The 144179-nt window shown below is 41.2% G+C and overlaps 1 protein-coding gene, 1 long non-coding RNA gene and 1 other non-coding gene across 30 annotated transcripts; 2 read left to right on the top strand and 1 right to left on the bottom strand.

Moving 5' to 3' along the window:
- Positions 1-46808: 46808 nt before the first annotated feature.
- LOC141408500 (uncharacterized) lies at positions 46809-47678 on the bottom strand. Its single transcript, XR_012423575.1, has 2 exons — positions 47617-47678; positions 46809-47140 (listed from the first exon to the last, which is right to left on the bottom strand). It is a non-coding gene; the product is annotated as an uncharacterized lncRNA (long non-coding RNA).
- A 217-nt stretch (positions 47679-47895) lies between these two features.
- On the top strand, positions 47896-143704 carry RAB30 (RAB30, member RAS oncogene family). Of its 28 annotated transcripts, none has more exons than XM_065528789.2 (9): positions 47896-48072; positions 118750-118832; positions 120090-120345; positions 122310-122451; positions 123532-123632; positions 126996-127079; positions 134053-134236; positions 136247-136303; positions 139388-140564. In XM_065528789.2, the coding sequence occupies exons 5-9, from the start codon at positions 123540-123542 to the stop codon at positions 139636-139638; spliced, it is 669 nt and encodes a 222-aa protein (XP_065384861.1). In that variant the 5' UTR covers positions 47896-48072; positions 118750-118832; positions 120090-120345; positions 122310-122451; positions 123532-123539; the 3' UTR covers positions 139639-140564. The 28 variants fall into 28 exon arrangements, with proteins under 28 accessions (XP_065384861.1, XP_073871011.1, XP_065384862.1 ...); XM_065528792.2 differs by lacking the exon at positions 47896-48072 and adding an exon at positions 86981-87077; XM_074014910.1 differs by lacking the exon at positions 136247-136303 and having other exon boundaries at positions 139388-143704.
- LOC123568926 (small nucleolar RNA SNORA70) lies at positions 79676-79810 on the top strand. Its single transcript, XR_006692477.1, has one exon. It is a non-coding gene; the product is annotated as a small nucleolar RNA SNORA70 (small nucleolar RNA).
- Positions 143705-144179: the final 475 nt, after the last annotated feature.

Genomic DNA, 144179 nt, shown 5'->3' with positions numbered 1-144179 from the left:
GAACTTGAAGCCTGGGCTGTGGAGCCTGGTATTGATTTGTTAAATAGAAAATCAAGGTTTATGCCAGCTTTCCCCAAAGGGGAATCCCAGATGGGAAAAGGAGACTATATAAGGATACATTTTCTAGGAGGTGCACAAATGCAAGAAGCCAGAAGAGCTAAGACACTGTTGCTGCAATCTAGGCCTCAGGTGATGACATATTAAATGGACAAGACAGGCTGGAGAAATGGAATGAAAGAGGAAGAGGCAGATATGAGAAGTATTTCTGTAAGAAAAACAGCAGAAAATAAGTAACTGCAATAAAAACAAAACCAGGACTTGGTAACTGAATACACTAAGAAGCACACAAAGGAGAGAGTTTTAAAGGTCTCTGATGTTTGGAGAAGGAGGTAAGATTTCTATGTTTCAGTGGCAGCAGCCGGGTGATCTGGAAGGATAAACTGTGTCAGGCGCAATGCAAAGGAGGAAATCTACGCTTAGTGTTTGGATGCTCTTAATTTGGGCTTGGTAGAATATACACAAATATCTATCCCTCAGCTGAGAGAAGAGAGGGCAGCTCACTAGTTGAATGAAGGAAACTTCAAATTAAGGAGAAAAACTGAGGTACTTGATCCTCCCTTCCCCAACACATTACTCTGAGCAAGGCCTGTGCTTGAAGAAGATAAAGCAGCTTTCTGTCTTGTTAGGGTGTTTGGAACTGACTAATTAATGAGCACAGGGCCTAGGCTGGGTGTGATGGCTCACACCTGTAATCCTAGCACTTTGGGAAGTCAAAGACGGTGGATCATGTGAGCCCAGAACTTCAAGAGCAGCCTGGGCAACAAAGTGAGACCTCATCTCTATAAATAAATAAATAAATAAATAAATAAATAAATAAATAAATAAATAACACAGAGCCTAAAAGGTGTAGTTACGAAAAATGACAACTTCTATGTTAGTGTCAATACTTGTGAGATCCCGTAAATAAGGTTGCCAGATAAAATGCACTGTTACATTTGAATTTCAGATGAGCAATGAAAATTTTTTTGGTATAAATATAACCCAAATGTTGAATGGGACATATTTATACTTATACAATTTTTATTCATTGTTTATCTAAAATTCATTTTTATCTTGGTGTCCTATATTTTTATTTGCTAAATCGAGCAACCCTTCCTATAAAGGGAGATTCCAGAAGTCTCCAAGAGTATGGCAGCTTGTACCAATGGTTGGTGGAAGTTGAGAAGTAGAAAACACAGCAGGAAATTTCAACTTCCCAAAGAAGAGAAGACGCCAGTGAAGCAGGAGGAAGAGATGATAAATACGACACAGATAAATTAATCAATTTGTGTTTCTTCAGCATCTGCTATGCATTCTGCTGGGTACATTGGGGGCTTGATCAAGGAGATTACAGTGAGTTGTAGATTAATTCCTATAGGAAGTCACTGTACAAATATGTATTGTGACCATACTATGTGCTGGGTTCAGGCCTTGGTACTAAATTGTCAAATAAAGAAGATAGACCCCGTCTCTACTAAAAAATACAAAAAACTAGCCAGGTGAGGTGGCGGGTGCCTATAGTCCCAGCTACTTGGGAGGCTGAGGCAGGAGAATGACGTGAACCCGGGAGGCAGAGGTTGCAGTGAGCTGAGATCGCACCAGCCTGCACTCCAGCCTGGGCGACAGAGCAAGACTGCGTCTCAAAAAAAAAAAAAAAAGAAAGAAAGAAAGAAAAAGAAGATAGAGCTGGAGCTTACAAAAAAAGGGGGGACACTAGACTAACTCAAGAAAAACATTCAAAGAACAATTTGAGGTGAAACCTATTTGGAAACTAAAAATGTGACTTCTGCAGGGCATGCTGTTTTACCCCTGTAATCCCTACAACTTGGGAGGCTGAGGTAGGATGTTCACTTGATTCCAGGAATTTGAGGATATAGTGAGCTATGATTGCAACACTGTATTACAGTCTGGGTGATGAAGTGAGACCTTGTCTCAAAAAAAAAAAAAAGTCTGCCTTTTAAGAGCAACCAGGTGAACTTCAAAGTGTCTCCTCTACATTGGTGACTTTGCTTAGCTTCAAGAAGCAGCCATAATTCAAAGGAAGTGGCAATCAACTGAGGGTCACACATTAATTAAAGAATGGAGGGTTTTAGCCAAGCCTTGAGTCACTCAAGCTTTTTTGCATGACAGCACACTGCTGCTGTAAGAAATAGCTCAGGAAACATGCTAACTATTTGCATGGGTATGAGGATGAAAAGTCTGCTGTCACTACTGAGCAAAAGCATTCTTCCTCTAGCTCCTCTTTTTCCTTCAAATTCTTGGATCCCTTAGGAAATATTTCTTATGTGAAAATGTTGAGGGTACAGGTGAGCTTTTCTGATCAGGGTGAGATGGTGAAAAGTTCCTTGCTTGACTGGCCTGGGACAGCTGACTTTGAACTTTTTTTGTGTCAGAGTTCTCCTTTATGTCCCCTTCTACCCTGAAATGTCAGTGGCCTGGCATCTGAGATAAGTGTGGCTGGTAGGTCATGAGACCTCTGCAGCCCATCTGATGGGAAACCTGGCACCTTACCTTACAGGACTATATGTACTTTCTTAGGGCAAGACTATTACAGGGCCAGACTAAAGGACTCGCTATGGTTAAGAGTGTCACAATTTATAAAGGGCTATAACCCACATTATTTCTCTTAGTACTCAGAAAAATCCTGGGACTCATTTTCAGATGGGGAATCCAAATCTCAAGAGATGATATGTGATTAGTTCAAGTACACATTGCCTGAAAGTGTTAGGGTCAGAACTGGGGGCCTAGATTCTTCTAATCCTAAATCTCATGCTGTCCCCACATCACAGGTGCTTGTCTTCTAGGCAATTCCTTGTAAACATAGCAATAAAACACTGCTTCTGGCGACTGTCTGGGAACTCTGGTGGATGAGAAATTATTGTCAAGGGATTGGCCTCTCTTTCTGTTCTTTCTCTGATAATAGAAACTATTGACTGAGTGTGGTAGCTCATGCCATAATCCCACCACTTTGGGAGGCTGAGGCAGGAGGATTGCTTGAGGCCAGGAGTTTCAGACCAGCCTGAGACCTGTTTCTTTAAAAATAAAAATAAAAAAGCAGAAAAAAAGATTATTTACTAAGCACATTCTGTGTACTATGCATCATTGTGGTAATTAACAGTAACCGTCTATTTAATCTTACAATCGTGTGTGTTTGTGTGTCTGTGTGTGTGTGTAGTTGTATATTTGTATGACTTGCTCAGTCTCACCTACTAGTAATTGATTGGGCCAGAATTCTAGCATTCTAGCCTAGGATTGTCTGACCCTAAAGCCACTATTATAGACTTTCATTTTCTTCCTTCTAATGTTTCTCTCACAAACATGCTTTCATGTTTAAATTTTAAAATTTCTTTCCTATATGTTTTCTTCTGTCACAAATATAAAACAGTTCAAAACTATGATCCCTAAGAGGCCTCTCAAATTTATTTTACAAAATAAAGTCCAAACCTAAGGGTTCTATTGGGGATCATAGTTTTGTACTCTTCTATGTCTGTGGCCAAGAAAATCATTTGCAAATGTGTTTTTAGGGTCATGTTTATATTTCTGTTGTAGGTCAAGATATGTTTGTTTAAACTAAGGTCTCCAAAGCTTAACCATTGATTTATTCAGACTTTAAACTGTTTCTTTCTAAAGCAATATGAGACCTGCTCATCCCCAAGACTGTTACAGTCTTTCTAGTCCCTAACTTTAATAGTCTACCACAGTTTCTCAATTAGATGTGGGTCCACATTTTTTTGAACTTTGGATATAATTTTCAGGGTTGAAATCTCAAGGAAGGCTCAGGTTTTTGTTTACATCCTCTCATCTTCCAATGAAGACCTTCTGTGGATTTTCCTGAAACTTTAAGGTGAGGAATGAAGTAGCAATGAAGATAGCGGGACTGCAGCAGAAATGAGTGCGGGTGCAGCTCCTGACTGGGAACATCCAGACCAGAGCTCCTGTGTGCTCACCCCTCCATTTATTTGATTAACAAGTACTTACTGAACAACTGCAGTGCCTACATACTAGCTGTACAGGAACTCTGACCATTTCCTCCTAACATATAAGGATAGACAGACAAGTCAACAGGCTGTTTTCAGTTTCTTCTTCCTACACAAAATGCCTGCAAAGAATAGAGAGTCAGTACTCCTGATCTCCAGGCTGGAGACTGTTGATTTTTTTATTTTTAAGCTCACCTATGGGTTGTTACTATTTGCTTGGTGATGTACTAAATATTTTTATGTTTTTTGTGTGTTCATTTGTTTGTTTGTTTGTTTGTTTTGAGACGGAGTCTTGCTCTGTCACCCAGGCTAGGGTGCAGTGGCACAATCTTGGCTCACTGCAACCTCCGCCCTCATGTTCAAATGATTCTCCTGCCTCAGCCTCCCAAATAGCTGGGACTACAGGCGCATGCCACCACGCCTGGCTAATTTTTGTATTTTTAGTAGAGACAGGGTTTCACCATGTTGGTCAGGCTGGTCTGAAACTCCTGACCTCAAGTGATCCACCTGTCTTGGCCTCCCAAAGTGCTGGGATTACAGGCGTGAGTCACCGCCTCCTGCTGTACTAAATATTTTTATATTCATCATCCAAGATTCTGTTTCTTTCCCTGTAAAATAGAAGTAGCTCCCTCATGGGTTTATATTAATGAGATGATGATAACAATAGCTACAATTAGTTGACAGGAACCTTGCGTCAGACACCATAGTAGGCATGGCAATTATTTCATCTAATCCTTATAAAAATCATGAGGTGGGTACCCTTGTTAGCCATATTTTGCAGATGAGCACACTGAGGGTCAGACAAATTAAGAAAATTGCCCAAGCCCATAAGGAAAATAAGTGACAAGTTTGGACTCTAATCTAGGTTGGTCAGAGGTTGAAGTCACATACTGAACTACTGAGCCATGGTGACTACATAAGAAAAGTACAAAGAGTTTCGAATGCACTGTTTGGCAATGGCTGCTGTCTGTTGTTTATCTGAAACCCATTTTGTAACACTATAGATAAATGGGTTTTAAAATCAAAATTAAACTTTTTCTCTGTTAAACAACATGGATAGGTCCGTTCTTGACCAAACAAACAGAAAATCAAGGCCATTTTTAGGGACTTAGAAACCGAAAGTGAATACATTTCCACTTCATGCTTCCTCTTTGCTTTCAATAATTCTTTTTTTTTTTTGAGACAGAGTCTCGCTGCCACCCAGGCTGGAGTGCAGTGGCACGATTTCAGCTCACTGCAACCTCCGCCTCCGGGTTCAAGTGATTCTCCTGCCTCAGCCTTCCGAGTAGCTGGGATTACAGTTGCGCGCCACCACGCCCAGCTAGTTTTTGTATTTTGAGTAGAGACGAGCTTTTGCCATGTTGGCCAGGCTGGTGTTTCATTAATTCTTGTTTATTTATTTATTTTTTTTCTGGTTAAAAATAGGTCTTGGTGACCTTTGGAAGTGGCCTTGAAGGGGAAAAATTCACTGAAGGGCTACGTATAGCCTGAACTGAAGGTAAGAAGGGCAGAGAGTGGGAAGATAATGAATATTTATTTATTTATGTATTTATTTTGAAATTCTGGCCTTTATCCAGATGAAGAATTAATATTTATTAAGGTCCTCTATATGCTTGTCATCTTAAGTATGTTATTCACTCATTTTGCTCAACAAGATTTATTGTTGGTGGAGGCTAGGTGTGGTGGTTCATGTCTGTAATTTCAGCACTTTGGGAGACTGAGGTGAGAGGATCACTTGAGACCAGTCCTCGAGACCAGCCAGGGCAACACAGTAAGACCCTATCTGTACAAAAAAAATTTTTTTTTTTTGAGACAAGAGTCTCACTCTGTTGCCGAGGCTGGAGTGCAGTGGCACGATCTCTGCTCACTGCAACCTCTGCCTCCAGTTCAAGCTATACTCCTGTCTCAGCCTCCCAACTGGCTGGGACTACAGGCACACACCACCACACCTAGCTATTTTTTGTACTTTTAGTAGGGGGGTTTCACTATGTTGGTCAGGCTGGTCTCGAACTCCCAACCTCAGGTGATCTGCCCACCTTTGCCTCCCAAAGTGCTGGGATTACAGACATGAGCCACCATGCCCGGCCAATAATTTTTTTAAAAAGTAGTCGAGCATGGTGACCCATGCCTGTAGTTACAGGAGGATGAGGTGGGGGGATGGCTTGAACCCAGGAGTTTGAGGCTGCAATAAGCCATGATTGTGCCACTACATCCCAGCCTGGGCAACAGAGCAAGACCCTATCTCTAAAAAAAAAAAGAAAAAAAGGTTTCTTGTCCCTGGAGCTGTGCTGATGATGACCTATCACATTTCCACAAGAATATTGCAAAATGGTGACCCAAAGCCTTGAAGAAGTGAAGTAACTTGCCCAAGGTCACATGACTGGTTGTTGACAGAAGCTAGTTTTAAACTCAGGTTAATCTGCTTTCTATCTGTGCTATTTCCATTACACCATTCTGCTTTGTCCCAGTGATCCTAGCGAAGGAATTCTCTGAGATTCTAAGTTAATAATCCCAAAGGTTGAGTCTAAATTGATAGACTCACCTCCCTACTGTTCTTCCATTGGCTGACTCATGCTTTCAGAGAAGCTGGGAAATTAGGGGAGACCAATAAAAGAGTGTCTTTCTTACAGATTCAAGAAACTAAATATTGCTTTAAGCACTGTTCTAGAAAATTCCCAGTAACTTTAGAGTGCCCCTTAAGAGCTTTTAATGCTCTGGTAGTCTCTCAATACCAGTTTTCCAGAGGCTGGACACTTTGCCGTTGAGTGTAGTATTTGCAGCACATCGCAGGGGCAGGTCACTAGAGCTAGTGGGGACACGTACATCACTGACATGTGATGGGAATCCTCCAGGGGCAAACAGGCTGGGGCCAACTTCTGCTCTGAGCAGTCTAAATGGAGCTAGAAACAAGAGCTCTCTAATAAAACCTTTCACAGGATAAAGTGCAGAGTCTGTTTCACACTTAGCCTTGTCAGTTCTGTGGAGAGGCAAGTGTTTGTAGAAAGTTTTGAATTCTTCTCTCATGCCCTGGAAAACCAAACACCATCAAAGAAAACAACCTGCTCCTGAATTCTGCAGCTGTAGTTTTTACACTCACGATCCTGTTTTTTCTTTCTTAAATTGCTTGGTGTGATGAGGACACAAATCAAAATAGTCTACCTTTTAGAAAAGATGGCAGATTGTGGCATTTATATCTCATAAATATCTGATTGCTTAAAGAAAATCATCTAACTGTTCAAGTCAATAAACTTTTACTGAACACTTGTCACATGCTAGTCATTGTGATAGTGGCTGATGATGAAGTGATGGGTGGCTCTTCTGCTCAAGAAGCTCTCAGTCTAATGGGGAAAGAGCATAGACATGAGTGATACTTGGAATACAATGGGATATCTTTTACAGCTGAGATACTTTCCAGCCAGGCTGCAGGGAGCTGGTGCCAGATAGGCCTGGATTCATAATCCCTATTGCTTCTAACAATACATGGACCTCAACCAGACACTCAATCTCATCCATCATCAATTTGCCTCTCTGTTAGAGATAAACAATGCCATCCCACAGGACTGCTTTGAGATGCAATAGACATCGGATTGATATATGAGATTTAACAGACTCATTGTCAAGGTGATCTACCATAACTTGCTTAACCATTGCTCTGTGCCTGATGAAAAAACTTTGCCAGAGTGGTCTCTCTACCACTCTGAATCCCTTGTCCCTCACTCACATCCTCAATGGCAACCACTCCCTTTAACCCCTGTATATCACTCCAGAGATATTTTAATACTTAATATATATGTACATATTTTTTAAAATTTTATAAAAATTATAACATACTACATACACTGCTCTGCACTTCACTTTTCAACTTTATTTCAGAGCTCTTTCCATATCACTTTTTTTTCAAGACAGTTTCCTTCTGATGCCCAGGCTGGAGTACAGTGGCGCGATCTCAGCTCACTGCAATCTCTGTCACTTGGACTCAACTGAGTCTTGTGTCTCAAGACTCCTGAGTAGCTGGGATCACAGGCGTGCATCACCACGTCCAGCTAATTTTTGTATTTTTAGTAGAGACAGGGTTTCACCATATTGCCCAGGCTGTTCTTGGAACTCCTGGCCTCAAGTGATCCACTTGCCTCGGCCTCCCAAAGTGCTGGGATTACAGATGTGAACCAGTGCACGCAGCCTGCATTATTCTTTTTAATGGCTCTGTAGGATTACATTTTATGGATACACTGCAGTTTACATAACCATCACCCTGTTGATAGTCATTTTGGCTATTTCCCATCTTTTGTGATGCTTATGTTATGATACTGCAATGAATATTCTTTGTATATATCTTTGCATGTGTATTTCTGTAGGATAAATTAAAATGCTGAGTCAAAATTTTGGTCATGCTTGATAAATATTAAGAAATTATTCTCTAGGCCAAATGTGGTGGCTCATGCCTATAATCCCAGCACTTTGGGAGGCTGAAGCGAGGGCAGATGGCTTGAGGCCAGGAGTTTGAGGCCAGTCTGGCCAACATGGCAAAACCTTGTCTCAACTAAAAATACAAAAATTAGCCAGGTGTGGTGGTATGCACATGTGATCCCAGCTACTCGGGAGGTTGAAGCACGAGAATTGCTTGAAACTGGGAGGCAGAGGTTGCAGTGAGGTGAGATCAGGCCACTGCACTAAACCTGGGTGACAGAATGAGACCCTGTCTCAAAAAAAAAAAAAAAAAAAAAAGACAAAAAAATCTGTTATCTAAAACGATGGTACCAATTTGTCTTCCTATAAACTTTGAGAATGTTTCTCCACATCCTGGCCAAAATATTTATGGTTAAACTTGTTGATCTTTGCCAAACTGATGAAAGCCAATATCTTAGTTTTAATTTGCAGATCCCTCATTTTAAGTGAACATCTTTTTCATGCGTTTTAAAGTCAGTTATAGGCTGGGCACGGTGGCTCATGCCTGTAATGCCAGCACTTTGGGAGAGCAAGGTGGGTGGATCACTTAAGGCTGGGAACTCGAAACCGGCCTGGCCAACATGGTGAAACCCATCTCTACTAAAAATATAAAAATTAGCTAGGTGTCGTGGCACACGTCTGTAATCCCAGCTCCTTGGGAAGCTGAGGCACGAGAATCTCTTACCTGGGAGGCAGAGGCTGCAGCAAGCCAATATTGTGCCACTGTACTCCAGCCTGGGTGACAGTGCGAGACTCTGTCTCAAATAAAATAAAAAGTCAGTTATAGATCTTTTGTTCAGAAAGTTTGCTATAACCTAATCCAATCACAGAAAACATCAGAAGCTGATAGAAGGGGGTGGTAAACGTGGAACATGCTGTTTGACTATGGAGATGTAAAATGAAGGAGACAAGATCCCTGCAATATAAAGATTGGTCATTAAAATTATTTAGGCAAGAAATGTTGACTGATAATCAGAACTGTGTTTTGAGAAGGTCTGGACAGTTCGGAAGACGAATTGGAAGTGGCAAGACTAGGGGGAGTGAGAAAAATTAGTTAAAATGTCATTGCAATCCTGAACTGAGGATTCAGGAAAGAATGAAAATTATGAAACCAATCTGAAAGGCATTGCAGAAGCCAAATCAAAAGAACTTGATGACACAATAAATGTCGGGTAAAGAGAGAGAGAAATTACTCATGCAGATGAATGGCTTAAAAAGAAAGGGAATACATGGTAGGGAATTTGCTCTGTGACATTACTAAACACCTACTAAGTAAGGGTTCATGTTAGTTATATATACATTTATGTATATGAAAATCAAATGAGTGAAAATAAACACATTGCATTTATCCGATTTCACAGCATCTTTATTAGGGAAATATTATTATCTATTTAAGTATGAAAAAATTAGAGAAGTAACATGTGCACAGTAAAAAACTATTAGATTTCTCCAAAACATTCATATCAGAATTCAAAGTCAGACATCTCTGATAGGATAACCAATGATTTTTATTTATTTTATTTTATTTTATTTTATTTTAGAGGCAGGGTCTCACTATGTTGCCCAGGCTGGTCTTGAATTCCTAGGCTCAAGTGATTCTCTCACCTCAGCCTCCTAAAGTGCTGAGATTATAGGTATAAGCCACCACACCTGGCCACCAATGCTCTTTATACTAGTTCAAATTACCTAGATTTAAAGAAGACATTCGGGGAGAAAAATTATATTACATCATGCGGGGAAGCAAAATGCCCACAACACTTGCACCAGGAATTATTCCCTGAGCTATCAGATCATCAGTTTAATTTAAATATGACAATTCTCAGAGGAATCCATTATAACTCACAGCAGTCTCCAATTCTGAATTGACCAGGGCTACCCTCTTTATAGAAAAATCACTCTTCTCCCCTTGTCATTTTTCTGCAACTCATTTGGGAAAACATGTCAAAGTGTATTAAGACTCTTGATACTGTAAATTTAGTCCTATTCAAGTGTTTCATTAAAATGCCTCATCAAGAAGATAATATTTTCATTAAATATATTGACTGTTAAATAGGATGAGGATTTTGAACACATGATTAACATAACTATTAATACTTTGGAAGAGTAGTGGACTGTTGTCCATTTTAAAAAAGGTTGATTATTTGGAAATGGATGTTACAGTTGTGTCTGTAAAAGCAGACTTTGTATTATTGCCTATCTTGGATAAATCATATATTTCTATCTCACTTGTAACATTTATCAACATTTATCAACTTCCTTCCATATGTGTTATTACTTTTATTCTCAGACTTTTCAGTGGACAAATACTTTTGTAATGGTAACCAGCTAGTGTTTGCTGAGCCTAGCAAGGTAATTGATTACATAGTTGTTTAGTATATTGTTTCCAAAGCTAGTCACACCTTGATATAATAAATTCCTAAAAAGACAGTTTGTTTTTAGTTTGGGCCTGGTGGCTCATGCCTGTAATCCTATTTGGGAAGCTGAGATGGGAAGATCGCTTGAGCTCAGGAGTTCCGTGCTGCAGAAGGCCACAATCCCACCACTGCACTTCAGCGGGAACAGAGCGAGACCTTGTCTCTAATAAAAAAATAAATAAATAAATAAACAATAACCAAAACGAAAGTATGAATTGATACTATCATTGCTCAGCCGCTTTCTGGCAGACTGGAGTTGAAGGCTGTGAGTCAGTCATTAAGGCAGATGAAGAAATTAATGAAGACTATCCAGTAGAAATTCATGAATATATGTCAATGCTTGAGAATTACATCGTTGCTGTGGATGATATGCTAAAGACTATGATGTCTGTTTCTTGAAATGAGTTGTTGCAGAAGTTGGACCCACTTAAGCAAGTGAAAGTGGATTTAGTTTCTACATACACATTAAATTTAAAGTTTTGGGTTTATTTGCCAACTCAAGGAATTAATACTGAGAAACAGCTAGTAAAGCAGGAAGGAATTGGAAATAATCAGAATATATATGAACACAGTCAAGGAAATAACAGAAAAAGGCTGGCAGGCTGGACAGACGTACGTCTTCAAGATTTGTAAAAAATGTCCTCTGGGAACTGAAACCTAAAAATGCATCGTAAAACTGTAGGGACAAAACTCTCCGGTTACTTAATAAGTTAGCAAAAGCTGGGTACAGTGGCTCCTACCTGTAATCCTAGCATTTTGGGAGGCTGTGATCCCAGCACTTTGGGATTGCTTTAGCCCAGGAGTTTCAGACCAGCCTGGTTAACATGATGAGACTCTGTCTCTACAAAAATTAGTTGGGCATGGTGGTGCATGCCTGTAATTCCAGCTACTTGGGAGGCCGAGGCACAACGGTTGCTTGAACCTGGAGGTTGCAGTGAGTGGAGACTGTGCCACTACATTCCAGCCTGGGTAACAGAGTGAGACCCTGTCTCAAAAAAAAAAAAAAAAAGTTGTCAATAGAGGCCTAGCACAGTGGCTCACACCTGTAATCCCAGTCTTTGGGAGGCTGAGGCAGGAGAATCGCTTGAGCCCAGGAGTTCAAAACTAGCCTGGACAACATAAGGAGATCCTGTCTCTACAAAAAATGGAAAAAATTAGCCAGGCATAATGGCACGTGCCTGTAGTCCCAGCTGCTGGAGAGGCTGAGGCAGGAGGATCAGTTGAGCCTGGGAAATCAAGGCTGCAGTGAGCTTTGATGGTGCCATTGCACTGTAGCCTGGGAAACAGAGTGAGACCCTGTCTCAAAAGACAAAACAAAAAACAAGAAACAAACAAAAAGTTGTCAATAAACGAAAAAGTAAACATTTAATTTTTGGTTTTGATGTATACATATTCAAAAAGTATGTCTTTTTTTATCAAATAAATAATTGTGTGGTAGTGCAAGGTTTAAATGTCTTCTATGTTGAATTCATATGGAAATTTGCAGTTTAAATTTTTGTTTGTTTTTGAGACATAGTCTGGTTCTGTCACCCAGGCTAGAGAGCAGTGGCATGAGTATGCCTCACTGCAACCTTGACCTCCTTGGTTTAATTAATTCTCCTATCTCAGCCTCCCAGATAGCTTGGGCTACAGGCACATGCCACCAGGCCCAGCTAATTTTTGTATTTATGTATTTAATTCTTTTCTAGAGATGGGGGTTTCACCATGTGTTGCCCAGGCTGGTCTCCAACTCCTGGGCTCAAGCGATCCGCCTGCCTTGGCCTCCCAAAGTGCTAGGATTACAGACATGAGTCACTGGTCCCAGTTACTTGAAAGGCTGAAATGGGAGGATCTCTTGAGCCCAGGAGGTTAAGGCTGCATTCTTCCATGTTTGTGCCACTGCACTTCAGTCTGGGCAACAGAGTGAGATCCTGTCTCAAGAAAACAAACAAACAAACAAAAACCACACACAAAAAAACAAAAGGAAAAATAAAAACAAACCAAAACAAACAAACAAAAAACCCCAAATTAACTCACAGAAAAGTTAATAAGTAACATTCAAGCAAACAATGACCAGTTTGGAAACATAATGAAGAAAATAACTTCATCAACAATACCAACAAAAAAGATGAATGTCTAGAAATAAATTGATAAGAAGTGTACAAGATCTATATTAAAGTATTAAGTGACACAAATAATTTAAACCATTAGAAAGGTAGCCAAGCCTGAGCCACGTTGCCCAGCCAGGAAAGAGACTTTCCAAAAGAGTTGTCCCCTTCTCTGAGCTTCCCCAGAGAAGGGAGTGAATCTTCATTATCCATGTTTCCTAGGGTCCCTCACAGTACCTGACAAAGAGCAGGGTTTGTGGGGTGAATTGAATAAATGGAGTGGCTGCCATGGGAGGTAGTGAGTTCTCTACCACTGGAAGTAGCCAGGAAATTGTAGTGAAACTGAGAATGCATCGGGCTAGAGACTCTTGATTATATTTATGATGTCTTCTAATAAACTATGATACTTACATTCTAAGATTTCCAAGAAGTTTCCAAATCTTTAGAATAACATGATTAACCTGTTCTCTGCCACATATTTGACCTCCAAAATATATCTCCAGTCTCTCTACTTCTCTCTACCTCTACTGCCAATCTCTCAGCCCAGGACATCATCTTTTGTTACTGGACACCTAAATGATTTTCTAGATTCCACCTTAACAGCCAGTGTAATCTTTTGATGTTGTAATCAGATTAGATTTAAGCAAAGGAGGGCAAAAATCTCTTAACAGAAATCAGTGAAATAAAAAACAGGCAGGAAGAAGTAAATTACATGTTGTTTAAAAATTATATAAATTGCTTACCTGAGATAAACAAGAGAATCAACTGAAAAACTATTACAAACAAGGAGAAAATTTAGTTCAGTGGTTGGATTACAGAATTAACTCACAGAATGACTGGTCACAGTGACTCATGCCTGTAATCCCAGCACTTTGGGAGGCCAAGGCAGGAGGATTGCTTGAGCCCAGGAACTTGAGACTAGCTTGGGCAATACAGTGAGACCTCATCTTTACACAAATAAAACAAAAAAATTTGCTAGGCATGGTGGTGTACGCCTGTGGTCCCAGCTACTTGGGAGGCTGAAAAGAGAGGATCTCTTGAGCCCAGGAGGTTAAAGGCTGCATTTAGCCATTTTTGTGCCACTATACTTCAGTCTGGGCAACAGAGTGAGATCCTGTTTCAAAAAAAAAAAAAAAGCAAAAGCAAAAACAAAAACAAACCAAAACAAACAAAAAACGCAAAATTAACTCACAGAAAAGTTAATAAGCAACATTCAAGCAAACAATGACCAGTTTGGAAACATAATGAAGAAAATAACTTTATCAACAGTACCAACAAAAAAGATAAACGTCTAGAAATAAATTGATATATGCACAAGATCTATATTGAAGTATTAAGTGACACAAACAATTTGAACCATTAAAAAAGTAGCCCTTGGCCAGGTACAGTGGCTCATGCCAATAATCCCAGCACTTTGGGAGGCCGAGACAGGCAGATCACCTGAGGTCCAGAGTTCGAGATCAGCTTGCCCAACATGGCAAAACTGTCTCTACTAAAAATATAAAAATTAGCCAGACATGGTGGTGCATGCCTGTAGTCCCAGCTACTCAGGAGGCTGAGGCAGGAGAATCACTTGAACCCAGGAGGCGGAGGTTTCAGTGAGCTGAGATTGTACCACTGCACTCCAGCCTGGGTAACAGAGTGAGACTCTGCTAAACAAAAACAAAAAAAAAAAAGAAAAGAAAAAAGAAACAGAGAAAAAGATAGGAAGGCTCACTTTTTTTTTTTTTTTTCTGAGACAGGGTTTCACTTTGTCACCCAGGCTGGAGTGCAATGGCACAATCTCAGTTCACTGCAGCCTTGACCTTCTGGGCTCAAGGGATCCCCCTGCCTTGGCCTCCCAAAGTGCTAGGATTACAGGTGTGAGTCACTGGACCTGTCTGGAAAGCTCAACTTTAGAAATACAATCTATAACTTAAAGCTCTCCTAATGAAAATCTAAATAGAATTTTACTTTGGAATTAGATAAGCTGATTGTCAAATTTATATGAAAAATTAAATAAGAATAGAAATATATATTCCAGAAATAAATAAGAAGATCTACCAAATATTAAAACATTTTAAAGTTACAATAACAAAACAGAAGAAAGTTCAGTGATCCAAAAAAAAAAAAAAAAAAAAACCCTCAAAAATGAAATCAAGGCCGGGCGCGGTGGCTCACGCCTGTAATCCCAGCACTTTGGGAGGCCGAGGCGGGTGGATCACAAGGTCAGGAGATCGAGACCATGGTGAAATCCCGTCTCTACTAAAAATACAAAAAATTAGTGGGGCGTGGTGGCAGGCGCCTGTAGTCCCAGCTACTCAGGAGGCTGAGGCAGGAGAATGGCGTGAACCCGGGAGGCAGAGCTTGCAGTGAGCGGAGATCACGCCACTGCACTCCAGCCTGGGGTACAGAGCAAGACTCCGTCTCAAAAAAAAAAAAGAAAAAGAAAAAAAAAGAAATCAAATACATATAGGAATTTAATCTATTATAATGGTCTCATTTCAAATTATTGAGGAAAGATGGCTTATTTAATAACTGTTACACAAAAATCAGGATATCCATCTGGGAAAAATGTTAGCTTAGAGCTGCACTTCATACTCAGTGCTCAAAATAAACTCCAGATAAATAAATTATTTAATCATTATTTTTAAAGTACTTATAGAAAAGAGGAGACATTTTGGAATGTCCGAGTAAGGAAGAGGAAGAAATAAGCTGTCATTATTTACAAATGATATAGTTACATACATAGAAAATCCAAAAGAATCTACAGATAAATTATTAGAATTACAAAGTGAATTTAAGAAGGTTGCTGGATAAAGGACTAATAGGCAAATCAGTTATATTTCTACATACCAACAATAAACAGTTAGAACATTTTAAAAAAAGATACAATTTCCACAGCATCTGAAGTTTCAAATAGGAATAAATTCACACAAAGAAAAAGTACACAACCTGTACATAGAAAACTATAAACCCTACTGAGAGAAATTAAGGAAGAACTCAAGCTGTCTCTGCAGTGTGTTCCCAGAAGTGCTGCTGCTTGTCATGAGGATATGGCTTCAAGGCTATGCTACAGAGCTGGAGTGCTGGCTTTGCAGACTCTGAGGGCCGATGGTTCCAGTGGGGTGGCCTTGATGTGCTCCATGGCATGTGAAGGTGGTGTTCCTACTGATGATGATGTGTCTGGACTAGAGATGTAGGTTATAATGGCTGCATGAAAGGGAATGGACCCATACAATACACTACTCCAAAAGGAAGCTTCTGGCACCAAAGAAGACGCTAATTTAGTCTCCTCCATCACCAACAAGTGAATAGTGGGCTGCATCTGTGAAGAGTACAACAGTGCTGTCCTCTAGTTTTTGCCTGCACAAAGGTGAGATCCCGCAATGCCCTAACTGTGAAATTCATTACCATCTGGTGCCCCACCAGTTGATCCACTGAGCTTCTGCACTTAGTTGCTCAAAATGTGCTGTCAAGTTTCTTCTTTCCAATAAAGACTAGACATTGAATTGGCTCCTTCTCCCCCAACCCACCTGAAAAAAAAAGAACAACTAAATAAAGGAGAGGCTATACTATATTCATGGATTGGAAGACCCAATGACACTAAAGATACTGATTCATCCCAAATTATCTATAGATGCAATGCAATTCCAATCCAAATCCCAAGAGAACTTGGTTTACGAGACTCCATAAGGTGATTCTAAAATTTATAGAAACATGGAAAGGACCTAGAATGGCAAAGAAACTTTTGAAAAGGAACAAGGTAGGAGTAATTGTCCTATTGAATATCAAGACTTACAAAGCTATAGCAATTAAGTCAGTATGGTAATGTGCAAGGTTAGAAAATAGAGCCATAGAATAGAATACTAAGCCCAGAAATGAACTTCCATAAGGACATCTAATTTATGACAAAAATAACACTTCAGAACAGTAGGAAAAACACAGTTTTTCAATAAATGATGCTGGGTCATTAGATATCCAAATGTTAAAAAAGAAAAGACAATATAAAAACCCCAGGTGTAGTATATTCCTAAATATGGAGGATAGAACAATACACCTTATAGGAGATCACATAGGAGAGTATCCACCTTGAGACAGATGATAAGTTCCTAAACATAACCCAAAAAAGCACAATACAGGAAAAGACTGATAACCTGACTACATGAAAATGAAGAGCTTTATTCATCAAGAGATAGCATTAGGAAAATGAAAAAGCAAACCAGAGTGAGAGAAGATATATGCAACACATATAATCTACTAGGACTCATATCCCTAGTATACAAGAAAAACAGTTACAAATCAATAAGAAAAAGTCTAAAAAGTCTAATTTTATAAGTGGGCAAACGTCTTGAACAGGCACTTTATAAAAGAAGATATCCAAATGGCCAATGAATGTCAGTATTCAGGGAAATGTTAATTAAAGCCACAATGAAATATGACTGTGCACCCACTCAAGAGGACAGACAATCCCAACTGCTGGAGAAGACATGGAGCAATAGTTCTCATACATTGCTAATGGGAATGTAAATTGGTATAACCAATCAGGAAAACTCTCTGTATTAGCTATGGAAGTTGAATATATACATTTCTACAACCCAGCAATTCTACTCCTAGGAATGTACTGCATAAGAATGCATGAATATGTGCATCAGGAGACATAAACAAGCATATTTATAGCAGCACTCAGCATTATTCATAGGAGCAAAAACCTGGAAACAACTAACATCATTATAAACAGTAGAATGAATAAATAAAAGCTGGCATATTTTCACAACAGAACACTACAGTGGAACAATAAATACACAACAACATATTGAGCTAAAGAAGTCAAATGTAAAATAATATTACTACATGAATGATTCGATTTTTAAAATTCAAAAACAAGCAAAAATTAAACTGTCATGTTTAGGAACTTACGTAGTAAAATTAGAAAGAAAAGCAAGAAGTTATTATCATGAAATTCAGGATGGCGGTTATGTGCTGATGGGAGTCAGGGGGCACAAGGGGACTATGAGGATGCCACCAGTTTTTTGTTTGTTTGTTTGTTTGTTTGTTTTACAAATCCTTGTGTTGAGGGCTGACTTTGAATAGATCGCAATGAGGGAGCTACTCAGCTATGTATGAAACCCCAACCCAAAAGCACATTTCTTGATATTGGTGGTGGTTACATGTGCTTGTTTTTGATCATTTATTGAGTTATATATTTTTGTCTTGTGGATTTTTCTGTATATGCATTACACTTAGCAATTTGAAAAAAGATTTTAAAAATCCTCTCTCTAGAGAGAAAGCAAATATGGCAAAATGTCAACAATTGCTGCAATAAGATGAAGGGTATATGAGTATTCTACTATTCTTCAACTTTTCTGTATGTTTGAACATTTTTTTTAAAGTTGGAGAAAAACCTCTTTTGATCTAAATTCTCCTGCGGCCGGTGACCCATTTCAAATCCCTTACCCTTACAGCACATTCCTTGAAAGTGTTGTCTATACTCTGAATCTCCAGTTTCTTTTCTCCAACTCTCTCCTGAACATATTCCTACCCAGGTTTCGTCTCCACTATAGCAGTGAAACTGCTCTTCTCAAGGTCATTGATAACTTCCCCATGGCTAAATCAAATGAACATGTGTTGGGCCAGGCACTGTGGCTCATGCTTGTAATCCCAGCAGTTTGGGAGGTCAAATGTAAAATTGAGGTGGGTGGATCACTTGAGGTCAGGAGTTGGAGACCAGCCTGGCCAACATGTCAAAACCCCGTCTCTACTAAAAAATACAAAAATTAGCTGGGCGTGGTGGCACACACCTGTAATCCCAGCTACCTGGGAAGCTGAGGCAAGAGAATTGCTTGAACCTGGTAGGTGGAGGTTGCAGTGAGCTGAGATCATGCCACTGCACTCCAGCCTGGGTGACAGAGTGAGACTCTGTCTCAACAAACAAACAAATAAAAAACAAATGATCATGTTTCAGTCCTCATGTTTATTTGCCACCTGCAGCATTTTACACAGTTGCTCTTTCTTCTCCCTGAAATATTTTCCAGCTTTCTGGACATGTGCCTAATTTTTCTTTTACTTTTTCCAATGGTCCTTGTCGTTCTCCTTTCCTGATCTTCTCCCTGACCTTTAAATACTGAAGTGGCCCAGGATTTTGCTCCTGGGCAGCACATGGACACTTCAAACCTTTACTTAAATGTAAGTTTTTCAGTGAAGCCTTATCTGGCCACTCATATCTAAAATTATAGTCCTACACTACTTAACTCCTTTCCTTGGTTTGTTATAGTCTCCTTAACACTATCTAAAATTGCTATCTATTTTACTTATTTACTTTGTTTATTATTTATCTTCCCCACTATAACTTTCAAGAGGGAAAGATTTTTATATTTTGTTACTGCTCCATGTCCAGCATCTAGAACAGTGCCTGGCATACATTAGGCACTTAATTAGTGTTTGTTGTATGCGTGATGACTTGTACTTAAAGTAAAATCTACAGTCCTAGTTTACAAAACCCTGCTTAACTTGTCTTCTGCCAACCTCTTTACTCTTCTTTCATTTCTCTAAACATATCAAGCTCTTCTCCAACTCAGAGGCCTTGCATTTAACCTTTCCCCTGCTGAGAAACCTCTTTCCTGGCTCTTCACATAACTGGCTTCTCATTCTTCAGGACTCAGTTGAAATATTCTCTCCTCAGAAGGGTCCACTCTGACCACCCATCTCTCTTTGTCTCCCTCTCTTCCCAATTACACTATGCAGATACAGTTTCTTTATAGTACTTATCACAATTTTCTTGTTAACTTATTCGATGACATGTTTTTTTGTCTGCCTACCGTGGTGGAATGTAAGTCTGCTGGTCTTTCTCAGCGATGTATCCCCAAGATCTATCACAGGCCTGGAACATAGTTGTTGCTCAATAAACGGCTATTGAATGAATAAAGGCATATGTAAAAAAATGAGCAAAACAACTTTCTCAGTGCTTAGGGCAGGGTTTGAATATACATAAAGAACCAATGCCATCACTCACTATCCAGAAGAAGACAAAGGGGATTTGTTCGGATGCATCAAGAGCCCAAGAATGAAATATTCAGCATTCCTTTAGAGCCAACTGCCTTGCAAGATTCTTTTTCTCTCTAAATAGTCTGACCAGTTACTGAAGTATAAAGAGCAAATGTGGCAATAGTCCACCTGCACCAAATGGATGCGTTTGATGTACTAATCAGAAATGGCCTGAAACGCTTGGTTATGGACAATTAAGGACAGCTGGCCTTTGAGATCCTGTAATGTGTGCTTGAAGCAATAATGGCTGTGTGGGAAGAGAAGTGGGAAGGTGGCTTCCTAGTTAGGGAGAAAGTACACTGTGTATTCTACCCACTTCTCCATTTATTTGATAATGATGATGATGATGATGATCACGATGTGTACAAGAGCAAGTTTTACAGCAAATTAAGGTCAAGCTTAAAAGGAAAAAGAAGACACGAAAGATAAAAATGCAATGTGGAGGCTGGGCGTGGTGGCTCATGCCTGTAATTCCAGCACTTTGGGAAGCCAAGCTGGGCAGATCACCTGAGGTCAGGAGTTTGAGACCACCCTGACCAACATGGAGAAACCCCACCTCTACTAAAAATACAGAATTAGCCGGGCGTGGTGGCACATGCCTGTCATCCCAGCTACTCAGGAGGCTGAAGCAAGAGAATTGCTTGAACCCGGGAAGTGGAGGTTACAGTGAGCCAAGATCACACCATTGCACTCCAGCCTGGGCAGGAGTGAAACTCCATCTAAAAAAAAAAAAAAAAAAAAAAAAAATTCAATGTGGAGTGCAGAAGTTGTAGAGGCAGAGCACCGTATTGCTTTTGTGAGAAGAAGGCTCCATTAGGGGCCAGGTATTTCACTTATATGAACCCACTGAATCTTTATAATAACCCATCATAGAACGTATGTGTGTCATTCCTATTTAACAGATGAGAGAATGGAGGTTTAGAGATGTGAAGGATTTGTTCAAGTTCACACAGAAAGTTAGTAGCACCCTTTTTGAAATCCTGATCTCTCTGATGCCAAAGATTGTGCTTTTTCACCATACCTGATACTCTGCCCCCTCCTCCTCCCAATGAACAGTCCAGAACCCCCATACTATGAAGCCTAAGATGATTGCCACAGTTTCCTCTGCAATGCCATCTTGTGACATATTTCTTTCCATACTAGCATAGTGCCTGGAACATAGCTGGCTCTTCAATAAAAGAGTATATTGAATAAAATAATGAAAGAATGAACAAATGAACAAAGAGAAGATATTTTAAACAATATGATTTTCTTTGTGAATCATGTACTGAAAGTCAAAACACTTAGTTCCCGGGGGTCTTTCTCCCCACTGCAGTTCACCAGGAATGGGATGTGTCTTCAAGAATAGCACAAAGACCTGGCAAAAGAAGGCTATAGTCAGTCTGGTGTTGTGTCTCCTCTGCCCTGCTTTGTGGAGCACTCTGGTTGTAAAGCTCACAGGGTTATCTTCTGATGGTGTAGTAGTTGTCAATAGCAATAGCTAGCACTTATTGAACACATGCTATGGGCTAAGCACAGTGGTGAACGCTTTTTTAAAATGTTTCTTTCTTTTTTTTTTGAGACGGAGTCTTGCTCTGTTGCCCAGGCTGTAGTGCAGTGGTGCGATCTTGGCTCACTGCAATCTTCGCCTCCTGGGTTCAAGCAATTCTCTTGCCTCAGCCTCCCAAGTAGCTGGGACTACAGGCGCACACCACCACACCCAGCTAACTTTTTGTATTTTAGTAGAGACAAAGTTTCACTGTTTTGCCCAGGGTGGTCTCAAACTCCTGAGCTCAGGCAATCCACCTGCCTCTGCCTCCCAAAGTGCTGGGATTACAGTCATGAGCCACTGTGCCTGGCTAATTCTCTTTTTCTTTATATTATTTAATCCTCCAAAGCCTGAGAGAGAGGCACATCTATTGTCTCAGTTTCACAGGTAAGAGAAGGGAGGTTTTGGCTTGCCTAAAAGTAGCAACTGCCAATTTGTAAGACAAATACTGTAAAGTCTCTTCTCTCTTTTTTCTCTTCTTTCCTTTCCTTCTTAAGACGTAAAAATATAATCCCTACAGAAACTCATTGTTTGAAAATAGAGGCACCAGCAAAAGGTTTGTGCAGTCATCCAAAATTCAGGAATCCATAAGACATTGTATTTTCCCTGGTGAATGTGGTAGGACAGGGCTGCTCTCAAAAAGAAACATTGCTTTTATAGATGAGAATGCATTGAATTTTATATCAAAGAGCCTAGTCTGAGTCCTAGCTCCATGAGTGACTGTGGGTACTGGCTGGCATTAACCTGGAAGAGTCTTAGTTTTCTCGCATATGAAATGGAGATAATACAAATTCTTTCCCCATAAGGTTGTACTAAGGGTCAAAAGAAATAATATGATTTGGATAGAGTGAACCAGTCTACAAATGCGGCCTATTCTTCTTCTGTCTGGAGAACACTCTAAGATCAGGGTCCACCATGCAGCCCCAGTAGAGTGTTCCTTGCCATCCCCGCTACTAAAAGTAACCTCGTGTCCAGGACTGGATAAAACAGTGCTGAGACTATCAGGAGCTGTTTCTGAACAGTTTTAAGTTCTTCCTTTTTTTTTTTTTTGAGACGGAGTCTCGCCCTGTCGCCCAGGCTGGAGTGCAGTGGCACAATCTCGGCTCACTGCAAGCTCCGCCCCCTGGGTTCACACCATTCTCCTGCCCCAGCCTCTGGAGTAGCTGGGACTACAGGCACCCACCACCACACCCGGCTAATTTTTGTATTTTTAGTAGAGATGGGGTTTCACCGCATTAACCAGGATGGTCTCGATCTCCTGACTTTGTGATCCACCTGCCTCAGCCTCCGAAAGTGCTGGGATTACAGGTGTGAGCCACCGAGTTCTTCCTTCTTATACTGACATTTGTTTGTAGCTGACTGATCCTCCACATGGAAGAACTGGAGGCAGGAAGTTTTCTGAAGCACAGGACTTGAGTTCCAGGTAGGGTACTATACCCAGAGCAATAAAAAGCAGGGTGAAGGAGACAGTGAGTCTGAAGATGGTATATTTCCATTGACTTACTTTTTCTTTAATGTCTCTGAACAAAGTTTTAGTCTTCCATCTAGAGATATATACGTCATTTGTTAGAGTCCTAGGTACTTGATATTTTTAATGCTATGATAAATTTTCTATCTTTAAAACTTTAAAAAACTATTTGTAACTGGTATATAAAAATGCAATTGATTTTTGCATATTATCCTTGTATTCAATAAACTTTCTAAGTTTCTAATAAGTCTAATAACTTACAGTTGTTTTTAGATTTCGTTTCTTCCCTTTCAATCCTTAATACCTTTTATTTATATGTATTTTGCTTTACTGAGCTGGCTAGGACCTCCAGGACAATGGTAAATAAAGAAGTCTCTTATTCTTGGTCTCAAAAGGATTTTCTTTTTCTTTTTTTCTTTTTTTTTTTTTTGAGACGGAGTCTCACTGTGTCACCCAGGCTGGAGTGCAGAGGCGCAATCTCAGCTCACTGCAACCTCTGCCTCTTGAGTTCAAGCGATTCTCGTGCCTCAGCCTCCTGGGTAGCCGGGGTTAGAGGCATGCACCACTATGCCTGCCTGAGTTTGGTGTCAAAAGGAAATTTTTCATTCTTAAGTATAATGATATAGTTTTAATAGATACTCTATCAATTAATAAAGGTCTGCTTTTTTTTGCCATATTCTTATAGATACCCATTATCAGTTTAAGAAATCTACACTCAATTTGCCAAGAGTTTTGTTTTTAATGAACAAATGTCAAACAATTTTTTTTCTGCATCTATTGAAATGACCCTATATGTTTATGCCTTCAATCAGTTAAAGTGTAAATTACATTTTTTTTTTTTTTTGAGGCGTAGTCTCGTTCTCTCGCCCAGGCTGGAATGCAGTGGCACGATCTTGGCTCCCTGCAACCTCCTCCTCCCTGGGTTCAAGCGATTCTCTTGCCTCAGCCACCCGGTTAGCTGGAACTACAGGCGCCCACCACCACGACCGGCTAATTTTTTGTATTTTTAGTAGAGATGGGGTTTCGCCATGTTGGCCAGGCTGGTCTCCAACTCCTGACCCCAGGTGATCTGCCCGCCTCGATCTCTCAAAGTGCTGGGATTACAGGTGTGAGCCACAGTGCCTGGCTGTAAATTACATTTTTAATTTTTAAAAATATTAAATGAAACTTGTATTTCTGATATACTTGGTTATGATACATACTTTGAATTTGGTTTGCTAGTATTTTATTTATGACCTTTGTACCCAGGTTCAAAAGTGACAGCAGTCTATATATCTCATTTACCTTGCAAAGTGGGTTTTACCATCTCCATTGTATTTGTGACTCCAAAGAGGTTGAATCAACTTGCCAAGGTCATGTATACCTAATTGGTGCTATGCCGGGACTGGAAGTCAGGTCTGTCTAAACATGAAGTCTGCTTGTTTCCTCTTAATGAAAAAATGGCAAACAATTTTTTTTTTCTGTGTCTGTTGAAATGACCCTATGTGTTTATGCCTTCCATCAGTTAAGGTGTAAATTACATTTTTCTGTTGTTGTTGAGATGGAGTCTCACTCTGTCACCCAGGCTGGAGTGCAGTGGCACCATCTTGGCTCCCTGCAACCTCCATATAGCTTCCATGAACATTTATATTTATCAAGGCTTCAAAACTCACTGCCCAGGTCCTGAACGTTTCCAAAGCATAGGATTGTGGCTGCAGGTGGTAGCTAACACCTCTAATCCCAGCACTTTTGGAGACCAAGGCAGGTGGATTCCTTAAGGCCAGGAGTTCAAGTTCAAGACCAGCCTGGGCAACATAGTGAAATCCTGTCTCTAAAGAAAAAAAAAAAAAAAGTCATAGGATTGAGGGAAGTAGCATGATAAGCATGATAGCAACAGATAGTCTGGAAAGGCTGTGTTGATGTTCTGATTCATCAAAGTCAACAATAAATAATTCATCTGCATTTGAGCAAAAAATATGAACCAAGAGCCTAATCAGCTATCCAGGCAATTCCACAGAAATCAATTTTGCAAGTAAGTACGAAAAAGAGAAAAACATAGCAATATATTCTAGTTGAAAAATACGCCATGAGATCATTTAGTTTACCAAAGGTAATCCAAATAACAGGAATACAATGATTCAAGCTCAAAATATGACTCCAGCTAAGTACTGTAATGTCCTGAAAATTTGTTAGAGTAAAGGAAACTATGGGTTACGTCCAGGCCGACTTGAGGAAAAAATCTTAAACACACTTCAGCTCTTCAATCTGAATAAACACAAAACATTATTAAGGTAGAGGAAGGATTCCCAAAATTCCCAGTATAAAAAAATGCATTTATATTTGTTATTCTTTAAAAAAAAAAAAAAAAACCTCAGAGGAATGTGTTGAACTGATTTAGTAGGCTGTAGAGCATGAGATACTAAAGGGGTTGTGTTTCCATTCATTGAGGAGTCCCCAGTGTCTGCAAAAAGCTTTGGAAAGCAGAGTGTAAATCTGTGATTCTTGACATTTTTCCACACTTTACCCAAAGGACTTTTACAGACACTTGCTCTTATCTCATGAAGATAATCTTCATCTTCCTTAAGTTAATGATGCTTATCGCCCGTTTTATTTTACATTATCTAGCAGACACTGTAAACAATTTCTCTCTCCCTTTTCTGGGTTCTTGTCAAACCTTGCTGTATTAGTCAGTGTACGCTAACTCTTGCAACAAACAATTCTCACATCTTAATGATTTACCACAATAAAAGTTTATTTCTGGCTCACATCACAGTTCAATGCACGTTGGAAGTAGTGGGAGGAGGGAAGAGCTCTGTGCACCGAATGGTTCTGCTGAATCCTCTGGCAGATGAAGGAAGAATGAGAGCATGAAGAATGGCAAGGAAAGTTTTATGGGTCAGGGCCAGAGGTGGTATTGATCATTTCTTTCCATATTTCCATGGCTAGAACACAGTAATGTGGCTGCACTTAACTGCAAAGGAGGCCAGGAAATATAGTCCTGTGTGCTCAGGAGGAAAAGGAAAATGCTTTGGTAAACTACTTAGCCTCTACTCACTAGTATATTGAGGATTAAATAAACGCTTGTAAAGAGTTGAGCTCAGCATCTCTATGCACATAGTGAGGGGTCAATATGACCATGATACACTCTTCTTCTCAGTAAGGTAGGCATAGCGTTAATCATTCTCACTTCCAAGATGAGAAACAGGCTCCAATTGGTTGTTACTTTCCCAAAATTGCATGGCTAGTAAATAGCAGAGCTGGGATTAAATCTAAGTCAATTTTCTTAAAAACTAGAATGTATTTTGTGTGTGTGTGATTTTTTAAAAATAAAATTTTTAAATCTTTTTTTTTTATTTTTCTTACTTTTGTGGAGATGCATATCTGGGTAGAATGTTTCTTGAAGGCAATGTGGACAAATGTAGATTCTGCCTTTGTATGGATAGGCCATACTCTCAAAGACTCAGATACACTTAGCTCTTCTGATTTCCTGGAAAATCATGTTGTACCTTTCTCATTTGTCACTCATAAGTGAATCCAGGCCAACCATTGCTAAAAATGGCATTATTTCCACTTTATGGCCACAAGTCTTGTTGCTGAGACTATTGATCTCCAAAGTGCAATATGCTCACTCTAGAGGTATACAAGACAATTCACTGAAGTGTGATAAGAATTTTCATAGCTTTTACTTACGTTTATCATGAGAAAATTAAGCCCTATTAATCCATATGGATTGAGGTTGGCATCCCCACACTGTCTCTATATTTGATGCTCATGTCAGATGAGGTACAAATGGAGTTTCTTTCTTTGAGCATTAGTGACCTATTGTGGTTCAAAAGGGAATTTATGGATTTTTAAAATCTAACAAAATGAAATCTTACGAAGTGAATAATTGGTTTAAAAAATTGCTGGGAAAAAGAAAACCCTGTGAATTAAAGATGAAACATAGGATCCCCCACTCTCAAATGGCAGAACTGACACTTTTACTTAGTATGATCCCTTCATCAGTCACATTATGAAGTTAAATACAATAATTATCTAACAAAATCTGACCAGCTGACCCAAAACATCCAAAATTATTAAAAAGTCTATTTGAAATATAGTATTAATTTGTATCCACTTAATAACAAGATACAGAAACCTAAGTATATATTTTCCCTGAGATAAAAGTTTATTCATTTTCATTTTATTCCTTCAAAATTTTTGTCTACATTTCATAATGTATATTTTATTTATTATTTATTTATTTATTTAGTTTTTGAGATGGAGTCTCACTTTGTCACCCAGGCTGGAGTGCAGTGGCACAATTTAGGCTCACTGCAACTTCTGTCTCCCTGGGTTCAGCGATTCTCCTGCCTCAGCCTTCCAAGTGGCTGGGATTACAGGCACATGTCACCATGCCCGGCTAATTTTTGTATTTTTAGTAGAAACGGGGTTTCACCATATTGGCCAGGCTGGTCTTGAACTCCTGACCTTGTGGTCCACCTGCTTCAGCTTCCCAAAGTGCTGGGATTACAAGCGTGAGCCACCATGCCCGGCCTAATGTATATTTTATATTAGCCCAGTAGTGGATGTGTATAACTTATAAAGTAATATACATATATTGGGGGTATATACTCAAATCTGATATTTGAGATTACTGATTTAGACAAATCATTTCCACCTTTCTCAAGAGTTCTAGCCTGTGAACACAACAGTGATTAGTACCTAATGATCATGCAGTTAAGAATTGGTTGCTACTATTACTATTAGGTTTGGTTCTAAAGCCCAAGAAGGCACAGATGATTTGGATGCAGACATATCATTTATATAGAACCCCCAGCATTTTGCCTGAAGCAAACAACATAATCTCTCTCTCTGGAGACAGTTTCTTTGTCTGCAGCTATAAAATGTGCTGCAATTGTAATGCTGGATCTAAAAGGCTGTCATATTGACTTGAGGAATTCCAGAAAGGCCTCCCCATAACCCTTTTCTTCTAGTGTGACTTAGGGAAACCCAGAAAGAACTCCCTTAACTCCTCCACCAGCAAAGGCTTCCTTCCTCATTCCCACCTGCAGCCGCATTATTATTTATTCCTGTGAATGGGACTACCTTCGCTTCACCCCTAGAGTTCACCTATTCTGTTCCATTCTCCCAAGCACCTAGTGTAAACCTCAACAACAGCACTTTGAACGTAGGTACAGTCCTTCCTCCATAACTGCAGGGAACTGGTTCCAGCACTTCACTCCCCTACTTTTAGGTACCAAAATCTGCAGTTAATCAAGTCCTATATATAAAATGGCGTAACAGCCTGGGCACCATAGTGAGACCCCATCTCTACAAAAAAATTAAAAATAAAAAATCAGCTGGATGTGATGGCACATGCCTGTAGTCTCAGCTACTTGGGAGGCTGAAGCAGGAGGATCATTCAAGTTTAGGAAAGAGTTTGAGGTTACAATCAGCTATGATAGCACCACTGTACTCCAGCCTGGGCAAAAGAGCAAGAGACTGCCTCAAAAAAAAAAAAAAAAGTATAATATTTGCATATAACATATGAACATCCTCTTGTATACTTTATTATTATTTTTGAGACGGGGTCTTACTCTTGTCACCCAGGCTGGAGTGCAGTGATGTGATTACAGCTCACTGCAGCCTCAATCTCTGAGGCTCAAGTGATTCTCCCACCTCACTCTCCTGAGTAGCTGGGACCACAGGCACGCACCAACACATCTGGCTAATTTTTGTATTTTTTGTGGAGACAGGGTTTCGCCTTGTTGCTCAGGCTGGTCTCAAACTCCTGGGCTCAAGGGATCCACCCACCTTGGCCTCCCAAAAAGCTGGGATTACAGGCATAAGCCACTGTGTCCAGACTCTCTTGTATACTTTAAATCATGTCTACATTACTTATAATACCTAACACAATGTAAAAGCTAAGTAGTTGTTACGCTATATTTTAAAATTTGTATTTTTTAATCATTTTGTTTTTTCCCAAATATTTTAAATCCATTTTTGGTTGAATCCATGGATGCAGAACCTGAGGCTAGAGGGGCCAGCTGTACTTGTTTATGTGTCTGCCTGCCTGCTGTATACCATGCTTCCGTGGGGATAAATGCTACCTTATTCATAGGCTTCAGAATTAGACAGTGCTGACTATATGATCTTAGGCATGTTGTTAATCTTCTCTTGGCCCATGATCTCATCTATAACATAGGAAAATACTTCATAGAGCTGTTGTGAACATAAAATGAGACAATGTTTTTTAAAGAGTTTGGCTCATTTAAGGTGTTCAACAAAAATTATTGCTATTTTCTCCATCTGTCTACCCAACACAATAATAAATGCCTTTTGAATGTCTGTTAAAACATGATGAATCAATTTATTTTGTTTAAGTGCTGAGATCCTCTTATAAAATAGAAGTTTTCAATGAATAGTGACTATTGGATAGGAAAGTATTTGAAGGAAAAATTTAAAAAATGAGTAATGACTAATGTTTCAAGAGTGTTTACCACATCTCAGGTACTGTGGTATACATTTTTGTTTAATCCTCATGACAACCATATGAAGTAGGTACTCTACAACTAAAATCCCCATTTATGAACAAGAAAACTGAGGTCTAGTAATTTATCTACAGCTGAGTGGTGAAGTCAAGATTAGATTCCAGTTCTATCTGACTCTAGGACCCATATACTTAACTTTTGTTGTACTGCAGAATACTCGAGGTTTAAATACTCAATTTTCAGCCCTGCTTAGGGCTGGCTCTGTGTTTTACTGCCAAACTTAAAACAAGCTGTATATATTTGGATTAGAGCAAACATTGCCTAGGGCTTTCACAAACACCTCATGAAGACCATCCTGTTCCTTCCCCCATAAGACTGTGCCTTCCAATGTGCTTAGTAGCACCAGGAATCAGATCCTTTGAAGTATACAGCCCATGAAATCAACCTGCCTGGACTTTGGCCCATCTGCCAGCTCTGACTGAGTCAGTTGGCAGGAAAAAGGGCCAGAGGCTCAGATGTAATCAATTCCTAAACAGGCCCAACCACGCCACCTCCACCTTCTTCAACTTCTCTTATCCTTCCCATCTGATTTCACCACAAGAAACCTGTTTGTGAGGGACGGCACCACATCTCTCAGAAGTGGCCCAGTGATTCCCCATTAATGCCTCCCTCACTGACTCCCTGCCATGGACAGCCATACTGAGATCATAAACAACAGAAAAGATTAATGTTCATTAATTCCGGAGGCACTGGCAGTCTACTGGAATAGAGTGCAGACTTTGGAGTCAAATCAATCAGGGTTCAAAGTCCCAGCTTTCCAATATTGATAGGCAAATTCTATAATCTCTAAATTTCAGTTTTCTTATTGACAAATTAGGGAACAAGAATATTAACAGTATTTTAAGGAGTTGTTATAAAGATTAAATGAGAAATATGAATGATGGGCATGTAATGCCCTTGGAACAGTGCCTTTGCTTATAGTAGCATTCAAATGTTAGCTACAAATGGTGTGGCTTGCGGCAAGTGAACAATGGAGATTCTATCACTCTCCATCCAGAAAGTTTATGTAAAAATTTAAGAGCCCCTGGTGTATAGTAAGTACTCAAAACATCAATCCATTTGATCAATGAACTCCCTGTTTCCCACTTTAATAATAATAGTAAACAACTGGAGTTTCTAACATCACAAACCTAGGTGAGTCAGTTTTGCAGTCATGTATAAAAGGGAAAACAAATAGCTGTTCTGGCTAGACTATATTAGGCCCTAAGGATTCTATAGCAAGGTAGGCCGGGTGCAGGGGCTCACGCCTGTAATCCCAACACTTTGGGAGGCAGAGGCGAGCGGATCACAAGGTCAGAAGATCAAGGCCATCCTGGCTAACATGGTGAAACCCCATCTCTATTATTAAAAATACAAAAAAAAAAAAAAAAATTAGAGTGGTGGCAGGCGCCTGTACTCCCAGATACTCGGGAGGCTGAGGCAGGAGAATGGTGTGAACCCGGGAGGCAGAACTTGCAGTGAGCAGAGATTGTGCCACTGTACTCCAGCCTGGGCGACAGAGTGAGACTCTGTCTCATAAAAAAAAAAAAAAAAGATTCTATAGCAAGGTAAGGACCAGGTGGGTACTTAGAAAACTTTATAGTTTACACAGCACTTAGTTTTCCTTTCACCAATTTGACCTTCACAACTTTATGGGGTAGTTCTCATACCATATTTGGAATTCTTTTAGAATACTTGTTTTACATGTCATTTTCCTCCACTAAAAGGCAAGACAATTTTTTTCCTCATCTTCTTCTATCTAGATAAAATTTCACATACAAGGACAATGGCCTAGCAGAGTTCAAAGTGAGGTTTTTTTCCTTCTTCTTGAGACGGAGACTCACTCTATTGCCCAGGCTGGAGTGCAGTGGTGTGATCTCGACTCAGTGCAACCTCGGATCACTGCAACCTCTGCCTCCCAGGTTCAAGTGATTCTCGTGCTTCAGCCTCCCGAGCAGCTAGAATTACAGGTGTGCCACCAAGCCAGGCTAATTTTTGTATTTTTAGTAGAGACGGGGTTTCGTCGTGTTGGCCAGGCTGGTCTCCAACTCCTGACCTCAGGTGATCCACTTGCCTCGGCCTCCCAAAGTGCTGGGATTACAGGTCTGATCAACCATGCTTGGCCTCAAAATGAGTTTCTGAATGGGGAGAAGTACAAAAAGAAATAGGAATCATTCTGCCTAGAAAGCCAGACATATGCTACCCATGAGATAATTTCTTTATCTGTAAAATTGCATAATTTGTACTTCAAAAAACTAAAAAAGATAAAGTATATAATGCTGATCTTTTGGTTGTAGTACATATTAATGAACCTGAAAGCAAATTGGATGCAATTTCCACTCATAAAAAGGAAGATGGAACATGACCATTTGTTAATGGTCAGGAGGCATGGTGTGATTTTCTCAAGTCTATAAAGGACCAATAAAGCATGGCAGAACCATATAGCACTATAAATTTTTTTTTTTTTTTTTTTTGAGACGGAGTCTCGCTCTGTCACCCAGGCTGGAGTGCAGTGGCCGCATCTCAGCTCACTGCAAGCTCCGCCTCCCGGGTCTACGCCATTCTCCTGCCTCAGCCTCCCGAGTAGCTGGGACTACAGGCGCCCGCCACCTCACCCGGCTAGTTTTTTGTATTTTTTAGTAGAGACGGGGTTTCACCGTATTAGCCAGGCTGGTCTCGATCTCCTGACCTTGTGATCCACCCGTCTCGGCCTCCCAAAGTGCTGGGATTACAGGCTTGAGCCACCGCACCTGGCCTAGCACTATAAATTAATGGAACTATGCTTTTAGTTTACCTGGATACCCAGAGATGTTTCCAGGTCTGAGTTCCTGGGTCATGTGAATGGATTACAGAGGGGCTGCAAACAGTTTAAAACCATGGGTTTTACACAAATATAGATGTGGGAATGGTTAGAGTGAGGGGAGGGACTTGGCTGTTTCCTTTTGTGTGTGGCAGGGCAGGGAGGTAACATTCTGGATGTAGTCATAGCTTTTATAAAATTTTTATAGGTCCATGGATCCAAAACATTAAGAAACACTACTATACGCATGAGAAAAATCCCTATTCAATAAACATTCACCAAATACTACATAGAGAAATTATGTTCTTTGTCCTCATAATGGAGGATAACATGCAAAACAAATATTCTGAATAATTCCAGTGATTTATGGCATGAAGTCATTTTTTTCTTCTTGTTATCAGTACAAGTGGACTCCCTATGTGATGTCTTTCTACCTGCTTATCTCAATGATCTAAAGAAGATCCATGTTATAAAGTGTCTAACATGTACTAGATCCTCAAATGTTAGTTCCTTGCCTTTCACTTATCAATTTAAAGCCACATTTATCTTCTCCCCTGCTTCCTCTCTCTAGTGTTTAATTTTTATTGAAATGAGATCCTGCTGGAGGAATATGTTATCCAGAGTCAGAGCAGGAGGCATGGTGTGATTTTACCATATCTATGCATCTATAAAGTACAGCAGCAGTACAAAAGCCCTTAAATAATGTAGGTTAAATATCAAACGTTTTGGCATATAGAAGGTACTGAATGAATAGTGGCTAATAAAAATAAACAACAAAAAAATCAAATCAGAAGAACAGCAGCTGCAGACTCGAAGTGTGAATAGAAAAAACACTGATAAGTTTTCATAGGTTTCATACTCATAAAATATGAAAACTACAAGGAAGTTTAGAGTACATAAGTCATTCTATACATGAGAAGACTGAGGGTCACGCAGCTCTATCCACTTGAAGCCAATTTAGATCAGCCTTAACTTTGCTATGCAACTTCTGACATCAAACTACATGAAATCTGAAGAGATCATAATGCTTGCTAGAATTCGGTTACTGATATCCCAAATGTGTCTCTCTAGTTAAAACTAGAGGACAAAACCTTAAGGGAAAAAAACTAACACATACACACAAGGGTTTTGCTTCTAGCTGGAGAACTCTGAAGTGGACCTTGGTATATACTCAGTCCAATCTTACTATTTTACAGATTATGAAACTGAGGCCCAGAAAGGGGGACTTTTTTTTTTTTTTTTTTTCAGATGGAGTTTTTGCACTTGTCACCCAGGCTGGAGTGCAATGGTGCCATCTCTGTTCACTCTGCCTCCTGTTTCAAGTGATTCTTCTGCCTCAGCCTCCTGAGTAGCTGGGATTACAGGCACCCATCACCATGCCTGGCTAATTTTTTGTATTTTTAGTAGAGACAGGGTTTCACCATGTTGGTCAGGCTGCTTTTGAACTCCTGACCTCAGGTGATCCGCCCGCCTCAGCCTCCCAAAGTGCTGGGAGTACAGCCATGAGCCACTGCACCCGACTGGGGAAGTGACTTTTTAAGAGTTACTTATTCTCTGTAAGTTCAGTACAGAATCCCAGGTCTGCAGCTCCCAATTAAGATAGATGATTTTTTACATGAAGATCACCACTCTACAGGACTCATCTCTTTGGTGCCTACTATCTTTGAGAATCCAGGTCTCTTATATTACTCAAAACACACTACTCATATCTATCCTTCCATGCATATTGTTCCATCTCAGGCCCTAATCTCTTCCTTAAACCTTCAATCCCATCCCCTACCTAACCAAACACACACACCTTTTACCTTTTCTGAGTCCTAATTCTTTTTCTTTCATTTTTTGAGACAAGATCTTGCTATGTGCTCAGCCTGGTCTTGAACTCCTGAGCTCAGGCCTCAGCCTCCTGAGTAGGTGGGACTACTGGCTTATGCCACAATGCCAGATGGAGTCCTAATTCTCTTCAACAGTTTAAACTACAAGCTAAGGTACTAATGATCAATAATGATATAATTTAGCATTTCCTTGCTGATATTTCTACAAGGCTATTTGAAATGGCACTGTCTTAACCCAAAAAGGCATACTTTTTGAATAAGGAGTAACTATATGAAACATTTAAAGTTTCTTTTTTTTTTTTTAAGACGGAGTCTCACTCTCTAGCCCACTGACAGGGTGGAATGCAGTTGTGTGATCTCGGCTGATCGCAACCTCCACCTCCCGGGTTCAAACGATTTTCCTGCCTCAGTCTTCCTAGTAGCTGGGACTACTGGTGCACTCCAGGTGCACTGGCCCAAACGTTACTTTTTGAAAAATAACAATTTTTAACTACAAAAATTATAAATGAAACAGCTCAAGAGGATTTTTTTTGAGGTGAATTATTTTGTATCTCAATTATGGTGGTGGTTATATGATTCTATGCATTTGTCAAAACTCATAGAATTGTATACCAAAATATGTAAACTTAAAAATTAACAAGACTTTTAAAAGAGGAAAAAAGTAATTGCATAGTCTACTGATGCCCCTTAGTTTTCCTGCCCAGGGGCAATCACAATGCAATACTGGTCTTCTAACGAATCGGCCAGGCGTGGTGGCTCACACCTGTAATCCCAGCACTTTGGGAAGCCAAGGCACGAAGACTGCTGGAGCTCAGGAGTTTGAGACCAGCCCGGGCAACATGGCAAAACCCTGTCTCTACAAAAAATTAGCAAGGCATGGTAGCACGCATCTGTAGTATCAACTACTCGGGAGGCTGAGGTGGGAGGATCACTTCAGCCTGGGAGGCGGGGGCTGCAGTGAGCCAAGATTGCACCACCACACTCCAGCCTGGGTGACAGAGCCAGACCCTGTCTCAAAAAGAAAAGAATTCTTTAACAGGAGAAAAAGCATACAGAATTATTTTTTTATTGACACATACATATTAGATGCATATAATTTGGGGTTCATGTGATAATTTTATACATTTATGTAATTTGTAAAGATCAAATCAGTGTACTAAGAATGACATTCTAATGCTAGAAATTTAGTCACTGAGGCAGACTTTTTGGACAGATGTTTTTGGAAATGACTTGTTAGTCATTGTAAGCTGGGAAATCCACTATTCTACTCAAGGTAAGGTTGGCACTTATTGAGACTAATGGAAATGAGAAAATTAGGGAATAAGGTCTGGGGAAGGTAAGTGAGAATTAAGACTGATACTAAAATTTTAACATACAGGGACTGGAGCCAAAACAATAAATGCTTTTTTAAAAAAGATTGCATAAGAACAAAAATGTGATTGTTTTCGAAGGTTACAGATTTTACTCCAGGGCTGTGCTGAAAAAGCATCCTGATTGATAGCCTACCTAGAATCAAATATTCTCTTCCCTTCCTACTATTACTGATATGTCTAATTCAATTTCTATACAGTTCTTAGTGTTTTTCTCAGTGATATGTCATTCATGCCAACATATCCATTTTACCCATTTAATTGATACTGATTACTAAATGTAAAATTAATAGTTCTGTATTGTATTGCCATTACAATATTTGTATTATTCTACTGCAGCTTTTTTGGCTTGCAGATCTATTTTCCATCTCTCCCCGCCAAAACTGTCATAGACTCATATTGGCAAGTCTGTGTTTATTTATCTTGGTATCCCTAGAACCTACCTTGTACATTATCTGACACCTAGTGGATACCGAATGAATATATACTGAAGAAACAAAAGCCCTGTTTTAAGCAGAAGGAAATGTGAACACAAATATGGTTGAGCTCCTGCTTTTAAAAGAACTTATGGGCTGGGCGCGCGGTGGCTCACGCCTGTAATCCCAGCACTTTGGGAGGCCGAGGCTGGATCACCTGAGGTCAGGAGTTCGAGACCAACCTGACCAAAATGGAGACACCCTGTCTCTACTAAATATACAAAATTAGCCACCATTGTGGCACATGCCTGTAATCCCAGCTACTCTACTCAGGAGGCTGAGGCAGGAGAATTGCTTGAACCCGGGAGGCGGAGGTTGCGGTGACCCGAGATCGCGCCACTGCACTCCACCCTGGGAAACAAGAGCAAAACTGTGTCTCAAAAAAAAAAAAAAAAAAAAAGAACTTAACTACTTAGTGGTCATGTACTGTCAATATAATTAGTAGGACACACACAACACGCATAGGTGGGTAAATAGAGGACAGAGGGTAGAGAAAGACTGAATGTAGTCCAATTACATGGCAACAACTTATCTCAACATTCTATTAGAAACATTAGTGCTGGGGTATGTAACAGGAGACCCTTTACTGTCCTTTCATAGGCCTGTGCTGATGACAGAAAACCTTACTGGGTGACAGAAAAATAGACTGGATATGGCCTATCTAAAAATGTTCTAATTGTATTTTATTTTTAAAGAAACTGAGGATGAAACAGCTGTTGACAAGACTGCATATTCTTGGAATCTGTTATCATAAAGAAGGTCCTAAAGGAAAACAATTTATTTCACTAAAAAACAAGTCTGACCGGGCGTGGTGGCCAGCACTTTGGGCCGAGGTGGGCGGATCACTTGAGGCTGCTTCAAGACCGGCCTGGCCAACATGGGGAAACCCTCTGTATCAAAAATACAAAAATTAGCTGGGTGTGGTGGCACAGTGCATAGTCCTGGCTACTCCGAAGGCTGAGGCAGGAGAATCACTTGAACCTGGGAGGCAGAGGTTGCAGTGAGCTGAGACAGCACCACTGTACTCCAGCCTGAGCAACAGAGCAAATTCCATCTCAAAGAAACAAACAAACAGGAAAAAAAATCCCCTAGTCTTTCTGGAGATATTTCACAGGCTTCCTTCAGAAGATAAGTGTTAACAGTAATGGCCTTGTGGTCATAGCGTTAACTACAGGATGACATAAAGCTCAACCATCAATACATAATGTTTTATTCTCCAATACTATGGTCCTCTCCTGATCCTTTCACAGACTAGTTCTGATATACTGAGAATCAAGGACTCCAATTCAGTCTCCTGTTGAGGCGAGGTAGGATTTCATCAAGAAATGTTGTATTTTCTTGATTGTCTGAAACAGTGCAGTTTGCTAGTGCAAAATCTGTCACAAAAGAAATGGATGAGTGGGAGGGGGGATGTAAATTAATTGTTAAAGGACTAAGCAATCCATCAGTTTTAGAATTTACAACTTATTTATCCAGTAAGCAATTACTTCATGCCTACTGCGTATGTGCCAAGCAGAAGAAATAGCATATTACCTACTGGTAACAATAATATGTGGCTGCCAAGGCAGCTTAGTGGTTTATCAGCCAGCAGCATTGTGCTAAAAGGGAAGGAGAGTTGGAAGGTAAAATTATTTCTTAGATGTTACAATAAGCTTTTGGGAAGCATCGTGAATTTTTTTGTTTATTTTATTTGAGAGACAAGGTCTTGCTCTGTAGCCCAAGCTGGAGTGCAGTGGCATGATCATGGCTCACTGCAGCCTCAACCTCTCGGGCTCAAGTGATCCTCACCTTAGGCAGATCACAAGGTCAAGAGTTCGAGACCAGCCTGGCCAACAGAGTGAAACCCCATCTCTACTAAAAATACAAAAATTAGCCAAGTGTGGTGGCACATGTCTACAGTCCCAGCTACTTGGGAGGGTGGGGTGGGAGAATTGCTTGAACCCGGGAGGCAGAGGTTGCAGTGAGCTGAGACCACGCCATTGCACTCCAGCCTGGGTGACAGAGTGAGACTCTCTAAATAAATAAATAAATGTAGAAAATGGTTATATTACTCAGATAATACTTACCTTATCTCAATTTTTAAACTGTCAATGACAGAAGTAGACAGTTGAAGTTTATATACACACATGCAATATTTGGTATATATAGTATCATTTACTAAGATAGGTATTTTGGTAAAGTTAAAACTGAGAGGACATTGCTTTGTAACACCTAAGGTACACAAAATCATACTTCTCATGATAAAGAATGTTTTTAATAGATTATTTTCAGTTAATCCTAGTTAAAAAAAAAAGTTTTTTGGCCTCAAATAAAGTGATCTCACATGTGATATATCCATTTAATTCTTACAGCAACCTAGTGAGGAAGATTTTATCCCTACTTCACAGACAAAATGGAGGCAGAGTTAAATAACTTGCTTATAGTCAACAGTGATTGGCAGAAGTGTCATTTCAATCCTAGCTGACTGGCTCTGAAGTCTACATTCTAAGTTGCTACACCATACTACCTTCTGAGTACTTATTAAGCATTTTTCATATATTTCCTTCTTTTTTATTTAATCTCAGAATGATGAACATGCCTAAAATCATGTAATGTGTTTAGATTCAAATGCAAGATTTTTGTTGCTAAACCCAAACTCTTAATGACGAAACCAACTTCCCATGATCATGGAGTAACGACCTTAGGTGGCTTTATTAATCATAATGTATAGTAGTATAAATACCATGTGATAGGCTGTAGTTCTATTTTGACTTCAACTAGTACACAAATATTTTAATAGCATGTCCCTACCAGGGTTCTAAGATGAATTACTTTCCAGTTATCTGTAAATTGTTAAATGCATTTTAAGTGAAATCTATCTACCACAGCACCAAGCTATTCTTTAAAAATTTAGTGTTATCTCAAGCAACAAGGGACTATACATAGCTTTTGTGTTTCTACTTAGGTTTAGGCACGTTAAATGGACCTGTATGAAGTTTCATGTCTTACCTGACTGAGCAGATATTAAGTTAAAATTAACATTAGGTTACATGTGTGTCAAATAGCTCTCTAAATCTGGGTATAATATGGGCCTATGACAATAAACAATTACCATTAAACATTATTTTCATATCTCTCCCTCCCTTCACTGGTAAGAATATTGCTGGACCAAAGTTTTACATTCAGCAGGAACACGCAGGCACTGGCTTGGACACAAAATTAGTTTAGCCTAATTTTTTGAGATTTGGGGAGTCACACTGGATGTTTGAGATTCTGCACTTAACTGAAGTTCAAAATGTGTTAACTTGTGGCAGAATAACAGAACTAGCAGGTCACATTTTGTTTTTTCTTTGAAATGCCTCAGGTTATTCCTTCTGGTGCACATCTCATGAGAGCAAATTAAATCACATTTGGACATACCGGGTTACAGGGCTACGCTCTAGTAATAAACTTCTTTTGACTTTTATTTTACTGAATCCTTACCTGTCTTGGTTACTCCCTTTTTACTAAAACAAGGCCTTACTCTTACCCAGGCTGGAGCACAATGGCACCATAATAGCTCACTGCAGCCTACGACTCCTGGGCTCAAGTGATCCTCCTGCCTCAGCCTCCTGAGTAGCTAAGACTACAGGAACATGCCACCATGCTCAGCCTTTTTTTTTTTTCTGAGATGGAGCCTCATCCTGTTGCCCAGGATGGGGTGCAGTGGCGCGATCCCAGCTCACTGCCTCTGCCTCCTGGGTTTTTTTTGAGATGGAGCCTCACTCTGTCACCCAGGCTGGAGTGCAGTGGTGCGATCTCGGCTCACTACAAGCTCCACCTCCCAGGTTCATGCCATTCTCCTGCCTTAGCCTCTGGAGTAGCAGGGACTACAGGCGCCCACCACCAAGCCCAGCTAATTTTGTTTTTGTATTTTTAGTAGAGATGGGGTTTCACCATGATAGCCAGGATGATCTCGATCTTCTGACCTCGTGATCCGCCTGCCTCGGCCTCCCAAAGTGCTGGGATTACAGGCGTGAGCCACTACGCCCGGCCTCTCCTGGGTTTTAAGTGATTTTCCTGCCTCAGCCTCCTGAGTAGCTGGGGTTACAAGCACCTACCACTAAGCCTGGCTAATTTTTGCATTTTTAGTAGAGACAGGTTTTCACCATGTTGGCCAGGTTGGTCTTGAACTTCTGACCTCAAGTGATTTGCCTGCCTCGGCTTCCCAAAGTGCTGGGGTTATTGGTGTGAGACACCATGCTTGGTCAACTGCTCCCTTTTTACTGACTTCTTTCCATTTATTCTGCCAGTTAAATCTCTCAAGACATAAAGCAGCTTATTTACTGAATTCATATTATTTATGTTATTGGGTAATGGAATGAGAAGGACTTCAGGTAATGGACGTTAGTTCACAACTGTCAGAATTGGGTTACTTTTTATGGAGGGCTTTGTTGCCTTAAGGTGTCAGTTTCTTTCCTTGTGCATTTTTCTGTATTTATACAATTAAACCTTCTTCATGTAAGTAATCTAATGAATTCAATTATCTCAGATTTCTCTTCCTCCAGGTAATGTGTATTGATAAACATATTTGGGCAACAACACAGACAAATCCTGTTCACATTTAACACCCTGGTTCAACCGAGCATCAGTGTTCTCTAATAGTGGTGGGGAGGATCCTAGTTAGGTTTGGCAAGGAAGTATTAATGATACAGGTGTGAAAAGTAAACGCCATCTTTCAGAACCAAGTTAATTTCTCAAAAGAAGCAGAGACATTATCATCGCCATGTATTTTTGGAATCAAGAATCATAAATACGCACTATTCTTGCAAGTACAAGTTTGGTTAAATAGGCAGCCATGAAAAACCTGGCAAATAGGAGCTATGGGAAAGAAAAATAATCAAACAAAATCAATTATTATGTAGAAGAAAATTACAAAAGTACTTCAGAGCTCCTCTCCCTTCCTCCTGGCTAGATTTCAGGGCAGGGCAGAATTTTGTGTCCTTGAATTCTTTCACAAAGTTATCAGACTGAGGTACGGTATGATTTTTGGCCCCTAAGTAGGGAAATTTAAATATGCTTATGCCTCTTCTCCCATCTTAAATCCTTACAATCCTGCCCTCTCTAACCCATTACCTTTTTCAGAGCCAAACTTCTTAAAAGTTTACTTTAAGTACCTACTTCTTTTCTCATTCCCATTCATTCACTTCTCAAACCTCTGAAATCTGGTTTCTCCTCACTACTACATTAATTCAGTTTATCTGAAAAATGAGGCAATCCAGCAACTCTTCACAGGGAAATACACTGCCAGTTGAAAAGTAACAAAATTTGCCCATAAATTGTCTCAAGAGCAGTAAGAAACAGAAGCAAAATAATTTTAGAAAGACACATAAACATGAATACTGAAAATGGAACAGTCATAGGACTGAAACTCAAGAAAGAGGCATAATGCCCAACATTAAAGATATACAGAGTAAACAGCTGAAATGGAGACTCTTGCATTTAGACTGCCAAATGTAAAAACAAATAAATGTAAACAGTTTATCATCAAAATAACACTTTAAACTGTTAAGACTCCTTAAATGTACCAAACTACTGTTAGTATTCCATAAAAATAGCAGATGACCAGTATAAGTCATTTATATACACATATGGAATATACTAGTCAGCTGCAGTATTTTAATTGCGATGAAAACACTCTGTAAGTATATCTGCAATAGTATACTTTTATACATTACCACTTAAAGGCAAAAACAAAATTCTTCAGTTGCTTTATTTCAGCATATTAAAACACTTAAGTTTTCCTGGTTTTCTTATAGAAAATACAAAACATTCACAAGGAAATGGCTCTACATATGCTAATAATTGAGCCAAGAGAATACACACTGTGCAGTTTTACAAGGACAAGTACTAAGAAACTATAGAAGCTGCCACTTAATACTACATAAATGGCTAGAAGCCCCAGTATACACCTGTAGTCCTAGTTACTTGAGTGGCTAAGGCAGGATCGCTTGAACCCAGGAGTCTGAGGCTGTCATTTGCTATGATCATGCTTGTGAATAGCCACTGTACTCCACATGGCTAGACCCCATCTCAAATAAATAAATAAATAAATAAATAAATAAATAAATAAAATGGCTAAAAGTTTGGTTGGAGAGGGCAGGGAAGGAGGAAAGCTGTTTTATTTTGGCTTAGTCTTAAAAAAAAATGTATCACTTAGGTACTTCAAGGATTACAGTTACTGAATTTTATCTTCTGGTGCTGAAGCAGCTCAAGTCCCCAAGGTATTCAGTTTGATAAGCACCTATGCGCCACATTCATGAAATCAGCAGTTAGGTGTAAGAGGGTGACTTTGATGAGCATTCCTTAAAAGTTTTAACCTTTAAGCAAGTTTATGTATAGGCAGCACCCTCAGATTCTACATCAAATTAGGCTTCATGAATATGTACCTACTTACATAATTGCATACAGCTGAACATCTCTGCATGTTTGAATTTCCTTAAGTGGCTATATTCATGAACATATTTACGCTTGGTAAGTTCATCTTCATATATTTATCCTTGCAAATAAATGTTTTCGGCTGGGCGCGGTGGCTCACACCTGAAATCCCAGCACTTTGGGAGGCCGAGGCAGGCGGATCACGAGGTCAGGAGTTTTGAGACCAGCCTGACCAACATGATGAAACCCGTCTCTAATAAAAATACAAAAATTAGCTCGGTATGGTGGCGCACGCCTGTTAATCCCAGCTACTCAGGAGGCTGAGGCAGGAGAATTGCTTGAACCCAGGAGGCGGAGGTTGCAGTGAGTTGAGATTGTACCACTATACTCCAGCCTGGGCAACAGAGACTCTACCTAAAAAAAAAAAGTTTTCTAGTGCTCCCTTAATTATCCAAACCTGTTAAAAATTGAGAAATAAAATAATAAAGAGGACCCTCTTTTCCTGTTAATCATTACTATAGACATTTGGATTTCAAATCTTGACCTTGGGATATTTACTGCATTTATCTTCAGCAGCATATTAAGCAGCTAAAATTATGTAAATTTGTTTCAAACTCAAGCTGGGTCACTAAGACTAAAAAGCACACTTTTTATTTTCCTGAGTATTGTTAACTAAAAGTAAAAATGTTAAAAGTTTTCTCATTGTCCAGAATGAACTAAAGATTTTCCCTAGAGGACAGGCATGGTGGCTCACTCCTGTTAATTCCAGCACTTTGGGAGTCAGAGGCAGGCAGATCACTTGAGGTCAAGAGTTCGAGACCAGCCTGGCCAACATGGTGAAACCCCGTCTCTACTAAAAACACAAAAATTAGCTGGGCATGGTAGTGCCTGCCTGTAGTCCCAGGTACTCGGGAGGCTGAGGCAGAAGAATCGCTTGAACCTGGGAGGCAGAGGTTGAAGTGAGTCAAGATCGTGCCACTGCACTCCAACCTGGGCGACGGAGCAAGGCTCTATCTCCAAGAAAAAAAAAAGGTAATCTGTTAGATCTGTTAGCAAGATTATATAATGGTACACTTGATGGGAATTAGGAACATACCGATATATTCCTGTATGAACTCAAGTCACTTAACCAGTCCACTTCCTAAGCTGTAAAGAGGAAGCTTTGAATATTAAATGCTTATCTGAAACTATTTGGAAAAGCAAAGTTTATTAATACCACCCTGAAGTATCTGAAGCTCACACTCAATTATTTATATTAGGAACTTAAGCTCCTCTATTAAAAGTAAAATGTGTTTTTGGTTGAAACATAAAATATAAGCAAGTATGGAACTGCATTATACAAGAAATCAAATTCTGAGAGTATCATGACAAAAAAAATCCACTGTTTAAAGAGTAAAGAGAAACAGTGGTGAGCTTGCTGTAGCATTAAAGATACTGAACAGGTAAGATAATTGGATTCTAATTCTGCCCTGCCTTTTGCCATCAATGTACAGTGTGACCAATGGCAAGTTTTAATTTCACTTTGCGCATGCCCATTTCCTTATCTGTAAAACATGGGCTAAAGAATTTGTAAGATTTCTCAGCTCTAAAAAGGGGTCACTATGACCTAAAAGATACTCTATTATAATATCACTTGTTCAAATATCATAAACATTAAGATAACATCAATAACTTAAAAATTCAAGACTTAGGGCAGGAAAATTTTTATTTTCAGAAAATTCTAAAAAACATATTGTCTCAACTTTTAAGTTTCTCCATAACTATCATAATTTTACCACAGCATTGAGCTCTTACTAGGTGTCTCTTAACATTAGACTTCCTTAATATTAGGCCAAACCCTAATTCTAAGAAATATACAGGTTAGTCAGGATATCATGGTTGGTGCTTCTTTTTTTTTTTAGACGGAGTTTTGCTCTTATTGCCCAGACCAGAGTGCAGCAGTGCAATCTTGGATCACTGCAACCTCTGCCTTTCAGTTTCAAGCGATTCTTCTGCCTCAGCCTCCCAAGTCACTGGGATTACAGGTGCCCGCCAGTACGCCCAGCTAATTTTTTTGTATTTTTAGTAGAGACAGGGTTTCACTATGTTGGTCAGGCTGGTCTCGAACTGCTGACCTCATGATCCACCCGACTTGGCCCCAAATTGCTGGGATTACAGGCTCACATGAGCCACCGTGCCAGGCCCGGTTGGTTCTCTTAAGGCTAAAACTGATCTCACCTCATCTCTCACTCCCCTCTCCCTCCCACAACTGCCATGTGTAAACAGTTCACCAGGTAAATTCCTTATCTACACATTTTCAGAATTGATTCATGGGTATAATTAGCAATAAACCTAAAATCTTTCTCAAAGCTTTTGTTATTGTGTAACATACTGCAAAAATACAAATACAGGACGTAGAGGACTACTCCATCCAACTCTTGTAGACTCACCTATAGTTTTAAAAACACAATACTTGGATCTAACCCTGGAGATTTCAACAGGGATGGGTAGGTAATAGCCATATACTTTTAGAGCTCTCTAGGTTATCCTGACACCTCTATTGAAAAAAACCCTTGCTCTAACAGCAATTGACTTCATACTCTTAAATGAGCTACCTATAATTTTAATACAAATCAATGTCCTAATTCTCTTTATTATTTTTTTGAGATAGGGTCTTGCTCTGTTGCCCAGGCTGGAGTACAGTGGCTCAATCTCTGCTCACTGCCCCTTCCACCTCCCCAGTTCAAGCGATTCTCCTGCCTCAGCCACCCTAGCAGCTGGTATTACAGGCGTACACCACCACACCTGGCTAACTTTTCTATTTCTTGAAGAGATGTGTTGGCCAGGCTGGTCTTGAACTCCTGGCCCCAAGTGATGTGCCCATCTCGGCCTCCCAAAGCACTAGGATTACAGGTGTCAGCCACTGCACCTGGCCCTAATTCTTTTTTGAGAGATGAAAAGCTTTACCTCCTCTAGACATTCCTAATTCTACTTTAACAATGTTTTCCTAACCTGCAGTGTTTCTCCAGGACACTGCGGTTATTTTTTCAGAAGCTGGCCTCCCCAACTCCTCAAATATTAATTTTATAAATAAAATCTCTAAAGAGTGCAGGATTTCTTCTATCTTTATGGTCAGATGTCTATTAGATATAAAGACAGAAAACTACTCAAACACATGACAAATTATAGAAATCACTGTATTCTACACCTATCACTTTTCAAACACAGGATTTCTTTCTTTTTTAAAAACAGACATAGTCTCACTGTTGCCCAGATTGGAGTGCAGTGACACAATCATAGCTCACTGCAGCCTGAAACTAATGGATCAAGTGATCCTCCTGCCTCAGCCTCCCAAGTAGTTAAGCCTACATGCATGCACTACCATGCCCAGCTCAGACAGAAGGTTTCTGAGTAGTTTGTAGCTCTTTTCCCCTACAATTTGTCTTCCATATAACTCAAACTGACAAGGCTATGGCTTACATAAAGAAATATATTATAAAATGAACAAACTCAAGATAAATTTACATAAGACATGAGAATACACCTGAATCACCAACCACGAAAAATAATTGAAGAGCTTGAAATTAAGCCTAAGTGTAAATCTCTATTAAGCTTACAACATTACAATAAACTGAAGGTTAGAAAGAAAATGGTAGACATTGTTCCTTTTCCTGTACTTACCACCATTACTTAGAGAAGTTTCTAAGTAACAAAAACTTTGAGCCTTTTTCATTGTGGTATTCACAGATGACACCAACACATACTACTTCTGCTTAAAAATCAAACTCATTCATCTTGACTTGTTCCCAGAAACATGACACATACAATCATTTTTTGAAAAAGTGTTTTTCTAATTACCATCTGCATACATCTGAAAGACTGTTTCTAACATGTTTTGGTCATTTTTAATCATTCTGTCTAGACTTTCTTTGATATGAGGATCTATTTTTTATTCACTCCTAACATAGAGGTGAAGTGCATACCTTCAATGACGCAAAGTAACTAGTTAATTTTGTTTCAGAATAACGTGCAAAGGAAAGGGAGGAAACAGCCCTAAGTATATCAGTATTTTTACACATCAGACACCTTCAGGAAGAAAACACATTTCTCATCTTAGTGTGATAGACTCTGAAAAAGAACACACAGCATTGTTTCAGTGGCACAAGAAAAAAAGTACAGTTCATTTTGAGATACCGTGCGAAATCACTCAAAAGACAAGTAACTTTGGTTTCAGTCACTTAGTTAAAAAAAAAATTTATCCATGACCGATGTTAGTCTGGAACCTACTGCCAGACGTCAGAAGGCTTATCATTAATAATATCCTACCCCTCCCCACTTTTCTGAGACACGGGCTCGCTCTGTCGCCCAGGTTGGAGCACAGTGGTACGATACTGGCTCACTGTAGCCTCAGCCTCCTGGGCTCAAGCAATTCTCCCACTTCAGCCTCTAGTGTAGCTGGAACTACAGGGGTACGCCACCATGCCCAGATAATTTTTTTATTTAATGTTTTTGCAGAGACGGTACGGGGTCTCCGTATATTGCCCAGGTTGGGCTTCAACTCCTAGAATCAAGCTATCCCCCTGCCTCTGCCCCCAAAGTGCTGGGATTAAAGGCATAAGAGACTGCACCCGGCCAATATCCCCTTTCATCTGCTTTCGCTGGTTGGTTAAAAAAAAAAAAGTGTCATTTTAAATTTAGTGTTACTCCTTCAGGCTGCTCCGTCTCTTTTCTTACTTGCAGGGCCAAAGCAACGTCTCTTTCCAGCTTGGCCACCTTCCAACAACGATTTCTTCGGACGCCTTTGTTAATCATTCCTGTATGAAAAATCAGTGAATCTGAAACCTTGGGGAGAGGGAAGGGGGGTTGGAAAACAAACGGCAAAACAAAAAAGGATTTGGGAGGACTACCCCAACTCCGTGAGTGGAAATGGGCTTCTCCGAATAGAGGCGAGGGTCGCCGCCTGGGGTCCTCGCACCTCAACAAAAGACACCAACTCTCTCAACTGTATTGTTAACCGATCTAAATGATACTCCAAGCCCAAAAGTAAACCGACTGTCTCAATCTCTTAGCTAAAAAATGGAGAAGGAAGCGTAGGGCCCCATGCAACGCCTTCAGGAGCTGAGACCGAGGCTCACTGGGCCTCTAGATGCAGCTTCCAGGTGGTCCCGCCCTACATCAGTCCCCAGCACGGCCTCCACCTTCTGGTTCCCAGGTTCGTGCCCGCGGCTATCCGACCAGGTCGTCCTCCACCTCACTGTCCCCACTGAACCACCACTTGACTCCCGCATACCCCTAAAACCTCTGCCGGGCTCCGCGGAATCGTCCCAGTATTCCCAACATGGCGACCGAGTCCCCTTTGCTCCTTCACTCTGGGCGCGTCCGACTTTGGAGCATTTTGGGCATTGTAGTTCCGGCGATTGCCTCGGTATCACTCCAGGACGTAAGAAGACTACAGTTCCCAGAAAGCACCGCCCCTGAGCATGGCTATTGGGGACGTTTGGACAGAGGGATGATGTCATTGCAAAAGCCCCACTGCATTCATTGTGCTACGGTCTCTCCACCCCCTGCTGCTGCTGGGCTTGCGATTGCCGCTCGCTCCAGCTGAGCTAAGAGTAGCAGCAGCACCAGGGCAGGGACTGACTCCAGCCCTTGGACTCAGGACATCGCAGACCTTGCCTTGCGTGCGTGACTCATTCGCATATTATTTCTGTTTATGCCTGGGGTGGGGAGAAAAATCCCAAACCAGGTGAGTTGAAGTGATTTATTCAAATGCTTCTACCAAGTTATTCCTCCCGCTTAGTTCTCAAGGTTTTCTTTTGGGAAGCTGTGAGCGGTGGGGAGGTGGGGGGGATTGGGGAGAGGCTCGCAGGCGCTGCTAAGGGGAAAAGCTCTGTGCAATTTGGGTCACTGCAAAGAACAACTCCAGCAACCTTCCCCCGCCAGAGGACGGGTGCCTGCCAATTCCCTAGTCGCAACTCCTCTCAACCTTTTGGAGACGGGGTGAGGGGGCTGGGCTAGGAAGGATGTTGGGAAGTGCTCTTGGAAAATCAGAGGAAGGCAGAGGTGGGGGACTGCAGTCCTGTCACACACGGCCCGAGAGCTGAGGTTTGAGTGGGAAGGGGTGATGCGTGGGGAGAAATGGAGACAGTGATTTAATGTGGTCGCACTACTTTAGAACATTTGTATGCCGCTTGGACGAGCACTAGTTATTAATTTTTAAGATGAACGTGCTTAAGTTTTGTGGGGCTTTATTATATGTGTGTCTGTCTATGTCGTTTGTCTCGCCTTTTCTGCTGATTTGAGGTGACAGTGTCCTTTAATGGTGCACTCCGTGCCAGTCAGAAACATTTCACGTGTCTGACGAAGGTTCTTTGAGGCTGCTGGAAGCAGCGTTTTTGTTAAATGTTTTCCGTTCTCCGACTGCTGGATTCAAGATTGTTTGGAAGTGGAGCCGACAGATTTGTGCTTGTGTGTTTTAAATTACATTGCATAGGCTCTTTGCCACTGACAATGGTACCATAATGAGCTGCTGTTTCCTGAGGCATAGTCACTACTCACAAATAACGGTTTGAAGAGATCGATTAGGGAAGCCGGGTTCCTTTTAACACATTAGAGAAAGGGAAAGTTAGAAGCGCTGTTAACCTTCATTTGGCATTACTGAAAGGTGCCCATGGAAGAGTAATTTTGGTCAGGGGAACCAAGGAGCATAGTAGTTGTTTTGTTATTGTTGTTTTTAAAACGAACTGACATTTAACAGGACATAAAGCATTCTGACTTATATGATGCTCTTGTAAGAGTTATAGGGATGATTAAGGCAATAAATATGTTACTCTGAGATAAACAGCTGGCTGGCTCCACAACAGATGGGGCCAGTCTTAGCTGAGAGATCTACAACCTTGGAAATGAATGGACCTGGGGTCAACCACACCCCCTCTTGGAATGTCAAAAGAAGGAGAAATGCCAGAGTATTTGCTTAACTCTAGAATGCTAAACCTTTTCATAGCTGAGTCAGACATAAGGGAAAGTCTTTACTGGTTGTCTTCTGCTGCTAAGCCAATTTTATTCATTTTAAATTCAGACCCTTAGGTCTCCAAAGTTGTAGCTATGTGATATTTCGTTAAACGCTGCTTGATGCTGAATGCAAAGGACAGTCCATTGTATGGGCTTTGTAGTAGAGTGATTTATTGGGATGCCAATGAGCAGCTTTTGGATTTGGGAAAAGATCAACAGTCAGCCTTTGCCTCTATGTCTCTCTGTTGATAACTCTCTGCTCTTCTGGACACCCTACCCTTCTCTCCTGTACTTTCCTTTCTTCCCCCCACCCCACCCCACCCCACCCACATCTCTTGAAATTCTGTTTATTTCCCTATCTCTCCATATTCAGTTTACAGTTTTCCTTTGTATTTCAAAATCCCTCCCTTATCACCAGCATATCACATCTCTTTCTCTCCATCTCTCTCCAATCTCAGAACACCCTCCCTGGTCCTCCTTCACTTCACCTGGGAACTCCTGGGTGGATGTAGACTATGTGAATATTTTTGCTGAATCCTCTTTGAGGAGAATTTCTTTGCCTTTTCTGTTTCTTGCAGTCTGTGCTTGGCAGGATGAGCAGCAATGAGCCTGACCCCTGGTCTGGTTTGTAGTTTCTGTGACAGACATAATTTAGCCCCAGCAGCGTGTGAACAATGAAATGCTGCAGTTGGGCTCATGCCACTTTTCCTTTCACTGGCACCTGTATTAGGAACTGCCTGTGGGTTAGCCAGGTTTTTAAATGCTCTACATGAAATGTTCTCATAATTCCCAAGGCATAAGTAGTCTTCAAATGGCTTGCCTTATATAATACATTTTTTTCCCCTCATCCTTGCTGCAGCTGGTGGTGGGAAGGCTGTTCTTTACCCCCTCTTCTTTCCTATTCCCTGTGCAATCCAGGTGGCCAAACTGCCCGTTTGGTTTTTTGAAGATACTTGGAGGACAACAGTTCCACTGCCCCCCACCCCCACCCCCCACCCGGTTGTTTCTTCTCCTTTGTGCAGGAAAGAGGTTTGTTATTTTATACTCTTCTCTTAAGGGGAAGAGTGTGATAGTGGCTATATTTGTTTATGTAACAGCAGTGCTCTTCTAGGTGTGGAAAGTCTAACTGCTATCCATCTGGAGGCAACTAGTGTGACAGGCAGATTCAGAAGCTGTCCTCTTAGACCTTTTATGCACCATCTTCTCATAACTTATTTTCTTCTTCTGAAATACTTCCTTACTCACCAAGGTTTCTTTTATTGTCCCAGGGAGGAGAAATGGGCTGAATGCAGCATTAGATTTGGCCTCATCACTGCTGTCTCTGTGACCTTAAATAACTATTCATTTCTTTCTGCTTCAGTTTACTTATTTACAAAGGGATAATGATCCTTGCTCTTTGGTTTACTGATGTTATAGCCCTCTATAATATGGCCCCAACCTATAATTCTGACAATTTATATTGATTGAGCAGCTACCATGGGCTAAGCACTGTGGCTACATCAGTGAGAAGAAATGCTTCCCCTGACCTCATGGAGCTTATATTCGAATAGGGGATATACTTAATAAATAATTGCAAGTGTGATGAATGCCATTTCCAAAAGGGTTGAGTAGGAGTGCCTGACATGGTACTTTCCCCTTGTCTGGGGTTATCAGGAAAGATTTCCTATAGGAAGTGACACTTGAAGAGACTTGGAGGGTAAGTGGAAGCAGTAATTCAGGATGGCAGTGGGAGATGCTTATAGTGGGACAAAGGTCTCTGGCAGAGGGAACTTCATGTTCAAAGTTCAAAGGGAAGAGTGGTGAACCTGAGGATTTGAAAGGAAGTTAGAGACAGAGCAAGAGGAGAAAGACTAGAATGAAGAATGAGGCTGGAGAGGTGGGCAGAGGCTAGAGAGTAGGCAGTTCTCTGAGCTACAGGTGAATTTTGGTCTTTATCCTAAGGGTAATGAGAACCTAGCCCGGCTTTAATAAACTACATGAATGGCATATGTAGGATGATATTAAAGTATTATCCTGGCTGTTAAGTAGAGGAGATTGAAGGGAAGACTTGGTCAGAGTCAATGTGTAGAGACCAAGTAGCAAATAATTTTTGTTGTCTGTATGAGGGATAATGGTGCTTAGATCTAGAGTGGTGACAGAGGGTTTAGAGAGACACTAGTTTGTTGTTCTTGTTGTTGTTGTTGTTGTTTTTGAGACGGAGTTTTGCTCTTGTTGCCCAGGCTGGAGTGCAATGGCACGATCTCAGCTCATTGCAACCTCCACCTCCCAGGTTCAAGTGATTCTCCTGCCTCAGCCTCCCTAGTGGCTGGGATTACAGGTGCCCGCCACCATGCTCAGCTAACTTTTGTATTTATTTATTTATTTTTGAGACAGAGTCTCACTCTGTCGCTCAGGCTGAAGTGCAATGGTGCAGTCACAGCAGCTCACTGCAGCCTCCATCTCTGGGTTCAAGTGATTCTCCTGCCTCAGCCTCCCAAGTAGTTGAGATTACAGGCACCCACCACACCTGGCTAATTTTTGTATATTTAGTAGAAATGGGGTCTCACCATGTTGGCCAAGCTGGTCTCTCAAACTCCTGACCTCAAATGATCCACCCACCTCAGCCTCTCAAAGTGCTGGGATTACAGTCGCGAGCCACCGTGCCTGGCAACTTTTGTATTTTTAGTAGAGACGGGGTTTCACCATGTTGGCCAGGCTGGTCTCGAACTCTTGATCTCAGGTGATCCACCTGCTTCGGCCTCCCAAAGTGCTGGGATTACAAGCATGAGCCACCATGCCTGGCCGACACTAAGTTTGAAAATTGTAATTCATAAGATTTGTTGATTGATTGGATGGGGGAATAGGGAGAAAAGGGAGTCATGAAATGACTTGAGTTTTTTCTTGAGCAACTGGGGATGACGTTTTCAGGGAAAGAGAACACTGAATGGGAACCAGATCTTTTTGTTTTCCAGAAGGGAGGACCCTTGGACATGCTGAGTTTGAGGTTCCTGGAAGACATCTAAGATCTTTCACTCTTCCTGTCCATGTGTGGGATGTGGCATGATGGAGTAGAAGAGAGCTCTGGATGAGGCTTTCTCACACTGGGCACTACTTATTTATTAGCTGTATGATGTTGGACATATTACATTTTTTTCCTGAGCTTTAGTTTCCTCATCTGTACAATTTATTCCACTAATTTATACTTATCCCCAGCATGGAAAACAACAGTATACTCAATTTACTTATTTATTATAACAGTTTTCCATGCACTATGCTAGGAAAACAACATTGAATAAGATACTGTTTACTTTGGAGGAATTCACTCAGTTGAGGGAGACAAACATAAATAATCATGTACAAGGAAGTACTTTGGCAATACTAGGCTGGGAGGTGGGGGTGAGGGGTGCGGGAGGCATCCACACCTTTGACCCTAGTCATGAAGGCAAGCAAAAGCTCTCCAGACTGTGTTTCCAGGCACCTAACAGAACGCTTCACACAAATTAGGGACTCTAAATGTTTGTAGAGTGAGTGAATTAACCTAAGTCACTAAGGGCCTATTTAGAAGCAGGAAATACCAACACATTGGAAGAGGACTATTAGTAATAATACAGATGCCAAATGTAAAATACTTTTAAGAGACCCATTAAAATGTATTCTAGGCTGTGCACAGTGACTCACACCTGTAATCCAAGCACTTTTGAGTGGCTGAGGTGGATAGATCACCTGAGGTCAGGAGTTCGAGGCCAGCCTGGCCAACGTGGTGAAACCCCATCTCTACTAAAAATACAAAATTAACTGGGTGTGGTGGTGCACGCCTGTAGTCCCAGCTACTCAGGAGGCTGAGGCAGGAGAATCACTTCAACCCGGAGGTGGAAGCTGCTGTGAGCCGAGATGGTGCCATTGCACTCCAGCCTGGGCAACAGAATGAGACTTTGTCTCAAAACAAAAAGTATTCTTGACACTTTCAGCTTTTGAAATATTTTGTGATCACTTTTAGGGAAATTCAGAAATATTTCAGATCTGGTTTCTTTTTGGGCTGAACTTCCTTTATTCAAGTTAGTATCTCAAAAAAATCATTCTAATTGCATAGAGTTCCCTAAATCAATGGGTCTCAGACTTTTGAATTATATAGAAAAGTAAAATTACAAAAAATAAAATTGAATGTACTGTGAACAATAGTTATTTTTCTATAGTAAATTGAAAATGCCTCCTCACTTTTATCTCATAGAAAATATATTTAGCTTTATGAAAAATTCTCTGCATTGTTTTTTTCTCATTTTGTTGCAGAAATGAAACATCAGAATAATGTAATAATTTAGGGAACCATTGCCCTGTTTTCTTGGCTGTGGTGGAAATGTGATCCATCTCCAAATAAGAGCATTTCCAAGTATGGAGGAATTTAATATGGACCACAGTTAATTTATTTTTAGTTTTTTCCCTATAGGAAGCCAACTTTTGAGAATTAGGTAGGCCTCCTCAAGATTAGCCTAATATAGCAGTTCTTAATTCATCCCTGAAAGGTCCTCAGGAAGACCAGGAACCTTTGAGATCATGTTGAATTGTATACGTGTGCATGTTTATGTGCTGGAGTTCATATGTACATGCACATATTTTTCTATCAGTATGTGTGTGTCCTTGAGCAAATTACTTAATCTCTTTGAGCCTCTGTTTCTTTGTAAGACTCTTGTGAGGTTCACATGATGAGATCATGTGTTTTAAATGTCTGACACTATGCTTGGTATAACTGGTGCTCATGGTAGCTGTTGTTAACATTATTTATCCTTTTAAACATTTTATTTATTGGATGATGCTTGTTTAGTATCCACAGTGACAAAATGAGGAAAAAGATAATTTAGTGTAAGTACACAACCTGATTCAATGGGAAGTACACATCACTAGGGTAGAAGTTTTGCCAGAAATGCTTAACTTAAATCTAACCATGGGGCTGGGCATAGTAGCTCACATGTGGAATCTTAGCACTTTGGGAGGCCACGGCAGGAAGATTACTTGAGCCCAGGAGTTCAAGACCACCCTGGGCAACACAGCGAGACTCTGTCTCTCTCTCTTTCCTTCTTTCCTTCTTTCCTCCTTTCCTCCCTTCTTCCCTTCCTTCCTTCCTTCCTTTCTTCCTTCTCTTCCTGTCTTCTTGTCTCTCCTTTCTCTCTTTCTTTCCAGAGTCTCACTCTGTTGCCCAGGCTAGAATGCAGTGGCATGATCACAGCTCACTGTAGCCTCTACTGGGCTCAAGGGATCCTCCCATCTCAGCCTCCTGAGTAGCAGGGACCGCAGGTGTGCACCACCATGCCTGACTAATTTAAAATTTTTTTGGGTACAGACAAACTGTCACTATGTTGCCCAGGCTAGTCTTGAATTCCTGGGCTCAAGTGGTCCTCCCATTTTAGCTTCCCAAGAGTTCCCAAGAACTCTACCCAGTTCTTGTCTCTATTAAAAGAAAAAAAATCTAACCATAAATAAATAATCAGATAAATCCAGATTGTGGGACATACTGCAAAATAGCTGGCTTGTGATCTTCAAAAATGTCATGCATGAAAGACAACAAAATGAAAGGTATGAGTGACAGATCTATATTAATGGAGACTAAAGATAATGGTTAACTAATGATAACCAAATGGAACATGTAATCCTAGATTGGATCCTGGACTTAAAAAAAAAAACTACAAAAGACACTTTCAGGATAATTGGGGAAATTTGAATGGGAGCTACATAGTAGATAATCAGTAACAATGTTAGTTTTCTTGGATGTGATAATGATTCCATTTGTTTAACCTGACATGTTGTAGATATTGGTATTTGATCAGCTGGTGTTCCTGAATGTTGTCTTCAGGAATGTAATAGCAAAGCTAGAATACATCAAGGGCTGCTTCAGGAGCCTATGAGCTGGGATACCACTTTTTGGGACATTGTAAGTGATGTTTTATATCCTTTCTAAATACAATCCTGTATTCTGTGACTGGAAACTTCTACAGCTGGCACTCTATGCTTGACATTACTAGAGGGAGTAATGCAAGTGGAACTTTAGCTGTTTCCAAATCGAAGGGAAAAGGTACATAAATATGTATCTCACATTTGTTTTTTGATTCTAGAATTGACATAAGATTGGCTGGGTGCAGTGGCTTACGCTTGTAATCCCAACACTTTGGGAGGCTGAGGCAGGCAAATTGCTTGAGTCCAGGAGTTTGAGACCAGCCTAGGCAACATGGTGAAACTCTGTCTCTAAAAAAATACAAAGATATTTTTGTATTGTTTAGCTGGGTGTGGTGGCGCACACCTGTGTCCCAGCTGCGGGGTGGGGTGCAGCTGAGGCAGGAGGATCCCTTAAGCCCCAGAGGTCAAGACTGCCATGAGCCCTGATCGTGAGACCTTGTCTTTAAAAAAGAAAAGAAAAGAAAGAAATAACATATGATTAGTTAAAATTCATTACAGAAAAACACATGGACTGTATAGGGAAAGTCCTCTTTAATTCTACCCACAAAGATAGTCAACTTTCAGATTTTGATGTGTATTCTTCTATCATTTTTCCTCATATGTGTACTAACCATATTATTGTAATACATGTAATTCTGCTTGTTCTCTTTTGCTTAATATATTTTGGGCATTTCCCCCATGTATTTGCATATTGCTCCAACTTAACTGTTTTAATGGTTGTTGGGAACTGTGCCACAGTGAGCCTTTGAGTACCTCATTTTGTTATGAATTTGTGGGAATATTTCTGTAAGATATCTTTCAGGGGGTAGAGATGCTGAGTCCAAGGACACTAGCATCGCCCCCTGATTTAAATTCTTGTCAGCAATGTTGAGAGGGCTAACTCTACATACCTTTGCCAAGTCCATTAGCTACTTGGGCTGACCTCTTTTACTAAGGGAAGCTAGTTGTGAAGGGTGAACAGAATGGGGGCAAAAATTGAATTACGGAGTTCCTGCTCGTTTTTGTGATGGCGGTAATAAAGGTTGATGTATAAATAATGTGGAAATCCCTGGAAGAGAGAAATACGTTATCCCTGCCTGCAACACAGTACAGTGTTTAAAAAGTGAACTGAAACAATGAAGCAGTCAAGAGTTTTCCCCAGAGAATTCTGCAGAAAAATTTTATTTTCTAGTTATGGTTAGTTAACTTCACTAAAATGTGGACGTCATCAACCTTGAAATGAAAATAATATCTTCTGCTCACTTCCTCTACATCTCAGTCATGCAACCACATTGCAAAGGGAGAATTTAACCTCTACTTTTAAAATATCTGAAGCAGGTGGTTAAAAGGCACGAGTGTTCATTTTTCTGAATTTCAGCAGAAGCAATCAAAGGGCAGATTTTGGCATTTTTCTTTAGAGAAGCAGGTGTGAGCTTAGGAGTGGTCATCAGTGAGTCACTCTGCCCTAACAGGAACCCTGGGGAAGAGATTGTGAGGATCGCAGCGGTGAATTATTTTCACTCTTTAGCCATTGTGACTGAGTGGAGCAAACAAAAAATTTGAGCTGTTTGCTACATGGACAACTTATCTTTTTTGTTTTTGAGACAGAGTCCCACTCTGTCACCCAGGCTGGAGTGCAGTGGCGCAATCTCAGCTCACTGCAACCTCCAACTCCTGGGTTTGAGTGATTATCTTGCCTCAGCCTCCCGAGCAGCTGGCATTACAGGTGCCCACCACCACACCTGGCTAATTTTTTGTATTTTTAGTAGAGACGGGGTTCTGCCATTTTGGCCAGGTGGGCCTCAAACTCCTGACCTCAGGCAATCTGCCCACCTCAGCCTCCCAAAGTGCTGGGATTATAGGCGTGAGCCACCACGCCCGGCCGACAATTTATCTTTTTAAGCCTCAGTTTCTTTATTATAAAATGGGGATTATTGTGGGGCTCAAAGGAGATGATGTATATAAAAGGGCTTTGGCAAATTTATGTGCACATAAATATATGCTGTTGTCAAAGGGCTCATGTCTCAAACTGAGCCAGTTCACACTAGTCTTTCCTTTAACTCCAATGGCCTGTGTAGGCTGAATGACTTTTTTAAAGGAATTCTGTCTCATGTTGTCTAATTGTTAGTTCTTCAACCAGTGTTTGTGTGCTAAATGCAAGGTCCTGTGCTGAGTATTCTTAGGAAAACAAAGGTGGCACCATCCGGGCGCTTTCGTTCTTCACCACTTTTATTGTAGGAAACTAGTATCTTTTAATGAGAGTCTTCAATAAAAGATGCACTACAAAGTTGCATTGTGGATGCTGTCTTATTCTCTCAATTCTAGGCAGTAGAATTTAGTTCAATTTTTTACATACAAATGAGGAAGCAAGTTTTAGTAAGGTTAAGTAAACCTGTTTTGTTTTTTGACATGGCCTAGCCGTTCCCTCTCACTCCGAAAAATGCAGATGTAGACCCTAGGTAGGCTTTCTGAAACCAAAACTATACTGTTTCTCTAGCTGCTTCCTGTTCTTGCCTTGCCTTCTAATTGAAAATATAAGCTTCATGAAGGCAGGACTGTCTGGTGGCATTTACTTTCAGATGATTCATGTTATTTTCAGGCACGGGGGAATAGTTTCCTGTAGACCTGTTGTTTACTGAAGCCATAATGTAAACTGTCATAGCATCTACTGGGTGCCAGGTGGTTTATGTTTTATTTGATTCTTTTTCCAACTTAATTCGAAACCTCTCAAACCTTTAGAGCAATTGCAAAAATAGTACAGTGAAGCCAGGCACAGTGGTGCACACTGGTAGTCCCAGCTACTCAGAAACAGGAAGAGTGCTTGAGCCCAGGAATTCAAGAGCAGCCTGGGCAACATTATAAGACCCCATCTTTAAAAAAAAAAAAAAATCCCACCAAAAAAAAAACGAACAAAAAACATTCCATGCACCTTTTATCTGGATTAATTTGCTTTTGTCTTTACACACACACACACACACACACACACACACACACGCACAGACACAGATGCTTTCTCTAAACCACTTGAAAGTAAATTGCAGATATCACCATACTTTGTCTCTAGGCACTTAAGCACATATCCCCTAAGAACAAGGACATTCTCTCATGTAATCACAATACCATTACTTGGAAACCGTAATATTTTTCTGATTTCCTCAGTCATTCCAATGTCCTTTATAACATAAAAAAATTTTTCTGATCCAGAATCTTATCAAGACTACTTACACAATACAGTTGTGTTCTTTAGTTTCCTTTAATATAGCATATTACCTGTATTAGTCAGGGTTCTCCAGAGACAGAACCAATAGGATGGATGGATGGATGGATGGATGGATGGATGGATGGATGGATGGATGGATGGATGGATAGACAGAGAGAGAGAGAGAGATGGGAAGAGATTTGTTAGGGCGATAGGCTCATGTGATTATGGAGATTGAGAAGTCCCATGACAGGCTGTCTGTGAGCTGGAGACCCTGAGATGCTGGTAGCTTAGTTCAGTCCAAGTTGAATGGCCTCGGAAACTGGGGAAGCTGACGGTGGAACGCTCAGTTTGAGGCTGAAGACCCAGAGACTGGGGGGCTGCTGGTGTTAAGTCCTGGAGTCCAAAGGCCAGGTATCCTGGAGTTGTTGTCCAAGGACAGGAGAGGAAGAGTGTAGTGTATTTCAGCTCCAGCAGACAGCTTGACATATTCACCTTTTCTCTGCTTTTGTTTTCTCCAGGCCCCCAGCAGATTGAATGGTGCACACCGACATTGGTGGTGGATCTTCCACACCTAGTCCACTGAGACATGCTAATCTCCTCTGGAAACATTCTTGCAGACACACCCCAAAATAATGCTTTATTAGGTTTCTAGGTATTTCTTAATCTAGTCAAGTTGACACCTAAAATTAACCACCACAATACCCTTGCCTTTTTTGCCTTTTACGATATTGAAATTTTTGAAGATTCCAAGTTTGTCGTCTTGTGAATTGGATTTGTCTGATTGTTTTCTCATTGTTAGATTGAAGTTAAACACTTGTGGTGAGAATTCTTCATAGGCGATGTTCTATCCCTCCCCATACATCATCGGTGACACCTAATATCAGTTTGTAACATCACTGGTGACATGAGGTTTGATCATTTGGTTGAGGTGGTATTGCCAGATCTCTCCATTGAAAGGGCTACCTTTTCCCTTTGTAATTAATAAAATTATCCGTGAGGTGATATCTTGAGATTGTTTGAGTATCCTGTTCCTCAATAACTTTAATTCAAAAGTTTTAACATCTATTGATAATCCTGGCCTAGGTCAATTGGTATTTATGAAGGGATGATTTTCTAATTCTCTCTTTCCTTCTATATTTATTATCTGATAGATTAGCTTTCAGCCCCCAACCCCCCAACCCCTCCTTTTTTTTTTTTTTTTTTTATGAGACGGAGTTTTGCTTTTGTTGCCCAGGTTGGAAGGAGTGCAATGGCACGATCTCGGCTCACAGCAACCTCCACCTCCCGGGTTCAAGCAATTCTCCTGCCTCAGCCTCCAGAGTAGCTGGGATGACAGGCACATGCCACCATGCCCGGCTTATTTTTGTATTTTTAGTAAAGACGGGGTTTCACCATGTTGATCAGGCTGGTCTCGAATTCCTACCTCAAGTGATCTGCCCATCTCAGCCTCCCAAAGTGCCGGGATTACAGGCATGAGCCACCATGCCTGTCCCCACCCTCACCCCAACCCCCCTTTTTAAAAAAATATCACTTGGACTCATGGTTTCTTTTTCTCACAATGTATTATAATCTATTACTAATCTTCTTGCCTTTTTTCCCCCTCAACCTTATGCTTTCTGATATTCAAATTGTCCCAAATGTAGCTATTATGAGCCTGTCTTATCTATTTGGCCCCAAAAGCAATCTGATAAAGTAGGCGAGATTTTGCACTTACAAGTGATGAAATGAAGGCTCAGAAACTACAAGTAACTTTCCCAGGGTCATATACCTAGTTAGCAGATGTGGCCAGATGAAAACCCAGTTCTGATTAACTCAAGCGGGTCCTGCTACTTGGTTCCTGCTACTCCACACTGCATTGTGATGGACCAGGAACAGAATGTCACTTGTTGAAACCAATGTAAAAAGAAAGCACAATTCTTGCATTGTTGTTGCTAATAGCAAATAATTGGAAATAACACTAAGTGTGTATCCGTAGAGAACTGGTTAAATAAAGGGGTATGTATACACAAGGGAAAACTATGAAACTGCAAACAAGAATTAAGGTGTTCTCTAAGTACAGATACGGAAAAATCTCCAAGGATATATTAAAAGAAGGAAGAAAGGTGCAGAACACTATATATTTGTGAAATAAGTTGGGGATAAGAAAATATATTCGATTTTGCACACAGAAACCCTGGAAAGAGGCCAGGCACGGTGGTTCACACCTGTAATCCCAGCACTTTGGGAGGTCAAGGCAGGCAGGTCACTTGAGCCCAGGAGTTTGAGACCAGTTTAGGCATCATGGCAAAATCCCAGATCTACAAGAATATAAAAATTAGCTGGGCATGGTGGCATGTGCCTGTAGTCCCAGCTACTTGGGAGGCTAAGGCAGGAGGATCACTTGAGCCTGGAAGGCAGAGGTTGCAGTGAGCCAAGATCGTGCCATTGCACTCCAACCTGGGCAACAGAGTGAAACTGTCTCAAAAAGACATTAGAGAAGGCTGCTTTAGCAATTGGTGGCTGGTCAAGAGACAGAGGGATGCTTTAAAAAGAGCCCAAGTGTGGGAGCCTACAAACTGGAGTTTAAATTTGTGTTATGGCATTTTCATACTGCATGATCTTGGGCAAGTCGTAACTACTCTGAGACTCAGGTTCTTCAACTATGATAGGGGATGTCTAGTCTCAAAATGTTTCTTCACAAGGTACTTATTACAAGGAAAATAGTTACAAGGAAATTACAAGTTACAAGGAAAATAGTAACTTCACAGTGGAGAAACATGGCAGACAGCACTTTAAGTGATCCAAGTTTACACCAGTGATGGGAGAAATCAACATCTGAGAAGTTCACATTGTCACTTGTGTGGCATTCCTGCCAAAAATACAGAACCTGATCTAATCAGAAATAGCTAAGGAAATATCTGATAAACCCAAATTGAGAAACATTCTACATAAAATTTTTTTTTTCTGTATTTTTCAAAAAGGTAAAGGTCATGAAAAACAAAGACTGAGGAATGGTTCTAGATTTAAAGTGACTAAAAACACATTAAAAACTAAATGCAACATATGATCCTGGATTGAATCTCAGAAAAATTTTATTTTTATTTTTTTGCCATAAAGGCCATTATTTGGTCAATTGGTGAAGTTTGAATAAGGATTGAGATTAGATAATAGTATAGGATGAATTTTAATTTCCTGATTTTGATAATTATACCATGGAAACACAAGGACTGTCCTTGTTTTCTTGGAAATACTAAGTATTTCGGGGTAAAGAAATGTCCATACACGGAGGGAGAATGATAAAGATAATGTAATGATAAAGAATGATAAAAGAAAATGTAAAGCATTAACATTTGAGTAATCTGGGTGAAGGGTAATTAGTAGTTTTCTTGAAGCTTTTTGTTAAGTCTGAAATTAATTAAAAATAAAGAGGTAAAGATGGTGAGAGGGGAGATGCCAATACTTAGAGCATAAGGTTTGCTGCAAGGGTAAAACAAGGCTCAGGTCTCAGCATGGTGCCTGTCACCTGGTGTGATTCCCAGTACAGGCTGGCATTGTGGGATGGGCAAAGCCAACAGTAGCTCTTAGCCATCATGTGGGAGCCAAATTAAAATTGGCCTGTGGCATATGGTGACAGTATTGTTCTGAATCCACAATTGGAATTCGTGGTCTGACGAATACTTTTCTCTCTTATTCATAAATTCATTTAATTGCAAAGTTTCTAAAAGTACACACATCAAATCACATTTAGTTATCCACTTAACAAATCATCTCAGGATAGTGTTAAATTTGTGTGAAGCTGTGATTGTCCTAGGAAAGCTAGAGGTAATGGTCACTTTCCATCCGGGCTATTTTGGGGCCAGTACTAGCATTTGGGCAACTATCTCTGACCTTTTCTTCCCTTTCCTCTCCCTCAACCCAACACCCAGTTTCTGATTTTGTTGCAGAGAGCTATTTTAGTTAGCCATGTTAAATGTTAATTGTTTTGGCAGACAAAAGAAACTTGAATAAGCTTTTCCTTCCAAAACTCAAGAACTTTGCTTTCTAAGAGCTAACATTGGAAAGAATGTTTCTGGCCTGGAAAATTTAGGTAGCAACCTGAAAAGGAATTCATGTCCTACAGGAATTGGAAGTGGCGTAGAGAGCTCAATTTCTTTTGAGAGAGATTAAAATATATACTTCTGTCTGAAATAGTAATAAATATCTATTTTTCATCTTTTTGCTAACAGCCTCAAAATATGAATGATTAAATTCAAAATAGATTTAGCACTAAAAAAAAACCAAAAACCCTCAAGTGATCCGGATTTTAAAACATTTCTGAGATATCAGAAGGACTATTTTGCTGAGTAAGAAGATCCTTAGTGCAACATTTAAGCCTGTCCCTTTGAAGTCACAAAATGTCTACCTTCTGGAGGAGCTATGGCTGTATAACTCAAGATTCCAAATTCAGTGATACAAATCTGTACTTACTGTTACTGCCGTGGAACTGTCCTGTTTTGACTATTACCTGCCACAAATTGTTTGGTCTTAGAATTCTGCATGCTTTTTGCTTTTAAAATTATGGTCAGGAAGCAAAATGCAAGTATAGTAAGTTACTTTCATTCTGTAACTTTATAATAATAATATTGGCAAACTTTTTTTTTAGTTTATGACCTGCCAAGCACTATGCTAACATGTTATATCATTTAATTTTGGCAAAAATCACATGAGAAAACTGAATCTCTGAAAACTGAAGTAGGAAGCCTAAGATCATATGACTAGCTAAGAGGCAGATCCAGGACCAGAAATCAAGACTGTCTTACTGAAGAGCCTGTGCTGTGTGATTTTTCTGCTGGACAATTTGCAATTTTATGTGGAAGATAATTCATTTTTTCACCTTATAATCTTTAAAACTGTGTCCTTTTTTACTTGATAAGTATTTATTGAGAGCCCATCACATGTCAGGCACCTTGAGAACTATAGAGATGGTGGAAACACATCTTTATGATTAAGGTGTTCACCTAGCAGCATTATTCACCATAGCCAAAAGATGGAAGCACCCCAAGTGCCCATTGAAGGATGAATGGATAAGCGAAGTGTGGTATTTACATACAGTGGAATATTCCTCAGCTTTAAAAAGAAAGGAAGTTGTGACACATGCTGCAACATGGATGACCTTGAAGATGTTATGCTAAGTGAAATAAAAGCCAGTCACAAAAAAAATACATTGTATGATTTCAATTATATGAGATATTTAGAGTAGTCAGACACAAAGGAACAGAAAGTAGAATGGTGGCTACCAGGGGCTGGGGGCAGGAAAGAAGTGGGAAGCTGTTTAGTGGGTGTAGAGTTTCAGTTTTACAAGATGAAAAAGTTCTATAGATTGGTTGCACATCAATGTGAATATACTTCACGCTATTGAACTGTATACTTAGAAATTGTTAAGATGGTAAATTTTATGTTATGTATATCTTACCCCAATTTAAAAAACCAAACAGATACACCTTATGTCTTAGTCCATTTGTGCTGCTATAACAAAATACGTGAAACTGAGTAATTTGTAAACAACAGAAATTTATTTCTCACAGTTCTGGAGGCTGGAAAGTCCAAGATCCAGGCACCAGCAGGCTTGGTGTCTGCTGAAGGCTACCCTCTGCTTTTCTACTCTTGTGCCCTTTGGATGATGCCTTGTTCCTGCACCCTCCAAAGGGCATGACTGCTGTGTGGTCACATACTGGAAGGGACAGAAGGACAATTCACCCTTTCAAGCCCTTTTTATAAGGTGCTAATCCCTTCATGAGGATGGAGCCCTCATGGCCTAATTACCTCCTAAAGTCCCCACCTCTAAATACAGATGCATTGGGGATTAAGTTTCAACATGAATTTTGAAAGGGACACAAACCATTCAAATCATAGCACTCCTTTACTACTTGGTAGAAAGTGATCAGTGAGACAGGAAGGACTGAGAAGTAGTAAGTGTTAGAAATGGCCTCCAAGACAGGGTAGATCTGGCTGTGCAACAGAAGATGGATAAAATTTGTGTGCCAATGAGGAAGGTGAGAAGGGCAACTCAGGGGAAGGGAACAGTGAGCAAAGTTACAGACATGCTTTAAAGTCTGGTCCTTGCAAGGAACAAATCTCCAAGTTCATGGTTCTATAATTGTGGGTGTCCCAGCCATCCTTGCTGTGGTCAGAGACCTAAAAGCAAAGTCTAAACCAGGTTCATGAAGTTGTGGTGTGCTGGACAGGTACTCATTCATGATTCATTCAGTAAACATTTACATAGTGCCAGGTACTATGCTAGGCACTTTATATATGCTGGCAGATTTAATAACCCTAACAACTCTGGAGCTATTAGCTCCATTTAATAGATGCAAATGCAGAAATTGTGACTCAGAGAGGGGAAGTAACCTGTCCAAAATCACATGACGGGTAGGTGGCAGGAGCAAGACTTTTCCTGTAGAGCCCATGCTGTGTCCACTAAGCCACGTGCTTCTCCTTGGGGGTGAGTGCCAAGTGATGTCTGCTTTTGAACTACAGTCAAAATGGCACCTGGCTGCTACTACTTGCCATCTTGTTGCTGCTTTTGAGGGTACCTTACATTTCTGAGGCTCAGCTTTCTTTTCTTTTTCTTTCTTTTTTATTTTTTGTTTTTGAGACAAGGTCTCATCCTGTTGCCCAGGCTGGAGTGCAGTGACATGATCACGACTCACTGCAGCCTTAACCTCCCATGCTCAATCAATCTGCCCACCTCAGCCTTCTGAGTAGCTGGGACTACAGGTGCACACCACCACATCTGGCTGATTTTTGTATTTATTTATTTATTTTTTTTTTGTAGACACAGGGTCTCATTCTATTGCCCAGGCTGGTCTCAAACTCTTGGGCTCAAGTGATCCTTCCTCCTTGGCCTCTCCAGTAACTAGGACTACAGATGTGTGCCACCGTGCATGGCCTCAACTTTCTTTTTTGTTGTTGTCAATGTTGTTTTTCCTAGCCACCTAGATGACCAGGGACAGGCTCAGCTTTCTTGTCTGTGAAATGAAGGCTTGTATTAGACCAGGTTATTTCTAAAGTTTCTCCCAGATCTAAAAACCTAATTTGTTCATTCATCAAACATTAATTTTATATCTATTCTATACCAGGTACCGTGCTCATGGGTAGTAGCAATCAAGATTCGGCAGCACACTGTTTTTGACTATAAGGAGATTATAGGCTAATGAAAGAGATGTAAAAGAGATGATTATCATACAGTATGGTCATAATGCTGGCAGTGTACATACAGACAACTATTGGAGCATAGAGGAGGGGCACCTGACCCTGTCTAGGATGAGAGGATGTTAAGAAGAAATGACTCCAGGAAGATAATGAAGAAGACCACAAGAACCTCATCCTTCCTGTTGTCCATATGGTCATAAGCATGTTATTTATTTATTTATTTATTTACAGAGTCTCCCTCTGTCTGTCACCCAGGCTGGAGTGCAGTGGAATAGTCTCGGCTCACTGCAACCTCCGCCTCCCAGGTTCAAGCGTTTCTCCTGCCTCAACCTCCTGAGTAGCTGGGATTACAGGCATACGCCACCACTCCTGGATAACTTTCATATTTTTAGTAGAGATGGGGTTTCATCATGTTGGCCATGCTGATCTCAGACTCCTGACCTCAAGTGATCCGCTCACCTTGGCCTCCCAAAGTGCCGGGATTACAGGCATGAACCATAACACTTGGTCACATATTTATTAAAGTCGTGAGAGCTTTGGCAAACTTTCTATTTTAAGTCTTGTGGAAAATTTAGTCACATATGACAGTTAAGTGCCCAGCAATATGCCAAATATCTGTAAGGTTTAGAATCTCTTCCACATTAGAGAAAGATTATAAGGTTAAAAAGGGACCTGTGGGTTAGATTTTTTTTTTTTGAAGGAATTTGGGAAGCACAGAGCAGATTAGTAAGAGACTCAAGGGTCCAGAGTTATTGGAGATGCTCACAACTAAAGTCACAGATGGTTATGCTTCAAAAAAGCAAGTGAAATTGCCAAGACACTGGGTAATATATGTGATTTTCTCAAAATTACTAAGTACCGCTGAGTTACTAAGGATTAGAATTACTAAATATACAATTTCAATACTAAGAAATTGAAGTGGAGGTTGAGGGGCAAAAGTTAGGCACTAACCATTAATTGAGCAGCTGTGCTATACCCTTTGCATTTATAATTTTATTTGATCCTCCCCACAATCCTGTAATTCAGGTGTTCTTATCCTTGCTTTATAACTACAAAAGCTGAGGCTCAAAGAGGTTGTGACTTGCTTAAGGTCACAGCTGGGAGGAGACTAAGCAGTGGTTTAAGGCTCCTTCCTCTACTTCGTGCTCCTTCAAAACACTAGACTTTCTATTTCTGGAAGAGCCACACCAGGGTACAGGGCATAGACGCCTCCCTTTCATCTGTGGAGCCTAGGGAATTCATGATAGTTAGGGGAGGCCAACTCTTCAACTTTTCTGACACACTTAAGGACAGCTCCAATTCCCTGTGTCTTCCCTCTGAGGTGGTAGATCACCAGCTCCCAGGGATAAACGTTTTTTTACTAAAACATTAATATATTAATACTGCCTTGCACCCCACTTTCTCTTTTCCCAGGCAATGTGTGCGTGTTTGATCTTGGCAGTTTGTCTTTTAGAAGTGGCTCATAAAAATCGTCTGAGAGAATGCTGACTGAGGTCAGCTAGGTTTGTAGTGGATCCCCTCTCCCTCCCCAACAAAGGAAAACTTCAGCTCATTTGCTCCAGATTCTATCTTTGCAGCTCTGAGAGACCTTGTCACCTGGTTCTTAGAGGCCTTGAACTATAAGATTATGACAGGATCACATGGAAGGCTCAGCACTTCTAATCTTCTGCCTCAGACTCCTCCTTCTCTCAAGGTCCCCTGTGGGCACAGTGTCTTGTCAGGGAATGTTTTCCCAGCTGGCTTTGGAGGCAGGCCAGACATCTCTCTCAGGCCCTTTAGCCCTTGCTGTTAAGTTCCCACACATGGCTGCACGCAACATGGAAAACTAGCTTCCAACATGGGTTGATGAATTACGGCAGTGGGGAAAAGTCTCCTCTAGCCAGGCCATTTCTCTTCCCTGGTATTCCATAGTTTGGGCTATAGTTAAATGGATAGAGGATCCGAGGTCAGAGCTCAAGTCTTGGCTGAAGTCACAAATCCTGGGGCTGTGAGCACTTGATCTGTTTGAGCCTGTTTTTATTGCTAAAAATGAAGAACTGATGACAATCCCAGCTTCATGCTGCTGTTCTGAGTCACATAACTCAATATATAGTATAAATGGGCTTTATAACAAGCCTGTAGCGTGTTTTACAGATGCCAGAGCTTGTTCTTAAAGACTAAATTTGGCTCAAAGAGAAATGTTTCTGGAAATTGAGCAGGAGGCCTGCTCTGTCATCACTGGTCTCCAGTTCCTGGCAAACCTGATTATTGCTCAAGGAGGCATTCGTGGCATCATTCTCCTGTTTATTTTTGTAATCTCATTTATGGTATTGTAAATGCTACCAGAAGCTTTGGTGATTGTTGAATATTTATCTTTGAAAACTCGAGCCAGGGTTGTACACTCATACCCAGAACTGTTTACCCCAGAGTAATTATTTGAGTTCTTAGAGCTATGTGTGATTCATTTGCCAATAAATTCTGGGACAGCAGAGCTGGCTATGTATGATAAATGAGGTATATCTCACTTGCTAGAATTCTGGATGGTTGAGAACTCCTGAAGGTATCTTAGTAGGTAAGCCCTACTTCAGGGCTATTACAACTTCATACATGCTTCTGAGAATGAAAAGAGAGTGGGGAAGAGGGCATTTTTTATTTTTATTTTTATTTTTTACTGTAAGTGCTTTATGAGTTTAAAGCTAGAAGCCCTTGGAAAGTGAAAAGGGTCTTTGTGGACTGTCATCAGTTTGTTGGAATTATTACCCTGTTCTGACAAATTTTCTAGGTGTTCCCTAGACACTTAAGGATCATTGCTTACTTCCACCTTCTTGCCACTTCAAATGATAGCTCTTCCTTCTTCCTGGCTGTGTTAGAACTCTAAGTTATGGACGGAAGCAACCCAACTCTAACTGGGGTAAAGAGGGAATTTGTGGGAAGGATACTGACGTATTTTATGTAACCATGAAAAGAACAGGTACAGCCGGAACCAGGAGGTTTTAGAGCAGGTAACTTCCCTACCAGCCCCCAAATTTCAGTGGCTCAATACAAACGAAGTTTATTTCTTGTGTGTACAGCAGTTCAACATGGTTATTCCTGGCTAGGCTGCCTTTAATGTTTCAGGCACCCAGCCTCCTTCCATCTTGTGATTCCTCTGTTCTTAGAGCTTTCCTCCTTTTAACCTGCAGACGGAGAAGGAGATGGAAGAAGGATCTCACATGGAAGGATTCCATGGGCCAGGTCTGAAAGTGGCTTATGTCATTTCTGTCCTCAATCTATCGATTATAATTTAGTTTGTGACCCCATAATTTAGTTGTGACCCAATAACAGCTGAGAAAGGCCTGTTTGCCCAGGAAGAAAACAAAATGGGTTCAGTGAGCACCTAGCTAGTTTGAACCACACAGGGACTCAAAAGCTGTTAAGATTTTGTCCCTTGCCTTTGCTTCTCTCCTACATCGCAAGGAGCATGGCCATGGATTGTTCCAGAACACTAAATCTTACTATGGTTACCACCAGAGAGGACTGACCCACACTCACACTGGCTTCCAGTAAAAAAAATCTCAATCAGTAATGATTGGACCAGTTTGGATCCTATGACCACCCCTAGATCAATCAGCAGTGGGGCCAGAAGAGCAGGGTGATTTAGTATAGCTGTGGCCACTGGGAGCCCCTCTTGGGCTGCTGCTAGTGAAGTGAAGGTGAATCACTGTGAGATAAAGAGTTGCCCCATTTGGCCAGGTGTGGTGGCTCACACCTGTAATCCCAGCACTTTAGGAGGCCGAGGTAGGAGGATGGCTTGAGCCTAGGAGTCCGAGACCAGCCTGGGCAACATAGTGAGACCCTGTCTCTACCAAAAATAAAAATCAGACAGCTGTGGTGATGTGCTTATAGTCCCAGCTATTCAGGAGGCTGAGGTGGGAGGATCCCTTGAGCCCAGGAGTTCAAGGCTGCAGTGAACCGTGTTCATGCTACTGCAGTCCTGCCTGGGTGACAGGGCGAAACCTTATCTTTTTTTTTCTTTTTTTTTTTTTGAGACAGAGTCTCGCTCTGTTGCCCAGGTTATTATAGTGGTACGATCTTGGCTCACCGCAACCTCTGCCTCCCGGGTTCAAGCAATTCTCCTGCCTCAGCCTCCCAAGTAGCTGGGACTACAGGCGCATACCACTACGCCCAGCTAATTTTTTGTACTTTAATAGAGACAAGGTTTCACCGTGTTGCCCAGGCTGGTCTCGAACTCCTGAGCTCAGGCAATCCGCCTGCCTCGGCCTTCCAAAGTGCTGGGATTACAGGCGTAAGCCACCGCGCCTGGCCTATCTTTTTTTTTTTTTTTTTTTTTAAAGTCACCCTATTTGCCATCCACTAAAAAGGCTCAACCTCTCCTTTAGTTTCTACTCTTGTGGAAAATTTAGCTCAATTTTATAGTCCTCTTTCCAACCCTTATTACCACAGCCACAACAAATGATTGCATTTCATGGAATCTATGTCACCATCATTTCTAACATGTACAGCTATTTTATGTACCACTGAGAAAACGAAAATGAGGTTCCTAATAATATCACAAAATGCTAAGATGCCATTATAAAATGCATCCTAGTTTCCAGCCTGTCAGAAATGTAAGAAAAAGTATTTTTAGAATTGATGAAGGATCATATTTATCACTTTAAAACAAAGCTCTATAATTTCATGCCTTGGTACTACTGCTCATTTAGTTTTTTCAGTCCATTTAAACAATACTTGCAGGCCAGGTAACAATGAATAAAACAAATTCAGCTTCTGCCTTCTTAAACTCTTACTGCCTCTCCCCTTTTCATTTGCAGTGATCCCCTCTCCTCCTTTTCCATCATCCTGTTGTTATGAAGTACTTGTGCGTCAGACAGTCTGTTAAACAAATACTAGGGCTCAAGAAGGATTTTGATGGTTCTTATAGAACCTCAAGGTTTTTATAGTGTCGGTAGTAAGGGCAGCGGGGTGTTAAGAGACAATCATGCAAACAAATAAGTAAATAAAGTGGTCCAGGTCCTGTTATTAAAGTCTTTTTTTTTTCTTTTTAAGACATGGTCTCACTCTGTTGCCCAGGTTGGAGTGCAGTGGCTCAATCATGGCTTAGGGCAGCCTCAACCTCCCAGGCTCAAGCAGTCCTCAGCCTCCCAAGTAACTGAGGCTACAGGCATGTACCACCATGCCCAGCTAATTTTAATTTTTTATTTTTGGTAGAGACGAAGTCTCTCTATGTTGCTCAGGCTGGTCTCAAACTCTTAGGCTCAAGTGATCCTCCCACCGTAGCCTCCCAAAGCATTAGGATTATAGGCATGAGCCACCATGCCTGGCCCCATTATTAAAATCTATATAGGGTACTGTGGGCCCCAAAAGGAAGGGGAATGGCTAATTCTACTTTGAGGAGTGAGAATAGTTGTACCATTCTTATTCTTACTGTTAAAATGATTGTACACTGTTAAAAGAGTAATAGTCTCTTTGGATAATTAATGTGTAGTTATTTCCAAAGATGCCTGATAATAATCAATAAGTTGGCCAAGATGTTTTCCAAAGCCTATTTGAATCACCTCAAATTTTCTATTGAACTTTACCTTCAAAAGGTACATGTTCCAGCCTGGGCAACATAGTGAGACCCTGTCTTTACAAAGAATTAAAAAAAAAAATTAACCAGGCATGGTGGCATATACCTTGTAGTCCCAGCTACCTGGGAGGCTGAAATGAGAAGATTGCTTGAGCCCAGGAAGTTGAGGCTATAGTGAGCTGTGATCACGCTACTGTACCCCAGCCTGGGCAACAGAGTGAGACCCTGTCTCAAAAAACAAACAAACAAACAATAAAAAAAAAAAAAACTGCCCGCTCCCCCTTTCCCCCCTCCAAAAAAAAAAAAAAAAAAAAACAAACCAGGCACATGTTGGTCTTTTTTTTTTTTTGGTATGGAGTCTCGCTTTGTGGACAGGCTGGAGTGCAGTGGCGCGATCTCGGCTCACTGTAACCTCCGCCTCCCAGGTTCAAGCAATTCTCCTGCTTCAGCCTCCCGAGTAGCTGGGACTACAGGCGCACGCCATGACACCCAGCTAATTTCTGTATTTTTAGTAGAGACGGGGATTTCACCATGTTGGCCAGGATGGTCTTGATCTCTTTACCTCGTGATCCGCCTGCCTTGGCCTCCCAAAGTGCTGGGATTACAGGCATGAGCCACCACACCCGGCATCTTTTTGCAAACATTAATAAATAGTTTACAAGGACTTTTATAGAGACAAAACAAGGCTATATCAGATTTGTTTTATTGTAGAGGCAGTCTGCCCTTCTTTACATTAATTATCTGCCTACTTTAAAAAGATTCTTTTTAACCATGTGGTTCTTTTTCGAGCTTGAGTGGATGCTCCAGATCACATGCTCCAGCAGGGAGAAGGGCAGAGCATCTGAGAAGGGTGGAGTGCAGCCACTCAGGGACATGCTGGGGCACAGCAGCAGGACTTACAGCAATGGGATTTGGAGAGACGGTGGGTGAGGCTGTTTGGGCCTGGAATCAGCGAGCAGCTGTGGCAGGACCTTTCCTTAGAGGTCGCAGAGCTCAGACAGCATGAACCTAGTGCAGGCTCGTTACCTCTCAAACAAGGATGCAGGCTAACATTAAACTCATTTTGATTGGCTAGAAAACGTGCGAAGACAACCACAAGGTTGGAAAGTAAAGAGATTTTTTTTGAGGTTCATAGAAAGGTCAGCAGAGGGGCCAATGTTTGTCTATGTCCTCTGACTATTGGAAAAAGAAAAAGCTTACCTATTAAGTTAGGGAAAGAATTCAGATTTTAAGTGTTCGTCTCTCTTCTGGTTTATAAAGAGCTTGGAAATGAACATTATGATATTCAGGATTTTTTTTTTTTTTTTTGAAACAGGGTCTCACTGTTGCCCAGGCTGAGTGCAGCGGTATTATCACGGCTCACTGCAGCCTTGACTTCCTGGGCTCAGGTGATTCTCCCACCTCAGCCTCCTGGGTAGCTGGGACTGCAGGCATGTGCCACCACATTTGGCTAATTTCTTACTTTTTAAGGATCTCACTATGTTGCCAAGCTGGTCTCGAACTCCTGGACTTAAGCAATCCTTCTGCCTCAGCCTCTAAGTGCTGGGATTAGAGGTGGGATTTTTTTTTTAAACCTTCTAGGCCAGTATGTCTAGAGCAGGGTGCCTGGGGAGAGGGTGAGATTTGTGACTCCATGTCATTTTTGGGCATACGGGGCCTTGTGGAGAGAAGTGGGCATCATTTTATTTTTTGTAGAGACAGAGTCTTGCTATGTTGCTCAGGCCAATCTCAAACTCCTGGCCTCAAGCCATCCATCCTCTTATCACCCAAAGTGTTGGGATTACAGGTATGAGCCAGCATGCCCAGCCCCAAGTTGCTTCTTTAGAGGAAAGGAGAAAAGGCAGAATCTCTAGATCAACTTTGTGATTTATAAGTAACAGTATGACGACAAAGTGTGTGGTTGGAGTGTATTGTACTTGTAAATGGAGATGCTCTACTGAGGGATGGTGGAAAAGCACCCTCAGCCCTTTTTAGAACTCATTGTTAGCAATCAAAAAGAGGAAGACTGAAAGAAAAAAAAAAAACATCCTTTGAAATCAGCAAGAGGTTTATACATAGCAGTGATTTATGGGTGAATAGAGGAGGAACATTAAAAGAATAATTGCTGGCTGTTTATTTTGGGAAAGTATGTGTAGTCAAGAGTCGAGGCAGGGAGCTTTATTTTTTCTTTTACCTTGCTCTATCTTCCATTAGTGTTAATAGGATCATATATTCAAGACTTTCCTTGGCTTGTTGCCCTGACATAATTGTTTGAATTCCTTGTTTTGGTATCATGTATTTTTAACAACAATAGAGGGAAAAAGAAATAATGTTGTGTGCTAAATTATTCTATATGCCTTATTGTGGATGGAATTTATTCTCTTGGGTCCATGACTATTAAGATTATCAGTTTAGATGATCTGTGTTTCTGATAGCTATTTCGACATAGCTTTATAATTTGCCCAAGGGGTTTATTCAGGGGATGGCTCCATGTATTTTTTATTTGGTGGAACAAGGTGAGTTTTAATCCTGGTTATCTGAGCTCCAGGCCCTTCCAGGTGCCACTGTCATCCAAAAGGCCAATAGAGTGAATTGTTCCTCTCACTGTGGCGTCCACTCTGGGGGCATTTATTAGGCAGTCACTTGATACACATTGACCCACTTGCCCCCTTGGTAGAGGAGTTAGTTCTTAGGGTTGCTGCTGCAGAATTCATTTATTCAGTTAGCAAATCACAGTTGAGTTCCTGTTGTGCCTTTGGTATTGTTTCAGACTTGGTACTGCTCTACGTGAAGAGCCGGAATCAGACAATTCAAGGAAACCCAGTAGAATTAGAATGCTAAAATGTCAGGGTTTAAAGGGACTTTAGAGATAATCTAATCCAGAGGCAGCAAGCTTTTTCTATTAAAAGGGCCAGAAAGTAAATATATTAGGCTTTGGGGGCCACATATGGTCTCTGATGCATATTATTCTTTGTTTTTACAATCATTAAAAAATGTAAAAATGGTCTGGGTGCTGTGACTCACAGTTGTAAACCTAGCACTTTGGCAGGCCAAGTGGGGAGGATCACTTGAAGCCAGGAGTTTGAGACCAGCTTGGGCAACAAAGTGAGACCCCCATCTCTACAAAATACAAATAAATTAGCTGGATATGGTGGTATACACCTGTAGTTGTAGCTACTCGGGAGACTAAGGTGGGAGATGGCTTGAACCCAGGAGTTCAGGGATGCAGTGAGCTATGATCACGCCACTGCACTGAAGCCTGGGCAATAGAGTGAGACCCTGTCTCTTAAAAAAAATAGTAAAGATAATTCTAAGCTGGGGGTAGAGATATAGGCTGGATTTGGCCCATGAGCCATACTTTGCCAACCCCTGATCTAATAGATTCCCCTCATTTTACCAGTGAGGAAACTGAAAGCCAAAAGGTGAAATACCGCCCCCCTCCCAGCCCTTTTTCTAAGTGGTGACACTTAGAAAAGGGTCCCTAGAGGTCAGGCCCACACCTTAGAGTGTCCAGTCACCTTGCATATGTATAGCTTTGGTCCTGAGGGAAGTATGAATCATAGTTAATTTTAAGACACTGGGTGCCTATCACTTTCCAGGACTGTGTTTGGGATTAAGGATGCACAATTTGATACGACAGAGTTTTAGCTCTCAGTCAGCTTAGTCTGTGCAGGCAGATGAGATGGCCATGTGGAATGTGGCATACAGAGACAAGCAGTGGGTACTGTGGAAGCACAGCAAGGCACTTCTCCCACAGTGAGATAGGATACTTCATTCATTCATTGCACACACCCCCGCCCCCTCACTGATGTTTTGGAAGCATCTGCCCAATCTAAAGGAATGGGACAGATCGGGGTCTGGCTTCCCCCAGTTACTTGTTTCTTTCTTTGGGGACTGTTACTTATGCATATGCCATATATGCCTGGGTAAGTAATGAGGTTAAAGGAAGTAAAATGAAAGATTCAGACAACTACTGAAGAAAGGTGATTTACTTGGCAGTTGCTTTGTTTCATCAGTTTATCTGAGCAGTGTCATTGAGACACATATGAAACCGTATAAGATCAATCATAGATCCTTTTAATATTCCAGAGCTTGAAGGGATTTTAGGATCACTTAGCTATAACCTCTCATTTAACAGATGAAGAGTGTGAAGCCCAGAGATTTTAAATTACTTACTCTGGGTCACACAGCTAATTATTAGAATCTCAGGGTGGATTTTAGATACAAATAGATACCTAGTATAACCACTCAGATAATAATAAAGATTAATAATTCTAGCCAACGTTTACCTAAAGTTACTATAATATGTATAGTCATATACATAATCTCAGGTCTGATAGTAACTCAATGTAATAGGTACCCATTTTATAGCTGAGGAAACAAAACTTGGAGAGGTTAAGTCAATTTTGTCCAAAGCCACCAAGCCAATTAAGTGGTAGAGTCAGGATCTAGGCTCAAGTGTTTAACCATGGCAAAGCTCTTTATTGCAGTTTGACTAAGTGCTTGGATTGTGCTTCTCCATTAGTTTGTGACTTCCTGGTGGACAGTGGGCATGCCCTTTTCAGCTGTGTTTTTCTACTCTGGGCTTGGCATATAAAACTTGTTCAATACATGTTTACAGAGCTGGGTGTGGTAGCTCATGCCTGTAATCCCAGCACTTTGGGAGGTCAAGGCCGGAGGGTTGTTTTAGCCCAGGAGTTCGAGACCAGCTTGGGCACAATGGCAAGATCCTATCTCTAGGGAAAAAATGTATATATATGGGCACAGTGGTGGATGCCTGTAGTTTCAGTTGCTTGGGAGGCTGGGTGACAAAGCGAGTCTCTATAAAAAAAAAATAAATGATTACAGAATAAATGAATAAATGAGTTAATCAATCCACACTTCTTTAAACAGTTGACACTTCTGGTGATGAGTGAATGGGAATTCAGTGTCTGTATTAGACCATGTCTAGATCTGCTGATGGCTAGTCCTTTCATGAGGTAGGCTAATGTGCAGATTTGGGCTAGGAGAGCCTATTGCCCTGCTGCTGTTTTTACAGTGCCCCTGACCATTTTTGAGAATTAATGTGTACAGTAGAATTCTCTTTGAACATCAAAGATACCTTGAAGACCTGATAGCCTGCTTGGTTTCTCTGAATCTGATAAAGTTTGTAGAGACAATTGGAAGATTCTCTCTGTATGTGGTACCTTCCTTTTGCACAGCCATTTTAATTTAAAGCTGTAGTTTCAAACTATATTCTGAAGCATCCTGGGGTTTGTGGGCTAGTGAATCAAGGAATTCTATAAGAAGAATGAGGCATGGATTTGGCTTTGAGCCAAATGATGCCTTTGCTGCATTAATTTTTCAGTTCTGATGAACAAGAACAACCAACTCATTAAATGTACAGTACCTGGCAGTATTTTCTTCCCTTTCTTATATAAGTTGAATGTTTTTCTCATCTGACAATGATAATACATGGGATAGCTCTACTGGACTTTTTTGAAGCCAAAGATCTTTGAACAGATTTGTAGAGATTGTTCTAAAAAACAAACAAACAAACAAACTTCCTACCTGGGTTACTGTTTTTTATATAGAGAATGGGCTTTGTTTGCCATTCACTCTAAGAATTTTTCTATATGGCATAATAAAGCTGAAGTTCTTAGATTTTAGTTCAGAAAGCCGTATCTTTTGAACCTAGGCCTCTGGGTTTGTTCACATAAGTCAATATACAGCATTAATAATTGCTGTATATGACTTGAGGGAAAAATCCAAATTAAATAAAGAAGGCTTTCATGAGGTTGTGAATAAACAGATTTAGGTTATAGTAGTAGGATTCTTTAGGGATTTTCAGGGGTAGAGATGAATACAAGATACCCTTCTCATTTGCAGGCGTTTGAGAAATCTCTTAAAATAGAGAAACACAGGAATATTTGTTTTCCAGCACAAAATAATTCAAAGACCTGCCCATGTTTCTTGCCAAAGCTTTGTTCTTTTCAAGTCCCATCCAACCCTACACAAATTTTTTTTCTGATTATATCAGAAGAAAACCTCAGTGGCTGCTTGCTGTTAACACACCTCCCTTTAAACATTTCTTAGTTTCCTAATGAGTCTTTCATTTAACTATATCATAATATAACCCTAGTTTACTGCACTTTATATCTGCTCCCCTCCTCCCTCAGCAGTAGTAGTGCTGCCTCCAGTAAAAAGGGGCAGGGGATGGGGGATGGAAATAATCTGTTCACTGCATGGTAGCTTGCTGTGTTACAGGGTAAATAGGGGTGTGTGGTTTTTTTCTATCTAATTTTTTGTTTTGAAAAATCTAAAACAAATGTATTAGTACAAAGGACAACCAAAAAACCCTTTACTTAGGTTAACTAATTGCTAACATTTTGCCACATTTGATTTATCTTTCTTTAGAAATGCATATTTACACTAGGGGGTAGGGCAGATATCATGATCCTTTATCTCTAAATATATCAGTATTCTCCTAAGTGTAAGGGGGATATTCTTCTTCATAGCCACAATACCGTTATCGTGCCTTAGAAATTTAACAGTGATTCCATAATGTCATCTAATATAGAGTCCATATTTAAATTTTGCCTTTGATCAGCTAGCTGATAAACAAATCATGTCAAAACTTAGTGGCTTAAAACAACCACAGTTTATTAGTGCTCATAATTCCATGGGCCAGTTAGGTGGTTCTTCTAATGTGGATTAGGCTCAGCTGATCATCTGGGCTCCTTTATACCTCTGGAGTCAGCTGCTGGACTGACGAGGAGCTGGCTGGTCTAAGTCGGCCTCAGTTTGGATGGCTTTTCTTTGCTCCAGAGGGGTCTCTCATCCTCCAGCAATCTAGAACAGGCTTGTTTCCATGCTTATGGGCAGGCTCTAAGAGAGTGGAAAAGTGCAAAGCGTTTTAAGGCCTAGGCTTGGAATTGGCACAGCATCACTTCCACAATCTTTTGGTCAAAGCAAGTCACACGCTCCTCTTGATGGAAATAACTGCAAAGTCATATTGCTCAAGGGCATGGATACAGGGGCATGAACAATCACAGCCATGTTTGCAATCTGTCATACCCCTGTTGTCCAAATACTGTTAATAATAATGTTAATGTTATAATGTTAATCATTATAACTGTCGGTTTGTTTTTAATCCAGCATCCAAACAAGGTTACACATTAAATTTAGTTGTTATGCCTCTTTTGTCTCTTTAAATCTATAGGAGTCTCCCCCCTTATTTGTGTTTTATGATATTTTTAAGATTCCAGGTCTGTTTTCTTAACAATATCTCATGATCTGAATTTGTATAATTATTTCTGCATGATTATATACAGATTAAATATTTTGGGCAAGAATTCTAAAGCTGAGGTTGTATGTTTCCCGTTTCATCACAAAAGGAGGCACATAATGTCAGTTTGTCCAGATCATTAGTGATGCTAAGTGGAATCACTGGCTAAAATTAGGGAGCTGCCAGATTTTGCAGTCATGAAGGTGCCATTTCCTAGAGAAAGATTTGTGGGTTTTTTTGTTTTTGTTTTTTGTTTTTATTTTTTTTTTGGAGATGGAGTCTTGCTCTATCACCCAGGCTGGAGTGCAGTGGTGCGATCTTGCCTCACTGCAACCTCCGCCTCCCGGGTTCAAGCAATTCTCCTGCCTCAGCCTCCCAAGTAGTTGGGACTACAGGCGTGCACTGCTACGCCCGGCTAATTTTTTGTATTTTTTTTTTGTAGAGACGGTGTTTCACCGTGTTGCCCAGGATGGTCTTGAACTCCTTAGCTCAGGCAATCTACCCACCTTGGCCTCCCAGAGTGCTAGGATTATAGGCATGAGCCACTGCACCTGGCCTAGATTTGTTTTAAGTGTGGACATTTGGTGTTAGCCTTCTTCCAATCACATCAACGTATATTTGTTAGATACTTATTGTATATCTAGTCTGATTTAGTGCTATGGGGATCTAAAAGAATGGTAAGGAATGTTCCCTGTCTGGAGGAATATATAATTTTCTTGAGTTACTCTTTTAAAAACTGAACAAATAGGAGAGGAGTGGTGATTCTAAGTTAAAAACTCTGTCTCTACTAAAAATACCAAGAAAATATTTTTCTTTTTTTGAGACAGAGCCTTACTCTCTTGCCCAGGCTGGAGTGCAGTGCTCCCTGCACCTCCGCCTCCCAGGTTCAAGTGATTCTCCTGCCTCAGCCTCCTGAGTAGCTGGGATTACAGGCATGTGCCACCACACCTGGCTAATTTTTATATTTTTACTAGAAACAGAGTTTCACCATGTTGGCCATGCTGGTCTCACACTCCTGGCCTGAAGCGAAATCTACCCAGCTCAGCCTCCCAAAGTGCTGGGATTATAGCCATGAGCCACCTCACCCTGCCTAGGTTAAACATTTTTTTTTTTAATGTTTTAAAGTTAAAGAGTTTATAAAAACCTTTAAAAAAAAAAAAAAAAAAAAAAAAAAAGCTTAATGAAGTTCACAAACTGAACACATTAGGGTAACCAGTACCCAGATTAAGAAACAGAACATAACCAACATCTCTATAAGACTGATTTTTCTGCGGCCAATTAAGCCTTCTGAGTTCCTTTCCTCCTTGGGGCCTGGTGTGCAATAGCTGCAAACAGCAGCTTCCTTGGTAGTGTATGCAGCCTGTTTCTTGTATGGGTTGTTCTAAGGGACCTTGGAGACAGGCCTTTCTAATGTATGTTTATGTCTCTGACCTTGTACTGTCCCCAGTGTAGGCTCCAAACAGTGGAGGTGCCTTTGGAAAGCCTCAAGGAGCCTTGGCCAGGGTTCATACTGGCCAAGTCATCATGTCTATGCACACCAGGCTACAGAACCAGGAGCATGTGATTGAGGCCCGCCGCAGGGCCAAGTTCAAGTTCTTTGGCTACCAGAAGATCGACATCTGAAAGAAGTGGGGCTTTATGAAGTTCGATGCAGATGATTTTTTTTTTTTTTTTTTTTTTTTTTTTTTGAGACAGAGTTTCACTCTGTCTCTCAGGCTGGAGTACAGTGGTGTGATCTCAGCTCACTGCAACCTCCACTTCCCAGGTTCAAGCAATCCTCCTGCCTCAGGCTCCCGAGTAGCTGGGACTACAGGCACCTGCCACCATGCCCAGCTAATTTTTGTATTTTTTTGGTAGAGACGGGGTTTCACCATGCTGGCCACGGTGGTCTCGAACTCCTGGCCTCAAGTCATTCACCCACCTCGGCCTCCCAAAGTACTGGGAATAAAGGCGTAAGTCACTGCACCTGACCAGGGCAGATGAATTTGAAGACATGGTGGCTCTGGGATGAGAAGTGGCTCATCCCAGATGGCTGTGGGGTCAAATACATTCCTCTAGGCCAGTGGTATGCCCTGCTTTCATGAGGGCTTCCACTGTGCTGCTCCCTCCTACTGCCCACCAATAAATCCTACTTCCTGTCCAGAAAAAAAGGATACTGATTTTTAACTGTATAGAACTTATATCCAAAATGGTGGTTGTCGTTTTCAATACCAAGTTATGAGCGATTCAAAAAAATCAATATTATTTTAAGTTCAAAATGATGTTATTCAATTTGATCACTCTCTGTACTGTATTCAGGCTTGATTCAGAGTAACTTTTCACCATGTCCATTTGTCAAAATCTCTTTTCTTTCATTTCTGTCTTAGAGCAGAAGGTGACTTCTTTCCCAAGGGTAGCTATCCCCTCTTGACGTGCTGGAGTCTGGTCATCCTGTTTCTTTCCTGCATCTTCTGCATCTATCTTCTGTCTTCAGCTTTTCCTTTTCTTTTGGCTCTTGCTCCTTACCTTATACTCTCTATAACAGTCTTGCTGCTTCTCCTCATTAGACTACTTACTTTTCGTTCCCTTTCCCTCCTTTTATTGCTAAACTTCTTTTTTTTTTTTTGAGTCGGAGTCTCGCTCTGTCGCCCAGGCTGGAGTGCAGTGGCCGGATCTCGCTCACTGCAAGCTCCGCCTCCTGGGTCTACGCCATTCTCCTGCCTCAGCCTCCCGAGTAGCTGGGACTACAGGCGCCCGCCACCTCGCCCGGCTAGTTTTTTGTATTTTTTTTTGGTAGAGACGGGGTTTCACCGTGTTAGCCAGGCTGGTCTCGATCTCCTGACCTCGTGATCTGCCCGTCTCGGCCTCCCAAAGTGCTGGGATTACAGGCTTGAGCCACCGCGCCCGGCCTTATTGCTAAACTTCTTAAAAGAGTGCCTCATCTTCCTGTTTAACCCATTCATCCAGTTGCCCTTTGAAACTTGGTTTATTTCCCCACAGTTCCAGAGAAGTCCTTTGACAAACTCCTACTTATTAAGTCGGCCATTTTTTCAGCCTTTATTCTTTTAGATTTCTGCTTCCTTTGGAAGTCTTACTCATCTTTTCTTTGAGACTGCCTCCTTCCTCAGCTTCCATTGTTGTGTGCTCTTGTTTCTCTGCCTACTGCTCGGAGCTCTCCCCTAAGAGTTTTGACTTCCCCAGGCTGGAGTACAGTGGCGTGATCTTGGCTCACTGAAGCCTCAACATTCCAGGCTTAAGTGATCCTCCCACCTCAGCCTCCCAAGTGCTGGGACCACAGACACACGCCACCACACCTGACTAATTTTTGTATTTTTTGTAGAGATGGGGTTTTGCCATGTTGCCCAGGCTGGTCTTGAACTCCTGAGCTCAAGGTATCTGCCCGCCTTGGCATCCTAATGTGCTGGGACTACAGTCGTGAGTCATGAGCGCTTAGCTGAGAATGGCATTTCTTAGGACTTTTTATCATGGACTAAGTGTTGTTAAGTTGGCAGTTTATTTGCAGTTTGAAGATTGTGGTGTTAATGGCAAACTCTCAATTAAATTGATGTACATTTTCTGTAACCCTAGTTTCTTGATGTTGTGCCTGGCAGGAACTCAATAAATGTTCTTTGGAATCATTCATTCATTCAGTTATTTATTTATATGTTTAATAAATATTTACTAAATGACTAGTTGGTGAATTGAATTGTTTGTTAATTCGACAGTAGGTAACTTTTTTTCAACTTATCTAAATATGGTTTTCTTTATCTTTTTGTTTCAACTTTGTTGAATTTGGTTTTTCCTAATTTGGGCAATTACTAATTATATGATTCTTGGATAAGTTACTTTACCTTTAGAAATCAATTTTCTGGTTTTTATAACGGAATAATAATAGTGGCTACTTTCTGGGTTGTTGTAAGGATTGGATTTTTTAAAATGCACATAGTACATGCCTAGCATATAGTTATGGATCTGTAGTAATAGATGTTAGCTATTTTTCTTCTTCTTTTTTTTTTTTTTTTTTTTTGAGATGGAGTTTCTCTCTTCTCGCCCAGGCTGGAATGCGGTGGCGCGATCTTGGCTCACTGCAACCTCTGCCTCCCTGGTTCAAGTGATTCTACTGCCTTAGCCTCTCAAGTAGCTGGGATTACAGGCACCCGCCACCATGCCCGGCTAATTTTTGTATTTTTAGTAGAGACGGGGTTTCACCATGTTGGCCAGTCTGGTCTCGATCTCCCAACCTCAGGTGATCTGCCCACCTCGGCCTCCCAAAGTGCTGGGATTACAGGCGTCAGCCACTGTACCCAGCCTCATTATTATTCTTAATTGAATGTATCAGGCACAAGGCGTTGGTCCTCACAGTAAACATCTTGAGGAAGGCATTGCTTTCCCCGTATTTCAAAGAAATAAACTGAGATTCAGAGGATTTAAATAATTTGCCAGAGGACACAGCGCTAATCAATTGCAGATATGTGATATCCAATTCCATAGCTTATGCCTTTCACTTATACCAAAAAGCCTTTCAACATCTTGTTTGACACTTAGAAATGAACTAGGAGTCACTTTATAGTGACTAAAATTAGCTAACATTGTTCTCATTTGCCTTCTGAGAGGTAGGACATACCAAGGGAGTTCTGCCCTGTTGGAGTACCTCCAGTCCTGAAGGTTAGATTAATTAAGATTTTATCTTTAAACCACAGAATTCCAGAGTTTAGGAGGATTTTATGTAGCATTTTCCCTATTCAATTACTGAATTCTCTCTCTAACCCTGTAGACAAGGGGTCATCTGTTTTTTTCTTTAACACTTCCAATGACAGAAAAGTCACCCTCTCCCACTCCCAAGACAGGTCATTTCACTCTGTGAGACAGCCCTTTCTTACGTCAGACTGAATTCCTTTCCTATGTCTGTCTTCCACACATTGGTTCCAGTTTGGCAGTGATGGCCACATGAAGTAAGTGGAACCCCTGTTTCCTAAGGCAGCCTTTCAGATTCTTGCACTTTATTCTCTATCATAACCCCTAAACACTTATTTTCACCAGAGTAGCAGCTTCAGGCCTTTAATTCCTAGCTTCCCCTTGAATAAACAACTGGGGTCCACTTTTTTTTTTCTTCTTAGTGTGATATAGTTGGTTATCTCACGAGCATTTTGCTTCTCCTCCAGTCTCTGTTAATACGTGGTACCACCCTCTACCCAGTTGTTCAAGCTAGAAACCTAGGAGTTTGTTCCCTTCACCATTCACATGCCATTCATCAGCAAGTATTTTCATTATTTTTTTAAAAATTCATTCGGCTGGGTGCAGTGGCTCACGCCTGTAATCCCAGCACTTTGGGAGGCCAAGGCAGGTGGATTACATAAGGTCAAGAGTTCGAGACTAGCCTGGCCAACATGGCGAAACTCTGTCTCTACTAAAAATACAAAAATTAGCCAAGCATGATGGTGGGCGCCTGTAATCCCATCTACTAGGGAGACTGAGGCAGGAGAATTGCTTGAACCCTGGAGGCAGAGGTTGCAGTGAGCCGAGATCACACCACTGTACTCCAGCCTGGGTGACAGAGCAAGGCTTGCTCTAAAAAAAAAAAAAAAAAAAAAAAAATCATTTGTCTTTTTATTTTTTTACATTGTAATTAAATTTCAAAATTTTTATTTTTGTTTTTAAAAAAAAACAGTTTCACCTCAAGTATTTTCTTTCTCATTCCCAAATGTAAAATCCACTCCCCTACCATTATCGTGGTCCAGGCCACCGTTCTCTCTCCCTCATTCCTGAGTCTTGCCCACTCCCTACACTCACTTCTCCACACAGCAACCAGAATTATCTCTTTAAAGCGCAAATCAGATTACACTATTTCCCTGATTAAAACTCTTCTTTGATCTCCCATTGCCCTTTGAACAAAATTCAAAGTGTTTTCCATGGTCAACAAGGCCCTGTGTCATCTCAACCGTTCTTTTTTCCCTGCTGCTCACCCAGCCTTGGTCCCTGTTCTCCTTTATGTTCCTTGGACACGCCAAGCCTTTTCCAGTAGCCAACCCTTGCACTTCTTCTATCTATTGCCTGCGCTCTTTTCCTAGCTTTGCAAATGCCTGGCTCATTCTCATCTTTCAGGTCTCAGCTCACATCTCACTTTCTCAGAGAAGCCTGACCCCATCACTCCTCTAAGGCCCCATCTCATCATTCTGTAATTATCTATCTGCATTGTCATCTATCCTCACAAGAACATTAGTTCTTTGGTGACTGGACCTACCTTACGTTAACAGTTGTATCCTCTGTAAGTGTCCCAGTAGCTGGCTCATAGATGGTGCTCAATAATTATCTGAGGAATAAATGAATGGCCTCATAATTGACTGAAAGGGTGTTGGAATCACATTAAAAATGAATTTGAGGCTGGGCGTGGTGGCTCATCCCTGTAATCCTAGCACTTTGGGAGGCTGAGGCTGGCAGATAGCTTGAGGTCAGCAGTTCGAGACCAGCCTGGCCAACATAATAAAACCCTGTCTCCATTAAAAATACAAACATTACCTGGGTGTGGTGGCACCTGCCTGTATTCCCGGCTACTGGAGAGGCTGAAGCAGGAGAATTGTGTGAACCTGGGAGGTGGAGGTTGCAGTGAGCCGAGATCGCACCACTGCACTCCAGCCTGGGAGACGGAGTGAGACTCCATCTCAAAAAAAAAAAAAAAAAAAGAATTTGAACCTGAGCTTTGCCACTTCCTGTGTGACTTTGGGCAAATTATGCTATCTCTCCGGGCTTTAGTTGCCTCATCTGAATAATAGCAATTCTATCTACCTTACAGAATGTAGTGCAGGTCAATTAAGACATTGACTGTGAATGTACCCACCACAGTACCTGATACATATTAGGTATTCAGTCTACCACCAGTCAAAGCCTGGCACTTAATTCTAAACATGCATAGAAGAGTTCTATCAAGTTTTAGCCTCATTAATGGAACTGTTTGTGTGTTGTGCCTGTGTGTGTGTGATCCATAAGATGCCTGTGACTTCCCTCAAGTAACACTTGCCTGGCTGGGAAGACGGTTCTAACCCAGGGTGTCAGCTGTTGCACTGAATGATACTCAATCTGATTACCCAGAGGTGCCAGGCACAGAGCCTTCACTGGAGAGCTGAACACAGACCCTAAAATCTAAATTATCAAACCGAACGTCATGTGGCCCAGTCTGGTTGTCAAGATAGATGCTGTGTCTAGACAGTCATCTCCCTTGGGAAATCACAGTTGCTCAAAGAGGAGGCACGTGGTCTCCTGTTAAGAATACAAAACAGGCCTGTGAGCTGTTGAGGAAGAGGTTGCTGCTTGAGGTTGCATGGGCCTATGGAGCAGGGCCCGGGGAAAGAAGCTATCTGCTTCTATACTCACGTGAGTCTCTGGATCATGGTGGTGGCGTTCTCCTTCACTCATGTCGGGACAGCAGAGTCCGTGGTACATGGGAAGGTGGAAACATAGCTATCAGCTTTCCCAGAGCAAGTGATTCTGTGCCTCCACTGAAGAGTGCTGGGAGGAATTGAAAGGCAAGTCTGGAATGTGCATTACCTGCTGGGGAGGGGAGCAGAAATCTCCCTGCAACTTGCCTGCTTGGCATGATGATCTAGATGGCTCCCTTCTGAAGGCTGTTAGGGTGAGTGTTTTAAGGTGAGCACTCTGGAATTAGACAGACCAGGGTTCCAATCCTGGTGATGCAGTGACCTTGATCAAGTTATTGAATGTCTAAGCCATAGTTTGCTCATTACTAAATGGAGGTAATAACGACCTGTATCTTATCTAGTTGCCGTGAGGATTAGGTGATACAGTGCATGTAAAAATATTAGCTTAGTGCCTGGCACATAGCCAGTGTTCAGTAAATGGTCATTCTTTTTATTAGTCAGGACAGGTCAGGATTTTGAGTTTAGTATTTCTTTTTCTTTTTTTCTTTTCTTTTTCTTTTTTTCTGCTCTCCGCTAACAAAAAGTTTGATACTTCTGATGAGCCTCACCCACACTGAACTTTCCAATCTCTTTCCCCTCTTGCTAACTGTGTTCCTTGGACAAGTTACAGAACCTCTCTGAGTCAGTGTTCTTATCTGTTACATGCAGTTTACAGTTCCCATCTCACAGTGAGGATGAAATGAGATCAGAGCACCTGATACATAGTAAGTGCTCAAAATACTTATTTCCTCCTGTCTTGGTTCTTAAGTATCTGAAATACGGCCCCTTTAAGCTTGTTAAGATTCCTCGCTAGCCTTGTATGCAGCTGTGGGCAGAGAGCTTTGGCAGAAGGAAAGACTTCTTGTTTTTTTTTAAATGACTGTTTCATAATCTGTTGGCTCAAATCTGCTGCTGCCACACCCTGTGCCTCTCAGGGTCCCTGGGCCCTATTGCAGTTATCATGTGCCTCACCTTTAACCTAAATGACCCTGGGAATGGCTGCTATGGAAGGATTTACTGAACGCAAAATGGATTTTCTTCCCTGCTCTTTGGGGCAAAGCTGGCTCAGAGATTCTTAGCTGCAGGGGGAGGGGCTGGCAGGCCTGAACTGCAATTGGACTTAGCAGCCAGGGGTTTTCTGGTTTTCATTAAAATTCTCTGGCTGTCTTTCGGGATAGCTCCATTGGATATGACTGTGCACTGGAGCCGGTTGTGCTGTTCTCTCAGCTATACACACCCATCAAATCACAGTGCCCCTGAGGACGAGAGAAAATTGAAGGTAGGGAATAGCCTGACTGAGGGGTCTTGCTGAGCAACCTTTGTGGCAAGGGGCCTCCATTTATAACTGCAGAGCTTGAGTTTTGCAAAGTCTTAAATACAGATGGGGAGGCAGACATGGCTGAGCTGGGAATGGGTTGCAGAGAGAATCCTGTTACAGCTTGCTTTTGAGACTGGACTTGCTCTTGAGGACAGATGGAGGTTTCCTGGCAGCTGTTGGGGGTCCCCAAGTGTTATATTAATGAAAATGGCCTGATCTGATTATTCTTTTTTGTTTTTGTTTGTTTTTTCATTTGATCTGATCATTCTTTGGAGGTACTTGAGACCCTCATATGCCCAAGGGGGTTGGGGTTGGGTGATGCAGTTTTCTGAGGGTGACAGGCTGAATTAAAGAGGATTGAGATTTTTATTTATTTATTATTGTTTTCTTAATTCCTAATGTGTTAGCAGAGGATTCAGTTTTGAATGTTAATTTCTGGTGGCTGAAGGAATCTCACTTGAGACTGAAACTTGAGCTTGCAAACCTAGGTTCAAATCATGGCTCTGCTGTTAACTTGCTTTATGACCTTGGGCAAGTTACTTTCCTGGATCTCAACTTCACAGTGTGGTTGTAGGGATTAAATGAGATAAATTATGTAAAGCTCTTGGCATATCGAGTGTTCTGAACAAATGAGAGATGTTATTGGAAATTGGCCTATATTTGACCTGTCACTCCAGCTTGCCAAGATATATTCTAATTCTGTCATGTAAAACATCTGTTCCGCATCCCTCCCAGCTTTGTGTCATTTAAGAACTTAAGGCAGGCCAGGCTCAGTGGCTCACACGTTTAATCCCAGCACTTTGGGAAGCCAAGGTGGGCAGATCACCTGAGGTCAGGAGTTTGAGACCAGCCTGACCAACATGGTGAAACCCTATCTCTGCTAAAAATACAAAAATTAGATGGGTGTGGTGGCATGTGCCTGTAATCCTGGCTACTCTGGAGGCTGAGCAGGAGAATCACTTGAACCCGGGAAGCAGAGGTTGTAGTGAGCCGAGATCGCGCCATTGCACCCCAGCCTGAGCGACAGAGTGAGACTCTGTCTCAAAAAAAAAAAAAAGATTTTGAGGCAAACGTGTTCCCTAGGGCAAACTGAAACTCCTCTCCCTGGAAAAGTACATCAAAACCATATTATTATGTTCCCCAGTGAGATGTTTAAGATGTCGAGTATTTCATATTTAGGTAACTTAGAAAAGATGGATTTTTTCCTATCATTCTTGATAGATAGATTATGAGACAGCCATTTTAATTGATATTGGGTGTAAATGTTCCCTGATGTTACTTCCAAGAGAGCATGATCAAAGTTCCTATTTGCCTTTAGAGTAAACTCCTTGTCCAGTCTTTTCTCCTTTTACTCTACTCTTCAAACCCTGTGTTCTAGCTATGGTGGACTGCTTACATAAAAATAATTAATGCGAAATATACAATGGGTATGAAAGAATGTTTTAAATACGTATTTTCAGTTTAAAGATGAACATTAAAATTGTGGCCAGATGCAGTGTCACATGTTCGCAATTCCAGCTACTCAGGTGGCTGAGGTTGGAGGATTGCTTGAGGCCAGGAGTTCAAGACCAGCCTGGGCAAAATAGTGAGATGCTGTCTCAAAAAATAAAAGAAAGAAAATTGTGAATGTGCCATCCAATTTATTAGATGGGTCATTATTTGTATCCTAGAAGCTGTTTGTCCACTCTCTGCCCTGAAATCATACCACCTTTTCTCCTCACCAGACATAATGATTATCCTGGCTTTTATGTTCATCGTTCTCTTAAACTTTTCTGTACAATTTAACCACCTATGTTTGTATTACTAAAACAAAGGTTTTTTAAAAAACCAAAAAGCAAGCACAAACCAAGCAAGCTTTGTCACTGTTAGATCTAAACTCTGGGTCATAATATGGCTTTAGATTCCCAGGGGGTTTAAAAGGCTCTAATGGGGAAGTCAGTGGGCAAGGATGTGAGTGAATCTTAGGAAATAAGGATCACTACTATTGAGACATCTGACGGGGTTGTAGTGCGGGCACACACTGGACGTGTGGAATATGGTCACAGAGAGTAGATGGCTCTGTCTTTTCTACTTCCAGTCTCTCTTTGGCCTCCTTTCAGCTCTCAAGGAGTAGGTCAAAGCAGAACTCTTCTGTAGGATAAAGTGAATGTCACCAGCTAGCCCAAACAAATAGTGTGGAGATGAGCAGGTACTTCATCAGCATATGGTCAAGACAAATAGAGGCAGAAAGAACCTGGACCAAGTTTACCTATGCGTTTTTTGTCAGGTTAAAAAGAGAATACGCAGGCTGGGCCTGGTGGCTCTTGCCTGTAATCCCAGCACTTTGGGAGGCCAAGGCAGGCGGATCACCTGAGGTTGGGAGTTCGAGACCAGTCTGACCAACATGGAGAAACCCCCTCTCTCCTCAAAGTACAAAATTAGCCAGGTGTGGTGGCACATACCTATAATCTCAGCTACTCGGGAGGCTGAGGCAGGAGAATCACTTGAACCTGGGAGGCAGAGGTTGCAGTGTGCCGAGATTGTGCCATTGCAATCCAGCCTGGCCAACAAGAGCGTAACTCCATCTCAAAAAAAAAAAAAAAAAAAAAAAAAAACAACTGTGCAGCACCACTTATGGAATATTCTTACCCAAACATTGACTCTTAAAATCTCATTAAGCCTCTAGAGCTAACTTTAATATATTGGAAAGATGGGGGAAAGGATGACAAGTTGAATTACTCTCTAAGGAAACAAACAGAAAAATTTAGAATGTAGAACATTCTGTCAGACAACTGACTTGGCTTCTGCAACAAGTCAATGACATGAAAAAATAATAAAGTGACTTAAGAATTATAACCAGATGTCATGTGTGAACCTTGTTTTGATTCGGATAGTCTGTGTGTTAGTTTGCTAGTGCTGCCATAACAAAATACCACACACTGGGTGGCTTAAGCAACAGAAATTAATATTTGCACAGTTATGGAGGCTAGGAGTCCAAGATCAAGGTGCTGGCAGGATTGGTTTCCTCTGAGGCCTCTCTCCTTGGCTTGCAGATGGCTGCCCTCTTGCCACTTCCTTGCATGGTCATTTCTCTGTATATGCACACTCCCAGTGTCTGCTACATGTCCTATTCTCTTTCTATCAGGACACCAGTTAGATTGGATTAGGGCCCACCCTAAGGACCTCATTTTAATTTAATTACCTCTTTAACGGCTCTATCTCCAAATACATGAACAGTCACATTCTAAGGTACTAGGAATTAGGGTTTCAACATATGTATGAACTTGTGGGGGGACACAATGAACTTGTGGGGGGACACAATTAGGGCTTCAACATATATATGAACTTGTGGGGGGACACAATTTAGTTTAATTGCAAAGAGACTTTTTATTTTTTTTTTTGAGATGGAGTCTTGCTCTGTCGCCCAGGCTGAAGTGCAATGGCACGATCTCAGCTCTCTACAACCTCTGCCTCCTGGTTTCAAGCAATTCTCTTGCCTCAGCCTCCTGAGTAGCTGGGATTACAGGTGTGTGCCACCATGCTCAGCTAATTTTTGTATTTTTACTGGAGATAGGGTTTCACCATGTTCGCCAGGCTGGTCTCGAACTCCTGGCCTCAGGTGATCTGCGCACCTCGGCCTCCTAAAGTGCTGGGATTATAGGCATGAGCCACCACATGCAGTCAAAAAAAGACTTTTTGTTTTTTGAAACAGGGTCTCACTTTGTCACCCAGGCTGGAGTACGGTGGCATGAACACGGCTCACCGTAGCCTTGACCTCCTGAGCTCAAGCAATCCTCCCACCTCAACCTCCCAAGAAGCTGGGATTGCAGGCATATACCACCACACCCAACAAATTTTTTAAAAAAATTTTTTGAAGAGATGAGGTCTCACCAAGTTGCCCAGGCTGCTCTTGAACTCCTGGGCTCAAGCGATCCTCCTGCTTTGGCCTCCCAAAATGTTGGGATTATAGGCATGAGCCACCACACCTGGCATTGAAAAGACATTAAAAAAAATTTATTTTTAATGACTTTTGGGTTGCAAGTGGTTTTTGGTTACATGGATAAATTCTGCAGTGGTGAATTCTGAGATTTTAGTGCACTTGTCAACCAAACAATGTACACGTACCCAATATGTAGTCTTTTTTTTTTTTTTTGAAACGGAGTCTTGCTTTGTCACCCAGGCTGGAGTGCGTGGCGCTGTCTCGGCTCACTGCAAGCGCTGCCTGTCGGATTTACGCCATTCTCCTGCCTCAGCCTCCCGAGTAGCTGGGACTACAGGTGCCCACCACCACACCTAATTTTTTTTTATTTTTAGTAGAGACAGGGCTTCACTGTGTTAGCCAGGATGGTCTATCTCCTGACCTTGTGATCTGCCCGCTTCAGCCTCCCAAAGTGCTGAGATTACAGGTGTGAGCCACCGTGCCCGGCCCCCAATATATAGTCTTTTATCCCTCACTCCCCTTGCCCCTGTCCTTCCCCAGGTCCCAAATTTCATTATATTGCTCTGTATTGTTTCTGTGTCCTCATAGCTTAGTTCCAACTTAAGTGAGAAAATAAGGCATCTGGTTTTCCATTCCTGAGTTACTTCACTTAGAAGAATGGCTTCCAGCTCAATCCAAGTTTCTGCAAAAGACATTATTCTATTCCTTTTTATGGCGGAGTAGTATTCCGTGGTGGATATATACCACATTTTCTTTATCCACTCATTCGTTGATGGGCACTTAGTTTGGTTCCATATCTTTGCAGTTGTGAGGTGTGCTGCTACAAGTATGCATGTGGATGTGTGTAAAAAGACATTTTCGAGATGTTGGGGAAAATTTTATGGACTAGGTATTGGATGATATCAAGGAATTACTGTTACTTTTATTCAGGTGTGATAATAGTAGTATAATGTAAGAAGATGAATAATATACAGATGATTTCTGAGGTACACAGGGATAAAATGATATGATGTAGAATTTGTTTAAAAATATTTAAACAGCCTGGGTGCTGAGGTTCATACTTGTAATCCCAGCGCTGTGGGAGACTGAGGCAGGTGGTTTGCTGCATCCCAGAGGTTGAGGCTGCAGTGAGCCATGATGACACCACTGCACTCCAGCCTGGGCAACAGAGCGAGACCCTGTCTTAAAATAATAATAATAACAATAAATAATAATAATAATAATAATAAATATTTAAACAAAGAAAAAATAGGGGGGGAAGGGATAGATTAAGTTAACATGTCAAAATCTTGGTAATTGTTGAATTTTGGTGATGGATGTCAGGGGTCTACTTTTATGTATGTTTGAAAACTTTATAGTCATATATTTAAAATATTTGAACACAACACAAAAGAAGGTTTAAAGGCAGTAGGGTTGTTGATGGCTGTCTTCAATGTGTCTGTCTCTTGAGTTACACTTCTTTAGTCTGGTTGACTACTTCCTGTGGTAGTCATGTTGGGGTCCTGTTGGGGTCCTCTGTTGCTTGTCTTTGGACTAGATCTCTAGATGTTTCTTGTATACCACGTAGTGAAGGACATCCTCCAGGAGCTTTTTGTTGTTGTTGTTTTTGCGAAAGGTTCTCACTCAGTCGCCCAGGCTGGAGTGCGGTGATGTGAAACAGCTCACTGTAGCCTCAAACTCTTGGGCTCAAGTGATCCTGTCAAGCACCTGGGACCACAGGTGCATGCCTCCATGCCTGGCTAATTTTTTCACTTTTTGTAGAGATAGGGTCTCGCCATGTTGGCCAGGCTGCTCCCAAACTGCTGCGCTCAAGCAATCCTTCTGTCTTGGCCTCTCAAAGTAGGAGCTTCTTATAAAACGGTGCATGGAATATGAATTTCTGAGTCTTGTATACTTTAAAGTATCATTGTTCTATTCTCGTGCTTTATTGGTAGTTTATCTGGGTATTGCATTCTAAGTTGAAAATCATTTTCCTTCAGATTTTAAAGGCATTGCTTTATTGTCTTTATTGTTGCTGTAGAGAAGTTGGAAGGGTTCTGATTTCTGATTCTTTATATATAACCTATTTGTCTTTCCCTCCTCTCTGACAGTCTGTAAAATCTTCTCTTTGTCTGCAACTTTCTGAAATTTCACAGTGTGCTTGGTGTGCTGGGCCCTTTCAAGCTGGCAACCTGCATCCTTCAGTTCTCTGAAATTTTATTGAATTATATTGTTATGATTTTTCTTTTTTCTGTTCTTTCCTGGGAATTTCTTACTTGGATATAGGACCTCCTGTACTGAGCCTTTAGAATATTCTTAACTTCTCTCTGCTGTTTCCATATCTTTGTCTTTTGATTTTATTCTTTAGAAGATTGCGATTTTATCTTTCAATCCTTTCACTGAAGATTTTTAAAAATTTCTGCTATTATGTTGTCAATGTCTAAGAGCTCTTTTTGTTCTCTGTGTTTCCTTTATATAGCCTCCTATTTTTGTTTCATGGATGTAGTTTTATTTCAATTTGTGAGAATATTAATGGTATTTCTGTCCTTGCATATTATCTGTTTCCTTCAAGTCTCTTTGTTGTGTGTTTGCCGTGGTCTGTATCTTTAATAGAGGCTTTCCCAAGATGTCACTCTAAAATGTGATCCTTGACTGTGTTGCTCCTGATTAAGAGGAGGAGGAAAAAAAGCTGTCAAGACCTTAACATTATGCTAAGTGAAAGAAGTCACTCACAAAAGACCACACAGTGTAAGATTTCATGTATATGAAATGGCCAGAATGGACAAATCTATAGAGGCAAAAAAATAGATTAGTAGTTACTTGCGGGAGTCGGGGGAATGCAGTGACTACTAATGTGTGTAGGATTTTCGTTGGGGGAATGGAAAATGTTCTAAAATTGATTGTGGTGATGGTTGTATAACTCTGTGAATATGCTAAAAACCATTGAAATATACATTTTATTTTTCATGTAGTTCCTAGAGCAAAATTGTGTATTTTAAAAGCGTGAATTATATGCTATATGACATAAAGCTCTTTTTAAAAAGTACCATCAGGAAACTCTGAATACAGAATGGAGATAATTAGCTCTGAGCCTCACAGTAGGGTGATCTGGATGGGCTGTTTGTTGGGCTCCCCTGATGTTAGCATCTTCAGGTTTTCCCTTGGGTACATTCACCAGCAAAGAGTCTTTCACTCTTCTTCGGATGGTGGGGTTCTATCTGACTGTGCCTTGGTACTCAGAAGGAATGTGGGAACATTTGCACTCTACCTTCTGTAGACATAGTACCTTATCTATGATGTGTTTCCCCCTCAACCATGCTGGATACTGCCAGGCCAAAGACACTCTTACTTTTTATTATGGGGAATGCTAAAGATTACAAAAGTAGGGACGGCAATACAGTGAATCCCCATCTACCCATCATTCAGGTTCACTAGTTTTCAGTTGATGGATATTTTAGTTTGCTCTGTATCCCCCAATCCCCTTCCTCAGATTATTTCAAGCAAATACTGGATATTTCTGTTTTGCGCTCTGCAGAGACAAGCCTTTGGAGTTTTGTTAATGAGGAGGGGGAATTTAGGTATCTAACTCCTTGATTAGCCTTCTCTCTTGTGTTCCTTATTCTAGCATCCTATACACCTGCTCTAGGAGTACAAGGTACTGTCAGTTCCTGTACTTTTTAAGGATTCTGTGGTTTAAATCAGCTGAATTCTGGATTTTCTGAGTATGCTAAGTCCGTTACTACTTGTTCATCTGCTTCCCAAGCTTCCAAAATTTGACACCATTGTCTTCTCTTGTCTTCTCTGTACTTGTAAGGTTTTGTTAATAAGAAGAAAGCACTTTACTGAATTTTTGTGGGATTTTTGGAATAAGTGAAATTAGATGCAGTAGTTCAGTTTGACACCTTCTCCAGACTAGCTGCTCTTTTTTTCTTTTCAATCTTGTCCTATCCTATTGTTAGTTCATTTTTGCATTACTACAAAGAAATACTTGAAGCTGGGAAAATTATAAAGAAAAGAGATTTAATTGGCTCACAGTTTTACAGGCTTTACAGGAAGCATGGTGCTGGCATCTGCTTCTGGTGAAACCTCAGAAAGCTTACAGTCAGGATAGAAGGTGACCGGGAGCCAGAATGTTACATGCAAGAGTGGGAGCAAGAGAGAGTGAGGACAGAGGTGCCACACTCTTAACCAGATCTCACATGAACTACTGGAGCCAGAATTCACTCATCACCAAGGGGATGGTGCTAACCATTCATGAACACCTCACACCAGGCCCCACCTCCAACACTGAGGATTACATTGCAACATGAGATTTGAAGGGGACAGATATCCAAATCATATCACGTATCCTATTCTACTCAGCCCTATGGCCTTATTTTTTTTTTTTTAATGTGTGTATGTGTATCTATATCTATGTCCTTTTTTTTTTTTGAGACAGGGTCTTGCTGTGTAGCTTAGGTGGGAGGGCAGTGGCATGATCAGAGGTCACTGCAGCCTCAACCTCCCAGGCTCAAGTGATCCTCCCGTCTCAGTCTCCCTTGTACCTAGGGCTACAGGTGCACACCACCATGCCTGGCTTATTTTTTAATCTTTTTGAAGAGATGCGGGTCTCACTATGTTGCCTAGGCTGGTCTCAAACTCCTGGGCTCAAGCAGTCCCCCCACCTTGGCTTCCCAAAGTGCTGGGATTAATAGATGTGAGTCACCATGCCTGGCCTTGTATCTATATCTATATCATCTATCTATATCTATATCTATATCTCTCCATATATTGTATTTGCCTGGAAAACTCTTTTTCAATTCTTTAAGAATGAAGAGGAGTTTTTCCTTATTTTAACATACTTTCTTTTGACCTTAAGCCCAGGCAAAGGTTAGGAGTCCTGGCTGCTGTGTACTCCCCTCTTATTGTAGAAGTGTTTGCTTGCACTTTGCTGCATTACATTTTGTTTGCCTGTCTGCCCTGGCTTGTGAAGTAATGACTATACCTTATTTTTCTTTGTATCATGAGCACAGTGCCTCACTCCCAGTAAACATGTTAACTCTCAGACTGAATAATTCAGCATTGTAATTTCAGGAGTGGGGACAGATGAGCTGCAGTGCCCCTTTCCTTCTTGTCTTTTACAAGCACAACTGTTTGGTAAATATAAAGAAGCAAAACATGCCCTGTGGGCTTGTTGTTATGCAATGTTGTTCCCTTTGCTTTCAAGTCTGGTGTTGTTTACCCAGTCAGCAGGTTGCAGAGGGAGTGAGGGCAGCTATAAGAGTGTAAACATCCTAACAAAGAATGAATGGACTCAGTCAGAGATGTGTTGTTCCCTTTGCTTGATAAAAAGGCTTATGGTCTACACTGTGTTTCACAATGAGAAACTTCTTGGTTCTGCAGCATCTTCCATTGCTTTTTCTCTTCTGACAAAATGTCAGGAGAATTTTAAGAATTGCTGGTTGTGTTGTTAAAAAATCAGATATGAAGGTATTATCAATGTGAAGTCCTGGTAAAATGCAAATGGATAGCTTTGAAAGGGTAACATTTAACCTGTTGTTAAAGTGTGTTCTCCAAGCTGCTATACATCTAACTCCAGGGGAAAAGAAATAGGGAACTTACTAGTGTTCAAACAAACTTGGGATGCTGGGTTAAACAGAGTTATATAGGGTTCCCTACTTCAAGACACCTCAGAGCTTGAAAGATGCTATAACTCTCTCCTCCCAGGAGGAAAGAAATAGGGAATTAACTAGTAGTCAAACAAACTTGGGATGCTGGGTTCAACACAGTTAAGTAGGATTCCTTATTTCACGCTTGTTACTGTGCATTGCAGATCTCCTAGAGGGGTACATAGTAGGCAGCATTTTCTAAATTTACTTTACTTTTCATCTGAGTAACAGTAGCATTTCGGTGTTGTGTTTTATGGAACACACATAATTCTGGAAACAGCCTCTTAGCTTTAATCCATCCTTTGTGGTCTAGTTCAAATGCCACCTCCTCTAAGGCATTTCTGTCTACCCCCAGAGACGTACAACGTTTTTCTTCTTTGAATTTTACTGCCTTCACTTGTCTAATTGTCTCCTCACCCTTCCCCTACCCTATAAGAGGTCATACATTTTTTGTACGTGTTGTATCACTTTCCACTGCATCAGGGACATTGCCTTGCATAAAACTGCTCAAGAAATGTTTGCAGTACAGCACTGGTTCCTTAGTTGAGTCATCCTAGAGTCCAGAGGGCACTGGCAGGGTGGGGAAGCCTGAGGCAGATCTGGAGTTTGAGACCCTCACTATTTTGGCATGTAGATGGATGGGGAGCTTACTTGCTGTGTCGTTGCTGGAAACAGGGCCAGTGTAAGAGGCTGGTCCTGAAGGGCAGAATTGGAAAGCGAAAAACAAGAGATGCTGAGCATATAAATCAAATGTGCTGAAGGCCTATTGTATGCCTGTGGTAAGCTTTGAATACTTAATTAATGCCAGCCTTTCAAGTTGGTGATATTCTTCTGATTCTCTAGAGGAGAAAATGGGGCATCAGAAAGGCAAAGCAGAAATAAGTACTGGGGCTATAAAGATGAATAAAATCCAGTCCTTCCCCAAGAGGTCCCAGGATATGGAGTAAATAGTCTTATAAGTAAATAATTGTGAGCAGTTGGGTAACTGCACAGATCAAACTCTGTTGAGGTATTGTGGGAGAACCAAATAGGAGACTCTAACCTCTGTATGGGAGATGGGAGGGAAGGCATGGCAGGTGGTAAATCTAAGAAAGCTTTCAGAAGGAGAGTGATGCCTGAGCAAAGTGGAATAAGAATGCATGGGCTGAAGCATGGAGGTGAGACGTATCATGGGGAATTCACTGTTACTGGGCTATAAAATATGAGTTTGGTGAGAGTTGAGGCTGGCAAAGTTGAGAGGATATTATAAACAGGTTGAAGAGTTCTGGACTTGATTTTGAAGTGGGAAGCCATTGTAGGGTTTTCAGTAGAAGAGCAACGAGCCAGCATATGTTTTGGATATGTATTAGCCAAGGAGGAAGTGAATCTGAGCTGGGTAGGACCCAAGGCAGGGCCATCAGCTGGAACTCTCAGCACTGGTGCAGGGGAGATAGGATGAAGTCTGACCCAAGGCAGTAAAAGGAGTGGAGGAGAGGAGGGGACTGGTTTGATAAATATTCGATAGGTAAATCAGCAAGACAGGAGTTAGGGAGCAGACAGAAGTCAAGTACAACCCTCAGGCTTTGTGCTTGTACATGCCTCTTCTTCCCTTAACCAACATTTCAAGTCTGCCCTTATCTGAGCGCTGACCTTAAGCAAATCCTATGTGAAATGTAGGTTTATGAACAATTAATTAGGAGACAGTGTTTTACAGAGAGATTGTGACATGAGATTTCTTTAAATACTATTGCCTTCAGAGCATTTATATGTTGTATATCTCAGAATTCTTATTTTTCTAACTTCAGGAACGAATCTATTGGGTAAAACAGTGGTTCCCAAGCTAGGTTATCACCAGAATCAACTGAGAATATTTTCCCCCAACTATTATTATGAAAAATTTTAATCATACTGAGAATTTGAAAGAGTAATAAATTGGACACCCAAATACCCACCAACTAAATTAAACAATTGTTAACATTTTGCCTTATTTCTCGTGTATGTATGTGTGTGTGTGTGTATATATATACATATATATACACACACATACATACATATGCATATATACATATATGCTGGACCATTTGAAAGTTGCAGATGTTATAACACTTCACCTGAAATTCTTATTTCAGCATGTGTGTTCTAAGAATAAAGACATTTGATGCAACATAAAATTTTATCTAAAACAAAAATCAAAATGATCATCTGATATCAGGCCATGCTCATATTTCCCCAGTTGTGGCCAGGGGATATTTTTACTTCATTATTATTTTTTTTTTAATTGCCCATTACTTATGAAAGAAATGTTTTGTAGTACTCTAGATTTCACTTCTGATTCTGGTCAGTTTTTCTTTTTTTTATTTAAAAGTTGTCTTTATTTTAAAATTGTAAAATAAAGGATACTTATTTAAAAATTCAAGCAGTGCAAAAATATCTAATAAAAATATCCAAAGTAAAAATTGGAAGACCTTTCTCAGTTATTGGAAGTTAATGGAACAGATTTTCTTAATAAGAATATCTAGGGAAGGGATCTAGCAATTTTAGTTTTAAGAAGCTCTTTGGGCCAAGTGCGGTGGCTCACACCTATAATACCAACACTTTGAGAAGCTGAGGCAGGAGGATCACTTGAGGCCAGGAGTTCAAGACCAGCCTGGGCAGTATAGCAAGACCTTATCTCTAGAAAAATTTAAAATTAGCTGAGTGTGGTGGCATGTGCCTATAGTCCCAGCTACAAGGGAGGCTGAGGTGGGACAATCACCTGAGCCTGGCAGGTCCAGGCTTCACTGACCATGTTATCATGCCACTGGATTCCAGCCTGGGCTACAGAGCAAGGCCCTGTTCCCTATCTCCCCCACCCCCTTCATCCCCACCCCCAATAAAAAGAAGCTCTTTGGATGAGTTTAATGTAGTTCACCTGATACCAGCATTTAGGAAACACTGGTCTATTGTAAGGCATACCTACAGCCATGATTTTTACTTGTGATCAAACCAAGAAGTACTTAATTAAGTGCCTATGATGCATTGAGTTATGTTCTAAGAATGTGGAAGATCTAATGAAATACGTAAAATATATGATCTGTCTTCAAGAACATCTTGTTGGAGAGATAAAACTGACATTCACAAAGTCATTAGGAGGAAGGGAATTAATATTTATAGAGCATTTCCAATAGGCCAGGTACTGTGACAGATGCTTTACAAAAATATCTCATTAAATCTCACAACAGCCCTTGAGGTAGTGACATGGGATCTTGGGGTGTCGCTTTTCTGGCTGGAAACCTGTGGCCGGTGGGGCCTTTGCCCCAGTTTTGCTGAGGCCTTCTGGGCTTGTTCCGCCCACTCGGCCTGGCAGGCTGTGCTCAGCTCATGCTACCGGGCTGGATCCCATGCCTCCAAGGGAGACTGGAGTCAGGCGTGGAGCAAGAGAGTTGTGTGAGTGAGCATGGAGCCTGGCCTCTGCACAGCCAGATATGTCAGCTGCTGCTGCCAGGTGGGTAGCTCAAGGTGCTTGCATAGGTGCTAGCTCTCTATGAGGCTGCAGCTGGACCAGGTGCACCACAAGCAGCTTTCTCAGCTGGTACTGGGGAATGAGGCGGCGCCTGGAAGCTTGGAGGCACCAGGAACCACAGGGCCCCAAAGAGGGAGTCACACCCTGGATCAGGGAGCTCCCAGGTCTGGGCTTCCTAAAGGGCCACAGCTCATCTCTCCTCTTCATTCATAACCTGGTGAGCAAGGGACATGTTTCAATCCTGTTTGTGTTACAGGAACTCTTTTAGCTTCGCCATTCAGTGAGTCTCAAGTTCTTGTCCTATGACCAGGAAGAATGAGGTACACAGACAGGCGGAGGGGTAAGCAAGACAAAGAGGAACTTTATTGAGCAATAGAACAGTTCAGAGAAGACCCGCAGTGAGCAGCTCCTCTCCATGACCAGGATGTCCTGATGAGTGTTTAACTCCTAGCAGAGAGGATAGCTCCTCTCTGCAGGCAGGTTGTCCCAACAAGTGTTCAGTTCTCAGCAGAGAGAGTAGCTCCTGCTATCAGCAGAGAAGGTAACTCCTCTCTGCAGCTGGTCATCCTGTCATCTGCAGCTCTTGGCAAAGAGGAAGTGGCTCCTCTCTGCGGGCGGGTCATCCCATTGTCTCTGCAGCTCTCAGCAGAGAGGAGGCCCTAGAGTTGGTGGCTCCACTCTGCAAGCAGGTTGTCCCATTGTCTGCAGCTCTCAGCAGAGAGGGTAGCTCCTCTCTACAGCTGGTTGTTGCATCCTCCCTCTGTTCTGTGGTCTGACTGAGCCCAGGGCTTTTATGGGTCTCAGAGGGGAAGAAGTGCATGCAGCTGGTCCATGGGTGGCCATGGGCAGGCTGAAAAAGGCACCACAAATCTCCACCCTGGTTTGTGGGACTCACAGCCCAGCTCCCAGGCCTGAAGGTGGGGTCTCAACAAGGACCCGCCCCCTTCTGTCCAGGAGCTTTTCTGCCTCCTGCCTCAGTCGTGGTATCCAGGATGCTCGTGCCAACAGGCAAGTGCAGGCCAGCGCAAAGCCGCCCTCAGCCCCCACCTCGGCTTTTCCCCATGTTTGTCAGTGCCTAAAGTCTGGAGGGGGCTGAGGCAACAGAGTCCTAGCATGAGCACACCCAGCAAGGCTGTGACAGTGCCTGAGCTTGGCCCCAACCCTGCTCTAAGATGAGAGCAGGCATAAGGAGTAGGGAGAAGCCAGGCAGTGGGAGCAGGCACCTCTGAGCCTGCACAGGCAAGCGGGGACCTTCCTGGACCCCCAAGAGTACAGGGATGCCTGGGTCTGCAGTCGTGATTTGAGTGGCTGTAGCTGTGCCCGGGAGGGTGGGGCTTCTGCCTGCTCTGTGGAGCAGGAGGCCTGGGTCTGCAGCCATGGTTTGGGTAGTTGCAGTGGCACCTGAGTAGCTCCCTCCCCAGTTCAGAAGGAGCAGAGCTCGTGCTTGTCCCTGGCACTCGCTGGCTCCATGGAACATGCAGTCCTGGCCACGCCTTCCACCTGTAGCCAGCGTGATGGCAGCGGCTGCTCCAGACAGCTCACCACTGTCATCAGTAGGCAGTATTATTCCCATTTTCTAGTTAGGGGAACTGAGTCTCAGGGAATGACTTGCCCAAAATCATTCAGCCTGTAAGAGATGGAACAGAGCCATAATTTTAACCCAAATCTATCTGAATCATTGCATTAAGCTACCTCTCACAGTAACAATAGCCAACAATTGTATTGAATTTCCTACTGAAAAAAAGTACTCTTGCTCCCACTCTGATATTTGAATCAGAGAATGATTATAAGACCAAATATGATCAAGAGCTAAATTTGTGTGTACTAGTAACTTAGTGTTACAAAGATTCAGAGATGGAGAGATCAGGGAGGACTTCCTGGGGGAGATGGCATCTCTGCTGCCCTGAAGGAAGAAGCAAACTAGAACAGTTAATGGGAAGCTAGGTGAGAGAAACATGGGGCAGGGGAGTGGGGGTTTGTGTTGCCGCATGGTAAAACAGGGTAGGCATGGAAAACAGGTGACAAGAGGCCACTTCCTAGCCATTTGCTTCCTGAGATAGCCAGGCAAAGAGGAAAGAAACAAAATGATCTGTACCTTAATTTCCATCTTCACTTTTGCTGAACATAAATGCATAATTGTTATTTTTTAAGAAAACCTTTTGGCCCAGTGTGGTGGCTCATCCATGTAATCCCAGCACTTTGGGAGGCTGAGTTGGACGGATCACTTGAGGTCAGGAGTTCGAGACCAGCCTAGCCAATGGGCAAAACCCCCATCTCTACTAAAAATACAAAAATTAGCGGGCATAGTGGCACATACCTGTAATTCCAACTACTCAGGAGGCTGAGGCATGAGAATCACTTGAACCTGGGAGGTGGAGGTTGCAGTGAGCTGAGATCATGCCACTGCACTCCAGCCTGGGTGACGGAGTGAGACTCTGTCTCAAAACAAAACACAAAACAAAAAAAAAAACTTTTTATACTCAAATAAAGCCAAATACTTACAGCCAACTGATCTTCAACAACGCAAACAAAAATATAAAGTGGGGAAAGGACACCTTGACAAATGGTGCTGGGATAATTGGCAAGCGACATGTAGAAGAATGAAACTGGATCTTATACAAGAACCAACTCAAGGTGGATTGAAAGACTTAAATCTAAGGCCTGAAATCATTAAAATTCTAGACAATATCATCAGTAAAACTCTTCTAGATGTTGGCTTAGGCAAAGAATTCATAGCCAAGAACCCAAAAGCAAATGTAACAAAAACAAAAATAAATAGATGGGACCTAATTAAACTAAAAAGCTTCTGCACAGTGAAAGAAATAATCAGCAGAGTAAACAAACAACCCACAGAGTGGGAGAAAATATTCACAAACTACGCATCTGACAAAGGACTAATATCCAGAATCTACAAGGAACTCAAACAAATCAGCAAGAAAAAAACAATCTTATCAAAAAGTGGTCAAAGTACATGAATAGACAGTTCTCAAAAGAAGATACACAAATGGTCAGTAAACATGAAAAAATGCTTAACATCAGTAATTATCAGAGAAATGCAAATTAAAACCACAATGAGATACCACCTTACTCCCGTAAGAATGGCCATAATTGAAAAATCAAAAAATAATAGATGTTGGTGCAGATGTGGTGAAAAGGAAACACTTTATTTATTATTTTTTTTTTTTGAGATGGAGTCTTGCTCTGCTGCCAGGCTAGAGTGCAGTGGTGCAATCTTGGCTCACTGCAACCTCCGCCTCCCGGGTTCAAGCGATTCTCCTGTCTCAGCCTCCCAAGTAGCTGAGACTGCAGGCGCGTGCCACCATGCCCAGCTAATTTTTGTATTTTTAGTAGAGATGGGGTTTCACCATGTTGGCCAGGATGGTCTCGATCTCCTGACCTTGTGATCCACCTGCCTCAGCCTCCCAAAGTTCTGGGATTACAGATGTGAGCCACCACGCCCAATGGAAAATGAAACACTTCTACACTGCTGGTGAGAATGTAAACTAGTACAACCACTGTGGAAAACTGTATGGAGATTCCTTAAAGAACTAAAAGTAGAACTACCATTTGATCCAGCAATCCCACTACTGGGTATCTACCCAGAGTAAAAGGAGTCATTATATGAAAAAGACACTTGCACACACATGTTTATAGCAGCACAATTCACACTTGAAAAAATATGGAACCAGCTTAAATGCCCATCAACAAATGAGCAGATAAAGAAAATGTGGTATATAGACACCATGATATATAACTCAGTCATAAAAAGCAATGAAATAATGGCATTTGCAGCAAGCTGCGTGGAGTTGGAGATCATTATTCTAAGTGAAATAACTCAGGAATGGAAAATTAAATATCGTATGTTCTCACTTATAAGTGGGAGCTAAGCTATGAGGATGTAAAGGCATAAAAATGACATGGACTTTGGGGACTTGGAGGGAAAGGTGGGAGGGAGGTGAGGGATAAAAGACTACACATTGGGTACAGTGTACACTGCCTGGGTGACTGGTGCACCAAAATCTCAGAAATTATCACTAAAGAACTTAGCCATGTAATAAAAAACCACCTGTTCCCCAAAAAGTATTTAAATAAAAAAAAGTTAAAAAGGAAATAAAAATCTCTTTGTTACATTATTATTATTATTTTGTTACAGGGTCTCACTCCTGTTGCCCAGGCTGGAGTGCACCAGCACTATCTCAGCTCACTGCACCCTCTACTTCCCAGGCTCAGATGATATTCCCACTTCACCCTCTCTAGTAGCTGGGACTAGTAGCATGCGCCAACATGCCCAGCTAATTTTTGTATTTTTTTTAGAGATAGGGTTTCATCATGTTGCCCTTTCTAGTCTCAAACTGCTGGTCTCACGGGATCTGCCTGCCTCATTCTCCCAAAGTGTTGAGATTACAGGCATGAGCTACCATGCCCAGCGCTTGTCTTTGTTTTAACCTTAGTTATTCTCTTAACAGCATTTGACAAGACTGATCACCATTTTCTTTGACACTCTACTTCTTGATTCTCTTCCTACCTCTCTAAGCTTTCTTTTTTTTTTTTTTTTTTTGAGACGGAGCCTCGCTCTGCCGCCCAGGCTGGAGTGCAGTGGCCAGATCTCGGCTCACTGCAAGCTCCACATCCCGGTTTCACGCCATTCTCCTGCCTCAGCCTCCCGAGTATCTGGGACTACAGGCGCCCGCCACCTCGCCCGGCTAGTTTTTTGTATTTTTTAGTAGAGACGGGGTTTCACCGTGTCAGCCAGGATGGTCTCGATCTCCTGACCTCATGATCCGCCCGTCTCGGCCTCCCAAAGTGCTGGGATTACAGGCTTGAGCCACCGCGCCCGGCCTCTCTAAGCTTTCTTTAGTCACCTTCTTCCCTCAATCTCTAAATGGTGATATGCCCAGGTTCTGAAATGGCCCTCTTCTCTATTTATCCAGTCTCCATAGATATCCTCTGATGATTCAATGGCTTTAAATAACATCCATTTGCTAGTGACTGTTACGTTTGTATCTTTAGTCTCAAACTCTCTCTCTGGAACTTCAGATTCATGTCCACATAGATGTCTGAGAGTCCTTTCAAATTTAACATGGCCAAAAGAGGACTCTTGATTCAGCTCCACTCCAATGTCGCTGTTTTCCCAGTCTTCCCAACTTCACAAAGTGGTGCCATTATCCCCCCATGTGCGCAAGTCAAATATCTAGGTATTACTTTTGATTTCTTTCTTTCTTTCCCATCCTCTTGCCAATCCTTTACCAAGTTCTATCTTCAAAAACACTCCAAAATTTATACCCTTCTCTCTGTCTCCACTACTAACACCCTGGTCCAAGCCATATGATCTCTCACCTAGACTATTTGCAGTAGCCTCCTAACTGTCTGTTTGTCTCTACTGGTGTCCACACCATAATACCCTCCATTACAGAGCCTAGAAAAAATTTTAAAAATGACAATTGGTTTGTGTCACATTTCTTAAAAGCCTCTACGTGGCCTTACGTTGAACTCAGAATGAAATCCAAACTCCTTGCCCTGGCTTTCCAAGCTCTATGTGACCTGTCCCACGGCAGTCTCCCAGTTCTCTTCTTGTTGACCATGTGCTCAGCCTCAGTGTCCCTTCTTTCAGTTCCTTGAACATGCCAAGCTCATTATCACATAGGGCCCCTGTACTTGATGATCTCTATGCCTGAAATGTACTTCTTCCATTCTTCATGTGCTTGACTTACCCCTTCCTTCCTTCCTCTTTCTTTTCTTCCTTTCCTTTCCTTTCCTTTCCTTTTCTTTCTCTCCCTCGCTGTCTCTTTCCTTTCAAGAGGAAAGAGGTCTTGGTCTGTTGCCTTGGTTGGAGTACACTGGCATCATCAAAGCTCACTGCAGCCTTGACCTCCTGGGCACAGGGGACCCCTCTGCCTCAGCCTCCTGAGTAGCTGGGACTACAGGTGTGCACCACCACATCCAACTAATTTTTTAATTTTTTGTAGAGATGAGGTCTCACCGTGTTGTCCAGTCTGGTCTTAAACTCCTGGGCTTAAGTGATCCTCCTGCCTCAGCCTCCCAGAGTGCTGGGATTACAGATGTGAACCACCAAGCCTGGCCTGGCTCTTTCTTATCAATTCTCATCTTAAATATACCCACTTCAGAGAGAACTTCTGTGACAGCTATCCAGTCTTTTCCTCCTATTTTAATTCTCTACTAGCACTTATCACTGTCTGGTACTTTTCTTGTTTATTTATGTATATGCTTATTTTTCCATTCATTCATTCATTGCTCTATTATTATGCTGTATGAAAGGGGGACCTTGTCTTCTTGTTCATCATGGTATCCCCTGCTTCTGGATATGTGACTTGCGCATAGTAGATGCTCAGGACAAATGTATGAAATGAGTGAATGTTTTTCTCACCTGTAAAATAGAAAGGCCAAGTCTCAGAGTTGTTGAGGACTTGAATTATCTAATTTGATAAACAGGTAAAGTGGACAGGTCTATGTCTAGCACATTGTGTTTATAGAAAGTATTATTTTCTAAGTATCTGCCTTATTGTAGACGTTTGACAAAGGTTAGTTCTCTTTCTTTATTTCCTGCAGTCTGGATCACCTGCAGTATTTTATAATTAATTGACCTGCACTTTGGGTCCCCCAACACACACAGGGACACTGCATTGTAGCAAGGTTTGACTTTCTCTTGGGAAATTATAGTTTTCTTCTCTTTGGTTATATGATCTTTGCCAATTAACTCTCCTTAAGATCAAAGTGCTTTGGGGTTTGATTTCCTCATCCTAGTGTTTAGTTTCTCTGAAAAGCACTCTCAGCTTTTGTGTGTACTGATCAGTTTTTCTTTTGCATTTATTTAATATTTAGTCTACTGAAATGTCAGGCAATGAGAATACAGATAGGAATTTGCAGGAGCCTCTGTCCTTAAGGCCTAGTGGAGGAAACAGGATACATAAACCAACAAGAATAATAAAGTGTCTGGCCAGGCGCAGTGTCTCATGCCTGTAATTCCAGCACTTTGGGAGGCTGAGGCAGGCGGATCACTTGAGGTCAGGAGTTTGAGACCAGCCTGGCCAACATGGCAAAACCCCTGTCTCTACTAAAAATACAAAAATTAGCCAGGCGTGGTAGTACATGCCTGTAATCCCAACTACTAGGGAGGCTGAGGCAGGAGAATTTCTTGAACCCAGGAGGCGGAGGTTGCAGTGAGCCAAAGTCACACCATTGCACTCCAGCCTGGGCAACAGAGTGAGACTCTGTCTCAAAACAATAAAAATAAAAATTAAAAAATAGGCCGGGCGCGATGGCTCAAGCCTGTAATCCCAGCACTTTGGGAGGCTGAGACGGGTGGATCACGAGGTCAGGAGATCGAGACCATCCTGGTTAACACGGTGAAACCCCGTCTCTACTAAAAAATACAAAAAACTAGCCGGGCGAGGTGGCGGGCACCTGTAGTCCTAGCTACTTGGGAGGCTAAGGCAGGAGAATGGCATGAACCCGGGAGGCGGAGCTTGCAGTGAGCTGAGATCTGGCCACTGCACTCCAGCCTGGGCGACAGAGCGAGACTCCGTCTCAAAAAAAAAAAAAAAAATTAAAAAAAAAAATTTTTTAAAATTATCTATGGAGAAAGTCTGCAGAACATGGAGGAGGCACAAAGTAGAGAGTGACCAGTTTACAGGGAGGGTGGGTACGGTTTGAGAGATAATTGGTTGTTTACCACCCAGTAAAGAGAGATGAGCCCTGTGAGTAAAGGTGTCTAGGGGCCCATGCTCTGGGAACTTGGCAAGACTGTGTGATCGTAACAGTAGTCATAGTGGTAACAGGTTATGAGAAGCAAAGTCTGAAAGATACGTGGTGCTGGGCTGTGGAGGGCTCTGCATGCCCTGCGGGAGAATTTGAACTTTCGCCAACAGTAACAATAACAGTAGCAGCACCTAACATTTATTGAGTACTTCCTCTTTGCCAGGCCCTCTTCTTTGTACTTTATTGTATTAATTCCTTTAATCTGCACAACAGTCCTATAAGGTAAATACTGTTATTATCCCTATTTGTAAATAAATACACATAAGATAGGTATTGAATTTGTTCTTAAAACTAATAATAAATAAATATAGGCACCGAGAGGACAAGGAACTTGCCCAAGGTCACCCAACTCATCAAGAGCATTCAGAGCATTCAGAAAGAGCATTCTGAGGATTCAGACTCAGGCAGTGTGGCTCCAAAGTTTGCCCTCTTAACCAGGGCACTGTACTACTTCTTACGGACAACTTTGTGGGGGCAGCCAGAGCCCTGGAAGAGTTTTAAGTGTGGGAATGACATGATTAGATTAGTTCTTTGGAGAGACTGCAGTGGAGTCGCATTACATCTTGTACAAGTGTTCATTTCTAAAAGCATTGAAGGCAAAAAATGCCAAGTTCTATTTCTTCTTGCCTCTGAGTGAGGTTTGCTATGCTGGTGGTGGCATACCACATCTTAGACAGTCCAACACAGCAGCTTTTTTCCTCTATCCTTAGGACAGAGGGCAGAGTCTTTGGAAGACCTGCATATAATAGATGAATCATCAGTTTGTGTTGAGGGACCCTGTTGTTTGAGAAGCACAAAAGCATCACACTCCTGCAGAAACTGAGCCCCTCAGTGGTGACAACAGACTGAGCCTCCCTTCATTTAGTGCATGGCCAAGCCTGTGCATTGCTTAGATAGTGTTTTTCCCTGCCCTTGTTTCTCTCTCTAGTCCAAAGTGATATGGGTGCGCATTAGGCCTGTGATGGTCTGCATTGCATTTGGCAGCAGAATGGAAGAAGGACAGCCTGCATGTGGGGAGGCAGGAGGAAGGCAGGGAAAACAAGCAGAACACAGCAGCTGCTGCCCAGCTACCAGAGTCTGGCCTTGGTGAAGGGAAGGGCAGGAGGCCAGGAGAGTAAAGGTATGAGAAATGTAAAGGAAGTTAAATATTCTGGACCTAATGACCAATTGAATTGGTTTCCTTCAGCTTTCTTCTGATCTGAAAACTTAGTACCTCATTGTATCTTTTTGTTTTCAGTCTGTTAAACGCCTTTCTAATTCCAACTAGGTTATGCACTCTCCAGCTTTAATACACAGTACTCGCCATGCTCTTGGCTTATGGCTACTGAAATAGGCCTAAAAGTCATCTACAGGTGTTAGGAACCTTGATTGGTCCATCTATTTTGTCATAGTGGTACAATATTCTGTTTTATTACTTACAAACTGACATTATATGAGGTCTCTTGATAGCCGCCACTATGTTATAGTACAAGATTTATATTAAGTTCTCTGGTTTCTCAAAATTGAAATGATTTTGTAACTGCTTTAAAGAATTGTTGATACGATTACCACAACGATCAAAACAAAACAAAACCAGCCGGTACATAGGAAAAAGAAACTAGGAGAAACACATCAAAATGCTGACAGTGATTGCATTCGTATTGGCAATTTCATTTTTCCCTTTTCTGTGTTTCCAAAGTTCTGAAAATGTGTCTATGGTACATGCAAAATGTTAACAACTTGTTTTTTAAAAAATAACAGACTTCAAAAATAAAAGCTCTCTGTAATCTCATAATTCTAGCATAACACATTTTTACTTTTGAAATGCTCTTGTTGATATACATGCGTATTTTTCATAGCTGCAGTCCTGACAAATGCAGCTTTGTGAATTCTTTTCATTTTACAGCCTATTGTCAACACTATTTCATTTTTCTACATAGTTTTCATAATTGGCATTTCTAATGGCTGCCTTGCATTCCATGGTGTTGATGTTCTATATGGAACTTTCCTTTGGACATTTTGATTGTTTCTAGTTCTTCACTCTTTTAGATAAGAGGTAATGAATATTTTTGTTCATTTGGCATTTTGGGTTCATTCAGTTATTTCCCTAACGTGAATTCTTAGCAGTGAACTAACTGCATGAAAGGTTTGAATTCTTTTATGGCTTTTGGTATGTGCCAAGTAAGACCCTGCCTTTTAAAAGAGCCCATTGAATGTGGATGGTCACTGGCTTCATATATGTGTACCTGTCCCATATTTCCCACCCCACTTTTGAGCCCCTAAGATATTTTAATAATGTGCATTGGAAAAGATATAAATATTTTAAAAAAGGAAAGAAGCTATTCATAATCTCACCACCCACAGGTAAGAATTTTAAAAATATATTTCCTTCTAAGTATTTATTTATTTTTGTTTTTGTTTTTTAGAGACAGGATTTCACTCTGTCTGGAGTGCAATGGCATGATCACAGTTCACTGTAATGCCTAACTTCTAGGCTCAAGAGATCTTCCCACATCAGCCTCCTGAGTAGCTAGGAACATCATATGACACCACACCTGGCTAATTTTTAAATTTCTTGTAGAGGTTGGGTCTTGCTATGTTGCTTAGGCTGGTCTCAAACTCCTGGCCTCAAGTGATCCTTCCTTCTTGCCATCCCAAAGCACTGGGATAATAGGCACGAGCCACCACACCCAGTCCAAATATTTATTTCATAATGTTGTATCATGTGGCTTCTCTATTAGCCCTTCTCTATTGCTGTATAGAGGTTTTACTTCTCCCTCCATCTTGGGGGTCCTCTTGGCCAGATGTGGTGGCCCAAACCTATAATCCCAGCACTTTGAAAGTCCAAGGTAGGAGGATCACTTGAGAGCAGGAGTTCGAGACCAGCCTGGACAACATAGTGAGAACACATCTCTACAAAAAGTAAAAGGAAGTAAATAAGTAAATCTTTGTGCACATTTAGGAAGCATTCTGTAGGAAAATTCCCAGAAGCAGAATTTTCCTCTTGCTGGGTTGAAGTGTGTGGACCTTGTGAAGACTTTTGATGAGTATTGAAAGGCTTTTGATGAGTATTGATGAGTACTGAAAAGTTGCTATTGAGGAAAGTTGTGCCTCTTTCTACTTCACCTGTTAATGTTTGGATGCCATTCCTGCCTTCAATAAGTTAACACCAGTGGCCATTTATTTATCTGTTTATCTTGAAATAAGTTTGGACCTCTCTAGTCTTTTGTTCTTTGTATTTATTTATTTGTTTGTTTGTTTGTTTGTTTTTGGTGTTTTTGGATCCCTGGGCATGTTGTTCCTGGGATTAAAATCCCAGAATTTATATTTTCTTTAGGATTTCCCTCATGTTCCATCTGTTGGTAAGTTTCACACATCCACATCTTCCACCCAGCCCTCAAACTGTACCCTGCAGCATGGTTACAGAATTATTGATTTCATAGACTTTTTGAAATCTAGAACTCTTTGAAAGAGACTACTTATTTTGGCTTAAAAATTTCCCCGTTTTTGGCGGAGCGTGGTGGCTCAGGCCTGTAATTCCAGCACTTTGGGAGGCCGAGGCGGGCGGATTGCCTGAGGTCAGAAGTTTGAGAACAGCCTGACCAACATGGTGAAACTGTCTGTGCTAAAAATACGAAAATTAGCCAGGCATGGTGGTGGGTGCCTGTAATCCCAGCTACTCGGGAGGCTGAGACAGGAGAATTGCTTGAACCTGGGAGGTGGAGGTTGCAGTGAGCTGGGATCTCGCCATTGCACTTCAGCCTGGATGACAAGAAACTCTGCTCAAAAAAAAAAAAAAAAAAAAGGTTCCTGCTTTTTGGCCGTTTCTTTAATAAATACTTGTTGAATTCAAGTTTAAGGAGCCCAGAGTTCATTGTTACGTGATGGAGTCTAAGGTATATGGGAATTGAAGAGAGGTGAATTTCGGCCAGATTATGAAAAGCCTTGTTACACCAACCTACCTAAGGAGTTTAACTGCATCCTCAAGGCTGATAATTAGTTGGCACTTTTGGGAAAACACTTCGTAGACTGGCCGCAGGGAACCTGGTTAGAAGTTCACAGGAGGCTGGATGGGGGAGAGCTGGACGAGGCCCTGAGCCATGTTGGTGCAGTAGGGACAGGGGTTAAGCAGGGGTGTATCCAAGCAGGCCTTGGTGACAGATAGGTGGTTATGGTATGCTGTGTGTGTGCGTGTGTGTGTGTGCATGTGTGTGTGTCCGTCCCTGTTGACGGAAAATTTGTACTCTATCTTCTGCATAAGAATTGGCCATGATGCAGGAATTTGCCAAGATAATGCACTAGAAAACACTTAGGAAACTAAAAGTGCTCTATAGATGTGAAAACATATTGATAGTGACAGTATGTAAGAAATTCTGCTCAATGGGGCTGATTCAAGGATGCAATAATGGTCTGCTGTGTGTAAAGCTCTAGACAAGTAGTCATTCTTCTGCTTGACACAGGACCTGTCACAAACTTGAGAGACAAACTTGGGAGAGTTCTTTTTTTGTCTTCATCTATTCGGGTTGCTGAGCATGTGGACACTTGCTTCCCTATCACTTTTTCTCCTGCTTCCAGTGAGGAGGGAGTCTGAACAGCTGAGGGAGGGGTCCAGCCTGGTATGACAGTCTTCCATCGGGGAGAAGACATCTCTGTTCCCGGTACGCCTCTGATCACCAGGGCAGAGGACCATCAGGGGAAAGACTTGAGCCCAGTTCTGAGCCATGGCTCTGACCTCTGGCTGCCTGGCCGGGCTGCTTTGTGTGTTCAGCCGGGGGGGAGGAGACTGAATAAGCCGATAAGAAGGTTCTTCCTGTCCAGCCAAGCAGGCGCAGGGAAGCTTCTGCAGAGGAAAGATTAGACACGGTCCCTGATTTAGAGAATACAACTGGGAGGGCAATGGGGCAAAGCCCAGAGCTCTTTGCAGTGGTATTGTTTATTGTTGGAGGACAACAGAGGGAGCCCCACCTGCTTGTGCAGAAGACAGAAACAGCGAGTTGGGTCTGCAAGGTCCTTTTTTAGGGCCGTTTAACAAACATGTTTTGCAGACAGAAGTTCTCCAACTTGGAAAGGAGTTGATGAGTGGGAGGGGTATCCTTTTTCTTCCCCCAGGAAACAAAGCAGGAGCATTTCCAGGCACATCTGAGCCTCTTTGTCAAACACCTGCTCCCAGGTGCTGTGGTACAAAACAAATTAGCCCCGCCTGGGGAGTTAACTGAGTGGGTCCTAAGCGGTGGCCTCCTCCCTTCTGCTCTCACCCATCTGTGGAAAACCAAATCTGTGCTTAGTGCAGGGATGCTCCCTATGGCCAGCTTCTCACTATGGCAGAAAGAGCACCGGAAGATAATTCAGGTGTTTGCTTGGGTTAATGCTGACAAAATGCTGCTTTGTGGAATCATTCTCATGTTTGGAATCCCAAATCTGTTTTGTATTTCTAGGAATGAGGAAAATATCAAACATAATATACAAAGAATAAAATCGAATATTTGATTGTCTTGATTTTTGAAAATAGTATTGTGGAGGTCTCAGGCCTGCTTTATTTTTCATTTTCATTTGTACTTTTTGCATATCTTAAAAAGTATTCCAAGGGCTGCTTCTGAGTTCCTTCCTCCTAACTCCACCCCCACACCATGGCATGTGTTCATGCCAGCCCCCCTGATGGTTTTGTCTGTGGCCTTGCCCAATAGGGATTTATATTTGCAGATCTTATTTGTCCTGGCAGCAGCTCTGATTTGGAGTCAGCGGACCTGTGTTTGCTCTTCTGGCTCTGTTGCTTACAAGCTGCGTGGCCTGAGGCAAGTCACTATCTTGGTTTCAAATCTCATCTCTGTACAATGGGGAGAAAAAGATGAGCTCCTTCTGCTTCCTCAGAAATGTTCTGTGTCAGAGTGAAGTGAGAGTAATTTCTAAGCTGTATGAATGTGTGAGAGTTTTGTTTTTATTCATGACACACGCAAGCTATTGTTTGATCCATTGGTTTTGGCTGCCATACTGTGGATACTTGGTTTTGAGGGAAGTCGGTGTGAAAGAATGAATCCTCCTTGTAGAGACTCACTGTGCTGAGACATGGTTTAGAGAAGGCAGTAATACACACGGTGAACTGGAAAAGCAACTCCAGAGTCTGGGTGGGACATTCCTTCTTGGGGTCTCTGTCCCATGAAGGGGTGCAGCTAGGCAGACAAAGAGAAAGACAGAAAGATTGAAACAGAGCACCCTAAATAGATCTTTTTTTTTTAAAAAAGGGCCTCTCCCTGTATTAGGAAAACTTTCTTTCTTTTGAATCACTACTATAGACTGAATAAAAGGGCAGAGTATATTTTAAGAGTTGGAGGTTATCTTCTTTCCTAGAAAGAGCTAAATATTATAGCCTCCCCAGGGGCAACTACTGTTGCCAGTTTTTTTTTATCATTCTAAAAATATCTTGTGCCTATACAGATATAGACTCACATGCCCCCACCATTTCTTCATACTATAAACACACCATTCTTTGCCTTGCTTCTTTCATTTAATATATCTTGCAGATATCCATAGCAGGCTGTGTGGTGGTCCATTGTTGTATGGCTACCTTAATCTATATAACCATTTTCTGCTGATGGACTTTTGGGTTGTTTTTGTAATTGCTATTCCAAATACTGTTGTAATAAATATCCCACTACATGTGCCTTTGTGAGTATAAATGTGATAGATTCCTAGAAGTGCAATTGCTGGGTCAGAGGGTTTGTAATAGCGTTTTTAGCTTTAAATCAATAGTGCTCTCCATAGAGGTTGCATTGATTTACCTCCCACCAGTAGTATACAAGTGCCCCATTTCTCTATACTGTCACCAGTACAGGATAAACTTGGCCAATCTGAGATGAATGGCCTCTTGTTATAACTATATATAGTTAAAATTATAATTTATAATTATAAATTTACTATAGTTTGAATTTACTTTTGTGAGTAAATTTGATCAGTTAAAAAAAATGTAAGTGCTATTTTTATTCCTTTCTTGTGAATTATCTGCTCATGTCCTTAGCCTGTTTTTTCTAGGGGGTTATTGAATTTTTCATATTCATTTTATAGGAACTTTCTATGCATGTAATCAGTTAGACCTCAATAATATATATTGCAGATATTTAGTCAGTTCTTCATTTTTACTGTTTTGCCATTTAGAATTTTGAAACATTTAATGAAATTTGTCAGTCTTTTTACTTTATAGCCTTGATTTTGAGTAATTCTTAAAAAGCCTTCTCTACTTTAAGATTTTATATGTGTGTGTGTGTGTGTGTGTGTGTGTGTGTGTGTGTGTGTGTGTATAATGTTTTCTTCTAGTACTTTTATGCCTTCGGTTTTTTAGATCCAAACTTTGAATCTGTCCAGAATTTATTTTAGTATAAGGAGTGAGACAGACCTCCAACTTAATTTTTTTCCAGAAAGACCTGGGTTTTGAATCCAGGCACTTTTACTCATTAGCTGTTTGATTTTTGAACTAATTAATCTCTCTGAACCTCAATTTTTTTATCTGTATAATGGGAATAGTAACACCCATTTGATGGACTACTGAAAAGATTAAATAAGATTACATGTGGAAAACATTTAGCACCATTCCTAGCACACAGTGTGTTCAAATCATGGTCCAAATGGCCAGGAACCTGGGAACACATAGTATGTTCGGGCAGAGGAGAAATTCTAGATGGCCAGGATACCAAGGCCACCTTGTGACTCACTAGTGTGTCAGAGTAAGTCAGTAACTTCATCACCTAAACCCTCAGTTTCCTCATTTGCAAAATGATGAGAGCTTTCTCTTGAAGTTGTTGGGAGGTCCAGATTAGATAATGTCTGTGAAAGAATTTTGTAAACTATAAGGGGCCATGTAAAAATGCTGGAGTTTACAGTCTGGTGAATAAGGAGCAGCCACAGCACAGGTGGGTATTTGACATTTGTGGCCAAGGAGAATAATTAACTTGCAATAACATGAAATTAGCAGCTGATGTAAAGCAAGTGAGCCTGCAGCAGTTGATTATAGTAATAGTTAGTAATTGCCTCCTAGTGATTAAGCAATAATGAGCTTCCAGGGACAGAACCTTGTTAGGTGGAAAGATGGATCAAAGGCTTTCAATTCAACGTACACTTACTGAACACAACAGTGGGATAAGAAGAGACAGGTGTCTTGTTGAGGTACAGTCCTTGTCCTTAAGGATAGTAAGGGTGAGAGACACATATAGCATGGCTCCTTCCACGGGCCAGACGCACACGTGGGGACATACTTGGAGGAAGGTCCACAGTGCTCTGGGATCATCAAAGAGGGTGAGACTCACCTGCTGAGCCCTCTGTGCCCGTCTGAACCCACCCTCCAGAGTCTGGCCCAGATTCTAAAGAACCCCTATGATGCCTTCTTGAAATTTTACTTGCCCTTTTTTATTCCTCTGGTTGTTTTGGATTTATCAGGGATATCTTGTTTCTCATGCCCTGCCCATCACCCTCCATAGCTTCTGGGCAAGCATGGTGTTATGCCTAGGGCCTCTATTTCTACTGCGATCTGAGTACTGAGATAGGATGTCCAGTTCATTTTGAAGTTCAGATAAACAACAAACTTTAAAATATGTCTCATGCAATATTTGGAACAAATTTATATTAAAATGTATTTGTTGCCATCTGACCATCTGAAACTGAAATTTGACATGGTCAGGGTGACATGACCTGGATTTCTTATTTTTTTTTTTTTTTTAACTGTGTCTGGCAACCCTACCTGGGCAGCTCTTATTTCAAATGCTATAAAATATAATAGTGTTTACTACACTGTTTCATGGAGCCCTAGTAGCAAGGCATATATAAAAGGTGTTTTATGCCCGGCTGGGTGGCTCACGCCTGTAATCCCAGCACTTTGGGAGGCCGAGGTGGGTGGATCACAAGGTCAGGAGATCCAGACCATCCTGGCTAACATGGTGAAACCCCGTCTCTACTAAAAATACAAAAAATTAGCTGGGCGCGGTAGCGGGCGCCCTAGCTGAGGCAGGAGAATGACGTGAACCCAGGAGGCAGAGCTTGCAGTGAGGGAGATCGGGCCACTGCACTCCAGCCTGGGCGACAGAGCGAGACTCCGTCTCAAAAAAAAAAAAAAAAAAAAAAAAAGATGTTTTATATGAGAAAAGAATTCTCAGCTAAAATCATGTTTGGTAAATCCTGGATTAAATGGAGTTAACTAGCCTTCATTATGGGAAGTTTCAGAACATTTTAAACCTCCAAGATTGGGTGATAATAGTTAGTATTTCTCAGAGTTGTGTTACTGTGAAGCTATCCTCTACACCCCCCACTTACTGAGTATCTAGGGTCATATGACCAAACGTTGAATGAATTTTGAGGGTCTCTGGTAATTGGTTCTATTTGCAGACCATGAGTTCTGATTTTGGGTTTTGGGAAAATACCATTTTATCGAAAAAAATTTATATAATTCTATGATGTTTTTGTTTTTTAAATTAATAAATTTGTAATAAAATATACACATAGACACGAGTATATATAAAGAAAAAGACTAGAGCCAGGTGCAGTAGCTCACGCCTATAATCCCAGCACTTTGGGAGGCTGAGGTGGGCGGATCACCTGAGGTTGGGAGTTCGAGACCAGTATGACCAACATGGAGAAACCCTGTCTCTACTAAAAATACAAATTAGCCAGGCGTGGTGGCGCATGCCTGTAATCCCTGCTACTGGGGAGGCTGAGGTAGGAGAATCACTTGAACCCAGGAGGCAGAGGTTGCAGTGAGCCGAGATCGCACCATTGCACTCCAGCCTGGGCAATAGGAGTGAAATTCTGTCTAAAAAGAAAAAAGAAAAAGACTAGAAGGATGTATACCAGAATGCTAACTAATTATTTCCTGGAGAAGGTCTGGGTAGGGAAGGAGATGATAGGTAATTTTCTTTTCCTTTTTGCTTGTCTGTATTTTCTGCAATCAGTATGTATGATTTTTGTCAGAATGCTGGGAAAAACTATTTATATATTTTTGAAAGGAGTACCTGTCCATATATTATCTTATTTGCCTGTCACGCAACTCAGTGGTATAGGTTCTAATATCATCCCCATTTTGTGGATAAGGAAACTACACAGTGCTCTTTAACAGACCCAGGCTCTCTGGCTTCATTGCCTACGCTGCCTCTTTGGTATGAAAGAGTAACCACACTTGCTGCCATGGGAAGGGGCCTTGTTGCCTGTTTACCCAGCCCCTCCCTTTACAGACCAAGTCAAGGCCCAAAGGACCTGCCTGAGACACACAGTTTTTGAATAAGGACAAGTCACCAAAATATTTTAGGGGACTGGGGTTGGAGGTGTGTCAGAAAGTTGGGGAGAAGACCTGGCCTCTGACTTTATCTGTTATATTGAGCCCTAAAGGGAAAGAGGAAAAATGCACAGGTGTGCAACAGTGAATACAGGCTTTTTTTAAGGCCACTTATTCACTGATTTATTGATAGAGTCCCACTGTGTTGCTCAGGGTGGAATGCAGTGGTGTGATCATGGGTCACTGCAACCTTGAACTCCTGGGCTCAAATGATCCTCCTGCCTCAGCCTTCCAAAATGCTAGGGTTACAGGCGTGAGCCACCATGCCTGGTAAAGGCCACTTTTAAAGAATGGTTTAAATGTTGCCAAATTCACGTTGCTTAGAATGGTTTTTGCTTTTCTTTTCAAGCTTTTCATACTAGATTTCATTTCCTGTACCTTTTTAAAATTCATTTTTTTTATCTTGCTCATCTATTTTTCCAGTTTGAATCTTATCCATGTATCCATTTATTTACAACTGTTGTGGTGATGATGATACTGGGGATTTTGCTTGCTCATCTATGCTCCTGTTTATATTCTCTATGCCTGGTACTTACTTACAGGGATGAATGATGACTGAATTGTGAGAGTGATGCAGCTGAAGTGTGACTTCAGGTCCTGAAAGAATCCTGGGCTGGAGGGCAAGGTGAGGAGCAGCGCTTGTGTAATCTGAAGTTCAGTGTGTGGCTCCATCAGTGTGGGTGTGTTGCTTCCAGAGCAGGAAGATTCTAGAACACTGCAGTTCAAAGGGCCTGGGGCCTCATTCAGCTGAGCCTCTAGCTCTCATGACAGAGAGACAATGTTAATTACAAGACAGAGGGTAGCAGCATCCTGTTGCAGAAAGAACTAGGCTTTGGGGTCAGATGGATCTAGGTTTGAATCCTGGTCCTGAGACTAACTAGCTGTGTGATTTTAGGATGATATCTCTGTCTCAGCTTCCTCTTCTGCAAGTTAGGGATAATAGGAGTACTTACATCATAGAGTTATGAGGATTAAATGAGCAAATACATGTAGAAGAGTACCCAAGACATAAAAAGCACCGAATATCAATGTTACCAATGTTAAGCTGTTATCAATGTTAACAATTAATAGAATATAAAATACGGCAGTAGTGTTTGGTTAGTAGCATATCTTGTGGCATGTCTGCTCCCCAGATGAGGCATGACTTTTGTTGTCAGTTTAGGGCTGGGTGTAAATGCTTCTGAATGGGTTTCCCTTATTCAGGGGGAAATGCTATCTCATCACATGTGGATTGGTGATGCCTGGGCTGTTACTTTATGTACCAAACAGAAGGGCTTCCTCAAAGAGTAGAAGTTTGCAGATAATCTTGTGATCTTTTGTTCAGTAATGTGTTTTCCATTAGAAGCAAAACAGTAACTACAACAGATAACCTGGAGTTTACAGTCCAGCTTTACCCATAGACAGCCTGCATTATTAAAGACCAATTTTTACCCAGAGGTCCATTTTAAAAACATCCAACATTTTGGCATGGTGGCTCATGCCTGTAATCCCAGCACTTTGGAAGGCTGAGGTGGAAAGATTGATGGAGGCCAGGAGTTCAAGACAAGCCTGGGCAACATAGTGAGACCCCGTCTCTACAAAAAAATTTAAAAAATTAGCTGGGCACAGTGGCTTGTGTCTGTAATCCCAGCTACTTGGGAGGCTGAGGCAGGAGGGTCGTTTGATCCGTGATCGTGCTACTGCACTCCAGCATAGGCAACAGAGCAAGATCCTGCCTCAAAAACAAAAGAAAGCAAAACAAACAAAAACACATTCAACAGAGCATTAATTTCTTATAGAAAGAGGTAATGTCTTAACTTATTCTGTAGCCTGCTCCAGGTGGTGACCACATGAGATAATGTTCACTATGACAAAGCCTTTTTTTCACTTTCTTTTTCTAAAGGTGCATCACTGGGGCACTGTGAACCTTCTTTAAGAGTCCTATTTCTAAAGTCTTTATTTTTGACATTCTCCTCTGGATTTCCTGCTTTGGTTCTTTGACCTCCAGCAAAGATGTAGAAATGAGTGTGTGTCAAACAATCTAGGCACAGAAAAAGAATGCAGTCCAGTCCTGTGTTTCCTGTTTCTTATGGGCTTATGAAAGCAGAGAGTTGTGGTCCACAGAGCCTCATGCCTTCCTGCTGCCCGTGTGCCTTTCCGTGAGTTTTATGATTTTTCTTTCTAATAGCTTTATTCAATTTTAGTTTACATATCATGTCCCTGAGTGTTTATCAGGAGTTTGACTTTGATTCTTGTTTAACTTCTACGGGGTGGTAGAGTTTTATATTTGAAGCCAGAGGGGAAGAGGAAAGAGCGATCACATTGATTAAGTTCCTGTCCTTCATCATGTAATTCATCCATCTTTCTTGAGCTTTTGCTCTGAGCCAGCATTGTGAAAGTCACTTGGGTAGTGGTTCAAGGACATGAATGCGAGAGCCAGATTATCTGGGTATGAATCTCAGCTCCACTAGTTAACAGCTGTGGGACCTTATGACTGCTTATTTAACTTCTCTTGTGTCTCAGCAGCCCCCTCTACCAAATTAGGATACTAATAGTATAGCATCCCCCTCATAGGGTTGTTTTGAGGATTAAATGACTTAGTAATATAGAATGAGATGATGATGATGGGGAGGGGTTAGGACTCTACCAGACACCTCATTGCTCTCATGCTGCTCACAGTTAGGGACTCAACCAGACACCTCATTGCTCTCATGCTGCTCACAGTCATGAGTGTACACGTGGGGCTGAAGTGCTGAGGGATGGGGCCGGAGTGTGAGATATGTGAATAATTAATTACAGGTAGCATGGTGAGTTTACAGCAGGAGAGGAGGAGGGCATTGTGGGAGCCTGGAGCGGGGAGGCCCAGGCCCTTCGTAGGTTAGAGGAGCAGACTGGAGGAAGTCATGTTGAAGCTGAGATCTAGAGGAGGCTTGGGGTGGTGGGCGAGGGTGCGAGGTTCAGTTGTGTTTTGTGTTCTAGGCAGACGGAACAATATATGTGAAGGTCTGAGGAGAAAGGCAGTCCCATGGTATTTAAGCAACTGAGGAAATCCAGTGAGCCTAGAATGTGGATTGTGAGGAGAGTGGTAGGAGACAGAGCTGGCAGTGACAGCAGGAACCAGATCATGGAAAATTTGAGAATCATTTTAAGGAGTTTGGGTGACAAAGAGCCAGGTACTGTCCTTAGGGGCTCCCATGCGTTCTTTCAAGCATCACAATTCTGTGGTATAGGTGTTATTAGCCCCATTTTGTTGATGGGGAAGCTGAGGTTTTGAAAAATTGTCATTTGCCCAAAGGCACAGATTTAGAAGGTCAGGGCAGCCAGGTATGAACCTCGGTCTCTCTGGCTCCATTTTTTACGATACTATATGCCTTTGGAACATGAAGTCTGGCTCTTAGCTTTATGATTTCAGGCCACCCTCTTAATTTCCTTTAACCTTAGTTCACTGACCTGTAAAATAGATAATGTGTTAGTAAATACAAACCTCGTATACTTGTAGAAACAAATGGAAATACACATAAAGGGCCAAGTATAATGCTACCACTGCTCATGGACCCAGATTCTTGTACAGAGAAATGTTTTTCCTTCACAGTCCCAGTGAACTGGGATGGAACCCCATGAGCTGCCACCTACATGTTGGCTTGGTTGTCAGTTATTTTTCCAAGGATTAATTGAAATCTACACAGGCATCATCTTTGCACACATGGAATTTTCTCCCCTGGCTAGTTGACAGATTCAGCTAATTGGGCTCTGCTCTCTGCCCTACAAGGCTACAGGCATTTGAGCTCCAGGTCTGCTGGTAGGAGTGACCCTGAGGCTTCCCTACTCTCCCGAGCACCTTTCCCCTCCTGAGCTCCCTTATTGCCCATTTCCTGTCTCTCCAGAGTCTACTGGGTCTGTTCTGCCTACACCTTAGGAAAAGAGCTCCACTGTTGGCGCAAATTGTTATTTAGCTTTTTTGTTTTTTCATTATTTAACTTTTCTCATGTTGGTCTTGAGGGCAGACATTGTTTCTTCTCTGTATTTCCTGTAGTACTGTAGTAGGCACCCAGTAGATTACAATTGCTTTTACCAGGATAGCGCTTTATGTGTATCAAAGTTGTTTGTTTGTTTTTTTTTTTAGGCAGAGTCTTGCTCTGTCACCCAGGCTGGAGGGCGGTGGTGTGATCTCGGCTCACTGCAACCTCTGCCTCCTGGGTTCAAGCCATTCTTGTGCCTCAGCCTCCTGAGTAGCTGCGATTACAGGAGCGCGCCACCACACCTGGGTAATTTTTGTATAAGGTTCTTTTGTAAGTTTTTAAAAATCTTAACGGCAGTCCACTGAAGTAGACAGAGCATTCTTTTAGTATGCCCTTTTAGTCACAGTCTTTCTAGTGCAGTTGGAGAAACTAAGGCCTACACATAAGCAACATGCCCATTAACTAATTTTTTATTTCAGTAGGATAGACATTTACAAAGTGTAACTCTGTCCAGGGGCTAGGAAATAGAACTGAAAGGCATAATCCCATCTCTTAAGGATGAGGCAGATATTTGAACAAAGAATTGTATGCAGCAAGTGAAGTTTTAGGACAAAGGAGTGGTGAAAGTGTTTAGCTTTATTTGGGGAAGATCAGTGAAAGATTCAAAGAGAAAGAGATGCTGGCATTGGACCTTCAAGGACTTCAAGGGGCAGAATGGGTGGAAGGGAGGGCATCCCAGGCAGAAGAAATGGCACATACCAAAGCCCAGAGGAGTGAACTTTGGGAAAAGCACTTTGGGAGGCCCTGTAGCATCAGCATGGCTGGCAGGAGACGTATAGGAGGTAGAGGGGAAAGATGGCTATGACTACCATTGGTAGGACCCTAAGACTTCCAGAAGCAGGAGACTAAAACGGCCCTTTATAGTTCCTTCCCCTTCATTCAGTCTCCCCGTCACTAGCACTTCTTTCCAGTCATATACATTCCACAAATGTCCTTTAAGCTCTGGATGGGCTCTCTATTGTCCTTGCTTTTTTGCACCCCAGCTTGCCTGCACATGGATTTGTCATCTCCTTTTCATGCTGAAAGAAAACAGATTTATTGCAGGAGGAAACTGTGACATGATAGCTTGGAGGAATAAAGGTTACCAGGTGAAAGGACATCTGCGTCATTTATTCTCTGTGGCATGAGGTAGCTGAGAAGGAATAAAGTCCGTCTGTGACCAAACACCTGTGTTTCTGTCTCGCTGGCAGGGTCACCAGAGGGGAGCTTTAAATTGCTCTTTAAATGAGTCAGACCTGTTCCCCCGGAGACGAGGCTGGTGCAGCTTGAGCTCTGTGGGCAAGTCTGACTGGACCCTTCTCACTTTTGCCTGTGTTTGCCTTGCAGCTGTGTAAATGAGTATGGAAGATTATGATTTCCTGTTCAAAATTGTTTTAATTGGCAACGCTGGTGTGGGGAAGACGTGCCTCGTCCGAAGATTCACTCAGGTAAGGGAACTCGTAAGCCCAGGGTTGGGTTTGTCAGTCTAGCCTGAGGGGTTGGGGGAATCTGTCGAGATAGATGACCAGTTTCAATGCCAGGGGCTTAGCTGTGGGTTCCTGATGCACCCTTTGAAAGCTCTATCTGCTTTGTAGCCTAGACAAGGGATTTTTTTTTTTTCAATTTTCCCAAGATTAAATGATTATTTAAAAAGCGCGCCACACTGTATAGAAATCAACATTCTTTCCCATAATTCTGTGCATCTAGGACTACAGAAATGTCACTGTCCCTGCCCCACATCTTCAAATTAACATTTTCAGGTCACAACAATAAGTCTTCCCAAAGGGGACCTTCCGGAAAAACAAGCTATTTCCTTGGCTCATATTCCGCTCTTTTTGTAGCACGCACCAACAATCTATCCGAGACATATTTTTTAAACCACCTCCTGGGAGCATGGCCCTGGGAGTCTCCACCAACCCTCCCACGCCTCTTCTTGCTTCCTTTAATGACAAAGGCAAGTGGTTTTGCTGTCAGTGTGCAGTATCAAAACTAAATTATTGGATAAAAGTAAGTTACTAGTTAATAATCCCCAGGTGGAAACAAATGAATCTAGACATCAAACTGAACCTAAATTTTTTAAAACTCTAATACAAATTAAACCAGTCAAATTCTGCCTAGGCCCCCTTTAATCCTCCCAGGAAACTTGAATGAATCATTTTCATTTAGGAGCAAATAGGCCTATTTTCTAAATCTCTTCAGTGGGAACGACATGAAAATAGTGAAGAATTATCTGAACTGAATTGAATGGTCCCTCTGGGTTGGATTCGATTCTTATCACATATGATCTAAGTACAAGTTCCCTTTGAGACTACCCTTTTGAGAATCACTGCTGGAGATTATTTACTGCTTTCATATGGAAACGGGTGAGAACTCATTCCGAAGTTGACCTTTTTTATGTGTTTTCCCCTAAAAATATGAATGGTACCCTTCGTAGGACCATTACATATATATCTTGAATTTTCATAAAGTATTTTCAGCAAGTTGGCACCTGCCCCCCTATCTAAGGCATAGGATAACCTGGCGCTGTGGAAAGAGCACTGGCTTGGGAGTTGAGACATGGGTCCTAGTCCTGGTTCTGCCCCTGGCTTGCTCTATGAGCCTGGGTAAGTTACCTCCCTTTCCTGGGGCTGCCTGTTGCACATTAGGGGCTGGGTGAGCTCCAAGGCCCCTTCCAGCTCTGACAGTCTGTGGTTTTGTGGAGAACGAGAGAGGCAGATTGAATAACAAACAGCTAGAGGGGCCAGAGTCACTTTGGCAATGTCAGGGTTTTTCCCATGATAAGTGAATAGAACTCATGCTTTTTAAGCCGTGGCCTGCTGAAACCAAAAGTAGCAAGCTAATAGGCATCTGGGCTCAGTCAGCCGCCATGGAGATATATGGGAAACTCCAACTGGTTTTACTTCTACCTAACATTAGTCATATTTTCTGCTTTTGACAAAAGGATAAGACACAGAGATGTAGCAAAGTTTTCAATCCCTTTATCAAAAGTTTCCTTGACCTTGTCTTAGTATTGAAAGGTCACTTAGGACATTGTTCAACCCCCCTGTCTCACTTTATAGATGAAAGGTCAGATCTAGAGGGGCTAAATGCCTTGCTTAGGATCTTATATTGTGAAATTAGATAGAGTGGCAAGGCTAGGATTAGAACCCGGGTTCCAGGTTCTAAGCCTGATAATTTCTACCTCCTATACATTCTAACTTCTGAGACCATTCTCTTTAAAAGCACAAACTCTGTCATTAGATGTGAAAATGTCTCCATTTTCAACAGTAATTTTTTGCCAACAAGCACATTTTTCTTCCTTCTTATTTGTCTTTTGTGTCTACATTTTACCCCTCCCAGCCCCTCAACTCCACCATAAACTCATATTTCAGAGGCAAGATTATGTTTGTTTTTATTATTTAGCAGACAATTAAAATGAATTGGATCTAGCTGTTTTTTAGGCACAGGGGTTGGGGAACAAAATGGTAGGTGAAACATTGGGAAGAATTTGTTTAACTTTTTGGCATTTGTTGAGGTGCAAACATCTGGAGCTATAAACTTGAAGCTTGGCAGCTTTTGTTTCTGAGCCAAACCAAAACAGAAGAAAATTGATTCAATATTTGAAAGTAAAGTTATGAATGTTTATATTTACATCTTTTGCAGACATGCAGTAGAACATTTTCTTTTGGTTTGAAGTTCAATCTTTTAAGCTAAAACTTTAATTAAATAATTCTTAATTAAAGATATCTGCATCATAGTTGCCAGAACTAATAAAGTCAATTTTACTTTAATTTCTGGAAATTCTGGAATATAAGTAAAGAGGGAAGAGAAACTGGGTGAAGAGTTCTTTCTTGACAGAATTTCTTGCTACCCCCAACTCCCTCCCTAAGCTTATAGGACACATTATGTAATAGTAAATTGCATAAATTATACTTGTGCCTTTGTTAAAATCTCATCTTTCTGGTTAAGTTTCCAGTTTGAAGTAAAGCATTTTGTTTGTTTGTTTTAAAATGGCTTACATCAGCCTCAAACTTATTGAATTTGAGGCCCAGAGAGGGTGAGTGGTTTGTTTGAGGTTACACAGAGATTCTAAGGCTGCTGCCTCCTGGTTTAATGCTGTTTCTACCCTACTGTGTCCCTGATGACTTAATTTTCTTAGATTATCTTCCCAGTGTCATTGGCTTTGATCCATGTAATTACATATGCATGGTACATTGCACTGAGGAAAACAGTGATCACCCTGGGGCAAAGGAAAATTCAGAAGCTTCTGGAGATCCAAAAAGACAGATCCCAAAACTCTCTTATTCCTGCTTCTCATGCTGAGTTTTTATTTGTTTTTTCATATTGTTGCCCACTCCCATGGCTGTCCATGCTCAAGACTGATAACTAGTTTTAAGTACCTTGATTTTACCTCTTAGAAAGAACCTATCCGTTTTGCCCTGACCTTTCCGATTCTGATATCATCCCTGTGGTTGCATGCCCTTCAATCTTATATTCATGTCTGATGTTTCTGTTTCATTCTTAAAATCAGGTTCCCCTGCCCTTTCTCAGTTTTCTCCTTCACCTGTCTTATCTCCTTTTCTCTGTCCTCCTATCTCTTTCCTCTTGTTTCAGCATTTCTCTCTCACACTTTCTCCCTCTTTTCTCTTTTCCTTAAGACATGCATACAGAGTTGCACAGGGCTCCCTTGAGGGTAACCAGAGTTCTCTTTTCTACCAGTCAACTCAGCTGAAGGAAGGACCTGGTGATGGGTGTTACTGGGGGAGAGGAGAAAGAATTTCATTTAATGGAAATATTTGCTTAGCTGTTCTTTTCCATTATTTCTTCTTCAGGGTCTTTTCCCCCCTGGTCAAGGAGCCACAATTGGAGTTGATTTTATGATTAAGACAGTGGAGATTAATGGTGAAAAAGTAAAGGTAAGGTGTTAAATATTCACTAAGGTTGTCATGTGCTATGTGAGAGGTTAGGGGAAGTAGTGCTTTCATAACATTTATTAAATCTCCAAATTGAAACCCACATTGAAACAATGCACTCAGCCATAGCAGCTTATTTCCAGAGTTCTTCTAGTCTTTTTTTTTTTTTTTTTTTTTTTTTTTGAGACGGAGTCTCGCTCTGTCACCGAGGCTGGAGTGCAGTGGCCGGATCTCAGCTCACTGCAAGCTCCGCCTCCCGGGTTCACGCCATTCTCCTGCCTCAGCCTCCCGAGTAGCTGGGACTACAGGCGCCCGCCACCTCGCCCGGCTAAGTTTTTTGTATTTTTAGTAGAGACGGGGTTTCACTGTGTTAGCCAGGATGGTCTCGATCTCCTGACCTCGTGATCCGCCCGTCTCGGCCTCCCAAAGTGCTGGGATTACAGGCTTGAGCCACCGCGCCCGGCCTCTTCTAGTCTTTTTTATGGGGGAAGGAAGGAATTTTGGATGATGTGTTTACAGATTAGAAGACAGAAAATGGCTAAGGCAAGTTTGTCCTGTCTCCTGTCGTGTCACAAGTGACATAAAGACAAGGAAGAAATTTCTTTTTGAATCTCTTGAGCTGGGCCAATAAGCAGGTGCTACCTCCTCTAAACAGCAGCCCCATGAAAGAGGCTCCTGATTTCTATGTTTCATTATGAATCACTTATTTAAATTATCCTCTCTCCTATCATATCCTTGTCTCTAAAAAGGAAAGACACTAAATGAGGAGTATGGGAAAGGATACATGCTCTCTACCGCCTGCTTCCTTCCCCTCCAGCCTTTGTGGCTTCTGGATGGTTTGGTACCTGGAAGACGTATGGTGTGTCCAGGAACAGGACGAAGGAGAGAATGTTTATTGAGTACCTACAAATCTGCCAGTGCCTCTGCTGGGTGCTTTTACATATGTTATATTTAGTTTAGTCCTTACTGTAAACCCATGGGGTAAGTGGTATTATCCTCATTTTACTGGCTTCAGAGAGGCTAAATAACTTATCCATGGCTACACATAGATAAGTATAGGAAAGGGGACAGGCAGGATTTGAACCCATTTAACCAACCAATACACACCACTGCCTTTCTGGGGTCTCCCCTGCCATGAAAGACGAGGGGAAGAAAGGCACACTAGGCCTATCACCTGGAGCAAGGAAAGGAGGAAGGTGATGGAAAGAAATGTGAAGTGAGACTAAATCACCTGAAAGGAGGGTAGATATACTGATGTTTGGCACTGTGCTCTACCTGCCGTCAGAGTTACTGAAGTTCCACAATTGGCTCTTCAGAGCTGGGCCTTATGGAAAGAAGTGATAGCCAAGGCCGGGTTCAGTGACTCCCGCCTGTAATCCCAACACTTTGGGAGGCCAGGAGTTGGAGACATAGTGAGACTCCATGTTTTCTTTTTCTTTTTTTTTTTTTTTTTTTTTGAGACGGAGTCTGGCTCTGTCGCCCAGGCTGGAGTGCAGTGGCCGGATCTCAGCTCACTGCAAGCTCCGCCTCCCGGGTTTACGCCATTCTCCTGCCTCAGCCTCCCGAGTAGCTGGGACTACAGGCGCCCGCCACTGCGCCCGGCTAGTTTTTTGTATTTTTTTTTAATAGAGACAGGGTTTCACCGCGTTAGCCAGGATGGTCTCGATCTCCTGACCTCGTGATCCGCCCGTCTCGGCCTCCCAAAGTGCTGGGATTACAGGCTTGAGCCACCGCGCCCGGCCTCATGTTTTCAAAAGATAAAAAATTGTCTGGTCATGGTGGCATGCACCTGTAGTCCCAGCTACTCGGGAGGCTGAGGTGAGAGCATTGTTTGAACCTGGGAAATTGAGTCTACAGTGAGCCATGATTGTGCCATTGCACTCCAGCCTGGGTGACAGAACGAGACCGTGTGTGTGTGTGTGTGTGTGTGTGTGTGTGTGTGTGTGTCTGTGCGCGCGCAACACGTGTGTGAGAGAGAGAGAGAAAGACAGACAGATGGAGTCAGGGGGGTGTGGGGGAGGGATGGAAAGAGGGAAGGAAAGGAAGGAGAGCCCAGCCATCAGCAGCGCAATGAAAACTGGCATTTTAGAGTTCTACCTTGATTCCCAACCTAAGCATCCTATGTTTGGGTCCGTTCATTTGCATCCTTCTCCCATATGTACATGCTCTCTTTCCTTTGAGTGCCTTGGGAAGAGCAGAGAAGCTCCATAATGCTCTTCAGCATTTTCTAGATACTTGCCATCACAGAGAAGTGTTTAGGAGGAGGTCCTTGAGTGGAGGCCAGAAGCTCTCTCAGTGTCTCTTCCAGCCCTGACTACTAAAATAGCTTGTACTGCAGAGACATTCACACCAAATACAGCAGTGAATGGGGAGCTGGAGCACTGGAAGAGGAAAGCAGGGTATGAAATCCACATAAATGCTAACTGAAAAGTGAACACAAATAGTGTAGGGGATGGGGAGAAGGAGTTAGGCTATGGGGACAGGAAAGAGAGACAGGAGTGTGCTCAGGAGGCATTGATGGGAAGAGCCTTTTGTAGCTTTCTGTTGTCCTAGCGGAGGGGAGGTAGTTACCCAAGGAGTTGGGTAAAGATAACTACTGTTTCATGCTTTTTACTTCCAGATATTTGGGTTTTCCATTCATTCATATATATATATATATGAGTTCATTTATTTGATCAGAAATGTTGGTGCCTACTACCTTCCAGGCACTGGCCATAAATAAGGGTGAATAAGGAATGGTCCCTGGTGTTAAAGAACAGGCTTATTTTTCTTTCCTAAATTCCCGGGCATAAATATTCCATTTATTCTTTCTGCAAACCTTATTTTAAAGTGCTTATTACACTCTGCAAAAATTGATATTTTTATAACATCTGACTCCACCATAAGGCCACAGGCTCCCCAAGAGCAAGGTTTGTGTTTTACTCATATTTGTATTCACAGCACACTTTCTGTCCCCAGTACCTTTTCAAGCTTCTAGAACTTTATAAAAAGTGACAGTTGGCTCATCTCCCACATCCAGTCCAAATCAACTTGCCTGTGATTCTTTCAGCCCCAATATATAAAATAAAGATACAGAGTGACCCTCTTCAATCACATTAATTTAAGGGCCTCATTAACATGTAGGCATATGAGGAATAACTTCTTTAATCCTTCCTTAGAAGAGGGCAGAACTGCACAGTTGTTGTCTTACTGTCATCCTTTTTTTTTTTTTTTTTTTTTTTTGAGGCAGGGTCTTGCTCAGTTGCCCAGGCTGGAGTGCAGTGGTGCAATCACAGCGCACTGCAGCCTCAATCTCCTAGGCTCAAGTGATCCTCTCACCTTGGCCTCCCAAGTAGCTGGGACTGCAGGTGTGTGCCACCATGCCCAGCTATTCATTTTTATTTTTATTTTTTGTAGAGATGGGGTCTCACTATGTTGCCATATTGATCACTCCTGGGCTCAAGTAATCCTTCTGCCTCAGCCTCCCAAAGTGCTGGGATTACAGGCGTGAGACACCACATCCAGCCTGTCATCCTTCTTCTTTAACATTTACCGAATATCTTTTCTCAGTGATGTTTAAGTGTCTTTTTGCTAGTAGTTTGCAGGCTTTCCCAGAGCCTCATAAAGTCAGTGGATAAGAGAATCCACCAGTGATTTGTATGGCATCAGCTTGGTGAGTGGCAGGACCACTCTCCTGACACCCTCGTCGGTGTCCTCTACAAGTATCATTCTTTCCAGGATGGCTCCCAGGATTGAAGGCAGGGAATCCAAGGTATTAGAAAGATTCTTGTAGCTATTAAGGCCAAGTAAGCACCAAATCAGTAAAAACAAAATTAATGAAGAGGCACTTCTCTTAAAATAGTCTGCATTATGAAAGTGACCTCTGGTAGAAAATATAATTAAAACATATATAGACCACTGAACTGTATGTTTAAAAGTGGTTAAAATGATAAATTGTATGTATGTTTTAGCAGAATAAAAAATTGGAAAAAACACAGAACTTTCTCATATAATTTTTAGTCTATTATAAATTAATGAGTAATAAGCAAAATTCTAAGCTCAATTTAAACCATTTTAGCCTTAGGAGATTAATCATAATAGAAATAGAAGATTTGCTGTATCTCCTTCCAATCAGGTCTATGTTGATTGATAGGCGAGTCATCAAAATATTTGTATGTATTTGTTTCTTCAACCATCTGTCCATCCATTCATTCCTCCATCCTGTGTTATAGTAAATGTTTTGTGTCAAGCACTGTGGTGGTAAAGCATCACTACCCCTTAGCAACTTACTGTCATCTAGCTCCATCTGTGAAATCTTCTTTAATACCCTACTAATCTGTTAAGTAGAATTGACCAATTCCTCCCTTGTGATTCCACAATCCTTTGTTCATTCAGTTAGCCATCATTCAAATGTTTCTACCACATACTATGTACTGTGTTAGGAAGGTACTGGGGCTGTAAGGTAAAATAGAAGACAGCCTTTGCCCTCAAAGAACTCAGTAGTAGAGTAGTAAACCAATGATTGCAGTACATTATTGTGACGGTGAGGCAATGGAGGTTAAGTAGTGGTGCAAAGAAGAGAGTAGACAAACAATGTAGCCACATGCTGCAGGTGAGAGTGGTTGGAAAGCCTGTGGCTGCAGTATTGAAAACATATTGACAGACATGAGACTAACAGCAGGAGACGCTCTCTTCCTTTTTAATAGAACATCTTGTATTCTACTATAGTTAATTAACTGTGTGTGTCCTTCCTATAGACTGTGAGCTGTTTGAAATCAGGGATGATTTTCTTCATCTTTATATCCTCCCTGTGTTTTACTCATCTTTATATACTCCATGCGCCTAGCACAGTGCCTTGCATATGTTAATGTCCTATAGATGCTGAAAGGTGCAAATGAATTGCAGAGAATGGTGAAACCAAGTTGAGTAACAAAGGCAGTAGAATATGAATATTCTCAATAATCAACTCTCAGCTAGAAACAGGCAGCCCCCTATGAGAAGGTAACATATCTTGGCATGCTCACACAATCGCTGTTCTAGAAAATATTTCAGTGGCTTTAACCCTCGAAGCTGTTCTCAAGATGTGAGAACAAACTGATTTCTAATGCTGAACAGTACCTAAATCACAATCACAAGTTTTTTAAAGCTGCACTGAGTGCAGCTTTAAAACAATAGCCCGTTATTCTAAGACACATCCTGGCAGAGAGGAACCGTGTCCCTAGGTTTGAGGCAGAGAAGAGAAATAGCCTTTGTCCCAGCAAAAACTGTAACATCTGTACAGCGGCCTTTAGCATACACAGGCTTTCATGTGTATCATCGAAGAGCAGCTGCAACTGCAGATCAAAGGAGAGCCTTTGTGTGCTGCTGATTCATGGCAGGGACTACGGGTCACTCAGCAGTCTCTAGCTAACCTGGTATGAGCAGAGAGTGACACCAGTGGATTCATCCTCTTTGGATACAGATGCACATTTTAGTTAGTCTTTGGTGGCAACAACAGCATGGGAGCATGAAATGAGTTCTCAACTGGAAATAGAAGGCCTGGATGCCAAGTCCTAGCTTCGTGGGTAACCAGTTAGTTAGGGGACAGTTTCCATTAATATGGGGAGGTATACACTTGCCTACCTCACTGGGTTGCTGTAAAGATTAAATGAGACCATCAATAAATATTTGAGCACCTCCTGTTTGCCAAGTTCTCTATTTGCTCTAAATGGACCCTGACGTCTCCCTCATGAAGATTTCAGTTTAGTGGGAAAGATGGCTATTAAACAAATTATTACAAGTAAGTGCTACAGGCATGTCAGGTGCCATGAGGGAGAATGGCAGGATGTATTGCAAGAGAGACTGTGTGGGGTGGAGAGGTGGCTTAGTGGGAACCTAACCTAATCTGAAGGTTCTGGAAAGCCTTCCTGAGGAAGCAGTCTTATTTACTGGACATGAATACACCTGTGACCTGTAAAATTTGTGCAATTAGAAAGAAATATTAGTATTTTCGTTGATGTTCTTATTTCTCAAGGCCTTGTGATTTATACTCTGGAGGATAGTTTGTTTTCAGTAGTTGTCTACTCTGTGCAGGGAAATTCAGGGAAATTGAGAAGTAATGCCTTCTTTGTTATTAGAATTTTTAGTTATTAGGACTTAGAACTGGTTGATAACTGCAGAAAAAGTGAACCTTCATCAGGTTGTGTATTAACCACTTTTTGTAAAAAAATACTCGAAGCCCAGTGAGATTAAGTGACTTGACCAAGGTCATAGAGCTTAAGAGACCTGAAGGGAAATTATATTGTTGTCTGCCATGGCATGGTTCTTGTTTTCTTTAACAAAGTTAATACCTTAATACATTCATTTGAATTTCGAACTGGAAAAGTGGTGAGGTTGGCTGTCCCTCCAGTTGCTGATTAAATGCCAGCAGTAACAGGATAACAGCTTTTTGTGTATCATGCCTTTGGTAATATGGCATTGTGTTTAAGAAAGTGGACTCTGGGACCACAATGCCTGGTTGAATTGGTTCTGGGACATACTGGCTATGAGATGCTGAACAAGTTAATTAATCTTACTGTGCCTCAGATTCTTCATGCAAGAAATGGGTATTGTAATAGTATCCACCTCATAGGGTTATTGTGAGGAATAAGTGAGTTGCCACAAGTAAAATGCTTAGAATAGAGCTTGGCACATAATAAATGCTTGACGAATTTTCTTTGTGTATTTTTTAAGAATGAAAAGGAAACTCTTAACAAAGAAAAAAAAAACACACAGAAAACAAAATAAGCCCCTCTTCCGAACCAGAAACACACCCAACAATTTTTTTTTTTTAAATTTTCAGTGCTTTTTTTTTTTCTTTAGGGCAGAAAGTAACCGTTAAATTATTTGTGTTCCCACTAAACACATTTAAACCATTAAAGGTGTTCACATTTCCAAACTAAAGCAAGGCAAAGCTTTTTTTTCTTTTTTTCTCCAACCTGCTCCTTCTCCACCTGATTCTTCTGTTATGCCTTTACAGCTACAGATCTGGGACACAGCAGGTCAAGAGAGATTTCGGTCCATTACCCAGAGTTATTACCGAAGCGCCAATGCCTTGATCCTCACCTATGACATTACCTGTGAGGAATCCTTCCGTTGCCTTCCTGAGTGGCTGCGGGAGATAGAACAATATGCCAGCAACAAAGTCATCACTGTGTTAGTGGGTAAGTAAGGGCTAACCAGGAGGGAAATTGATTTGTGGGCATTAGAGGATTTATAATCACATAAAGCTCATACATTGCTACCTTCCAAGAATATAGTCTATAGCTAATAATTCATGCAGTCAACCTTTAGTTCTTCTGCAATTGAAGAGAAAATGAAATAGGTGCCATCCCATGGTGACGGTTTAGAAAAATAAAGTAGAAAACATTTTCTATCAATGTAAGCTCTAGGGAAGAAGTTGGATGGCCATGAAAGTTATGTGAGCTGCTAAAAATTTAAAAAGTCTAATTACAAGATGAAAGAAATGGCTGTTCTAGAAGAAAAATGTATCTTTTAAGTTGATTAGGAATTCATTGTTGAAGCAATTGTTTATTGCCTTAAAAATGTATTTTGGTAAATTTTTTTCCCTTCCTAACATACAGCCTGATTTGAGAAACTCTATGTTTCAGAAAGAATCTGCTAAGGGCAATGCTATAGTTTGTTTCATTTTGTAGGAGAATAAAACCTCTATTTAGTGTCGGGGAAAGCATAAAACAACCCTTGATTTTCTATCATGACTGATACATGCATTGAAATGGACCAGGTCATTAAAAACTTCTCTGTCTGTAGTGGAAAAGTGTCAGTAACCATTTGATCATTAACATATTTTCTTCCTAGAAAGGAACGTTCCTATATAGTCTAGCAATACCTGAATTTGGGAAATTTGAGTAGAGAGCCTTAGAAGCATTGTTAAGTTACAAATTATGGTTAATAATAAGCTCAGTAAACACTTTAGAATAGTGTTATAATTGGTATATGTGTGCCAGGAATGATACGAGGAACTTTATGTATCATGATCCCTGATTTACAGATCAGGAAACCACGACTCAAAGAGGTGAAGTTCTTTTCCCAAGGTCACACAGCATGTAAAATCAACTCCAAGCCCTGTAGTTGTCCAGCTGTAATATGTTACATTGTAACAAATTGCTAGACTCTTCCTTCAAGCTGCTGGGTGAAGCATCTGTGTTTCTATGAGCTAGTGCTCCCTGTAAAACCCTTTTGGACAATGTTGAACCTTTGCCATGAAGCATTTGAGAGTTCTACATTTGTACCTTCTGTTTTACAGAAAGCCTTTAGGAACTTGAGTCAAAGCATTACTACTTGGGATTTTATCTAAGGAAGTTAAATGAAAATTTGAGGGGAGATAATTAGTACAATATGAAAGAGGAATTGGCTTAAAAAACAATTTTACTATGGAAAATTTCAAACATAAGCAAAAAGTAGAGAAACAGTATAGTGAATCCCCTTCTACACATCTCCCGGCTTTCACAGTTACTAACTCATGACCAATCTTATTTTCTCTTCCCTAGCAATGCGTCCACCTTCTCCCTCAGATTATTTTGAAGCAAATCTCAGCTGTTGTATTAATTCATGTTTCAATATCTGTGTATATCTCTAATAGATTTTTTAAAAGAAAACCTAACCTCAGTGGCATTTTTACACCTAAAATATGTTAACAATTCCTTAGTAGCCTTAAAAACTTAGACAGAGTTCACATTTCCCTGATCAACTCATGAATTTTTTGTTTGTTTGTTCAAATTAAGATCCAAATAAGGTCCAGAAGCCAGGCACGGTGGCTCACACCTGTTTTGGGAAGCTGAGGCAGGAGGCTTGCTTGAGCCCAGCAGTTCTGACCAGCCTGGGCAATATAGCGAGATTAGCCAGGCATGATGGCATGAACCTGTGGTCCCAACTACTCAGGAAGCTGAAGCAGGAGGATCACCTGAGCCCAGAAGTTGAAGGCTGCAGTGAGCTATGATCACACCACTGCATTCAGCCTGGGTGACAGAACCAGACTCTGTCTCAAAAAAAAAAAAGAACACCATCTAAGGTCCATACGTTGTGATTGACAGCTACATCTTTTCATTTTTTTTTCTGAAGTTTCCACTCCCATTTTTTTTCCTCTATTAGAATTTATTGCTAATGCATTTGTTTGTCCTATAGGCTTTACAAGTCTAAATTTTGTTTTATAGCCCCTGAGGTATCATTTGATATCACCTCCATCACCTGTATTTCTTGCAGATTTGTAGGTAAGTCTAGAGGCCTGATGACAGTCAGGGTTTTTTTGGTTTTCTTTTTAGACAAAACGCTACATATATCATACTCTGAGGGGTAGTTCTCATAGGACAGGCAAGAAGAATGCTTGATTCTTTTTTATTCACCACTTTTCAAGGTAATGAGCTGGTTCTCCAGTATCTTCTAAAAGTATTGACATCTGTTTATATTTTTAATATTATTATAAATTTATAGATTTAAATAAATTTGATGGGCTGGGCGCGATGACTCACGCCTGTAATCCCGGCACTTTGAGGGGCCGAGGCAGGTGGATCACTTGAGGTCAAGAGTTTGAGACCAGCCTGGGCAACATGGTGAAACCCCATCTCTACTAAAATATACAAAATATTAGCCAAGCATGATGGTGTGTGCCTGTAATCCCAGCGGGAGGCTGAGGCAGGAGAATCTCTTGAACCTGGGAGGCAGAGGTTACAGTGAGCCGAGATTGCACCACTGCACTCCAGCCTGGGTGACAGAGCGAGACTCTGTCTCAAAAACTAACTAACTAACTAAATTTGATGTATTTCAGTCCCTTGCAATTATTATTACTGATGCTCCCATTATTCCAACTTTACCAGTGGGAGCTTCTTCAAATGGGCTCCTGAGTCCTTTTGATATGACCCCAGGAATGTTGGATAATTTTTTTGCTTTCTGGTATAACAAGTGTTTCAGTCACATCTTGTGCATTTCCTGCCCCAGACCTGGAATTAGCCATTTGTTCAAGAAGTGCTTTATTTTCAATAGGGAGTCATATTTAGAGGCCACAACCTAGGTGTTAGGAGCCCTCCTGTTTAGCCATTGTTTTTAGGCCTTTCAGTGGACAGAGCTTGTTTGTATGTGTGCATGTGTGTGGTGGATTCTGTAGTATCCTCAGGAGAGTTTTCCTATTATGTTCTGCTAGCATTCCGACTCACAAGACTACCATAGACCACGCATGGCATCGTGTTCACTTAGAAGGACGCAGGACAGGAAACACAGCTTAATAGCAGATCAGCATCCAGCTTCCCTCTTCAGTGGAAGTAATCCTAGTAGCAGTCCACGTAACTTTCCAGGACCTCCTACCCGGTCCCCACACCCCAGACAATTCTAGTGTGAGGGAGCAAGGTTCATGTCAAACAAATGGAGGATCTGCCTTGGCCTAGCAGCCTCAATACCCCATAGGAGCCTAAATCTATCATAGCAACTCCACAATCATAACTTTCAGGGTCTCTTCAAGTGAAGTCACCACATTCAGGGAAGCTCAGAGCTATGGCTTTCCATTAGGTATTTATAATTTGTAGATAGAATTCCCAGGCCAGAAGTAATTTATCAATGAGGGGTCATTTTTACCATAAGTGGTGTTGCCAGATAATACAATTGACACACCTTTGTCAGGTTTCCTGGAGAATTTGAGGTAGGTAGAAAACTTTTTAAAGATAAAATACATCATGAATTATTCATACTGATACTTCTATTTATAATTCAGGACTGCAGAAATTTTACTTAACCTCATTAATCTTATGTTTATATTTCATTTTTCCTATGCCAAAAGTCCCAGTTCCCAAAGATACCAGCATAACTACTAATTTGCTTTATCCCATAATACACAGATAGCAACCTCAGAATAATAATACCAACAGCATCACCACCAAGAATGATTACTGAACAGTTCAAGATTGTTTCTTCAATTCTTTTTGTCCTTAGGCTGTATACCACTGGGGTTGCATGGAATTACTGTATTTTAAACACCTTGAAATAGTTACTCTGTTGGCCTGGCTTAGTGGCTCAATAGTCTATAATCCCAGCACTCTGGAGGCCGAGGCAGGTGGATCGCTTAAGCTCACAAGTTCAAGACCAGCCTGGACGTGGCGAAACCCTGTCTCTGCAAAAAAAAGAAAATTAGCTGGTCATGGTAGTGCACGCCTGTAGTCCCAGCTACCGGGGAGGCTGAGGTGAGACGGGATGGCTGGAGCCCACGGGACGGAGGTTGCAGCAAGTCAAGATCGCGCCACTGCGCTCCAGTCTGGGCAGTAGAGCCAGACTTTGTCTCAATTAAAAGAAAAAAAGGGTTATATTCTGTGTGGTTATTCCACACATGATAAACATGTTCATTTGCTTAATTTTGCTTTCAGTTTTTAGGGATTGGTTTTTAAATTTAATTTTGAAATTAATTGTATAATTATATAAAGCATTTTTAAGTTCCTAAAGTAAAATCTACAAAACAAAGTATATTCAGAGAGATCGGGTTTCTGTTCCTTTCATCTCAACCCTGTTCTTTTCATAGGTAACCATTTTCTTTTAAATTAAGATTTTGATTTATTCTTCTATTAAAAAATAAAGAACTAAAATACGTGTGTAATATATGTATTCATAGCCTTCCCTTTTTCTTGGGTAGACAGTTGCATATTGTATATACTTGTTTTTTCTGCTTTGCTTTTTTTTTTCTTAACAGCGTATCCCAATGTTTCCATTACATGGCAGTATATAGAAATACTCCTAATTGATTTTTACAGCAGCAAATACTCCATTGTGTGGATGTACCATAGTTTATTCAGTCAGTGCCCTACTGATGGACATTTGGGTTGTCTCTAGTTCTTGCCATTATGAATGGCACTCTTTTTTTTTTTTTTTTTTGAGATGGAGTCTCACTCTGTTACCAAAGCTGGAGTGCAGTGGTGTGATCTCGACTCACTGAAACCTCCGCCTCCAGGGTTCAAGTGATTCTTCTGCCTCAGCCTCCCAAGTAGCTGGGACTACAGGCACGTGTCACCACACCCAGCTAATTTTTGTATTTTTAGTAGAGACAGGGTTTCACCATATTGGCCAGGCTGGTCTCGAACTCCTGACCTTGTGATCCGCCCGCCTTGGCCTCCCAAAGTGCTGGGATTACAGGTGTGAGCCACTGTACACAGCTGGCACTCATATTTTAAAGTAAACATTTCAGTAATCACAGTCACATTTGTTTTGCTTTACTTGCCCATCTGTCTGGTTTGACTTCAGATCTGGAGTTGAATTTTGATGCTTCTCAGCCTGCAAAAAGTCAAATACTGATTCTTTATTTGATTTTACTACTGTTATAGGCAACAAGATTGACCTGGCTGAAAGGAGAGAGGTTTCCCAGCAGCGAGCTGAAGAATTCTCAGAAGCTCAGGACATGTATTATCTGGAGACCTCAGCCAAGGAATCTGATAATGTGGAGAAACTCTTCCTTGACTTAGCATGCCGACTCATCAGTGAAGCCAGACAGAACACACTTGTGAACAATGTATCTTCACCCTTACCTGGAGAAGGGAAAAGCATCAGCTATTTGACTTGTTGTAATTTCAACTAAAGGCTGAGGCACGGAGAAGCAAAAGGAATCAGCAACTGCCCTGATGGGCCATGAGATGCTGGGGAGATCTGGCGATGACTGTGGCTCCCGCTCTCGGACCTTCGGACTCCTGTGGGCTCCTGAGCTTACAAAGCATGGCAGGCCAAGGGCCTCGACCACAGGCCAGCATTAGCAGAACATATAATGGTTTCACCCTTTTGCAGTCTGGAGTTGGAGCAAGGAGAAAATTGCACTAGGCACTCCATGATCTGCAGAGCATGTTGCTTTTGTTTTTTTAAAAAGCAAGTAAAAGCGCATTCCTGAACAGAGTCCAGGGGGAAATGTACTGTAGGGTTCCCTCCTGCACATCAGTGGGTGCATGTGGGAGCTGTTCTTTAGGGCTTCGGTGGTAATCATCTTGGGGCCCTGGTTTTCTTGTCTACCAGATAAACCAAAACTGGGAAGGCCAAGTACAGTCTCTGTGGTGCGTATTGACGACCCCATGGAGATTTTGAAAAGTGTTATTTCTCTTGTCCACAGGCACTTTCAAGAACTTTGGGATGTAAAAATGAAATGAAACCTTTACCCATGACCAACAGTAACAATCATTGTTTTAATAATATATACAAACTCCGTGACTCCTTTTGGTGCTAATGATTCCGCTATTTCACAGACCAAACGTTTTAGTACGTTGATGTCCTTAAATGTATTATAAAGAAATAAAAAAAAAATGGGGGAAGTCCATGAATCAATACTCTTTCTCAAAGTCTCATTACTACCTTTTTAAAGGTGGATTTTTGGGAAAAGAGAATAGTTTTCTTTTTATGTTCTTCTCTGAATCTCTACCACTTTCTTCTCTTGTGTCTCCGGCCCTTTATGTAAATGAAAAAGTTTGCAAAATGAAAAAAATAAATAAATAAATGGTTGATGACATTCTAATATAAAAACTTAGCTCTAAGACATTTTGAGTAGTATGAGGAAACAGACCAGATATGACCAAAATACTGTGGATGAATGGACTGTAGTGCAGGGCTCCAAGCAGAGCACAGTCCTCGATAGTAGGTCACGTCTTTTACTTCCTGGTACTCTCCATCTTGGACAGACCAAGGCTTAGGATTTTGTAGATTTTTTAGTATGGTAAGTGAGAATAGCAACAGATGAAAAGTCTCACAACCCGTTTTTATATCTTCTGTGATAACCTTAGAAAAATTCTGCTTGTGGAAGCAGATTGAACTGTCATTTATCCCCTCCTTCTTGTAATAATGTTACCTTCAGACGCTTAACCGTACGTTCTTTCTTTTTTCTTTCTCCTTTCCTCTCTGTTTTTCTGGTCTCTCCTTTTCTTCTTCCCTCCCTCCCTCCTTCCCTCCCATCCTTATATGCATGTGTTACTGCAAATCTCCAATTCAAATGGAGGTGTATATGCCTTTACTTAGCCAATTTAAAAACAGGACTCAAAATGGGAGATGTGCTGCTGAATATGTGTTTCTGTTTCTTCAGTGCCATACTTTGATAGCTTCCAATTTGTTCACTGATATAAATGCAAATTGGGAAAATAATTAAACCTGTATGCTGTTGATGCTGTCAGATGTTTCTGTAGCTTGCTGCTTAGCATAACTGAGGGAGGAGTAATGGAATAAGGATATGATGTTTAATTCCACTGTTGCTGTAGATGGTGACAATCTCAGTCCTGATATGTTGATGTTTGAAAGCTATTTAATTGTAAAGAATCGAGTCATGTAAAGACACGATGTGGATAAAGCATTTCTGGCATTTCTCTAGCAGATTCCAGATTGACCAGTCTCTTGCACATGAGATTATGCATATTTTTTTAAGGGACTGATACTTTTGATTGGCCTCACTGTGTTTTTCCTGATCCTATGGGAAAGAGAAAGGGATCCCAGAAGTTTGACTTGTTTTTCTTTTAGAATCTGTCTCTGCAGGAAAGAAAAATCATTTTAATAAAAACCAAAATAATTTATAATAATTGTTGCCTTTCCCTCCCCATCCTCTCCACTAAGCCAGCAACTAAAGGTATTCAGAAAACAAGTTAATCAAGGAGGGCAGAAGAACTTTTTTTAAACTGTAAGGAAATGTTCCTAAGTTTAGATTTATTACCTGTCATTTAGGGCAAAAATCCAGTGTCCCCAGCACATGACGACCCAACTTTGTCTCACAGTAGCAAGTGTGTTGAAAATAAAGTTGCTTTGTGAACTTAGAGGAAATGGCTGTGTTAGATTGGACTGATTTAGTTGCAAAATAACACCTTTTAGGGTCACACTTGTATTATTCCCTAGGGTTTAGCCTTCTCTATATACCCTTGGCCAGACTCAGAAGGGGATTAAAAAGCTCTGATCTTGGCCTCTTTCTTCCTTGTTGCTCCTCCCAGCCTTTCCATAACTTACCCAGGCACAGCCCATCAGCAGGAACACATGAGAATGTGGGACTTTGTTTCTTTTTTTCTTAGTTGTGTGAATTCCAGATTAGGCCTTACAGATGCTTGTCTACTAATATATCTCAAGTTTGAAAACAATCCCTGACAATTTTGTAGGTGCAATAAATATTAGTCAAATAAACATTTAAGTGCCAAGAAGGAGGGGTGGGGGAGGAGCTTTTTTTGATTAAACAGAAATTCCTTCAAGTAGAACTTGAGAAAGGACACTAATTACAGTCATCTTAACCCAGGCCAGAACCTAAATTTATTGGTTTGCCTAACAGTCTTATTGTCATGGCACTGTTTGCTAAGATGAGCCTTCTTTACATAAAAATGAACTCTCATCTAATGGTGGATGAAAAAAGAGAAATTGCTTTATCATAGTTTAATTTGGCTTGGACTACCAGGGTTCATGTATTCCTCCATTTTTGGTGTGATCTTTTCCTTCTTTCAATAAAGTTATTAAATATATGGCAAAACATTTTTGTTTCCAATGAAAATGCATGATACTCATGTCATGGAGTCAGGCTTGGGAAAATCTATGAAATAATAGTTTGCTGATAATGATATTTTATTATGGCTTTGTGTAGACTACATCCTCAAAGGAGTTTGTGCTTCTTTGCCCATAGAAGGCTTTTTCTCCCTTTGTATGCTTTTATTAAATCTGTTGAATTATATTAATATTTTTTGAATTTACAGGGCCAATGATCTTTTTGGTGGGTTACTTAGATTAGGCCATGGGCTCTTCCTGACCTTTCTTTTTCTCGGTCTTTTAATCATTTCACGTTTTTATCTCTCCCTGAGTAAAGTGGCAAGAAAACTAAAAATGAAAGTTAAATGGGTTGATTTGACAATGTGTCAAGTTCTGATTTAGAGTTAATAAGGAAGGTAGAAACGATTGACCAAAATAAGATATTTGGATCAGGATTATTTAAGCCGTTTAGATTTGGCCAGAGACGCCAGATTTAACAAAGGACTGGGTTCTTATCTTCTTTCATTCATGAATATATGCCTTGGGAGGACACTGGTGATTCCCACAGAATTAGGCCAATGATTTGCCACATTACCCTTTAAGTTAGCCCATAATTCTATCAGATCCCGCACCAAGTTTCAGTTCATGACTCATACTGAATAAATAGCAGTTGTAAATGATTTTGAATTGGTCTTCCTACTAAAGTGAAACATCTTCTTTTAAATCAAGCCACATGAATGAAATAGCACAATCAGAAAAATTGTTTGTTTCTTTTTTTTTTTTTTTTTTTTTGCATATCAAACCAATGGCCTTCTCCACTAAGCCAGCAACTAAAGATATTCAGAAAACAAGTTAATCGAGGTGGGCCGAACTTTTTGAACTGTGAGGAAATGTTCCTAAGTTTAGATTTATTACCTGTCATTTAGAGCAAAAATCTAATGTCTTTTTTATTTCTTAATCCTGTAGAACTCTGTATTTCACAGTAACGAGTACTTAGGGATCATTGCTCTGTTAGCCTCTGGGAGAGATCTTCTAGGGTTTGCCATTACTTTTTTTCTATAATATTTTTTGTTGTTGTTGTTTTAACTGCAACTGGTTACTTTTCTCAACCATGGTCCTGACATGTTTATACTATGATACTTTTGAGACTTCACTAAAGAATTAAAAGCTGTGAAACAACATTTGCTTCTCATCCTTCAGACAAAATGTGTTCCATTTAAGCAGCATGGTTAAACACTAATTTTGGGATAAGGGAGGGATATGTTTTCTTTACTTTCTTTTTGGATTTTATTTCTGTGACATAAGCCAATTTGTGTTTGGAAGGAAAGATGCCTTCCTTTACATTCTTCACACTGGCAAATGTTTCATACTGAATCAAGAAATTATCATCCCTTCAAAACACATATTAATATAGCAATGTTAGAGTAAGGGAGATGGTGTATCATCTCTCCTCAGTCCCTTGATGTTGGAATGTTATTATCATTTCCAGGAGCCATACTTTGAAATTAAAAACAAATGGAGGCATTACCCGTCAGGTGAAGGAATTTTAAATGCAAGACATTTAAAGAATACCTGAAGGATTTGGGGAGACTTAGGTTAGGAAAAAGAGGGGATTACAATTAGTGCATTAGAACAAGATGATCTGTGGTTCAGAGG

The sequence above is a fragment of the Macaca fascicularis genome, chromosome 14 (genome assembly GCF_037993035.2).
Source record: "Macaca fascicularis isolate 582-1 chromosome 14, T2T-MFA8v1.1".
Taxonomy (NCBI): domain Eukaryota; kingdom Metazoa; phylum Chordata; class Mammalia; order Primates; family Cercopithecidae; genus Macaca; species Macaca fascicularis.
This window is presented reverse-complemented; position numbering and strand designations above follow the sequence as displayed.

Coding starts and splice junctions, on each gene's coding strand:
- RAB30 (XM_005579215.5), top strand. CDS start 123,540: ATGAGTATGGAAGATTATGATTTCCTGTTCAAAATTGTTTTAATTGGC. Junction 123,633..126,995: donor TCGTCCGAAGATTCACTCAG/GTAAGGGAACTC, acceptor TTTCTTCTTCAG/GGTCTTTTCCCCCCTGGTCA. Junction 136,304..139,387: donor TATTTCTTGCAGATTTGTAG/GTAAGTCTAGAG, acceptor CTACTGTTATAG/GCAACAAGATTGACCTGGCT.